This window comes from Carcharodon carcharias, chromosome 18 (assembly GCF_017639515.1).
Source record: "Carcharodon carcharias isolate sCarCar2 chromosome 18, sCarCar2.pri, whole genome shotgun sequence".
NCBI lineage: Eukaryota > Metazoa > Chordata > Chondrichthyes > Lamniformes > Lamnidae > Carcharodon > Carcharodon carcharias.
In genome coordinates, this window is record NC_054484.1 from 1,529,996 (window position 1) to 1,674,174 (window position 144,179).

The 144,179-nt window shown below is 45.2% G+C and overlaps 1 protein-coding gene across 3 annotated transcripts; it reads right to left on the reverse strand.

The window, feature by feature from the left end:
- Nucleotides 1-9,573: 9,573 nt before the first annotated feature.
- u2af1 (U2 small nuclear RNA auxiliary factor 1) lies at nucleotides 9,574-75,279 on the reverse strand. Of its 3 annotated transcripts, XM_041211839.1 has the most exons (9): nucleotides 75,168-75,279; nucleotides 58,859-58,946; nucleotides 51,231-51,297; nucleotides 43,539-43,588; nucleotides 34,594-34,692; nucleotides 34,276-34,409; nucleotides 14,635-14,727; nucleotides 13,160-13,243; nucleotides 9,574-9,871 (listed from the first exon to the last, which is right to left on the reverse strand). In XM_041211839.1, exons 1-9 carry the CDS (start codon nucleotides 75,209-75,211, stop codon nucleotides 9,742-9,744), a joined length of 789 nt encoding a protein of 262 aa, XP_041067773.1. In that variant the 5' UTR covers nucleotides 75,212-75,279; the 3' UTR covers nucleotides 9,574-9,741. The 3 variants fall into 3 exon arrangements, with proteins under 3 accessions (XP_041067773.1, XP_041067776.1, XP_041067775.1); XM_041211842.1 differs by lacking the exon at nucleotides 14,635-14,727; XM_041211841.1 differs by lacking the exon at nucleotides 13,160-13,243.
- Between the last annotated feature and the right edge of the window lie 68,900 nt (nucleotides 75,280-144,179).

Below are 144,179 nucleotides of genomic sequence, written 5' to 3' on the forward strand. Positions count from 1 at the left end.
AAGGGGTACCTTTTCCCCAGTGGCTTGCAGCATGGAGTCACCAACATTCTGCTGCCTATATCGAACACCAAAGCTTCTTCCGAGTCCTTTCTCACTTAAGGTCTGCTAACCGCAGTCATTTTTCCTGGTTGGAGCCTTCCTCTGCTGTTTTCTTAACTCAGAGCTCTCCCTGTCCCCTGAGACCCCTCTTTTGGGATGTCTTCCTTTCCTCTCTCCCTTTAAGACTCTTCTTAATGACATCACTTTGCTCCTGGGTTACATGACCTTGTTTTCACATCATTTTCTTTTTGTGCAGGTACACTGGGTCCATCCTCAACCCAAAGAACTACAAAATGTTGGATTGTGCATGCACTGCCTGCTCCTGGTGCACATGTGCACGGAAATCTTGAAGGTCATCGAGACTTGGAGCTTGCAACCCCCGCTCACTGACAACGTGAGTCTGGATTTCACAGTAAAACACCCAGAAACCACCATCTTCATATCTTACTTGCAGGTGTCTTTGTAGAGCAGGTTTGGGTGCCCAGGAGGTTATGACCCAGTGGCCAATTAATCATACAGAAGGTCTTTGGTTGTCACCAATCAGATTAACTTGGCTGAGCCAGCGTGGACGTCATTGGTTTAGCAATAAGTGTATGCTGATAGAATGAACATGCTCCAGAACCTCTCAGCTGGTGACCTTGTCCTGCCAAGGGATGCCAAGGATATGTCTCAGACAGCAAAGATGGAAACTATTCAACTTTTTCTCCTACCTAGAATATGTTGTCCTTGTTTTGTTACTGTGGAGGAATGAGCCAAGAACTCAAGCTTTGTAGACTTGGAATAAAAGCAAAATACTGCAGATGCTGGAGATCTGAAATAAAGACTAAGTCAGCAGGACTGGCAGCATCTGGGAGAGTTAACATTGAACCCAATATAACTCTTCTTTGGAACCTATTTTTTCAGCACTTTGTTTTTATTTGTAGACTCAGAGTTTGATGTTCAGTCAAGTTGCTTTTTTTGCATTCTTACTCAACTTGTAATAACATTTGCAGCTTTTGCAATGCATGTGTTGATTGCTGGTGATTGTGGAGCCTAGATATGTGAAGCTATCAACAGCCTCCAGCATCACATTGTCAACGCTGATAGATGGTGATATGGCAACATGCTGGACCATGACATTTGCCTTCATGAAACTGATTTACGGGCCCGAGTGAGTCTGTCCATTTGCCATTGCAGGTTTTCCTCCATATGGAACGTTAGTGTGGCATCGTCAATTTAGAGCAACTCTCTGATGAGGACTTGATGCACCTTTGTCTTGGATCTCAGGTGAGCAAGGCTGAACAGCTTTCCATCAGCTCTAGTATTTAAGTAGACATCCTATATAGATAGCCTGATGGAATTCTAACAGCAGCATAGATAATATGCCACAACGTGCATCATTCATAACAAGACGGTTGAATTGTTAGCATGGGTAGAAATAAATGTGTATGACCTAATAGCCATTACAGAGACACGGTTGGTGGACGACAAAGGCTGGGACATAAATATTTCCAAAAGATAGAAAGCTAAGAAAAGGTGGTGGGGTAGCTGTTAATTAGAATGTCATTGGTACAGTTGTGAGGGATGACTTTGGCTCAAAAAAATCAAGATATAGAATCAGTTTGGGCAGAGATTTGTTAAGGGAAGAGGTCACTTGGGGGAGTAGTCTCTAGCCCCCCTAACAGTAGTTACACAGTAGGACAGGGTGTAAGAATAAATTAGGCTTGTAGGAAAGGTACAGCAATAACCATGAGTGACTTTAGTCTACTCGCAGATTGGGCAAATCAGATTGGCAGAGGTAGCCTGGAACAGAGTTCAGATGTATTTGGGACAATTTCTTAGTGCTGTTGGAAAATGTGAACTTGTCCACTTTGACAGGAAGAATAGAAAAGCAGTATACTATCTAAATGGGGAGAGATTGCAGAACTCAGTGGTACAGAGGGATCTGGGTGTCCTGGTACATGAATCACAAAAAAGTACGCAGGTGCAGCAAGTGATTAGGAAGGCAAATGGAATGTTGGTGTTTAATGCAAGGGGAATGGAATATAAAAGTAGGGAAGGTTTACTGCAATTGCATAGGGCATTGTTGAGACCACATCTGGAATAGTGTATACAGTTTTGTTCTCCTTATTTGAAAATAAAGATATAATTGTGTTAGAAGCAGTTCAGAGAAGGTTCACTTGACTCACTCCTGGGATGAGGGCCTTAACTTATGAAGAAAGATTGGACAGGTTGGGCCTTTACCCATTGGAGTTGTAGCATCAGTTTTGGTAGAGATGGATTCCCCAGCATCACAGATGCCAGTCTTCAGGCAATTCGATTCATTCCACACGATAGCGAGAAACAGCTGAAGGCACTGGATATTGCAAAGGCTATGGGGCCTGACAATATTCCGACAATAGTACTGAAGACCTGTGCTCCAGAGCTTGCCATGCCCCTAGCCAAGCTGTTCCAGTACAGGGGTAGCTACCTGGCTATGTGGAAAATTGCCCAGGTATGTCCTGTACACAAAAAGCAGGGCAAATCCAACCCAACCAATTACTGCCCCATCAGTCTACTCTCAATCATCAGTAAAGTAATGGAAGGGGTCATCAACAGTGCTATCAAGCGACACTTGCTTAGCAATAACCTGCTCACTGACGCTTGGTTTGGGTTCTGCCAGGGCCACTCAGCTCCAGACCTCATTACAGCCTTGGTTCAAAGACGTACAAAGGATACGAATTCCAGAGGCGAGGTGAGAGTGACTGCCCTTGACATCAAGGCAGCATTTGACCAAATGTGGCATCAAGGAGCCCTAGCAAAACTGGAGTCAATGGGAATCGGGGGAAAATTCTCCATTGGTTGGAGTCATACCCAGCACAAAGGAAGATGGTTGTGGTTGTTGGAGCTCAATCATCTCAGTCCCAGGACATCACAGCAGGAGTTCCTCAGGGTAGTGTCCTCGGCCCAACCATCTTCAGCTGCTTCATCGATGACCTTCCTTCCAACATAAGGTCAGAAGTGGGAATGTTCGCTGATGATTGCACAATGTTCAGCACCATTCGCGACTCCTCAGATACTGAAGCAGTCCATGTCCAAATGCAGCAAAAACTGGACATTATCCAGGTTTGGGCCGACAAGTGGCAAGTAACATTTGTGCCACACAAGTGCCAGGCAATGACCATCTCCAACAAGAGAGAATCTAACCATCGCCTCATGACATTCAATGGCATTACCATCACTGTGTTGTCAGATTGCTTGTCATATGTGCAGTCTTGGATCAGAGTTAAAGATTAGAAAGCTATTTATGATGGTTATTTGGAGTACTAGAGGGGTGACCCTTGATAGAAATTAATTAGAAATGTGGAATTTCATTAACTTTGAACTTCTCTCTCATTTTCACCTTGTGTCACCCCTTCACCCCAACTCGCTCATTTTATCTGCACAATCCTTCAATCCACAGCCATATTCTCACCTCTGATTCCCTTTCATCTTTGAAAATTCCTTTCAAATCAGCCCACCCTTTAAACTGTGAACAAACTTTTATTCTTGGCTGCCAATCACCTGGGAGAATCTACCTATATAACATTTCACAAATAAAATAAAAACAGGATGTCAAGAGGTAAACAGATTGCACACTCCTCACTGTAACATAATCAGGATAATTATTTTATCACTGTCATATAAAACTCAAAATTAAATTTACAGCTTTGAACCTACTCCCTGACAAAGATTTAAATGAAGTACATACAAGTTACAACACAGAACAAGATCATTTGCCCAGTCTGTCAGCAGCAAATTCTCCACCTTGTTCCCATGTCCATTTTGATTTTGAATTATTTTCTTCAAATCCAGCCGGTGATGATAAAATTATTCATTCAATCCTAGATGAGCAGAAATTTTCTCTAAGTATTGGTAAGACTGAAATCATTGTATTCAGTTCCAACCATGAACTCCATTCCCCCTCTCTAGTGTATGCCTCAGGCTTAGTCAGATGGTTTTGAACCTTGGTGCCCTATTTCACCGAGCTGAGATTCTGACCCCATGTCCTCACCAAGATGGCTCACTTCCACTTCCTTAATATTGTCCAAAACCGCCCTACCTCCACTCACCTGCTGCTGACACCCTCTTTAACCCCTTTGTGATCACTAGACTGACTATCCCAATGCACTCCCGCTGGCCTCCTACATTCTATCCTTCAGCTCATCCAAAACTCTACAACCTGAATCCTAACTTGAATTAAATCCTGTTCTTTGCGCTTGATCTACATTAGTTCCTGGTTAAGCAATTTTTCCATTTTAATATTTTCATCCTCATTTTCAAGTCTGCAAATGGAATGTTGGTGTTTATTGCAAGGGGAATGGAATATAAAAATAGGCATGTTTTATTACAGTTGTACAGGATGTTGGTGAGACCACATCTAAAGTGCTCTGTACAGTTTTGGTCTCATTTAAGAAACTATATAAATGCATTAGTAGTTCAGAGAAAGTTCACCTGACTGATACCTGGCAGCGGGTAGGGGGTTATCTTATGAGGGAAGGTCGAACAAGCTGGGCATGTATCCATTGGAATTTAGAAGAATGAGAGCTGATCTTATTGAAACATGTAAGGCCTTGTGGGAACTTTACAGGATGGGTGCTGAGAGGGTGTTTCCCCTTGTGGGAAAGACTAGAACTCGAAGACACTGCTTAAAAATAAGGGGTCTCCTATTTAAGGCGGAGATGAGAAGAAATGTTTTCTCTCAGAGGGTCATGAATCTTTGAACTCCTCAGAGCAGTGGAGACAGGGTCAATTAATATTTTTAAGGCTGAGGTAGATAGATTCTTGATTAACAAGGGGGAGGGGGGGGTCAAAGGCTATCAAGGGCAGGTGGAATGTAGAGTGGAGGCTACAATCAGATCAGACACAATCTCATTGAATGGCAGAGAAGGCTCAAGGGGTCAGATGGTCTTCTCCTGCTCCTAATTCACATGTTTGTACAAGTCCCTTCCATGGCTTCACCCCATCCCTATCTCTGTAATCTTGTCCTGCTCTCCAAAGTTCTCTGCACTCCTCCAGTTTTGCTCATGAAATCTAAGTTTTTTCACTTCACCAGTGCTGGCTGTTTTCTGCTGCCTGGACCCCAAGCTCCAGAATTCCCTCCTCAAACTTCTGTCTCAATTTCCTCCTTGAAAACTACCTCATTGGCTAAGTTTTAGACCACCTATCCATTATGCCACAGTTTAATGTCAATTTTTAAAATATAATCCTCCTGTGAAGCACCTTTGGATGTTTTACTACATTAAAGGTGTTATATAAATCAGTGATATTGCGGGAAATCAGCTAATAACTGGAACCCACAGGATGGAAACTCAAGTTCTAGTGGATTGTGGAGCCATTAGCCAGGGGAACATGTCCCGATTGCATTGGTTCTTCATAACTTGGTGGATTGTTCACCCTGGGTGCTGCTCCCTCACTAAGCATGTGACTGGGATCAATGATACTGGACCAGTGGAGTCACAGGTTCCACCCCCTGTATAACATGGATTTTAAAATCCAGCTGCTGCATTCATGTTTCCAAGGTCATTTTCCTGCCACCAACCCACATAATTGCCAGATTTATTAAATTCAGTTTTGTAACTTGGCCGGGTGGGATTTGAATGCTCAATCACTGCAATTCCTGTAACCATGGCCAAACCATCTCCACACTGCCAGCAGACCGAGGCCACAACAGAAATATTCCAAAATAAAGAACATGTGAACATAGAAATTCAGTGACAAGTTGCATTACACATTGAGTTTGGGGGTAACAATGTGAGTACCCTCGGCGACATACAACGGTGGGTCCAGACTCAAGCCTGCACTCAGCTTAGTCAGTGAATGTGAGGATTCCGGAGTTAAAAAGAGCACAAGGAAAATGAGCCAGAGCTCCTGAATTTTCAGAGCTTCTGGGTAGAAATTACACATGGAGTGGGGCAGCATTCAGCTAATTTGTGGCAACCACCAGATTCAAACCTATCTCTGCTCACTTAAGTAAAAATGGCAAAATATCACAGGCTTCCAACAACCACTCCACTCCATTTCCAAATTATTCCTATTTAGAAAGCAGCATTCTGTTCTGACTTCCAAGAAACAAATTAATTTTAAAGCTACTTAATCAGAATGTACCCTTTACAAGGTCAGAGTTTATCAGTATGGAGTGTATGGTTAACAAAGAATTAATATGTCACCAATTTACCAACAAAACAAACATAACTCAGCATCACAAGCATAATTGAGTAAGCCAAACCCACAAAAGTACAAGAGCTGCTTTATAAATGGTCCAAGTCACTTTGACAGGGAACCCCCAACACTGCGGGGAGGGGGGGGGGGGCGGTGTTGTGTGTGTGTGTGTGTATAAAGAGGGAGGGGACAGGGACTCTGACATTTCCCCCCCACCCCACCGGAGTCAGGTACTCTAACATGAAAAAGAGATCTAAACCCCACTCCCGAAAGACACAGTGACTGGGACCATTTATAACTGACAAACACAGGGAGCACCACCTGACAGTGGCACAGCCTGACACCTTTCCTCCAACACCATCAGCACTCTCAGATAATGTATTCAGAGTGGAACAGAACAGGTGAATACACCAAATTAATCCGTATTAAGACCATAAGACGTAGAAGCAGAAGTACGCCATTTGGCCCACCCAGTCTGCTCAACTCCACTTTCCTGCCTTTTCCGCCATGACCCTTGATTCCCTTACTGATTAAAAGTCTATCTCAGCCTTGAATATACTTAACGACCCAGCCTCTACAGCCCTCTACGTTAAAGAATTCCACAGATTCACTACCCTCTGAGAAGAAATTCCTCATCTGTTTTAAATGGGCGATCCCTTACTCTGAGATTATGCCCTCTAGTCCTAGACTCTCCCACAAGGGGAAACAACCTCTCAGCATCTACCCTGTCAAGTCCTCTAAGTATCTTATAAGTTTCAATAAGGTCACCTCTACAGGCCTAACCTACTCAACCTCTCATAAGAAAATCTCTCCAGACCCGGGATCAACCTAATGAACCTTCTCTGGACTGCCTCCAATGCCAGTATATCTTTCCTTCGATAAGGGGGCCAAAACTGTTCACAATATTCTAGGTATGGTCTCACTAGTGCCTTGTATAGTTTTTAGAAGACTTCCCTATTTTTATACTCCATTTCCCCCTTTGAAATAAAGGCCAACATTCCATTTGCCTATTACTTGTTGAACTTGTATGTTAGCTTTTTGGGATTCATGAACGAGGACTCTGCAAGTCCCTCTGTGCTGCAGCTTTCTGCCGTCTTTCTCCACTTAAATAATATTCAGCTCCTCTATTTTTCCTGCCAAAGTGCATAACCTCACACTTTCCCACATTATATTCCATCTGCCAACTTTTTGCCCCCTCACCTAACCTGTCTATATCCCTCTGTAGACTCTTTGTGTCATCCTCACCACTTGCCTTCCCACATATTTTTGTCATCCGTAAACTTGGCGATAGTACATTCATTTCCCTCATTCAAGTCATTAATATATATTGTAAATAATTGAGGCCCCAGCACTGATCCCTGCGGCACTCCACTAGTTACAGGCTGCCATCCTGAAAATGCTGCCCTTATCCCAATTCTGTCTTCTGTTAATTAGCCAGTCCTCTATCCATGTTAATATACTACCCCAACACCATGGGCTCTTATTTTATTAAGTAGCCTTATGTGTGGTATCTTATCGAACACCTTTTGGAAATCCAAATATATTACTTCTACTGGTTCCCCTTTATCTATCCTGCTTATTAACTCCTCAATGAACTCAAATAAACTTGTCAGGCATGACTTCCCCTTTATGAAGCCATGCTGACTGTTTGATTATATTATGCTAAATGCTCGGCTATTACATCTTTTTTATAGACTCCAACATTTTCCCAATAACAGATGTTAAGCTAACTGGTCTATAGTTACCCATTTTTTGTCTCCCTTCTTGAATAAGGGTGTAACATTGACAGTTTTCCAATCCTCTGGGACTTCTCCAGAATCTAAGGATACTTGGAAGATTACTACCAGTGCATCCACTATCTCTGTAGCTACTTCCTTTAATATCCTATGATGCAACCCATCAGGTGCAGAGGACTAATCAGCCTTTATCCCCATTAGTTTCCCTAGTACTTTTTCTGCTAGTGATAGTTATTGTATTTATTTCCTCCCACCCCTCGCCTGCCCCTTGATTTAATATTTTTGGGTTGCTATTAGTGCCTTCTACTGTGAAGACCGATGCAAAGTATTTATTCAACTCCTCTGCCATTTCCTGGTTCCCCATTATTTCCCCAGCCTCATTCTCTAAGGAACCTATGTTCACTTTGCCTCTCCCTTCCTTTTTATATATTTAAAAAAGCTCTTACTGTCCATTTTTATATTACTTGCTAGTTTACACTCAGAAGTTTACTTTCTCCATCATTTTTTTGGTCTTTTGTTGGCTTTTAAAACTTTCCCAATCCTCTGGTTTACCATTAATCTTTGCTACATTGTATGTTTTTGCAGGATAAATGGAGCATTCTTACTGCCTGTCACTGTCCCCCACATCATCACTGTCCTGCCATTCCTCAACCCTCCCTCACCATCTGTCGCTACTCCCACCTCTCCTTCACGTCTGTTCCCACTCCCCACTGCCTGTCACCAGTTTCCCCACCAGTCGCTCACCTCATCGTTGTTCCCTTTTGCTCACCCACTAACCACACATTGCTGTTAACAAGATCTCACACTGGCCTGGCAGCCTCAGCCCAAGCATACCCATACACCTCCTCTCATTCTACTGTACCTGATTAACAAAATCATTGCTTACAGGTATAACCAGTAGCACGTTTACAATTTAGATTAAATTCTGCTGCTGAAATGAGCGTTCAACACAGACCAATTTCACCATCTCTTTAATCTAGAAGCAGTCCGTTAATAAGCAATCCTTCTGAAACAAAGAATCCAGTGAGAGCAGCGAGGTATATTCGACAGAAGTTAAACCCCACGTATCAGCTAGCTTTCACTCACCCCAGTTTCAACTTCCAGTCTCAGATTACTACATAACCAAATGCTGCAGAGTTTAGCTACAATTGCATCACTGTCTCCCTTTAGTTTTGCCTAAAGCACCAGCCAGGCTTCCACACCCTAAACTCAACATTCAGGTGGGGTTTTCCACTAAGTAACTACCCTGGTCATTCAGTTGTGCATTGGAGGCCGGTGTGAAAATTGGCCATCTCATGGTCCTAATTGCCCTTAAATTGCATTAAGTGCAAGAGGTGCAGGATAATCTACCTTTAGCTCAAAATACTTATGAATTGCTCCTCAATGAGGAGCTTTCAGAGTAGTAAGCTCACTTTAGCATCACTGAGTAGCACAAGATACTTACTTCAATAGCAGATTTTTCATTCCAATAGTAAGATTCCATCAGAATGCGCAGCTGAATCACAGTGTAAAACAGGACATCTCCCTAAATCTACTCAACACTAAACATACTGTAAACTGGCCTCATCTCACACATACGTACACACACACACACACACACACACACAGGAAGAGGTGAGTGAAAACTTGGAACTGGTACTGCAGGTCAGGTAGCATCAGCTCCATTTTTATTTTAAAAAGGTTTATTGAACATCAAAAGGAAAAAAGAGGTTTTATTTTAAACCTGAACATAAAAAGTATTAAATTCCAATTCTATGTTGCATGTGGTACTTCTAAACTAGCTGTCATGTAGACTGATGCCAGACCCTTAGAATCTTCCAGATCGCTCCCGATCCTTGGATCGCCTCCGGTCACGGTCTCTATCGCGCCCTCCACGACCTCCACGTTCCCGTGACCTAGATCGCTTACGCTCACGAGATCTTGATCTTGACCTGTGTCTGTTAGAAAGCACAAAACCATCAAAAAGATTTCACAGCTTGGGCTGCGTCAGCACACAGCCCCAGACCTAGCCCTCCCACCATATATCCCGTAACCCGGGAACGAGGAGGATACTGCTTGGCAGTGCACTAATAAATCCAAGCACATCATTCCTACCAGAAACCATGAGTCAGTCATGGCCTCTACCCACTTTCTCCCCAACTCTCATCACCGCTCCCTTCCCACATTCCTGAATCATTCCCAAACTATCATTGTCTCTTTCCACACTTTAGGAAGTATGTTAAGGGCTTGGAGAGGGTGCAGAGGAGATTTACCAGAATGGCACCAAGGATGAGAGAGTTCAGGTGTGTGGAGAAATTAGTGAAGCTGGAGTTGTTCTCCTTAAAGCAGAGAAGGTCAACGGGAGGTGTTCAAATTAAGTGGTTAGAGTAAATAACGAGACACTTTCCAGTGGCAGAAGGGTCAGTAATCAAAGGACAAAGATTTAAGGTGATTGACAAAAGAACCAGAAGTGAAATGAGAATTCAAAAAACTGAGTTGCTGAGACCTGGAATGTACTGATGAAAGGGTAGTGGAAGGAGATTCAATAATCACTTTCAAAAGAGAATTGGCTAAATACTAGGGAGGAAAAATTGGACAAGAAAGCAGGGCAGCTGGACTGACTGAACAGCTCTTTCGGAGAGCAGACACGGACACAACTGACCAATGGCCTTCTTCAGTGCTGTATTCTATGAATCGCCCCATAGCACTGTGCCAACCTCCAAAACTAATCCCACTGCTCCACTTTCTCCCCAAACCCCATAATTGCAAACTAATCCCCCTACTACACTCTCCCCAAAGCCCAGTATCAACCCCAAATTAATCACCCTGCCCCACTCTCCCCAAAGCCACATAATCACAAATTAATCCCACTGTCCCACTCGCATCATGACCCTGCATCGATCCCCAAAACTAATCCCAGTGCACCACTCTCCCCCTCCAAAAACCCATATCACATCAAAACTAATCCCATTGCACCACACTCCCCCTCCAAAAACCCATATCACATCAAAACTAATCCCACTGCACCACATTCCCCCTCGAAAACCCATCATATTAAAATTAATCCCACTGCCCCGCTCTCTCCATATAGCCCTGTATCAATCCCAAACTAATCCCACTGCCCCACTCTCTCCCTATAGCACTGTATCAACCCCAAACTAATCCCACTGCCCCACTCTCTCCATATAGCACTGTATCAATCCCAAACTAATCCCACTGCCCCACTCTCTCCCTATAGCACTGTATCAATCCCAAACTAATCCCACTGCCCCACTCTCTCCCTATAGCACTGTATCAATCCCAAACTAATCCCACTGCCCCACTCTCTCCCTATAGCCCTGTATCAATCCCAAACTAATCCCACTGCCCCGCTCTCTCCCTATAGCACTGTATCAATCCCCAAACTAATCCCACTGCCCCACTCTCTCCCTATAGCACTGTATCAATCCCAAACTAATCCCACTGCCCCGCTCTCTCCCTATAGCACTGTATCAATCCCAAACTAATCCCACTGCCCCACTCTCTCCCTATAGCACTGTATCATTCCCCAAACTAATCCCACTGCCCCACTCTCTCCCTATACCCCTGCACCTTCCTATGCTTCAAACGGTTTAAATTGATCTTTTTCCTAAAATTTGCACCCATTTGGCATTTCACAGCATTCAATGCCCCAACATCCTCTGTGCAAGGACACTTCTTTAAGCTTTCCACTCATGGTGATTATTTTTTTAATGATATCTACCAGTTGCTTATTCTTCCAGAGGAATCTGTCGTTCCCCATTCACTCCATCCAAACTAAATCCTCCATTAAATCTCCTTTTAACCTTCTTGCTCCAGTGGAAACAGTCCTAGTATCTCAAGTCTCACCTCATAACTCAAATACCTCATTGTGGCATCATCCTGGTAAATCGATGCTGTACTCTCTCTATATAATGGGACCCAAAACTCAAGTCTTCAACTGTGGCCTGTTACTACCTCTCAGGTCCCCAACTTCCCCTCACATAAACAGGGTCTGCAAGGGTAAACCCTCTCACTGGGGCACCCGACTGCTCATCCCTGTTCACACTGACACCTGATCTTGAGGGGGATAGCACCCCATTATGCTCCTTCCCTGGAGCCAACCCCTCAGAGCCCAGCACTGCCCAATGTCTAGATGCAAATCACCATAAAGCTGTAGGGCACTGTGTGGCACAGACATGGTGCCACGGTGATAAAGGGCTAGACAGAATCTTTTTAAAACCCGCTACATTCCTGACAGCTGCAGGCCCCCAGGCACACCGTCACCACATGCTGTTCAGCTGCTGTTTCAGTGAGTGACTGGGGACAGTCTGCTGCATGGCACTGTGTAGAATGAGGCTGCTTTTTTCAAATCTAAGGCCCTCCCATCACCAAAGGAAACCTTATATCTAGGTTATGCTGGGGGAGGAGTGTGAGAAGCAGAGTGGGAAACAGAACATCAGGTTAGAAGCATTAGCAAATGTGGTCTCTGGTGTGATTTACAGGGCAGTCCTGCCCAGTGTGGGGACCAGGACCGATTACGTGACAGTCCTGCCCAGTGTGGGGACCAGGACCGATTACAGGACAGTCCTGTCCAGTGCAGGGACAGGGACCGATTACAAGACAGTCCTGTCCAGTGCGGGGACCAATGACAGGATAATCCTGCCCAGTGCGGGGACCGATTACAAGACAGTCCTGCTCACATTGTGGGCACCAAGACCAATTACAGGACAGTCCTGCTCACAGTAGAGGGACCGAGACCAATTGCAGGACAGTCCTGCTCACAGTAGAGGGACCGGGACCGATTGCAGGACAGTCCTGCTCACAGTAGAGGGACCGGGACCAATTGCAGGACAGTCCTGCTCACAGTGCTGAGACTGGGACCGATTACAAGACATTCACGTTCACAGTGCGGGGACCAGGGCTGATTACAGGACAGTCCTGCCCACAGCAGGGACAATAAAAGGAAAAAAACACAAAGATAAAGACACTACAATCCAAACTGAAGTAAGGAAGGCAATTGGACTGTCAGCCTATCTCCACCCAGTGTATTACTGATTATTCAATGAGGGACCTCCTGTTCCCCATCACTAAATCCCCTCCTTCTCTCCACCCACTGGCCACTTTTGGGACACTGATCACCCGTCCACCCCGATGCATCTCCAACCACGTGCTTCTCATTAACTAGAATGGAATTAGTCTGATACATGTCACTGACGTTCAGACTGGAGAAGTAGGATTGTACTCACCTGATGGCAGCCATTAAGTGTTTTGGGGTGATGGTTAGCAGCCGTTTGTCACCAGACGAGGTCACACGGCTACCCTGCTGCTGGCTGAAATACATGGGAAACGGTGAGGCATTTTTGGTAAAAAAAAACAGCAGTAATTATACCGGGAATGGAAGTAGGCTCGGTATGTGGGAGAGAAAAAGGACTTGGAGTTACAGGCTCACAGAGCATTTAGGGCACCTCGCCAGGTTGATAAGGCTGTGGAAAAGGCTAATAAAATTCTCAGTCTTATCACAAGAGGGACAGAGTAAGAGATAATGCTGAGCCTGTATAACACCTTAATACAAAACCATAACACTCAAGTTAAAATACTACATGCAGTATTGGGCTCCAACCTATCAGAAGGATTACTGAGATTTGAGAGAGGGTACAGCACAGACTTGCTGGGATGCTGCCTGGTAAGAGCAAAAAAATTACAAAGATAGTCAAAACCTGGGGTCCTTTACATTCAATTCAGATTTTTCAGGTGACGTGTTAGAAGTGTCTACAATTTATGGAAGTATGGTACAGGGTAGTTAGAAGCAGACTGTTTCCACTGATTGAGGGGGTCTGAAATGAGGGGCCAAGTTTAAATGCAAGAGGGAGGGAGAAACTGTAGAGTTGTGGCAGGGAATTCTTTTTCCAGGATTAGTCATTGGGCAGGTGAATGAAGGCATATGGCAACAGGATGACTAAATGTGATTCAGACTACTTGTTAAAGCGGGAAGTAACCACAGACTGGGTTAGGCTGGTTGTGCAGTTTGACCCATTTCCATTTATTTCTATATATTTACAGATGGAACAACAAACAGGGAAGGGCTCTTAGTTAAAATTAAACACCAGCAATCCCATACAGTTAAAGACTCGCATTTCTACAGAGCCTTTCACAACCTCACTGACACAAAGCGTTAAGCAACCAATTAGGTTTAAGTTTACTCAGGACTGTAATGTCAGAAACATTGACAGATGTGAGAGGGGATACAAAGGAATATAAAATGAGTGAAATTTATGCACAGGACAAGTGAAGGCACTAGGGCAGGTCATACTGATATCCCCAATCCTTCCACAGCTGCACTCCTAGAGCTGGTGTGGGAGGAGACAAGGTGGAGAAATGGGGTGAAAACAGATCAATAAAAAGATTTTAAAGCAGTGCACAGGATTTCTGGGCCAACAGGAAGCACTATCCTGATTTAATTGGATGAAAAAAGGCTGCAAATCCAAACTGCATAAACCACTGACTGTGCAAAAGGGAAAAGCCATTTGCATTTGACTGTTCACCAAATTAGCTCAAACCTACACAACAACCTAACTGAATAAAACATGGGGTCCATGATACACAAGAAACCATTGCCAACACTACACTAGCTCTAGCAGCTTTCAAACTCCCTAGGCTCCCAGAGCTGAAGACATTTTTTAAAAACAGATTTTAGATACAGTCACAAACAGCCAGAACTGACCTCTTACGACGTCGTCCGTACAGCTCACGACGTAACTCCCGTGATATTGGCTTCAGATGCATGAAGTTGCAAAAGCCTCCTCGTGTACACTCACTGCAGAACAGAGCAAAGAATAAATGGTTTGGCAAAATGGAAAAAGGCACCAAGTGCCAATAGCTTGAATCCTTTTGCACCCCAGATCCTGCTCCTCCATCACTCCTGTTCTCACTGCCATACATTAGTTATGAGGTGGCAGGAGCCAAAGTTCTCATTCCTTTACTTGTCCTTGTTCCAACAATTGCTACAAGCCCAATCAAACCATGTCAGAATGGAATTTCATGCCAGTTCCTCAATCTATTATAGCCGTTGTGAAACCTTCTTCTTTAATTAAGGTTCTGGCCCTGCCTCAATTTTTCCTTCGGTTCCATCTTCCTAAAGCCCCCAAAAGCACTGTGGGGCATTTCATTTCCTGGACAAAATTATAAAAGGGAGAATGTACCTGACAAATAGGTTTGAAGACAGAGTGCACTGATAAATAAATGAACGTCAAGTCAAGAAACCCCCAATTTTCACCAAGGACAGGAGACATACCTAATTTGTAAGACAGCAATAAAGAGGAAGCTGTGATATTGAGTCCAACTCTGGGCACCACACTTTAGGAAGGATGCGAAGGCTTTTGAGAATGTGCAGAAGAGATTTACTGGAATGCTTTCAGGATGAGGGGTTACAGTTATATAGATACCGGAGAAGCTCAGTTCGTTCTCCTTAGAGCAGAAAAAGCCAAGAGAAGATTTGAAAATTATGAAAGTTTTAAACAGTAAAAAGAGAAACTGCTTCTGACGACTCATAACTAATGCACTTAAGATTTAAGATGATTGGCAAAGAAACAGAAGTGGCATGTGGAAAAAATTTTAAGCAAAGAATGATTACGAATTAGAATTTTAAAAAATTTGTTCATGGGATGCAAATGTGCCTGGCAAAGTCAACATTTATAGCCCATCCCTAACTGCACTCGAGAAGGTGGTGGTCAGCTGCCTCCTTGAACTGCAGACCATGTGGTGTAAGCACACACTCAGTGCCGTTAGGGAGGGAGCTCCAGGATTTTAACCACGGCAGTGAAGGAACGGTAATATATTTCCAAGTAAGTAACTTACTGGCAAACAGGGTGCTGCAAACAGATTCATTAGTATTCAAAAGGAATTAGGTGAATACTTGGAAAAAAAAATTGCAGGATTATGAGGAAAGGGTGGGGGGGGGGTGGGATTAGGACCAACTGCATTGTTCTTTGAAAGAGCCAGTGCAGGCTTAATGCACTCAATAGTCTCCCTTCTGCACTGTACTTTTCTGTGCAGGACATCACTGCAGGAATGCCTCAGGGTTGTGTCGTCAGCCCAGTAATCGTCAGCTAGCTCTTCAATGACCTTCCCTCCATCCTAAGGTCAGAAGCAGGGATGTTCATTGACGATCATACAGTTCAGGATCATTCACAACCCCTCAGATACTGAAGCAGTCTGTGCCTGCAGCAAGACTTGGATAATATCCAGGCTTGAGCTGATTAGTGGCAAGTAACATTCATGCCACACAAGTGCCAGGCTTCGACCATTCCAACGAGAGTCTAACCATCTCTCCTTGACATTCAATGGCACTACCGTCGCTGAATCCCTCCACTGCCAACATCCCAGGGTTATCATTGACTAGAAACCTAACTGGATGATCCACATAAATGCTGTGATGACAAGAGCAGGTCAGAGGCTGGGAATTCTATGGGAACTCACCTCTGCTTCCCAAAAGCCTGTCCACCAAGGCACAAAGTCAGGAGTGTGATGGAACACCCTCTGCTTGCCTGGCTGAGTGCATCTCCAGCAACAATTGAAAAGCTTGATACCATCCAGGAGAAAGCAGCTGCTTGATGGCACTTCATCTAGCACCTTAAACATTCAGTCCTCCACTACTGACCCACAGGGGCAGCAGTGTGTGCCATCTACAAGGTGCACTACGGCAACTTACCAAGCCTCCTTAGACAGCATCTTCCAACAAAATAGCACAATTTGAACAATGAAATGTCACAGAAGAATTATAAAATAAAGTGTGATATCGAGTCACATCATGACAAATTAGGTGGATAGCCAAAAGCTTGATCAAAGTGGTGGGTTTTAAAGAAGTGTCTTAAAGGGGAAAAGTTCAGGCAAGAGGTTTAGGGAGAGAACTCCAGGCAGCTGAAGACATGGTCACCAATGGTGGAGCAATTAAAATTGGGCATGCTCTAAGGGACAAGATTAGAGAAACACATATCTCAATACGCTGCGAGGCTGGAGGTGTTTAGAGATAATGAATGGAGAAGCAATGGCAGGGGAATTTGAAAACAAGGATGAAAATTTTAAAATTGAGGCATTACTTAACCAGGAGCCAAAATAGGTCGGTGAGCACAAAGGTAGGAGTGATAGGTGGTCAAGACTTGGTGCAAGGTAGGACATGGTCAGCAAAGTTTTGAATGTCCTCCAGTTTACGGATGTGAGCGGCCAGCCAGCAGTGCATTGGAATAGTTAAGTCTAGAGGTGATAAAGTCAGGAATGAGGGCTTCAGGCATGGTGGTGACAGTGTCAGGCAATGCTACTGAGCTGGAAACAGGTCTTCTTAACGATGGCACAAATAGATGGTTGGAATGTCAACTTGGGGTCAAACGTGGCCTTCTGAACCTGTGACCACTACATCTAGAAGAACAAAGGCAGCAGATGGATGGGAACACCACCGCCTGGAAGATCCCCCCAGGTCACTTACCATCCTGACTTGGAAATATAATCGGCCGTTCCTTCACTGTCGCTGAGTCAAAATCCTGGAACTCCCTCCCTAACAGCACTGTGGGTATACCTACACCACACGGACTGCAGCGGCTCAAGAAGGCAGCTCACCACCACCTTCTCAAGGGCAGTTAGGGATAGTCAATAAATCCTGGCCCAGCCAGTAATGCTCACATCGCCTGATCCAAACATCTCTTTTTGAAAAGTACAGAGGGAAGCTGTAAGCTTATCAAAGGAGGAGTCATACCTGAGACATAGTAAAAGTAGGAAGGTCAAAGAGTGCAAAGGGTTGAGGTAGGGAATTGCAGGGCAAAGTATCTGAGAGGGGAAGGATGAAAGGAAGCATAACGAAAGGAGGGGGGAAGGAGGCTAGGAGGGATAAAGGGGAAAAAAATGGATACCGAAAAGATGGGCTGGTCCAGAGAGATGGCCAAAATGTGCACACAAATGGGTACAGGGAAAAGTCAAGTTACATTGGCCTGGGTACACATCAATTTATTATGGCACATACATTGTTAATAGGAAATCTAGGGGAGGCGGTGACGTAGTGGTAATGTCAGTTGGTAGTAATCCTGAGACCCAAGCTGAGGTTTTGGGACATGGGTTCAAATTCCATGGCAGATGGTGGAATTTGAGTTCAATTGATTAACAAAATCTAGAATTGAAAACTAGCCTCAGTAATGGTGACCATAACAACTTATCATCGATTGTTGTAAAAGCCTATTTGGTTCACTAATGGTTCACCAAGGAAATCAGCCATTCTTATCTGATCTGACCTGCGTGAGACTCCAGCAATACCCGCTGAAATGACCTAGTAAGCCACCCAGCCCAGTACAAGAGCAATTAGGTATGGGCAACAAATGTTGTCCTTGCAGCGACACTCACATCATTGGAAGAATAGAAATAACAGGGAATAAACAGGAGCCAATAGGAAGTTAGAGGTGTCATGGTAAAGTTGGTGTAGGTTAGGGTATCAATGAAGTGTGGTCCATGTTTGGAGACAGATGTGTCAGGTGAATGAAACCCAGAAGTTTTTTAAAGGAGGGTGCATTGTGAATGAAGATCCAGGTGTGCAGAAATGCTTGTAGGTTAAAATGATGATGGGAGAAGCTGAAAGTCATCATAAGATCCAGAAGCAGCAGAGAAACTTACTTCAGCCCAAAAGAATAAATCATTGGCCAGAAACAGTCCATAGAAGCTGAATAACCAGTACATGCAGTACTCCAGTTACATATACTCAATAGGCAACAACAATGGTGGGTGAAGGTTTAAGCTGATCATGTTTAAAAACATGTAAGCTGAGTCAATCAGAGACAGCAGCTAAAGTCTTGCTCTGCTCCATGACATTTTTAAAACTCATTCAAAGGACGTGGGCTTCGCTGGCTGGGCCAGCAGTTATCGTCCATGTCAAAAATCATAAGCAACACCGACCTTCCATTCAAAGAATTGTAAAACCCACCAAGAAAGTTTCAAATCGCATGGCCATTGAGGCCCCAGCATCACAGGTGTCAGTCTTCAGTCAATTCTACTATAATACCAATTTCATATGATGGGAAAAATTTATAATGGAATGCCTAATTTGACTCTGTTCAATGGCCTCCAAGTGGGGAAATGAGGTGCCTCCCATCTTAGTGGGCAGGCTGATGTAATGTGTTCTGTCGAAGGGTCATGAGGACTCGAAACATCAACTCTTTTCTTCTCCGCCGATGCTGCCAGACCTGCTGAGTTTTTCCAGGTAATTCTGTTTTTGTAATGTGTTTCATGGTCTGACATACACGGCCACAAGCACACTTCAGATCAATACTCATCGCCCCTTGTGGAACCGGACCCATGTTGTTTGTACTCTTCTACAGACTAGGTTGTGTGCCGACTACAAGGGATGTTGAAGCCAGGGAGTTCTGCTGTAAGATCAGTGCTGAGCTATTCGTTTTTTAATGCAGCATGTGTCTATGATTCCATCCATTTGGATAGTGGTTTGATACCAGCTACACAAATGTAAGCTATTTCCCAAAATTTTTTTAAAAATTTGTTCATGAGATGTGAGCATTGCGGGTGAGCTGCCTTCTTGAACAGCTGCAGTCCATGTGGTGTAGGTACACCCACAGTGCTGTTAGGGAGGGAGTTCCAGGATTTTGACCCAGCGATAGTGAAGGAACGGCGATATATTTCCAAGTCAGATGGTGAGTGGCTTGGAGGGAACTTACAGCTAGTGGTGTTCCCATCTATCTGCTGCCCTTGTCCTTCTAGATGGGAGAGGTCACAGGTTTGGAAGGTGCTGTCTAAGGTGCCTTGGTGAGTTGCTGCAGTGCATTTTGTAGATGGTACATACTGCTGCTACTGTGCATCGTAGTGGAGGGAGCGAATAATTAAGCTGGTAGATGGAGTGCCAGTCAGGTGGACTGCTTTGTCCTGGATGGTGTCAAGCTTCTCGTGTGTTGTGGGAGCTGCACTCACCCAAGCAAGTGGAGAGTATTCCATCACACTCCTGACTTGTGCCTTGTAGATGGTGGACAGGCTTTGGGGAGTCAGGAGGTGAGTTACTCACCAGAGAATTCCCAGTCTCTGACCTGCACTTGCAGCCACAGTATTTGTATGGCTAGTCCAGTTCAGTTCCTGGTCAATGGTAACCCCCAGAATGCTGACAGTGGGGGATTCAACGATAGTAATGCATTGACTGTCAAGGGGGGATGGTTGGATTCTTTCTGGTTGGAGATGGTCGTTGCCTGACACTTGTGTGATGCAAATGTTACTTGCCGCTTATCAGCCCAAGGCTGGATATTGTCCAAATGCAGCAAGACCTGGACATGGACCGCTTCAGTAGCTGAGGAGTCACAAATGGTGCTGAATATTGTGAAATCATCAGCGAACATCCCCACTTCTGACCTTATGTAGCAAGGAAGGTCATCGGATTGGTAACTAGAGAGAAAAAATTTAACATCACGCCAAAAGAACAAAGGGAAAAGTAAGGAGTGGACAGAAGATGTGATTCACCCATGATCATTTGGCACCACAACTGCACCCACCGACACTGCCTGGCCAGCATGGCTCCGGAAGAAATACTAAAAAGGGAGGATGGAAATTGCAGAGGCCCTGGCCACAAATTTTCACAAGTGTCAGGCAATGACCAACTCCAACAAGAGAGAATCTGACCATCACCCCTTGACATTCAATGGCATTACCATCACTGAATCCCCCACTACCAACATCCTGACCAGAAACTTAACTGGGCTAGCCAGATAAATACCATGAAAAGTAAGGCTACAAGAAAAGTTCAAAGACTGGGCATTCTGAAGTGGGTATCTCACCTCCAGACTCCCCAAAGCCTGTGTACTGTCTACACGGCAAAACTCAGGAGTGTGATGGAATACTCCTCACTTGCCTGGATGAGTGCAGGTCGTTTTGTACTCATTCATGGGATGTGAACTACTGGCCAGGCCAGCATTTATTGCCCATCCCCAGTCACCCTTGAGAAGGTGGTGGTGAGCTGTCTCCTTGAACCGCTGCTGTCCATGTGGTGTAGGTACACCCACAGTGCTGTTAGGAAGGGAGTTCCAGGATTTTGATCCAGTGACAGTGAAGAAACGGCGATATATTTCCAAGTCAGGATGGTGAGTAACTTGAAGCGGACTTTCCAATTGGTCGTATTCCCATCTATCTGCTGCCCGTGTCCTTCAAGATGGTAGCGGTCATGGGTTTGGAAGGTTCAAGCCAATTAGAAGGTTCAAATCAATTGATTAATAAAAAATCTGGAATTCAAAGCCAGTCTCAGTAATGGTGTCATGAAATTATCACCGATTGTCATAAAAACCTATCTGGTTCACTAATGTCCTTCAGGAAAGGAAATCTGCTGTCCTTACCTGGTCTGGCCTACATGTCACTCCAGACCCAAAGCAATGTGGTTGACTCTTAAATGCCCTCTGAAATGGCCTAGCCACTCAGTTGTATCAGACTGCTGCTGAAAAGTCAAAAAGGAAAAAAAAAACTGAACTAGAAATTGCAAGGGCACACCTAGCCCTGTCAATCCTGCAAAGTCCTCCTTATTAACATCTAGGGGCTAGTGCCAAAATTGGATGAGCTGTCTCACAGGCTGGTCAAGCAATAGCCTGACATAGTCATACTCACAGGATCATACCTTACAGGTAATGTCCCAGACACCAACATCACTGGGTATGTCCCACCAGCAGGACAGACCCAGCAGAGGTGGGGGCACAGTGATATACAGTCAGGAGGGAGTTGCCCTGGGGGTCCTCAACATTGACTCTGGACCTCAGGAGGCCTCATGGCGTCAGGTCAAACATGGGAAAGGAAACCTCCTGCTGATTACCACGTTGCGCCCTCCCTCAGCTGATGAGTCAGTGCTCCTCCATGTTGAACACCACTTGGAGGAAGCACTGAGGGTGACAAGGGCATAGAAGTCCCCCACCCAGAGTACATTCTATGTCCATCACCAAGAGTGGCTCGGTAGCACCACTACTGACTGAGCTGGCCAAATCCTAAATGACATAGCTGGGTCTGTGGTAGGTGGTGAGGGAACCAACAAGAGGGAAACACACTTAACCTCATGCTGGTTGTGGTTGACCCTTCAATGCCCTCTGAAATGGCCTAGCAAGCCACTCAGTTCTCAAGGACTATTAGGGATGGGCAATAAATGCGACACCCACATTCCATGAATGAACAAACAATAAAAGAATTCTGCCTGCCACAGATGCATCTGTCCATGACAGGATCGGTAGGAGTGACCACTGCACTATCAGTCATTGTGGAGTCGAGATCCTGTGTTCACATTAAGGATACCCTCCATTCTGTTTTGTGGCACTATCACCATGGTAAATGGGATAGATTTCAACAGATCTAGCAACTCAAGACTGGGCAACCATTAGCTGTGGGCCATTAGCAGCAACAGATTTGTACTTGACAAAAATTTGTAACTTCATGGCCCGGACTATAACAAAAATCACAGAATTTTAACGGCACAGGAGGAGGTCATTTGGCCCATCATGTCTGCACTAGCTCTCCAAATGAGCATTATGATCTAGTGCCATTACCCAGTCTTTTGTCTGTACCCCGGCACATTGTTTCTATTCAAATAATCATCTAATGCCCTCTTGAATGCCTCAATTGAACCTGCCTCCACCACACTTCCAGGCAGTGCTTTCCAGGCCCGAACCATTCGTTGTGTGAAAAAGCTTTTTCTCACATCACATTTGCTTCTTTTGCAAATCACTTTAAATCTGTGCCCTCTTGTTCTTGATGCTTTTACGAGCGCGAACAGCTTCTCCCTATGTACTCTGTTCAGCCCCCTCATGGTTTTGAACATCTCTATCAAATCTCCTATTAGCCGCTTTCTCTCCAAGAAGAACAGTCCCAACCTCTCCAATCTATCTTCGTAACTGAAGTTTCTCATCCCTGGAACCATTCTTGTAAATCACTTCTGCACTCTCTCCAATGCGTTCACATCCTTCCTATAATGTGATGCCCAGAACTGTACACAATATTCCAGCTGAGGTCTAATGAGTATCTTATATAAATTCAGCGTGACCTCCCTGCTCTTGTACTCTATGCCCCTATTAATAAAGCCCAGGATACTGTATGCTTTATTAACTGCTCTGTCCACCTGTCCTGCCACTTTCAATGATTGGTGCACATATACACCCAGGTCTTATCTATATCCTCTTGAAGTTCCACACCGTTCTCCTGGCAGGTTACAACACCCCCAAGCTTTGTATCATCCGCAAACTTTGAAATTGTCCCCTGCACACCTAGATCTAGGTCATTAATATATATCAGGAAAAGCAAGGGTCCCAAGACCGACCTGGGGAACTCCATTACAAACCCCCCTCCAGCCTGAAAAATATCCACTGACCAGTACTCTCTGCTTCCTATGTGACTAATTCTATCCCAATTAATTGTTTCTAGAATCTTGCCCACCACAGAAGTTAAATTGACTGGTCTGTAATTGCTGGGCTTATATTTCCAACCTCTTTTGAACAAGGGCGTAATGTTTGCAATTTTCCAGTCCTCTGGCACCAAGTCCAGGGAAGACTGAAAGATTATGGCCAGTGCCCCTGCAATTCCTGCTCACTTCCTTCAATATCCTTGGATGCATCTCATTCGGTCCCGGTGCCTTATCAACTTTAAGTATCGACAGTCAATTCAAAACTTGCTCATCAATTTTAAACCCTTCTAGTGACAGAGTTCCCACGTCTGTCACCATGGCTTGGGTAATATCTATCTCCTTGGTAAAGACAGATGTAAAGTATTCATTTACTACCTCAGCCGTGGCCCCTTCATCCATGTGTAAATTCCCTTTAGGTCCCTAATCAGCCCTCCTCCTCCTTTTACCACACATACTATTTATATGTCTATAGAAGAGTTTGGGATTCCCCTTTATATTGGCTGCCAGTCTTTTCTCATAATCCCTCTTCACTTCTCTAATATGCTTTTAAGCCTCCCCTCTGAACCTTCTGTATTCCTCTTGACTCTCAATTGTATTTTCCACCTGACATGTGTCGTAAGCACACTTTTTTTTAATCTTACTTTCAATCTCCTTTTCCATCCAGGGAGCTCTGGATTTGTTTGCCCTGTCTTTCCCTTTCAATGGATTATACCTTGACTGTGCCCGAAACAATTCTTTTTCGAAGGTAGCCTATTATTCAGCTACAGTTTTTCTTACCAATCTTTTGCTCCAGTCTATCTGGCCCAGCTCCATTCTTGCCCCATCGAAGTCAGCTCTTGACCAGTTAATTATTCTTATCCTGGATTTCCTATCGTCCTTTTCTATCATAATCCTAAAATGTACAATACAATGATCACTGTCTTCTAAATAGTCCCCCACTGACACTTGATCTACTTGGGCCAAATCATTTCCAAGAACCAGGTCCAACAATGCATCTTTTCTTGTTGCATTGGACACATACTGCTGTAGAAAATTCTCAACACAATCTAGGAAATTGTGCCCCTGTCCACTCTTTACACTATCACTGTCCCAGTCTACATTTGGGTAAATAAACTCACCCATTATAACTGCTCTATAATGCTTGCATCTCTTTGTAATTTCCCTGCACATTTGTTCTTCTACGTCCTTCTCACCAGTTGGTGATCTATAGACTACACCGAGCAATGTAATCGCATCCTTTTTGTTCCTTAGCTCTAGCCAAATTGATTCTGTCCTTGAACCCTCTGGGACATCCTCTTTCTCCAGCACTGCAATGCTCTCCTTAACTAATTCGATCACCCCTACTCCTTTCTTATCTTTTCTAAACACCTTATACCCAGGAATACTTAACACCCAGTTCTGCCCTTCCTTGAGCCAGGTCTTTGTTATCACCACAATTTCCACATGGCAATGTGCACCTGTAACTCCCCAATCTTATTTACTAAACTCCATGAATTCATATACATGCACAGTAATCCCGATTTAGATTTTGTTACTTTCTCCCTTACCCTGACTTCAACTATTAGCACTAATATAGAGAATAGTAAGTTATCTGTCCCTCCCAGTATTTTGTGCACCCTCGCTAATATTTTCTCTCGATTCCCACAACCTTGCCGAGTTAGCTTAAAGCCCTCCCAACAGCACTAGTAAAACATCCCACAAGGATCCCAGTCCCAGCTCTGTTCAGGTGCAACCTGTCCGGCTTGTACAGGTGCCATCTTCCCCAGCGCCAGTCCCAGTGTCCAGGGAATCTAAAGCCCTTTCTCCTGCACCATCCTTCCAGCCATGCACCCATCTGCCTTATCCCCCTAATTCAATCCTCACTGGCACGTGGTACTGGGAATAATCCGGATATTACTACATTTGAGGTTCTGCTTGCAAATTTCTACCTATCTCCCTAAATTCTGATTGCAGGACCACATCGCCCTTCCTATCTAGTCATTGGTACCAATGTGGACCACAACCTCTGGCTGTGGTCAAGCTTATGGCAGATACCAAGGGCTCAATACGGCAGAGTCCATAGAGCAGCATAAAAAGTGCAGAAGGGGGCTTAAAAAGGAAATTAGGAAAGCTAAGAGAGTGCGTGAGAAAGCATTGGTGGGTAGAATAAAGGAAAACCCAACAGGGTTTTTTAAATATATAAAGAGCAAGAGAATAACTAGGGAAAGAGAAGGGCCAATTAGGGATCACGGAGGTAGTGTGTGTGGACCCAGAAGACAATGAATACTTTGCGTCAGTCTTCACAATGGAAAAGGACGACACAAGGTGGAGGACTGTGAAATATTAAAGGAAATTAACAGAGAGGTACTAGCGGGTTTAGTGGCCTTAAAAGTGGATAAATCCTTAGGCCAGGATGAGATGTATCCCAGGCTGTTGAGGGAGGCAAGGGAAGAGATATCAGGGGCCCTGACAGTAATTTTCAACTACTTTCTGGCCACAGGTGAAGTGCCAGAGGACAGGGGAACTGCTAATGTTGTCCGATTATTAAAAAAACGAGGAAGCGATAGGCCAGGAAATTACAGGCCAGTCAGTCCAACCTCGGTGGTGGGGAAGTTACTGGAAAGAATTCTGAGGGACAGAGTATATCTGCAGTTGGAGAGACACGGATTAATCAGGGATAGTCAGCGTGGATTTGTTAAGGGAAGGTTGTGTTTGACAAATTTGATTGAATTTTTTGAGATGTAACCAGGAGTGTTGATGAGGGTAATGCATTTGATGTGGTCTACATGGACTTTAGCAAGGCTTTTGATAAGGTCCCTCATGGCAGACTGGTCAAGAAAGTAAGAGTCCATGGGATCAAAGGCAAAGTGGCACATTGGATCCAAAATTGGCTGAGAGACAGGAAGCAGAGGGTGATGGTTGAGGGATGTTTCTGTGGCTGGAAGTCTGTTTCCAGTGGGGTTCCGCAGGGCTCGGTGCTGGGGCCCTTGCTGTTTGTGGTGAACATAAATGATTTGGACTTAAATGTAGGGGGTATGATCAAGTTTGCAAATGCTAGGGTGGTAAATAGTGAGTATAAACTGTAGGAGGATATCAATGGACTGGTCAAGTGGGCAGAGCAGTGGCAAATGGAATTCAATTCAGAAAAGTGAGGTAATGCACTTGGGGAGGGCTAACAAGGCAAGGAATTACACTATGAATGGTAAGGCCCTAGGAAGTACTGAAGATCAGAGAGACTTTGGTGTGCATATCCACAGATCCCTGAAGGTAGCAGTGCAGGTAGATAAGGTGGTTAAGAAGGGATACGGGATACTTGCCTTTATTAGCCGAGGCACCGAATACAAGAGCAGGGAGGTTATGCTGGAACTGTATAAAACGCTGGTTAGGCCACAACTGGAGTACTGCGTGCAGTTCTGGTCACCACATTATAGGATGGATGTGATTGCACTGGAGAGGGTACAGAGGAGATTTATCAGGATGCTGCCTTGGCTGGAGGGTCTGAGCTATGAGGAAACATTGGATAGGCTGGGGTTGTTTTCCTTGGAGCAGCGAAGGTTGAGAGGGGACCTGATAAACGTGTATAAGATTATGAGGGGCATAGATAGGGTGGATAGGAAGGCACTTTTTCCATTAGTAGAGGGGTCAATGAACAGGGGGTATAGATTTAAGGTAAGAGGTAGAAGGCTAAGAGGAGAGTTGAGGAGAAATTTTTTCACCCAGAGGGTAATGGGAGTCTGGGACTCACTGCCTGAAAGGGTGGTTGAGTCAGTCAGAGACTCTCGTGACATTTAAGTATTTCGATATTCACTTGCATTGCCATAGCCTCCAGGGTTAGGGCCAAACACTAGAAAATGGGATTAGTGTAGTCAGATCTTTGTTGACCGGCGTGGACACGATGGGCTATATGGTCTCCTTTTGTGTAGACATCTATCAGTCTATGAGCGCTCACGCTCCCCAGAAGAATGTCCTGCAGTTGCTCTGTGACATCCTTGACCCTGGCACCAGGGAGGCAACATACCATCCTGGAGCCACGTCTACAACCACAGAAATGCTTGTCTGCTCCCCCAACCAATGAATCCCCTATCACTATAGCTCTTTCTTTCTTCTTCCTCCCCTCCTGTACAGCCGAGCCACTCGTGGTGCCACAAACTTGGCTCTGACTGCGCTCCTGAGGAACCAGCACCCTCACCAACTTCCAAAACAGAAAACTGGTTTATGAGCGGGATTCCAGCACTACCTGCCTACTTCTTTTGAACTGCCTGGTGGTCACCCATTCCCTGTCTGTCTCCAGGCCCTTAAGATGCAGGGTGACCACTTCTCTGAACGTTCTATCTACGTAGCTCTCAGCTTCGCAGAAGTGCCACAGTGACTCCAGCCGCCGCTCGATATCTGAAACCCAGAGCTCAAGTTTCTGAAAAATTCAAGGTAATCAGGAAGTATCAACATGGTTTTGAGAAAGGGAAATCATGTTTAACCAATCTGTCATTCGGTATAACCGAAGAGCAGAGCAGGCTCAAGGGTCCAAGTGGTCGGCTCCTGCTCCTAATTCATATGTTTGTAAAATCAGAGAGTTGAATGCGTGTATCAAAGGCTGGTGTGGGAGGAACGGGTTTTGATCGATGGGCACAGGCAGCAGCACTGGGGAAGAGGGAGCTGAACCAGTGTGCTGCAGATCATATAACTAGGGTGATTTGGAAATTTAAAGAGAAAGGCAATCGTGTAGGGTAACAGTGCAGGCTTTTTTTTATTCATTCATGGGATGTGGGCATCACTGGCTGGGCCAGCATTTATTGCTCATCTCTAATTGCCCTTAAGGAGGTGGTGGTGAGCTGCCTTCTTGAACCGCTGCAGTCCATATGGCATAGGTACACCCACAGTGCTGTTAGGAAGGGAATTGCAGGATTTTTACCCAGTGACATTGAAGGAACAGCAATATATTTCTAAGTCAGGATGGTGAGTGACTTGGAGGGGAACTTCCAGGTGTTGGTGTTCCCATCTATCTGCTACCCTTGACCTTCTAGATGGTAGTTCGTGAGTTTGGAAGGTGCTGTCGAAGGAGCCTTGGTGAGTTCCTGCAGTTCATCTTGTAGCTGGTACACACTGCTGCTAATGTGCATCGGTGGTGGATGGAGTGAATGTTTGTAGATGTGGTGCCAATCAAGTGAGGCTGTTTTGTCCTGGATGGTGTCCAGCTTCTTCAGTGTTGTGGGAGTTGCACTCATCCAGGCAAGTGGAGAGTATTGCATTACACTCCTGACTTGTGCCTTGTAGACGGTGGACAAGATTTGGGGAGTTAGGAGGTGAGTTTCTCGTCGCACGATTTCTAGCTTTTGACCTGCTCTTGTAGACACAGTATTTATATGAAACAAAAACAGAATTACCTGGAAAAACTCAGCAGGTCTGGCAGCATCGGCAGAGAAGAACAGAGTTGACGTTTCGAGTCCACATGACCCTTCAACAGAATGGTTGAAGGGTCACGAGGACTCGAAACGTCAACACTTTTCTTCTCCGCCGATGCTGCCGGACCTGCTGAGTTTTTCCAGGTAATTGTTTTTGTTTTGGATTTCCAGCATCCGCAGTTTTTTGTTTTTATAACTGTATTTATATGGTTCGTCCAGTTCAGTTTCTGGTCAATGGTAACCCCCCCCAGGATGTTGTTAGTGGGGGATTCAATGAACATCAAGGGGCGATGGTTGGATTCTCTCTTGTTGGAGATGGTCATTGTCTTACACTAGTGTGGTGTGAATGTTACTTGCCACTTGTCAGCCCAAGCCTGGATATTGTCCAAGTCTTGCTGCATTTGGAAATGGACTGCTTCAGTATCTGAGGAGTCGCGAATGGTGAACATTGTGCAATCATCAGCGAACATCCCCACTTCTGACCTTAAGATGGAAAGAAGGTCATTGATGAAGCAGCTGAAAATGGTTGGGCCTAGGACAATACCCTGAGGAACTCCTGCAGTTATGTCCTGCAGCTGACTAACCACGAACAACCACATCCATCTTCCTTTGTGCTAGGTATGACTCCAACCAGCAGAGATTTCCCCCTGATTTCCACTGACTCCAGTTTTGCTAGGGCTCCTTGATGCCGCACTCGGTCAAATGCTGCCTTGAAATCAAAGGCAGTCACTCTCACCTCACCTCAGGAGTTCAGCTCTTTTGTCCATCTTTGAACCAAGGCTGTAATGAGGTCAACAGCTGAGTGGCCCTGGCGGAACCCAAACTGAGCATCAGTGAGCAGGTTATTGCTAAGCAAGTGCCACTTGATAGCACAGCTGATGACCCCTTCCATCACTTTACTGATGATCGAGAGTACACTGATGGGGCGGTAATTGGATGGGTTGGATTTGTCCTGCTTTTTGTGTACAGGACATACCTTGGCAATTTTCCACATAGCCGGGTAGATACCAGTGTTGTAGCTGTCCTGGAACAGCTTGGCTAGGGACGCGATAAGTTCTGGAGCACAAGTCTTCAGTACTATTGCCAGAATTTTGTCAGGGCCCATAGCCTTTGCATTATCCAGTGCCTTCAGCCATTTCTTGATATCACGTGAAGTGAATCAAATTGGCTGAAGGCTGGTATCTGTGATGCTGGGGACCTCCAGAGGATACAGGGCAGTGGGTCTAATTATATTGCACTTGGAATCAGCTCAACAGACTGAAAGTCATCCTCCTGAGCTGTAACCATTCTGATTCTCTTCTGTGATTCGTTCTATGAAATTCCATGATTTTAGCATAGCTACAACACCTTTAACGAACAGCTTTTAATCTGCTTTTTTAAGACTTAGACAACATTCAAATGCACTTAAGTGGCAAAATCAGAGCCATGGAAAAGCCCCAAAGCAAGATTTCTTCCTTTCATTTTACACTGAGCACACTACCACCCAGTGTAGAGACTGTGGAACTTCCACACAAAAATAATTCAGTCCACCAGAGGGCAGGAACAAAGCTGTTCAGAGGTAGAGAGCAGATAGAATTCCACCCCATGGTACTTTTTTGAAATCATTTACTGTGCAAAAATAGTTATATATAACAATTATGTTTTTAAAATTCCAACAAGTGGTTTTCACAAAAACACACCAAGTAAGAACTCACAATCTATTGCACCTTTCACAGCCTCACAACAAATCCTTCTTGAAGTGCAGTCACTTATGTCAGCGATCGAATATCACAGACTTATCCACACATACGTCACTAAACTAGAAATCAGGAGGTTCTCTTTTGGTTTCCCAATTTCCTCCTGTTACCCTCCTGAATGTGACTATCCTGAAATACAGGGACTGAAGACATTGACTCTCCCAGGGGTAGTTACTATCAATAACCAGTCTTTTTTAAAAAAATATTCATTGACAGGATGCATGTCACTGGGAAGGCCAGTACATTAAGTCCCCATTGAATGCTGCCTGGTTTAACATTGTTTCGCTTTAACATTGGTATGTTAATGGAGCCTGTATTCTTTAGCATCGCGAGATTCGTTTAACGTTATTTCTCGTCGGTTTGATATCAGGCTGTGAGACCCAATGGGCACCATTTTGGAGCAGCCTCTCCCACGACCTGACTCTGACTTGTGGCCTCTCCAACTCCCCATCTCACTGATCCTTCCTCTCTCTGAACTTCTCACTCCCCAACTCACCTGCTCACCACTTCCCTGTCAAACCTGACGATGCGTCAAACCTGATGGTGCAGAAGTGCTGAGCTGAGGCTGTTATAAACCATTTTTTAAAAATGTATGCAACAGTACAATATGGGAAACCATGAATTAGTTTACTTTCGCTGCATATCGCTGTCGGCTGTGCACATTTCTACCACTTCTCACTGCAGTCATGTTCCCAGGGTCCCATCAGCACAGCAGCTGCTTATTTCCAGGGTCACATCTCAAAAACTCGCTAGTCCTGTGCAAACAATCTTCCTCCTTTTGATATCAAAGTCTAAATACAGCACAGATTTTTTTTTGGTGATTTGAGTTGAAGACTGAAGCCAAAGCAGCTCCTCTTTTCTCTTGCCTCTCATCTCCAGAGCTCTTGCTCACAACGAGGGTTCAGGAGAGGGAGGCTGCAGCAGGAGCATTTAAAACAAAAACACATGAATTATAACAGCATCAGTTCAGCACTTCTGCACATTCAGGGCTCGCACTTTCACAACTCCAGGGTTCCTGCACAGATCTGGATCTTGAACGGGAACGCAGGTTCTGAAGAGGGAAAGCTGGGGAGCAGGAGGTTTGATGAGAAAAATGATCGATAAGACGGTGAGTCTGAGAGCAGGCAAGGCCGCAAATCGGAGGTGGCGAGAGGAAGGGTCCACAGCGACCCAGGAGGGCGAGAGAGACATACGATGATGTATGATGAGGTGGTTTGGGAAGCAGACTCGGCAGCGAGCAGGAGGTAAGCGGAAAGCTATTATATTTCCTTCATGTTTGGCAGAACCCAAACTGACACGCTGTTTCGGTTCCGCCAGGCTCACTCAGCTCCTGACCCCACTACAGCCTTGGTTCAAACATGAACAAAAGAACTGAACTCCCGAGGTGAGGTGAGACTGACTGCCCTTAACATCAAGCCAGCATTTGACCGAGTGTGGCATCCAGGAGCCCGAGCAAAATGGAGTCAATGGGAATCAGGGGGAAAACTCTCCACTGGTTGGAGTCATACCGAGCACAAAGGAAGATGGTTGTGGTTAGTGATGGAAGTGGGGATGTTCACTGACGATTGCAGTCCAGCACCATTTGCAACTCCTCAGATATTGAAGCAGTCCAGGTCCAAATGCAGCAAGACTTGGGCAATACCCAGGCTTGGGCTGACAAGTGACAAGTAACATTCACACCACACTAGTGCCAGGCAATGATCATAGTCCCTTGACATTCAATGATATTACCATCACTGAATCCTCACACTATCAATATCTTGTTGGGGGTGGGGGGGTGGGTGGTTACCATTGACCAGATCAAACTGAACTGGACTAGCCATATAAATACTGTGGCTACAAGAGCAGGTCAGAGGCTAGGAATCCTGTGGCAAGTAACTCACCTCCAGACTCCCCAAAGTCTGTTCTCCATCCACAAGGCACAAGTCAGGATGGAATACTCTCCACTTGCCTGGATGAGTGCAGCTCCCGCAACACTCAAGAAGCTGGACACCATCCAGGACAAAGCAGCCTACTTGATTGGCACCACAACCACAAACATTCACTCCATCCACCACCGACACACAGATGCACCGCAGGAACTCACCAAGGCTCCTCAGACAGCACCTTCCAAACCCACAACCACCACCACCTAGAAGGACAAGGGCAGCAGATAGATGGGAATACAACCAATTGGGAAGTCCACTCCCAGTTACTCACCATCCTGACTTGGAAATATATCGCTATTCCTTCACTGTCACTGGGTCAAAATCCTGGAACTCCCTCCCTAACAGCCCTGTGGGTGTACCTACACCACATGGACATCAGTGATTCAAGGCAGCAGCTCACCACCCACCTTCTCAAGGACGAGCAATAAATGCTGGCCTAACCAGCGATGCCCAGATCCCGTAATGAATAAAAAAAGTTATTTTATTTATGAATATAGAAATTTAACAATGTAAAGAATTTCAACTTACCAGCTGAATGTTCTTTTTCAGACGTGGAATGCCATACTGAAACAAACTACAGCAATCACGTTGTTTTTAATTTGCTTAAAGTCGTTTCACTTAAAGCCACAATTTTCAGGAATGCATCTTCAACTTTAAGTGAGGACTTAAATGTATTTATTGCCCATTCCTTAACTGCCCTCAAAAGGGTGGTAGCAAATTACCTTCTTGAACTTCTGCAGTCCATGTGTTGTGGGTACACCCACAGTGCTGTTAGGGAGAGAGTTCCAGGATTTTGACCCAGCAACAGTGAAGGAACGGCAATATATTTCCAACTTAGGATGTTGAGTGACTTGAAGGGGAATTTCCAAGTGGTGGGTTCCCATGTGTCTACTACCTTTGTCTTTCTAGATGATAGTGGTCATAGGTTTGGAGTGCCAAAGGAGCCTTGGTGACTTGCTGCATCTTGTAGATGGTACACACTGCTGTACCTGTGGGAGGAGTGACTGTTTACTTTGTTTTGGAGACTCCTGCTGCTTGCCATACTACATGATCGACACACCCGCTGAAATCCAGACAAACTGTTGCCGAGATTCCAGCTGAAGCTATAATTTCCCTTTGGTGTACAGCTCAGGAGTATTGTGCACAGTTCTGGGCGTCACATTATAGTGAACACATTGGAGAGAGTGCAGAAGAGGTTTACAAGGATGGTTCCAGGGATAAGGAACTTCTGTTACGAAAATAGATTGAAGAAGTTGGGACTGTTCTTGAAGAGAAGAAGGCCAAGAGGAGATTTGGTAGAGATGTTCAAATTCATGAGGGCAGAGTAGATAGAGAGTTGTTCCCACTCATAAAAGGATCAAGAACAAGAGGGCATGGATTTAAAGTGATTTGCAAAAGCAAATGTGATGCAAGAAAAAGCTTTTTCACACTGAGTAGTTTGGGTCTGGAATGCACTGCCTGGAATTGTAGTGCAGGCAGGTTTAATCAAGCCATTCAAGAGGGCATTAGATGATTATTTGAATAGAAACAATGTGCAGAGGTACAGGGAAAAGGCGGGGCAATGGCACTAGGTCATAATGCTCAGTTGGAGAGCTGGTGCAGATACAATGGGCTAAGTGGCCACCTTCTATGCCGTTAAAATTCTGTGAATAGGTGACGGGCAGCGGTTGAGAGATGTTACAACATCCTAAGAAGATCGTATGGGAAGCTAGAGAGATGGAAATGTCAGGAAGATTGGGATTGTTCACTTAAATTATCTGGATGTCATTGCTGGAGGGAAGACAGGGTTTCCATGTTGGCATTTACTGATTGAAATCAGCTTCATGGTAGTCCACTGTATTTGGGCCAGGTTTTCATTTCTCTCTTTATTTTTGAAGTTTTTTGGAGGCTCAACACAGCAGCTCAGTAACTATTGAGAACACTCACCCCATTTCATACTGCCTGCAGCAGGCTTCTCGGAAGTCAGTCACTGGCGAGAGCTCTGCATGGATCGGTTGCCCATTGAACCAGCGATTGTTCAAGTCATTCACAGCCTTTTCTGCATCTTCTTCGTGGCGAAACTGAAACAGGAGAAAAGTAGAGTCAGAGAATGTAAACAAGAATAGCTCAGTTCAGATACACTCAGCGACTGAAGATTCCAAAGACAACATAGAGCAAAACACCCCACCAAAGCTCCAGTTCAATCGCACTCTCAATGCAATCGAGGACAGAAGGGGCAGGGTTTGAAAGTGTCCAAATTCTCACCTTTACATAGACATTTCCAACCAGGTGATCACCCAGATTGTCGCAGACATTCATCTCTTCAATTTCACCGTATTTTTCCTCCATTTCCGTGAAGACCTCCTAACGACAAAAGACAACACAGCAATTAGGCTTTTCAGCAGTGGAAAAGGGAGTTTAATTGCTGAAAAGACAGTCATGCTGTCAGAACTTTTTGTTTTGCACTCATCAGGACAAACACAAGAATGCCCAATTTCAAAGGCAACAACAATTTATACAGCATGATTGGCAAGTCAGCTCTGATTGGTTGAGACATTGCCATGGCAAATGCACCAAGGAGCTATTGCTTTAGTTTATGCAAAAAAGGTGCAATGTTTGGACATATTCTTTTCGCTTGCAGAGGACACGTCCCTGCATATCAATATATATATATATATATATATATATATATAGCTTCCAGCAAGCCTAAGTGAGCTACATTGTGAGTTTGACTGATAATTTTAAATTGGTTGTTAGTGTAATTCTTAGCACTCTGGGAATTGTTCAGCAAGTGATGTCCAATCACGGAATCACATCTAACATTAGACATTATATTCTGAGTTTGCAAGCATGGGTTGGTCAGTACTGTGCCTGCTTTAAACAGCCCAAAGCATGTGCTATTTGATACTATCCACCAGTCATAGGGATGTATGGCCTACATACCTGGCATCACACTGACACTGAAATTCATATACCAGTTTAGGTTCTATTATCATCATCAGGTTCTGAACAATGAAATCAATCAAGTAGATGGGTAAATGTGAGTGAGCACCTTAGGATTAATGACCACAATAGTTTTTTTTTTTAAATTCATTCACGGGATGTGGGCTTTGCTGGCTAGGCCAGCATTTATTGTCCATCCCTAATTGCCCTTGAGAAGTTTAAAGATTCAACTAGAAATGCAAAAAGGAAGTGTAAAAATTAGAACGCCAGATGAGATTAGGGCAGAATTTAAAAAGGTGATGAGCAAGCTAATTGAGGTGGAAAAGGGGATTAGCAAAGGACTGTAGGATAACATTGGGATGTTTTTGAAAAACGTGCACACAATGGTACAGAATATACACTGCATTTAAAAATAAAGAAACCGCTAGCAGTTTAAGAATGCCATGGATAAATTAAATAGGATATACAGCACAGTCTATTCAGCCCAGCCAGTCCTGCCGAGTGGTAGCATCAAAATCTTTCATAATTTTAGACACCTCCATTAGGGCACCCCTCAATCATTTTTTTCCCCCCAAGAATAGAAACCCAGCCTGTCAATCCATCCCCGATATGTATATCCACACATTTCTGTTATCATCCTTGTAAATCTTCTCTGCCCCCTCTCCTGTGCCTCTGTATCCTTATAACATGGAAATCAGAGCTGCACACAGTACTCAAGTGTGGTCTAACCAAGGTTCAATACAGGTTTAACGTAACTTCCCTATTTTTCAAATCTATCCTCCTAGTGATAAAACCTAGTGCTTGGTTTTTTTTATGGCCTTGATAATCTGTCACGCAACTTTTAGTGATTGATGTATTTGTAGAGATCCCTTTGTTTCTCTACGCCACCTAGACTTGAGCCTTTCAATTATTAAATTAATTCCTCTTCCCACCAAGATATATTACCTCACATTTATTTGTGTTGAACGTTTCCCATTCTACAAGTTTATTAATGTCCTATAATTTTTGGAGTCCTCCTCAGTATTGACCATCTCCCCAAATCTGTCATCCACAAGCTTAGAAATTGCTTTTTTGATTCCAAAGTCCAAACTGTTAATATAAATTGTAAACAGCAGTGATCCCAGCACTGATGCTTGTGGAACACCACTTCCCACCTCGTACCAATCTCAATAACTACCCTTTACACCCACTCTGTTTTCTGTCTCGAAGCCAGCTAGCATAGAAATGTGAGAAACTTAAAAATGGGGAATTCCTATAAGAATTAGAGTAAAGGAAAAAGCAATTAAAATGAGAAAACAAGTTGAGCAGAATAAGGAAAGCCAAGGTGGAGTATGAGAAAAATTCAAATAGCAAAAGGAACAGTGAAGTATTTTATAGCAGTAAACAGAATCTTTAAAGACAAGGTTGGACCATCAGAGGGTTGTCCGTTTGTAGGCGATAACTGGCAGCATTTTTTATTTATTAAACACTGATGCAAAGGAGTTAATTAAAGAGAATATCAGAGAGAAAATGAATCCTGAAGGGGTTGAGAGCGATGAGCCATACGATGCTAGATAAAAGGAAAATCTGAAATAAATTTATTTGCTCAAAGTGAGACAAACCACCAGGTCAGGACATATCCAAAGATCCCAAACAGTTGTATATAGTTAGGTTCAGTGCTATGAAAGACCTGGGGTTTTGAGGGACAGAAGAGGCCCAGAAAACATTAAAGGTAGCATCTCTGGTTAACATGGTCTAAAAAAAAAGTCATGTAATTCATGGTTTTATCTCAAGAGGTACAGTATAAAAACCATGGGTAATTTTTTAAAAATTATTCTTTCATGGGATGTGGGAGTTGCAAACAAGGCAACTTTGTTGCTTATCTCTAATTGCTCTTGAACTCAATGGTTTTTCATAGGTCATTTCATAGAGCAGTTAAGAGTCAACCACATCTGGGCCTGGAGTCAGATTTAGGCCAAGCTAAGTAAGGATGGCAGATTTCCTTCCCCGAAGGACACTAGTGAACCAGATGGGTTTTTTCCACCGTTGATGGTTTCATGGTCACCATTTCTCAGACTAGCTTTATATTGCAGATTTATTAATTCGTTCAATGAGTCAATTGAATTTAAATTCCACCAGCTGCTGCTGTGGGATTTGAACCGTGTTCCCAGGGTTTTAGCCACTAGTCCAGTGACATTACCGCCATGCCAGTGTCCTCCCACAGAATAGCCAATAGGAAATCATTAAGTTAAACTAAGTTAGAGTACTGGGAGAAATATTGGGCTGATCACTATTGGAAGAATATTGACGCTTTTGAGAAAAGTAGCACAGACTCACTGGAATGATGCATGGTTTAAGGAAATACAAATACTCGTTTGGTAGTACAGAACATGAGAATTGCTGAAAAAAGACACGTTGAAGCTTTTCGTCATGCACTCATTTCATAAGAATACCAATATAAAGGGAAAAAACAATTTATACGGTATGAGAAGAGAGTGCTAACTGACTAGCAAGTGTTCTTTCTGTCTGCAGACAGGGCCCTGTGTATTAATACATGTAGCTTCCAGTACACGCAAATGTGCCACACTCTGAGCACGACTGATAATCTTAAATTGGTTGTCAGTGTAATTCTTAGCACATTGAGAATTATTTAGAAAATGCTGTCCAATCGCAGAATGACATCTAATATTGGACACTGTGTTTTGAGTTTTTCAAGCTCGGGCTGGTTGGGTAGGGTCTGTGCGCTGCCCGTTGTGAACAGCGGCTGGGACATGCTGTTTGATACAATCCGCCAGTCTTTGGGTTGTACAGTCTACATACCTAGCATCACACTGGCACTGAAATTCATTTACCACATTACTCATTTATGTGACAGGCAGGACGTCTTTTTAGTTTGATGGCAGCATCCTGTTAGTGGCAGAGACCACTCATGTTACTGCTCCATAGTAGCAGCGTGAAACAACTAGCTTTACCTGCTGCTCAAAGTTTTGAGATTCCTTGCCCTTCCAGAGTAATCTGAAGTAGACTGGGCACTTTTCAGGGCCGAAAGTGATGGCTTTGGGCTTGTTCATGAGTTTGAGAGATATACAGCGTGAAAATGATCTGATCAGGGTAGCCACTATCCCGCAGGATGTTTCTGGTGCCCCAATTTCAGCATCAAGCTTGCATGGTGAGCAAATGGCTCAGGCCCTATTTACAAGGTTGCTGATAAGACCCATCTTACGGTGTGTGGAACTATAAGAATCCCAACGTGTATATTGACCAGTGAAGGTAGACCGTGGTAGAGAACCCCTGGCAGATTTCTCAACTAGTGCATTAGGAAGGGGAGTCCATTTGACTGTTCCATTTCAAAGGTGAATTTGAGCACAGGATGGAGCACATTAAGCCATGTAAGGAAATTATTACATGCAGATTTAAATATAGTGAACATGGGGGAACATTTAGGAGACAATGATCATTGTATCGTAAGATTTAGGACAATGGTAGAAAAGGACAATGTACAATCTAGAGAAAGAATGATTAACTGGCAGAGAGCGAACTTCAATGGGGCAAGAGCGGAGCTGGGCCAGATAGACTGGAACCAAAGGTTGGCAGGAAAAATTGTAGCTGAAATGGTTCAGGCTCAGTTAAGGTATATTTCCTCAAAAAGGAAAGGTAGGGCAAACAAATCCAGAGCTCCCTGGATGAAAAAGGCTATAGAAATTAAGATAAAGAAGAAAAAGTGCACTTATGACAGGTGGCAGGTAGAAAATGCAATCGAGAACCAAGTGAAATACAGAAGGTTCAAAGGGAAGATGAAAAAAGCAAATAAGAGAAGCAAAGAGGAATTATGAGAAAAGACTGGCAGCCAACATAAAGAGGAATCTCAAAGTCTTCTATAGGCACACAAATAGTAAGGTGGTGGTAAAAGGAGGAGTAGCACCGATTAGGGACCAAAAAGGGGATTTACATGGAAGCAGGGGGCATGGCTAAGGTGTTAAATGAATACTTTACATTTGTTTTTACTAAGGAAGCAGATGCTACCCAGAAAACTCTGTCACTAGAAGCATTCAAAATTGTTAAGGAGAAGTGTTGGATAAAGTGTCAGCATTTAAAGTTGTCAAGACACTGGTACTGGATGAGATGCATCCAAGGATATTGAAAGAAATAAGTGAGGAAATTGCAGAGGCACTGGCCATAAGCTTTCAGTCTTCCCTCGACTCAGGGTAGGTGCCAGAGGACTGGAGAATTGCAAATATTATACCCTTTCTCAAAAAAGGTCGTAAGGATAAGCCCAGCAATTACAGACCAGAAAGTTTAACTTAATGGTGGGGAAGCTTCTAAAGACAATTATTCATGATAATTCTATCAGTCACATGGGAAAATATGGCTTGATTACAAAGAGCCAGCATGGATTTCTAAAGGGAAATCATGTTTAACTAACTTGGGAGTTTTTTTGAAGAGAGGGTTGATGAGGGTAATGCTGTTGATGTGGTGTACATGGACTTTCAAAAGGCATTCGATACAGTGCCGCACAACAGACTTGTGAGAAAAGTTATAGCTTATGGAATAAAAGGGACAGTTGCAACGCGGATACAAAGTTAGCTGAGCAATGGGAAACAGAGGGGTAATTGTCAATGGATATTGTTCAGATTTGTAGTGGGGGTTCCCCGGGGTCGGTAGTGGGACCCTTGCTTTTCCGGATACATATTGATGATCTAGATCTTGGTTTGCAGGGAACAATTTCAAAGTTTGCGGATGACATGAAACTTGGAAGCATTGTAAACTGTGAAGAGGACAGTATAGAAATTCAAAAGGGCATAGACAAGTTAGTGGAGTAGGCAGATAGGTGGCAGATGAAGTTCAATGAAGAGAAGTGAGGGGTGATGCATTTTGGTAGGAAGAATATGGAGAGACAATATAAAATAAGGGGTACAATTCTTAAGTGGTGCAGGAGCAGAGGGACCTGGGTGTATATGTGCATAGATCATTGAAGATGGCAGGACAGGTGGAGATACCAGTTAATGAAGCATATAGTATCCTGGGCTTTATTAATAGGAGCACAGAGTACAGGAGCAGGGAGGTTATGCTGAGCTTATATAAGACACCAGTTAGACCTCAACTGGAGTACTGTGTACAGGTCTGGGATATCGGAAGGATGTGAACACATTGGAGACAGTGCAGAAGAGACTTACAAGAGGGGTTCCAGGGATGATAAGCTTCAGTTATGAAGATTGACTAAAGAGGTTGGGACTGTTCTCCTCGGAGGGAAGGCAGCTAATAAGAGATGACAGAAGTGTTCAAAATCATGACGTGGCTGGATAGGGAGAAATTGTTCCCACTAGTAAAAGGATTGACATCGAGATGTCACAGATTTAAGGTGATTTGCAAAAGCAACAAATATGACGTGAGAAAAACCTTTCTCACACAGCAAATGGTTCGCGTCGGGAATGCACCATCTGGAAGTGTGGTAGAGGCAGGTTCAATCAAGGCATTGAAGAGGACATTAGATGATTATTTGAAAAGAAACAATGTGCAGGGGTACGGGGAAAAGGCAGGGCAACAGCACTGGGTCATAATGCTCATTCGGAGAGCCGGTGCAGACGAGATGCCGAATTGCCTCCTTCTGTGCCATAACATTGTGATTTCAGAAATATGTGAGGGGTAGGAAGTTAGGTGTCATTACATCGAAGACATGCTTCTCATGAAACCCAACAAAGATGTTTGAGAGAGCTGGGCCTAAAGAGGATCCCATGGCAACACCATATATTTGGATATACATGGTGTCATTAAAACTGAACTCAACTGTGCGAGTTGCTGAGAACATAAGTTCAATGAATACTGATTCACACAATGGTGGTGGGTCTACATCACCATGATATAGGGCTGCAGCGCAAATACCTATGGCTTTCTCAACTGGAACATTGGTGAATAGGCTAGCAATGTCAAATGAGCACAAGGACACAGCATTGCTATCGCTATGCAAGTCCTGTATGGCCTTCACAAATGTGGAGTCTTTCCCCATGTATGTGGAAAACTTAGTCAAAACTGGTTCTAACAATTCGCCCAACCATTTGGTCAATTCATGTTGTGCAGAACTGATCATAGATGGATAGAGTGTAAAGGGGCATCACTTTTGTTTCTTGGGCAGACCATACATACACGTGAAGACGAACCCTGTCATATATATCATGTGGTAGCTCCAGTAAACGTTTTTTTTAAGTTTACTTTCAAGCAAGGCTGTCCTGTCATGTTGAGCAGCAGGTCCAATGGGTACAAATTTGGACCTATCATTAAGAATGGCGTGCATTTTATTGATATAGTCATGCTTGTTAAGGATGACTATTCCCGTCCCTTTGTCAGGTTTACTGATGTGTATGTCCGGGTTGGTCTTAAGGTCTCACAAAGCTGTAAGACATTTGAAAGCATGTGAAAGTCAGACAGGTCATTCGGATTCTCGCAGCAAGCATACACTAGATTAGCCACGCACGCTTTCAAGAGTTCAGCATTTTCAGCGGATGCTAGTTTGTGGCGGGACAGTTGGGAATAGAGGAGTTCCAACTCTTCCCATTTGATTTGGAATGAAGGCACACCTAAATTGAAACCATGCACAAAAACAAATTCCTGGCTTTGAGAGGACATGGTCAGAGAGATTTGTTATGTGTTTAGTGGCAGCATCAATTATGTTACCAAACCACTCCTGCTTAAGTGAGTTTATGATGTGGACGTGTTTCAAATGGGTACTGTTTATGGTGCGGTCATCTATTGAAGAATATGTACACACATAGCGCCTGTTTCAGCTAAACAAAATAAGGGGCAGCCACTCGCTGACTCATTCCTCAGAGCAATGCCTTGACCAATCAGGGTCAAGCTGCCTAGTTTAAATTTCAAACAATGCTTGGCAGTTAACTGTCAGTCACCATCACTGGTGCATTCTCCATCGCAACGCTTCTACCAAGAAGAGTCCAACTGCCAACCAATTAGCACTCTCTTTATACACTGTATAAACTGTTGTTTCCCTGAGTTAAGAGTCAACCACATTGCTATGGGTCTGGAGTCAATGTACACCAGACCAGCTAAGAACGGCAGATTTCCTTCCCTCAAAGATTATTGCAGTTTTCCTCTTATATTGGTATTCTTGCAAAGTGTCCTGATGAGTGCAAGATGAAAAGCTTTGACATATCTCTTTTTTTTAAGCAATGCTTAAATACAAATACAAAAAAAAAGGCTTGAATGGGTAAAGCTTTTCATTAGAGCACAGATTATGGGGTGATGAAATAGAAATATTTAAAATTATGAAAGGATTGAATGGGGTATATATAAACAGACTCTTTCCAGTAGTTACGGTGCATCGTGGTAATGTCACTGGGCTAGTAATCCAGAGGCCCAGGCTAATGCTCTGGGACATGGGTTCAAATCCCACCTTGGCAGATGATGGAATTTAAATTCAATTAATAAATCTGGAATATAAAGCTAGTCTCGGTAATGGTGACCATGAAACTATCAATTGTTGTAAAAACCCATCTGATTCAATAATGTTTTTTAGGGAAAGAAATGGTCTGGCCTACATTGACTCCAGACCCACAGTAATGTGGTTGACTCAACTGCCCTCTGAAATGGCTCAGCAAGCCACTCAGTTCCAGGGCAATTAGGGATGGGCAACAAATGCTGGCTTTGCGAGTGACACCCACATCCCATGAAAGAAAAAAAGTTGAGGAGCCAAGGATGAGAGGATGATACAGAATTAATGTTTGAGATTTAAAAGGCAGGAGAAACCTCTTTACAGTTGAGGCCAGGGATTTCACTTTCAAGGTTAGTAACTGCAGCAGAAAGTGTCCACATTCAAGGTTAACTTGGACAGTTACAAGAAATGAAAGATTTTGAAAGTGACATAGGAACAGGGCAGCTAAATACAATTCAGACACCTTGATCATGAAGGACAAACAATGATATAGACTGGTTGGGGTGAATGGTCTCTTTCCATGCTGTAACTTCCACATAAAGGCAAAGTCTTGTTCCAGTTTGTCTTGAATTTATATCTAAAAGGAACAACCCCCTCTCCCAATAATGCATCAATGTGCTTATATTCTGATGTCTTGGTCCAAATTGCAGACATCTTGGCTTTGTCTCCCAATAGCTGACATCATGGATGCAAAACACCCACATGGATGAATGAACCAGATCTACTTGTTGCAAGAAAGGTAGATATCAGTTCCATATCATCTACTAGCATGTCATACAAACTCTACCCTCTGCCACTCTGCTGTATATACAGCAAGAGAACACAGATCACAACACAGATCACTTACCTCAAAGAATTCATCATAATGTTCTTGCATTTCAACATCACCAACAGCACCTAACAAGAGACACAAATTGACAAGCTTTATACAATCGCAGTTAACATCGAACTCAAAAAATTAAACAAAGCTGCAGTATCCGATTGACCTTACACAAATCAAACCGAACACACAAAAATCTTTAAATGCACTGTTCCACCTCAGATACGAAAACATGAGCCTTTTTCACCCTAGTATATTCCAAAAACGTCTTGGTGTTTAAAGGCCCACCCTGCACCCATGTACATTTCCAGTTTCAGCTGACTGAGCAGATTATTACTGCACTCATTACAGACACTGATTCTGTATTTAGGGTGCTTGTTTCTGTTTCACTAAAATGCAAACACGAGGCGCAGCTCACTCTAAATTTACAAATCGGTATCAACTAATTTAAAGGACAAACAAATGCCAGGCATATATGGTATTCATGTCAGACTCTCAATGCCAGATTATTTCCAGCCAGTTGCCCAAAGATACAGGAATCACTTGATTTGAAATCAGTATTGAAATTACCGAACCCAAAAAAATCTAATCATGTTTACATGTTGACAATTTTTCTCACTGCTCCCACTAGTGTGGGGAGGTGTGGACAGTATTTGTCACTGTTCCTGTTTGTGTGGGGAGGTGCGGACAGTATTTGTCACTGTTCCTGTTTGTGTGGGGAGGTGCAGACAGTATTTGTCACTGTTCCTGTTTGTGTGGGGAGGTGTGGACAGTATTTGCCACTGTTCCTGTGGGGATGTGCGGACAGTATTTGTCAGTGTTCCTGTTCGTGTGGGGAGGTGCGGACAGTATTTGTCCCTGTTCCTGTTTGTGTGGGGAGGTGTGCTCGGTATTTGCCACTGTTCCTGTGGGGATGTGCGGACAGTATTTGTCAGTGTTCCTGTTCGTGTGGGGAGGTGCGGACAGTATTTGTCCCTGTTCCTATTTGTGTGGGGAGGTGCGGACAGTATTTGTCACTGTTGCTGTTTGTGTGGGGAGGTTCAGACAGTATTTGTCACTGTTGCTGTTTGTGTGGGGAGGTTCAGACAGTATTTGTCACTGTTGCTGTTTGTGTGGGGAGGTGTGGACAGTATTTGTCACTGTTGCTGTTTGTGTGGGGTGGTGTGGACAGCATTTGTCACTGTTGCTGTTTGTGTGGGGAGGTGTGGACAGTATTTGTCACTGCTGCTGTTTGTGTGGGGAGGTGCGGACAGTATTTGTCAGTGTTCCTGTTCCTGTGGGGAGGTGCGGACAGTATTTGTCAGTGTTCCTGTGGGGAGGTGTGGACAGTATTTGTCACTGTTGCTGTTTGTGTGGGGGGGTGCGGACAGTATTTGTCAGTGTTCCTGTTCCTGTGGGGAGGTGCGGACAGTATTTGTCAGTGTTCCTGTGGGGAGGTGCGGACAGTATTTGTCACTGTTCCAGCTTGTGTGGGGAGGCGTGGACAGTATTTGTCTCTGCTCCTGTGGGGAGGAGCGGACGGTATTTGTCACTGTTCCTGTTTGTGTGGGGAGGTGTGGACGGTATTTGCCACTGTTCCTGTGGGGATGTGCGGACAGTATTTGTCACTGTTCCTGTTCGTGTGGGGAGGTGCGGACGGTATTTGTCACTGTTCCTGTCTGTGTGGGGAGGTGTGGACGGTATTTGCCACTGCTCCTGTGGGGAGGAGCAGACGGTATTTGTCACTGTTCCTGTTCGTGTGGGGAGGAGCGGATAGTATTTGTCACTGCTCCTGTTCCTGTGGGGAGGTGCGGACAGTATTTGTCACTGTTCCTGTTCGTGTGGGGTGCTGCGGACAGTATTTGTCAGTGTTCCTGTTCCTGTGGGGAGGTGCGGACAGTATTTGTCAGTGTTCCTGTTCCTGTGGGGAGGTGTGGACAGAATTTGTCACTGTTCCTGTTTGTGGGCGGAGGTGCGGACAGTATTTGTCAGTGCTCCTGTGGGGAGATGTGGACAGTATTTGTCAGTGTTACTATTCCTGTGGGGAGATGTGGACAGTATTTGTCACTGTTCCTGTTTGTGTGGGGAGGTGTGGACAGTATTTATCACTGTTGCTGTTTGTGTGGGGAGGCGTGGACAGTATTTGTCACTGTTCCTGTGGAGAGGTGCGGACAGTATTTGTCACTGTTCCTGCTTGTGTGAGGAGTTGTGGACAGCATTTGTCACTGTTCCTGCTTGTGTGAGGAGTTGTGGACAGCATTTGTCACTGTTCTTGTTCGTGTGGGGTGGTGAGGACAGTATTTATCACTGTTGCTGTTTGTGTGGGGAGTTGTGGACATTGTTTGTCACTGTTGCTGTTCCTGTGCGGAGGTGCGGACAGTATTTGTCACTGTTGCTGTTTGTGTGGGGAGGTGTGGACAGTATTTGTCACTGTTGCTGTTTGTGTGGGGAGATGTGGACAGTATTTGTCACTGTTGCTGTTTGTGTGGGGAGGTGTGGACAGTATTTGTCACTGTTGCTGTTTGTGTGGGGAGGTATGGACAGTATTTGTCACTGTTGCTGTTTGTGTGGGGTGGTGTGGACAGTATTTGTCACTGTTGCTGTTTGTGTGGGGAGGTGTGGACAGTATTTGTCACTGTTGCTGTTTGTGTGGGGAGGTGTGGACAGTATTTGTCACTGTTGCTGTTTGTGTGGGGAGGTGTGGACAGTATTTGTCACTGTTGCTGTTTGTGTGGGGAGGTGTGGACAGTATTTGTCACTGTTGCTGTTTGTGTGGGGAGGTGTGGACAGTATTTGTCACTGTTGCTGTTTGTGTGGGGAGGTGTGGACAGTATTTGTCACTGTTGCTGTTTGTGTGGGGAGGTGTGGACAGTATTTGTCAGTGTTCCTGTTCCTGTGGGGAGGTGTGAACAGTATTTGTCAGTGTTCCTGTGGGGAGGTGCGGACAGTATTTGTCACTGTTCCTGTTCCAGTGGGGAGGTGCGGACAGTGTTTGTCACTGTTGCTGTTTGTGTGGGGAAGTGTGGACAGTATTTGTCACTGTTCCTGTGGGGAGGTGCCGACATTGTTTGTCAATGTTGCTGTTTGTGTGGGGAGGTGTGAACAGTATTTGTCACTGTTAATGTTTATGTGGGGAGGTGCGGACAGTATTTGTCAGTGTTCCTGCTCCTGTGGGGAGGTGCGGACAGTATTTGTCAGTGTTCCTGTGGGGAGGTGCGGACAGTATTTGTCAGTGTTCCTGTGGGGAGGTGCGGACAGTATTTGTCACTGTTACTGTTTCAGTGGGGAGGTGCGGACAGTGTTTGTCACTGTTGCTGTTTGTGTGGGTAAGTGTGGACAGTATTTGTCACTGTTCCTGTGGGGAGGTGCCGACATTGTTTGTCAATGTTGCTGTTTGTGTGGGGAGGTGTGAACAGTATTTGTCACTGTTAATGTTTATGTGGGGAGGTGCGGACAGTATTTGTCAGTGTTCCTGCACCTGTGGGGAGGTGCGGACAGTATTTGTCACTGTTCCTGTTCCAGTGGAGAGGTGCGGACAGTGTTTGTCACTGTTGCTGTTTGTGTGGGTAAGTGTGGACAGTATTTGTCACTGTTCCTGTGGGGAGGTGCCGACATTTTTTGTCACTGTTGCTGTTTGTGTGGGGAGGTGTGAATAGTATTTGTCACTGTTAATGTTTGTGTGGGGAGGTGTGGACAGTATTTGTCACTGTTCCTGTTACTGTGGGGAGGTGTGGACGGTTTTTGTCACTATCCTGTTTGTGTGGGGTGGTACGGACAGTATTTGTCTCTGTTCCTGTTTGTGTAGGGAGGTGCAGACCGTATCTCTCACTTTTCCTGTTAGCGTGGGGAGTTGCGGATAGTATTTGAGCGAGTCTCAGGTTTCTGAACAATTCTGATATAGACGGCCGCCTGTTATTTAATTTCAGTCACAGATTCCCTTCTAGTATCCTAAGATCCTATAAAGTCTCAGAGTACAGCTCAAATGAAGACATTGCTGAGTCTCTGATCTATGGCTAGATGCTTGTCACCAGGCAGCGATGACCACTCGGACTCTCCAGCCTGTTTTTGCAAATGTCACAATGGGGACAGGTAATGACACAAATACACCAAGGTTTCTGAATTAAAGAACTTGCACCAAAGTAATGTAAAAGACAATGGAAACACAGAATAGAAGCCTACTACACAAGACCAGTTTGTGTTATAATCTGCACCTTTATATGATGCAATGGGACATTACCCACCCAATTAATACAAGTCATGCCAAACTGAAATGGACTTGTCAATCCAGGACACTGCAGCTTCTGTATTCATTGGATACTGATCACATCCTGCTTGCAACTGTTAGATTTCACACTCCACATGGATCCAAGTCAAGTCCAGACCAGTTTAGATATTGTTTGTCTCCAAACTCTTATGCCAATCTTTGGCTTAAAGGTAATCTTATCTAAACCTCAATCAAACTTGAGGAATGACGTAATTGCATTGGAGGCGGTTCAGAGGAGGTTCACTAGATTGATTCCAGAGAAGCAGGGCTTGTCTTATGAGGAGAGATTGAGCAGTTTAGGCCTATACTCGCTAGAGTTTAGAAGGATGAGAGGAGACCTAATTGAGGTATATAAGATGCTAAAGGGGATAGACAAAATATATGTGGAGTGGATGTTTCCCCTTGTGGGGCATTCTAGAATGACAGGCCATATTTTAGGCTAAGGGGTGGTAGATTTAAATCAGAGATGAGGAGGAATTACTTTTCTCAAAGGGTCGTGAATCTGTGGAATTCACTACCTCAGAGTGCAGTGGATGCCGGGACGCTGAATAAATTTAAGGAGATGGACAGATTTTTAATGAGTAACGTGTTGAAAGGCTATGGGGAGAGGGCGGGAAAGGCTCGAAGGGCTGAGTTGCCTACTCCTGCTCCTAGTTCTTATGTAAACTGACCTTCCTAGAAAAGAGCAGTCAGGCATCACCTTTCTGCTCAGTGAAGGGAATAGGCCAGCTGCCCACATGCTCCCTTTCCCAGCTCCAGTCAAGATCAAAACCATCACTTCAGAAATTATGGCTGCAAAATGCAGATCCCTTCATTCCGTGGGATCTAGCACTGAACAGTCCCAAAAGCTGGGGGAGTCAGGAAGAAGATGCACAGGTAGGGGAGTCTTGGTGCTGACAAACAAAAGATGCTTTTGCCTCAGGGTACAACATTGGACTTTCCAAAGGTCCCTTTTACTTGCATGATTTTTTTGAACAGACCCATAGTTTTCATTTTTCATTTGTTCTGGAACAGATTTTAGTTAATGTACATCTTTCTCTGTCATTAAATCACTATTCTAGAGTCAGACAGTTTGAAGGTCAGGGCACTCACAAACATGAAGAAATGGGTTTTCTTGGGGGGCAGGATGACCGGGGCGGGGGGGGGGGGGGGGGGGGGGGTGTTGGAGGGAGCGGAGAGGGGGCTGTGGAAGGAGACCATGAATATTGGCAGCCCTAATCTGAGCTTCCCTTCCCACAACGGCACCCCCCCACTTCCCATCTCCCCTGCTGAGGGATCCATGGTCACTCTGCCTCTTGGTCCATTTAGATGTTTGCACTCAGCAACTGTACTGGCTAGAGATTCGAGTAAGAGACATTTTGTGGTAAAGGACCTCAAAATGCTTCCCAGCCGGAAAGCTTGTGGGTTGAGTGTTTTTTCCCTCCCCTTACCTCAAGCCCTCTGACTAGTGTGCAGTGTGATTTAACTGTCCAATGAGAACCATTGATAAGCCCAGACCCCAGATACTAAGCTGGGCCTTTTCCTGGTGGTGCAGAACAGCTTTTCAGGAAGGCCCCAGATCTCTACATCCAGAAACACTGAATAAGGAACATTCAGATTTACTGGTAACTCCTTGTCCGTGCTGTGGAAGAACCAAGCCTGACTTCAAGTGAACCAGTGCACCATAAACCACTATATGAACAGGGTATAATTTAACTCAGCCTTGAATTTCTGTCTAGTGCAAACACACAATCAGACAATTGTTAAAAGATATACAAAAAGGACATTTGACTCTTGCTCAAGTCAAATTGGCACAGCTACCACAAAGACCTGCCCTCTGGGGGACAATCTGCTAAACTGCGAGAGGAATTCAAATTCAGTTCATTAATTAAACAGCAATAAAAGCTTGTCTTCATAATGGTGACCAGGAAACTATTGAATTGCCATAGAAACCCATCTAGTTCACTAATGTCCTTCAGGTGACAAAATCTGCCGTTCTTACCCAGTCTGACCTAGATGACTGCAGACCCACAACAATCTGGCTGACTCTTAACTGCCCTCTGAAATGGCCTGGCAAACCACAAGGTTGTATTCAAGGCAGCGACTCACCTCAAGGGCAATTAGGGATGGGCAACAGAAGCTGGCCTTACAAGTGGCAACTATATCCCATAAATAAATTTACTCTCCTACTTATGCACCAAGGCATGGTTAAAAATTGGATGGAATGATTCATGTGGTATCATACACTGAGGCTCAAAAGGGAATAAGAACATAAGGTACAGGAGCAGGGGTAGACCATATGACCCATCAAGCCTGCTCCACTAATCAATATGATCATGGCTAACCATTGGCCTCAAAACCACTTTCCTGCCCGCTCCCCATATCACCAGTAAACATGCTAAGGACGCAAATATCTCCCAATGTTTCCATGGAACACCAACAAAAGCAAGGGATTGGTGAGCACAACACAACAGTAATTCTATTGTGCTATACACGCATTACTCTAGGGATCTGACTAATTATTATTCAACATCAAGCTTTGATGAGCAAGAGTTTGTTATCTTTCAGCTAAGGGTTTCTGCAGTTTATAAGTCGCATCCTTAGCCTTCCTAAACCCCACAGTATTTGTATTGCAGTTGAACACAGCCAAGCTGCACTCAACACAAGAAAACAAAAAGCAAATCTATTTTCAATGTTGCTGTTTACATTGGGAAACAGACTTTGGAAAGTATGAGTTCTGTGCTGCCAAGCTAGAGTGTGGTGCAGCTGGCAAATCAAATAGAGTTCAAATGATGGGATTTTGTAAACTACTACATACTCTTCCAGGGGAATCCCACCTCTACCATCCACCTTTTCATTTTATGCCATCAGTATAGCAGACTGCAAGCAGTGAGAGAACTTCCATTACCTGTTCACTTAAAAAAGTTATTGAACCCACTTCCCCCATCAATCCCTCTGCTGCATTTACTTTCCCCTATTCCCCACCCACTCCCATCAAAACTACTTCAATTCAAGAGAAAAATCCTGACTCATCACTGACATGGGGCTTCCTGCTCCCTACCAAAGGTAACCTCAGAACAGAACACTTTCAGGTGAATAACTAACTAGGCCACTCCTGCATTGGACGCTCTGTTCTGACCTTGGCTCCAAGGTCGAGGGGGCACCACAATCCAAAGACACCTGGTGCAACGCTCTAGTCCCTGGATCAAGCTTAGTAAGAACATGAAACCCCAAGCTAGAAGAGGTTTTCAACTAGCCAGTAAATTTCTGTTCAATATTTGGAGTCTTCTACTCCAACTGCAGCTCCACTCCCTCCTCCCGCACCCCACCGGAACATCCTTACTCTCAGCCTGCTGGTTGAGAAAATTGCAAGTTCACACATATACTAGACTTTTCTCAAACTATATTATTACAAAGTACTGAATAGGATGACAAAACACACATCCTCCTGACTATAAATACAACTCGACAACCTGCAAATGTGTTTGTTAACTTACAGTGGAAACCGTCTGCTGTCTGGGTACAGTTTTGAGGGTTACGGTATAAGTTCAAGAGCGCAATGGTCTGAAATACAAAACGTAACAGGTTTTGACACCACATCTCTAAAAATATTCAACTTAAAACCTACTTCACGCCCTTTGACTTGAGGGTAGACTGCAAATAGGGAGCTGAAAAGAAAAAGTTAATCCCTTCAGAGTGATGAGTCTTCATTTTCATCAGAACCCATCTGACAAAGCTGTGAAGATATGGAGATATCATGATATAACAGCAGCAGGACCACCAGGTCACATCTCAGAATCATAAATTTGCCTAAGATGGAAGCTCACAAATACACATTATAGTGAGCACCATCTACAAAATCATTTGCTTTTCTGGTGCATTTTGTTTTAAACACGTCAGGAAGTGCAGCCACAGGACCACTGAAATTAACAACAGCTTTACCACAGCAGCCCTAGCCCCAGACTCCAGGGCCTCAAGTTCAGTCAATATGGGAAAGACTGTCCTACTTGTAATTTTATACCATGAGATCCCCACAAATTTAAGAATTGAGGTTATTCAGAGTCAGAATACTGGTCTTGAGTTGTTGGCATATCTCAGCAATGCATGGTACTGAAAAGCCTCTACTTACCCAATGTGAGCTCACATTACTGAACCATCTCCAGCACCAAAACTGGTGCCTAGAAGCCAACGCTTTTAGCACTCACTAGCCAGGGTTTGATGTTTTCTGAGACATTCTCTTTAACGTCAAATTAATTACGTGCAGCCTTCCCAACTCTGGAAACTGGGATAGGACTTACAGGTGCCCATGAAGACTGTGCCAACCTATGTGCACACTTAGAGATTTGAATAGTAGTGCTTGTTGGGAAATGAACATCAAGCCCTGGATCAATGCCAACGTTATAGTTACACCTCATCTTTGCTTGAACTGGCCTCAAATCAGGTGAGACCAACAGATACTGCTCTACAAAACGGCCAAACCCCCAGATCTCCAATGGTGGGACTTACAGTGTGAGCCGTCTGCCGTCTGCGCACTATTTTGGGGATTACGGTAGATGTTTTGAATCAAGATGGTCTGCAGAAGAAAAAAAGGAAATCCCATTGACTGCTGCACATAATGGAGAGGACTGCGGAGTGGAGAGAACTCTGACATGATCATAAACAATGCTACATTCATGAGGCTACCCTGCATACAGCTCAATGTAACACGGCAGCCTAGAGGTAGAGACGCAGCAAGAGTCAATGACGTGGAAAGAAACTCTTCATTGGACTGGAAATACAAGTTACTTTGTGTCAGTGTTCCTTGGTTTAGCTAGTTTTACAACCCAATCCTGCAGATTGCGCCTTGTTCCCCTCCCCAGGGTGGGCAAGTTTAAGTACTTAAATGGAAATCTCCACCCCACTCTCCTACCCCCAAAAAGTTAAAATTAAAAGCAGCTGTAATTGCCTTTATCACTAGCAGCAGCACATGGGGGGGGGGAGATGGGAGAAGATGATGTTAATGTCCCTGCAGCCCAAACCTGAGCCTGAGCAGGCATGCTACAGTCGCCATGTTTAATAAACGTGGACATGTTGGAAAAGTTGCTTGCAGTCATGGTCTTAAAATGGATGCGGATGGGATCACGCCAAGAGCAAAAAGCAATAAATTTCCGAAACTCAACTCAATCTGCAATCATAGGGAATGCACATTAAAAAGCAGCTGCTGGGTGGGATAGGAGAGAGGTTTTGAGGACTTTGATGGAATTCACAAGCGAAGGTGACCACGACATACTCTTCCTTGCTGTAGGTAGAGCTCAGGGCAACTTCTTTTCAAAAGCAGAATTCCCATCTCACCCAGAGATTGAAGTGAAACTTGTGCTGTCCAGTTCACTTGGAAACTTCTTACACCCACAAGAGTCAATCCTGTACCCAAATGTTTCACAAGGACAAGTCACTGCAGGGATTCAGCTGTTGCCACAAAGACTTTGGCTTACTTCAGGAGTGCAGTTCTCATCCTCGTGCACAGTTCGACTGCAGCAACCTTCTGCTACCTTCTAGTAGTCAGAACCGTCAGCAGCACCTGGCTAATAGTGCAAAGTCAGCACAGCCAAGCCCTTATGGCCACCCAACGTTCATGCACTTTTGAGAAAGGGCCACTGGAAAATGATACCGATTCCTCTTTGAAAGATCCTGCAGTATTTAACTAGGGAAATTTCACCAGGATGCAAAAAAAAAAATTGATACAAAAAATTCAAAACCCCATTTTTTAGATGTTCTTAAAGCTCCCAATAATAGAAGCTGCAATGTGAATGGAAGGTTTTAGCAGGGCTAAGTTATTTTAAAAGGGGAAATAACTTGGTAGCAGGGGCAGTTACAAGCAGCTGGCATGATAGGAAAGCTGTGTGCAAGTGGCCACCATCTCAAAACAAGCACAAGGGTGCCACACAGATGTTAATATAGGATAGAAAAGTACAACTTTAGCCAGGGGCTTCCCTATCTGTTCTCAATCAAAGCCAGAATGCCCTGGACACAGACAGTGATGTATATTTTAATGTAGCGTATCGAAAAGCAAGCAGCACATCACAAGCAGCACCCGAGATGAAAGGGCAGACAAAAATGCTTCGAGGTAGAGGTGCATAAGAGGTTCCCATTAATTCCACATGCACCCCATGAAGTTGCAGAAGTCACCTCTGATAGTTCAGCAATAGATGCATCATCTGATGTAGTATCTAAGCAGGGGCAGGAAACAGGCCTGGACCTTTGTGGTATCAACTCATGTGCCTAGTTTTCTGAAGTGAGCAGGGACAGCTCATCAACATCGATCAGTGGCTCCTGCTACAAAATATACATGCACACAATATTGGATTCACACTGCTGTCCCTCATAGTTAATCAGTCTAATGACAGTCAAAGACTGATTAACAGAATCTCATCTGGTTCACTAATGTCCTTTAAGGAAGGAAATCTGTCATTCTTACCTGGTTTGGCCTACATGTGACTCCAGACCCACAGTAACGTGGCTAACTCATGAATGCCCGCTAAATAAGGGCAATTAGGGATGGGCAATAAACACTGGATTAGCCAGTGACACCCACATCCCTTAACCAATGAAAAAAAGACCGTCATGGCCAAGGATTGCAAATAAAAACAGGCCAGCTTGGTAGAGACCAGCAGTGGCTGGCAGCAGCAAAACTGTACACAAGGAAGAGGGAAAAAGAAAAATGGTTGCAAATCTCATGTGCTTGGTTGTACAATAATTCAACTGTAACAGAAAGGGAGCTCAGCAAGTGCGAAATGCTTCTCAAAGTTAACTCAAAGGATTAACAGGCTGCTGGGACAGAATCAGGAAAACTGATAGTCTTTACCGCAGTGATTTGCAAAATTAAACTGCAATAAAGGCAAAATGTCCATGCAACAGTTCAGACAGGAGGTGTGGAGATGCCATGAGAAGAGAAATCCAAACACACAAGTTGCATCACTTTATTTAATGACAAATTTGAAAGGCACTCTGACTGATGAGTCTGCGATCGAGAGTAACCTCATGGATGTTGCAGGAATCAACATAGTACCAACTTGAACCATATTCCTATATCCGTGAGGTGCAGCTTTCAACCCAAAAGAGACTAATAAGGCAATGCCCCAGGATTGATGCACTCAATCTGCATTCTTCTTAAAACTGTAGTCTGGGGACAAAAGCATTTCCACAGTTAACTCCATCACATTAAAATCTACAACAGGAAAAACATTCTGCCGGTTCCAACAGTTGTTGTAACAGATTTTGTAACAACGCAGTTATGAGGCTGCAGAGATGCACTCTAACAATGTAGCTTCAATGGGGCAGAGATGCGCTTGAACAGTGCAGCGTTACAATGGGACAGAGATGCGCTCTAACAATTACAATGGCACAGAGATGCGCTCTAACAACTACAATGGCACAGAGATGCGCTCTAACAACTACAATGGCACAGAGATGCGCTCTAACAACTACAATGGCACAGAGATGCGCTCTAACAACTACAATGGCACAGAGATGCGCTCTAACAACTACAATGGCACAGAGATGCGCTCTAACAACTACAATGGCACAGAGATGCGCTCTAACAACTACAATGGCACAGAGATGCGCTCTAACAACTACAATGGCACAGAGATGCGCTCTAACAACTACAATGGCACAGAGATGCGCTCTAACAACTACAATGGCACAGAGATGCGCTCTAACAACTACAATGGCACAGAGATGCGCTCTAACAACTACAATGGCACAGAGATGCGCTCTAACAACTACAATGGCACAGAGATGCGCTCTAACAACTACAATGGCACAGAGATGCGCTCTAACAACTACAATGGCACAGAGATGCGCTCTGTCAGTGCAGCATTACAATGGGACAGAGATGCGCTCTATCAGTGCAGCATTTCCATGGGACAGGGATGCGCTCTAACAGTGCAGCATTACAATGGGACAGGGATGCGCTCTAACAGTGCAGCATTACAATGGGACAGAGATGCGCTCTATCAGTGCGGCATTACAATGGGACAGAGATGCACTCTATCAGTGCAGCATTACAATGGGACAGAGATGCGCTCCATCAGCGCACAATTACAATGGGACAGAGATGCGCTCTATCAGCGCACAGTTACAATGGGACAGAGATGCGCTCTATCAGCGCACAGTTACAATGGGACAGAGATGCGCTCTGTCAGCGCACAGTTACAATGGGACAGAGATGTGCTCTAACAATTACAGTTACAATGGGACAGAGATGCGCTCTAACAATGCACAGTTACAATGGGACAGAGATGCGCTCTAACAATGGAGTGTTACAATGGGACAGGGATCTGCTCTATCAGAACACAGTTACAATGGGACAGAGATGCGCTCTAACAATTGCACAGTTACAATGGGACAGAGATGCGCTCTAACAATTGCACAGTTACAATGGGACAGAGATGCGCTCTAACAATTGCACAGTTACAATGGGACAGAGATGCGCTCTAACAATTGCACAGTTACAATGGGACAGAGATGCGCTCTAACAATTGCACAGTTACAATGGGACAGAGATGCGCTCTAACAATTGCACAGTTACAATGGGACAGAGATGCGCTCTAATAATTGCACAGTTACAATGGGACAGAGATGCGCTCTAACAGTGTGGAGTTCCAAGGAGCAGAGATGCGCTCTAACAGTGCACAGTTACAATGGGACAAAGATCCGCTCTAACAATGTGGAGTTCCAAGGAGCAGAGATGCGCTCTAACAGTGCACAGTTACAATAGGACAGACATCTGCTCTAACAAGTGTAGAGTTATAATCAGGTGATACATGCCATACAGTACTTAGTGGCTCCAGTTTGAGACTTCAGCTGTCACTAAATTCATGATGTGGCATGGTAAATGTGGAGGAAGCAGAAAAAATGATGAATTGAAACAATCTTATTTACAGATGGAATTAGTCTCTGGTAAAATGTAAAACTTTCGATCAGGTATTTGGGGCTTTTATCAGCTGGTGACCAAGAATCATCACAGGAAATGAAAGGAAATACCAAGGGTTAGTCTGTGCTTGAATTCAAAGGATGTTTTTCATTGATAACTTAGCTGAATCCCAGTATAAATAGACCTTTTGAGGTCTGTTTGGGCAATTCAGATTTTTCTCAACTATTCGCATTTTCCTCTTTACCCGGAGTCAAATACCGAGCATTAGCATTTGCCATTCAACGTCTTACAGCAACAAGCCCTCAGTTAGTCCACCACACAAACTTGCCCAATGGCCATGTCTTTTCAAGCAGTAAAAGAGTTAGCCTGCAGAGAGGGCGGACTGCAGATTAATTCTATACTGCTCAAGATAGTAGGGAAAATATCAATCCAGCACTAGCTCACTGGCAGCAGCTACACCACTGTGAATTCTGCCACATAACAATGACCCCTCTATAAGGACAGAGGAAGGCCATTCAGCCCCTTGAACATATTCTGCCACCCAGCTTGTGGTGGTTACAGGCAGTATCTGCTTGGAAGTTTTGGGAGCTTAGAAATGATCCTATGCTGATTTGATCTCCGGAGCTCAGGATCATTTAAACATTAGGGTCAAGCTTGGCCAACCCAAGAATATTGTAACCACATGAGCAGGTTGATGTCTTTAATCAGGAGGCATTGTTTCTTTAAGAAGGAAACTTGCACTGCACGCCAAATCCTAATTTCATTCAATCATATGGAAACATTTCCTGATCAAAATCAGGCACTAAAAAGCCCCAGCCCCAAGCAGGTTTCTATTCTCAAAAGTTAAATAACAAAACATTCAGTTGTTCAAAATCAATGGGGCTGCTCTTCCCAACATATGAGAATCTCCACAACATGAGTAGAGACAGTAACTTCCAGAGCAGGTTTGGGTCAATTTCACTTTGTCAAGACCCCTTACCAGAGATAGCTTTGAAATCAAAATGAGATTTAAAATCAAATTATAAGCTCAATTACATATGATAAACAGAATCTGAACAATTAGTTAGTAGCCAGTTCAACAACCTCTGGAGACAAGAAACATGGGCACTCTCAAAGTACTGCTCAGGTGCTCCCTGGGTACAGCTTGGGCAGGATTGTGGATTTAAGTACCCATTACAGAACTAAAAATCAACTTCACTCCTCATCACTCCTGCCTTTGGCAGTTGGGTGGGGTAGAAGAGGAGAGGGGAGCAGTCTGATCATAGATGATTATTCACCAGACTATGGATGAGGAAAGTGCTGCATTTAATTATGGGAAACTGCACGTGGGTTCGAAAATAAAAGGCAGACAAGCAGAGTAATCAGCAGTACTGAATCCAATAAGTTACTGCAATCTAAAGGTCATTATGTGACTTTAAAGATTGATGTAATATCACATTGTACAAATGTAAGCCTTTAAAACAGAGTCAGTTCACTCAAACAGTGGCATGTACATTCAGGGCTGATAACTAATGAACTATTTTCCCAGTCAACAGAATTGAAAAGCAGTTCAAATATACAGGAGGGGACATATCAGCACCAGCTAATCTACTCATGTTGCAAGATGGATGCAAGTCCCTGGAAAGCAGGCAGAGCAAGGGGGGCATCGCTGATTCTGTGCAATCACAGCTTTTTCTGCATCAACAGATATGCTGTGGACCAAACTGCAGTCACTTGATGGATTCACACTGGTTAAAAAGGAAAGCCCAAGAGCTGGAAATGACATGAGCGGCTCTCAGCATTGGCACAGCACAATTTTAGAAGTCAGAAAGCAAACGAGGAGTCTGGCTGCTCTTCCTAAGGCATTTCTTTTTTGAGCTTCACAAAAGGAGAGTGGATTGGCCACTGGTACCCAAGTTCTCAGGAAAAACTATAAGCTGGACACTTCACAGGCCAGCTCAGCACTCCGACTAACAGACAGCCGGCTTCCAGAACTGCACTCGGAGCCGTGGTTCCAGCATTTCAAAAGGAGACAGACAAAAGGCAAGAATGGTCCTCCAAAACTGAACAGATTCACAGCAGAAAGCAACAATCTTAGCAATAGGAGATCATGACAGAGCTTTAAAGCAGTGTATACCACCTTTGGTTAGTGATATGTTTGACTGGCAGTTCTCAGTGAGCTATTGAATATATATATACAATATTCACATTATGAACACGCTGCAATCTCACCTGACTGAAAGTTGGCTTGTTGTGCAAACGAGAACATCTATCTCCATGACGACAGGCTCCAATTTTAAAATAAAACGAACAGTTGACCCTGTTATAAGAGGACACATTTATTCAGTACAGCGTTCCAATTACAGCATTAACACAATCTCAGTATTTCCAAACATTTCATATTGGGTTTTGATATTTGTGCTCCATGTGACCCCAGAACCCTCATACTCTGCTTTCAGTCAAGGACTCCTGCAGACAACACCACAAAGTTAGAAACTGTTTGAAGTAATATTTGGGGCAATCAAACCGAAAATCCCCAAGGGTCTGCCCTGCTGACGTAAATGCAATGAGTACAACTCTCACCCACACGCCTCAGGTCCCTCGCCCAAGGGGTGGGTCACCTGCCTCATGAAAACATGAGAAAGTGACTATGAGAAGCAGCCCAGTCGCTGCAGCTCTGACAGGTTGGAGACAACCGCAGAGCTTTTAATATTTGGTGGTGGCAGAGCTGGTGGGGGGAATGTGATGGGAGGCGAGGTCGTTACACATCACTGCTTACTCTGAAGTTGCTAATTTAAAAGTGTAATTTATCACCTGACAGAGCTCTAAGGCACGGAAAAGAAAATTCCACGTTCCAGATTTAATACAGGCTCCAAGATAAGTAGGGGATAAAATATGATTGGAGTGTAATTCTTGTACTTGACAAGCCAGGAATGTTGATCAAATCCTACTTACAAAATGTCAAGCCCTTCATAAGTCTGTGCTGTGTTACCGTAATTCACACCTGTCCAAGTAATAGTTAATTTTACCCAGGATTATCATCTGTAAAAGCTTTCCCACTACTGAGCTTAAGGTGATTGGCTTGTGTTTGCTAGCTTAATTCTTGCACCCTTTTTTGAACAGGGTGCAATGCTTGCAATTCTCAAGTCCTCAGGCACAAATCTCTATGAAGAATGACTGGAAGGTTATGAGATCAGTTCCCCCATAATTTCCACCCTTAATTCCCTCAGTATTCTTGGATGCATCTCATCCTGACCTGGTGATTTATCAACTAAGTACAGCCAGCCTATCTAATGCTGGCTTAAATTGACTTAAGGACAAAAAACAGCAACTTGTGGTAACTGGTTGTTTATCAGGCTGAGGATGGTGTTCTCCAATGGTTGGTGCTAGGACTGCTGCCTTTTTTGCTATATGTAAAAGACTTGGACATTGGAAACCGAAAAGAATTTCAATTGTTTGATGATACCAAACTTGAGGAATAGTAAACGGTGAGGATTATATGAATTGCCAGCAACAGGAAAGAGACAGGTTAGCAGAACGGGCACACAGGTGACAGCTGGAATTTTATACAAAGAAGTGTAAGGTGATGTATTTTGGCAGAAGGGATAGGGACTTATTGTCACAGTTCTAAAGGACGCGCGGGAGCAGAGGGACCTGAGAGTTCGTATGTATAGATCTTTGAAGCTGACAGGACATACTGAGGGAGTGGTTACAAAGCAGATGGGATCTTGGGCTTCATAAACAGAGGTATTGAATACAAAAATGGAAGTTATGCTAAACATTTATAAATCTCTGGTTAGGTCACAACTCGATTAGTCCATCCTATTCTGTTCATCACACTAAGAATATTTTAAACACATACATGGGCATTGCTGGTTAGGCCAGCATTTATCGCCCATTCCCAAATGCCCTTGAGAAGGCGGTGGTGAGCTGCCTTCTTCAACCATTGCAGTCCCTGTGGTGTAGATACGCCCATAGTTTGTAGAGCAGATTTACCAAAGTGGTTCCAGGGATGAGGGATTTTAACTACAAAGTTAAGCTGGAGAAGCTGGGGCTGTTCTCCCTGGAGCGAAGGGGGCTGGTGGGGAAGTTTTATAGACGTGTACAAGATTATGACAGGTTTGTATAAGATCGTCCCCATTAGCTGATGGTGCAAGGACTAAGGCACATATTTAAGGTTTTCAACAAGTGATGCAAGTGAAATGTGAGCATAGAAACTTATGAATTAGGAGAGGTGTAGGCCACTCGGCCCATAAAACCTGTCCCACCATTCAATAAAATCACAACTGATCTGATTTCTCCACATTCCTGCCTACCTCCTATAACCTTTCACCTCCTTATCAAGAATCTATCTACCTCGGCCTTAAAAAAGTTAAAGATCCTGCTTCCACCGGCTTTTGAGGAAGAGTTCCAAATATTCACAAACCTCAGAAAAAAAGTTCTCATCCATCTATTTTTTAAATGGGGGACTCCTTATTTTTGAACAGTGACCCCCTGGTTCTCCCACAAGAGGAAACACCCTTTCCATAGCCCCCCTGTCGAGGCCCCTCAGGATCTTATATGTTTCAATGAAATCATGTCTTACTCTTCCAAACAATAGACGATACAAGCCTAGCCTGTACAATCTTCCCTCATAAGCAAACCTACCCATTCCAGGTATTAGTCTATTAAACTTTCTCTGAACTGCTTCCTTAAGGAGACTAATACTATATGCAGTATTCCAGATGTGGTCTCACCAACACCCTGTATAACTGAAGCATAACATTCCTACTTTTGTATTCAATTCCCCTCACAATAAATGGTAACATCCTATTAGCTTTCCTAATTACTTGCTGTACCTGCATACTAACCTTTTGTGATTCATGCACCAGGACACCCAGATCCCTCGGCACCTGAGCTCTGAATCTCTCACCATTTAGATAATATGCTTTTTAACTCTTTCTTCCAAAATGGACATTTTCCCACATTATACTCCACTTGCCAGATATTTGCCTACTCATTTAACCAGTCTATATTCCTTTGTAGTCTCCTAATCTCCTCTTCACAGCCTACTTTCTTATCTATCTATTTGATGTGGCACCTTATCAAATGATTCTGGTGATCTAAGTACAGTACATCCACCAGTTCCCCTGTATCCACAGGACATTTTACTTCCTCAAAGAACTCCAATAAATTGGTTAAACATGATTTCCCTTTCACAAAACCATGTTGACTCTGCCTGATTACTTTGAATTTTTCTAAGTGCCCTGCTATAACATCTTTAGTAACAGCTTCTAAAGTTTTCCTATGGCAGATGTTAAACTAACTGATCTGTAGTTTCCTACTTTCTGCCTCCCTCCCTTTTTGCTATTTTCCAATTTGATGGAACCTTCTCCAGATCTTGGGAATTTTGGAAAATTAAAACCAATGCATCAAATATCTCACTATCCACTTCTTTTAAGGCCCTAAGATGAAGTCCATCAGGATCTGGGGATTTGTCAGCCCGCAGCTCCAACAATTTGCTCAGTACCACTTCCCTGGTGACTGTAATTTTCCTGAGTTTCTCCTTCCCTTCCAATTCCTGATTTACAGCTATTTCTGGGATGTAACTTGTATCCTCTAAGTGAAGACCAAGACAAAATACCTGTTCAATTCCTCTGCCATCTCCTCCTTTTCCATTCTTATTTCCCAGCCTCACTTATCAGAACAACACTTTGTTAATGCATCCCTTTTTAAAACATCTATACAAACTCTTACTGTCATTATATTTCTAGCCAGCCTTCTCTCGTACTCTAAATTTTTCCCTCCTTATTAATCTTTTAGTCAAATTGTTAGTGTCTATTATAAAGGATATAACAGCAGAGCATTTAGAAATGCATAATATAATCAAGCAGAGTTCAGCATGGCTTCATGAAGGGGAAATCATGCCTGATAAATTGATTAGAATTCTTTATGGTGATAACAAGCAGGATAGATAAAGGGGAACCAGTAGACGTAATATATTTAGATTTCCAAAAGACATTCGATAAGGTACCGCACATAAGGCCACTTAATAAGATAACAGCCCACGGTGTTGGGGGTAGCATATTAGCATGGATAGAGGATTAGCTAGCTAAGCGAAGACAGAGTTGAGATAAGGGGTGCATTTTCATGATGGCAACCTGTAACTAGTGGAGTGCCACAGGGATCAGTGCTGGGGCCACAATTATTTACAATATATATTAATGACTTGGATGAGGGGAATGAATGTACTATCGCCAAGTTTGCCAATGGCACAAAAACAGGTGGGGAGGCAAGTGGTTAGGGTGACACAGAGTCTACAGAGAGACATAGACAGGTTAAATGAGTGGGCAAAAACTTGGCAGATGGAATATAATGTGGGAAAATGAGAGGTTATGCACTTTGGCAGGAAGAATAGAGGAGCTGAATATTATTTAAATGGAGAAAGACTGCAGAAAGCTGCAGCACAGAGGGATTTGGAAGTCCTTGTGCATGAATCCCAAAAAGCTAGCATATAAGTTCAACAGGTAATAAGAAAGGCAAATGGAATGTTGGCCTTTATTTCAGAGGGAATGGAGTATAAAAATAGGGAAGTCTTGCTAAAACTATAAAAGGCAATAGTTAGACCACACCGAGAACAGTTTTGGCCCCCTTATCTAAGGATAGATGTATTAGCACAGAGAAGGTTCACTATGTTGATCCCTGGTATGGAGGGGTTTTCTTTTGAGGAGAGGTTGAGTAGGTTGGGCCTGTACTTATTGGAGTTTAGAAGAATCAGATGCAAAATTATTGAGACATAAAAGATTCTTAGGAGGTTTGACAGGGTAGATGCTGAGAGGTTGTTTCCCCTTGTGGGACAGAGGGCATAATCTCAGAGTAAGGTGTCACCCATTTAAGACAGAGATGAGGAAGAATTTCTTCTCTGAGGGTAGTTAACCTGTGGAATTCTTTATCACAGAGGGCTGTAGAGGCTGGGTCATTAAGTATATTCAAGGCTGAGATAGATTTTAATCAGTAAGGGAGTCAAGGGTTATGGGGAAAAGGCAGGAAAGTAGATTATCAGATCAGCCATGATCTCATTGAATGGCAGAGCAGACTCAATGGGCTGAATGGCCAACTTCTGTTCCTACATCTTTTGGTTTTATTCTTTGCTGTTTTTTATATTCTGCCCAATCTTCAGGCCCCAGCCGTCTTTGCACAATTATACGCTTTTTCTTAAAGTTTGATACTATCTAACTTTTTTAGTTAACCAGAGATGGTAAGCCCTCCCCTTGGAATTCTTCTTTCTCGTTGGAATGTATCTATTACGTACTCTAAAATATCCTCTTAAACATCTACCATTGCATCTCTATTGACCTATCCTGTAACCTCATTTGCCAGGAAGAACTTTTTTACGCAGCAAGTGGTAATGATAGTAGCCAGGGAATGGCTAGTATTTAAATAAATATTACAGTCTACAATAGGAAAATATTCTTCTAAGCTACAAACACCCAAAGGGGAAGGTAAATCAACTGTGGTTAATGAAAGAAGTTAAATGCATTAAATCAAGTGGCCTATAAGGTTGCCAAAAAGTGGTAAGCCTAAGGATTGGGAGTAATTTAGAATCCAGCAAAGGAGGACCAAGAAACTGTTTCAGGAAGGGAGAAAAGCGCACCATAATAGGCTGGGGTCTGAGTCCCGATGCCCTCCAGATCAGAGGCGAGGGATCCGTCATTAGCCAACAGCGTAAGGAGCTGCTTATGGACTTCCTGCCTTTTATCCAGTGAGTAGAAGTGAGAGCCAGTCCAGGTCCTGAAGGAACTGGATCCACAACCTCAGGGGCATGCCCCAGGAGCCGACAAGCTGCTGCTCCCTCAGCATACCCTTCTCTCTGTACAATTTCTTAACAGCATGACCGAGATGGCACTCAGGTCAAGTACCTCTCTACCCTCCATTTCCACCACATAGTCGACCCCCTCACGTACTCCTGACAGAAAACGTGGATGTGAGCCTTGCCACTTCTACCATAGCCTCAAGGAAGGGATGCCTCTCTGCTTCCTTCTCCAGCTGCCCAGAAGCAATGGAGCTCATCCTCCAGCAGCAGGTTGTTAAAGTGCCAGTATGTGAAGCTCACCTGAGTGCGGAACGGAATGAGTGCAACCCACACCAGGTAGTGGTCCAAACATGGCACTGGCTGCACAGAGGCTACTGAAATGCAGGAGATATATGCCTGAGAAATGTAAAGTTGGTTGTTTCTGGATCCTTCTCCACCAGACAACAGATCTCCAGATGATCCACCTAGGCCTCCTCCTCCTCCAGAGGTCCCCAGCATCACAGATGCCAGGCTTTAGCCAAATCAATTCACTCCACGTGATATCAAGAAATGGCTGAAGGCACCGGATACTGCAAAGGCTCTGGGCCCTGACAATATTATGGCAATAGTACTGAAGACTTGTGCTCCAGAACTTGCCACGTCCCTAGCCAAGCTGTTCCAATACAGCTATAACACTTGCATCTACCTGGCTATGTGAGAAATTGCCCAGGTATGTCCTGTACACAAAAAGCAGGACAAATCCAACCTGGCCAATTACCGCCCATCAGTCTATTCTCCATCATCAGTAAAGTGACGGAATGGGTCACAACAGTTCTCTCAAGCACCACTTGCTTAGCAATAACATAAGAACTAGGAGCAGGAGTAGGCAATTCAGCCCCTCGAGCCTGCCCCACCATTCAATACGATCATGGCTGATCTAATTTTGGCCTCAACTCCAATTTCCCACCCTCTCCCCATAACCTTTCAACCCGTTACTAATTAAAAATCTCTCATCTCCTTAAATTTATTCAGTGTTCCGGCATCCACTGCACTCTGAGGTAGTGAATTCCACAGATTCACGACCCTTTGAGAAAAGTAACTCCTCATCTCTGATTTAAATCTACCACCCCTTAGCCTAAGACCTCTCATTCTAGAATGCCCCACAAGGGGAAACATCCGTTCCACGTCTACTTTGTCCATCCCCTTTAGCATCTTATGTACCTCAATTAGATCTCCTCTCATCCTTCTAAACTCGAGTGAGTATAGGCCTAAACTGCTCAATCTCTCCTCATAAGACAAGCCCCGCATCTCTGGAATCAATCTAGTGAACCTCTTCTGAACCACCTCCAGTGCAACTACATCCTTCATCAAGTAAGGGGACCAAAACTGTGCACAGTACTCCAGTTGTGGCCTCACCAATGCCTTGTACAGTTGCAACATTTCCCTATTTTTATACTCTATTCTTTTAGCAATAAATGCAAAAATTCCATTTGCCTTCCTTATTACCTGCTGTACCTGCATACTAGCTTTCAGCGATTCATGCACAAGGACACCCAGAACCCTCTGCACTGAAGCATACTGAAGTTTCTCTCCATTTAAATAATAAGTCGCCTTTTTATTCTTCTGGCCAAAATGGATAACCTCAAACTTATCCACGTTAAACCCCATCTGCCAAATTTTGGCCCATTCACCTAACCTGTCCACAGCCATTTGTAAATTTCTTACTTCTTCATAGCAACTTACTTTCCCACCTATTTTGGTGTCATCTGCAAATTTAGCTATAGTACCTTCTATCCCTGAATCCAAGTCATTAATACAGATTGTAAATAGTTGGGGCCCAAGGACCGAAGCTTGTGGCACCTCACTAGTTACAGCTTGCCATCTAGAAAAAGACCCATTTATTCCGAACCTCTGCTTTCTGTTGGTTAGCCAATCTTCTACCCAAGCTAATATATTACCCCTAACTCCGTGTGATCTTATCTTGTGTATTAATCTTTTGTGTGACACCTTATCAAAGGCCTTCTGGAAATCCAGATATACTACATCTACAGAATCCCCATTATCTGCTCACTGACGCTCAGTTTGGGTTCCGCCAGGACCTCTCAGCTCCTGACCTCTTTACAGCCTTGGCTCAAACATGGACAAAAGAGCTGAACTCCTGAGGTGAGGTGAGAGTGACTGCCCTTGACATCAAGGCAGCATTTGACTGAGTGTGGCATCAAGGAGCCCAAGCAAAAACTGGAGTCAATGGGAATCAGGGGGAAAATTCTCTGCTGGCTGGAGTCAGACCTAGCGCAAAGGAAGTGGTTGCGGTTGTTGGAGGTCAGTCATCTCAGCTCCAGGACATCACTGCAGGAGTTCCTCAGCCCAACCATCTTCAGCTACTTCATCAATGACCTTCCTTCCATCATAAGGTCAGAAGTGGGGATGTTCACTGATGATTGCACAATGGTCAGCACCATTCGCGACTGCTCAGATACTGAAACAGTCCATGTCCAAATGCAACAAGTCCTGGACAACATCCAGGCTTGGGCTGACAAGTGGCAAGTAACATTCACACAACACATGTGCCAGGCAATGATCATCTCCAAGTAGAGAGAATTTAACATTGGTCCCTTGATGTTCAATGGCATTACCATCACTGAATGCCCCACGATCAACATCCTGGGGGTTACCATTGACCAGAAACTGAACTGGACTAGCCATATAAATACTTTGGCTACAAGAGCAGGTCAGAGGCTAGGAATCCTGTGGCAAGTAACTCACCTCCTGACTCCCCAAAGCCTGTCCACCATCTACAAAGCATAAGTCAGGAGTGTGATGGAATACTCCCCACTTGCCTGGATGAGTACAACTCTAATAACACCTAAGAAGCTTGACGCCATCCAGAACAAAGCCATCCACTTGATTGGCACCACATCCACAAACATTCACTCCCTCCACCACCGATGCACAGTAGAAGCAGTGTGTACTATCTACAAGATGCACTGCAGGAACTCACCAAGGCTCCTTAGACAGCACCTTCCAAAACCACGACCACTACCATCTAGAAGGACAAGGGCAGCAGATAGATGGGAACACCACCACCTGCAAGTTCCCCTCCAAGCCACTCACCAACCTGACTTGGAAATATATCGCCGCTCTTTCACTGTCACTGGATCAAAATCCTGGAACTCCCTTCCTAACAGCACTGTGGGTGTGCCTAAAAGGCGGCAACTCACCACCACCTTTCCAAGGGCAATTTGGATGGGCAATAAATGCTGGCCCAGCCAGCGATGCCCACATCCCATGAATAAAAAAAGAGTATTCATTTAGTACTTCAGTCGTGCCCTCTGTCTCCATGCGTAGACCTTTCAATCTAATCGAGCCTACTCCTCCTTTTACCACCTCTATTATTTATATACAATGGAAGACTTTTAGATTCCCTTTTATGTTAGCTGCCAGTCTTTTCTAATGCTCAAGCTGGGTATCTGAAACCAGTGCTCTTGCAAAGACAGGGACAGGAGATTGGACTATCGAGCAACTGCTCCTCAACATAAGTATGGACGCTATCATGAGAGTAGCACTGGCAGTAGTCTGCATTAAATGTTGCTTCTCTATTGCACACTCCCGAAAGCTGTCCCCAAGTGGCCTGATATTGTGTACAACAAATTGCACCGTTCAGGACCTCTCAGCTCTCCTACATAAATTTCAATATATGGGAGATTTAAGAGATGTCAATGCTTGTTAATCGATTTCATGAAGCACTGCAGAACAATGCAGCCCAGGAAGAGGAGCGGCGGTGACCAATACTCACACCCAACTACATCTGTTTTTTTTATTCGTTGGCGTCGCTGGCTTGGCCAGCATTTATTACCGATCCCCAGTTGCCCATTTCAGAGGGCATTTAAGAGTCACCACATTGCGGTGGGTCTGGAGTCACATGTAGGCCAGACCAGGTAAGGACGGCAGATTTCCTTCCCTAAAGGGCATTAGTGAACTAGATGGGTTTTTACAATCAGACAATGGTTTCATGGTCATTGTTAGACTTTTAATTCCAGATTTTTATTGAATTCAAATTCCACCATCTGTTGTGGTGGGATTCGAACCTGGGTCCCCGGAGCTTTACCTTGGGTCTCTAGATTACTAGCCCAGCGACAATACCACCACACCATCACCACCCATGGTCTACAAGATATTGCTGCCCTGCTGTGGGGTGACAGGAAGTGGGTGCAAGTGTTTCACTACTAAGAGTGAGGGTTCCAAAATTCAATGGCTCTGGTTACTGGCTTTCTCTCACCAAAGGTTTAAATGTTCTGATGTGACTTAGGCAACAAAAATCAAACGGAAAGTGGTTTTGCCTCCTTACAGCAAGAGTTACATCAGAAGGAGAAACTTCCCTTTGTATTGAAGAGATAAGAGCAGTTTGTCCTGTCCTAGTCACGGTTACATTGTTTAAACTGAGCTATAAAAGGCAGAAGCATTGATGGAACGTTCAATTTGCAGAATAAATTCATAGATTAGATTTAAAAAATGATTTTCACTATGCTTCAAAAACACCATGGAGAGATTCAGGATGTCCTCAGGCTGTAAGAAATGCTTCATAAATGCATTGGAAACAATTGCCATCTGATCGAACAAGAGTTAAAGACAGCTCTCCATGTCTTTTTCAATCCTACTAACCCTCCACCACCTATGATTTGTCATACTGCTTCCCTGACATGCAGTACCAGAACAGCAGAAATTTCCTCAATTAAATACGGGAAAGACTGAAGCTATTGTCTTCAGTCTGCCTCTATTACCAGCCACGGACTCCATCCCTCTTCCTGGATACATCTGGCTATTCACAATCATAACATCCGACCTGAATCTGAGCTGAACTTCCAGTCACATAGGAACAGGAGGAGGCCGTTGTGCCCATTTCTCCATTCGATGAGATCATTGCTGATCTATGACTTAATTCCACATACCAGCCTTCACCCCATATACATTAACACTTTTGGTTAACAAGGGTCAACAAGCATTTACATACATACATTAGGAGCAGGAGGAGGCCACTCAGCCCCTCAAGCCTGCTCTGCCATTCAATAAGATCATGGCTGATCTGATTGTAATCTCAATCTCACATTCCTGCCTACCCCGATAACCTTTCACGCCCTTGTTAATCAAGAATATATCTAGTTCTGCCTTAAAAATGTTCAAAGACTCTGCTTCCACCGCCTTTTGAGGAAGAGAGTTTCAAAGACTCACAACCCTCAGAAAAAATGGGTGATCACTTATTTTTAAACAGTGACCCATAGTTCCAGATTCTCCCACAAGAGGAAACATTCTCTTCAGATCCACCTTGTCAAGACCCCTCAGAATCTCAAAAGTTTATATTAAGTCACCTCTTATCCTTCTCATTCCAATGGATACAAGCCTAACCTGTCCAGCCTTTCCTCATAAGACAACCTGCCCATTTCTGGTATTAGTCCAGTAAACCTGCACTCAACTGCTTCTAATACATTTACATCTTTCTTTAAATAAGGAGACCAGTACTGTACACAATATTCCAGATGCCCTGCACAACTGAAGCATAGCCTCCCTAACATTCTATTAGATTTCCTAATTACCTGCTCTACCTGCTTACTAACCTTCTGTGCTTCATGCACCATGATTTCCAGGTCCCTCTGAATCTCAGAGCTCTGCAAGTTCTCACCATTTACATAACAAGCTTCATTTTCATTCTTCCTGCCAAAATTAATGATTATACATTTGCCCACATTGAACTCCATTTGCCAGATCTTTGCCCATTCGCTTATCCTATGAAACTTCATAGCCTCCTTACGTTATCTTCACAATTTACTTTCCTACCTATCTTTGTGCTCTCAGCAAATTTAGCCACCATTCCTTCAGTCCCTTCGTCCAAGTCCTTTATATAAATTGTAATAAGTTCAGGCCTGGCACTGATCCCTGTGGCACACCACTCATCACATCCTGCCAACCAGAAAGGACCCATTTATGCCAACTCCCTGCTTCCTGTTAGCCAGCCAATCTTCTATCCATGCCAATATGTTACCCCCTACACCATGAGCTTTTATTTTCTGCAATAACCTTTGATATGGCACTTTATCAAATGCCTTCTGGAAATCTAAGTACAGTACACCCACCTTTATCCACACCATGTGACTATTCCAAAGAACTCCAATAAATTGGTTAAACATGATTTCCCTTTTACAAAACCATGTTGACTCTGCCTGATTGTCTTGAATTTTTCTAAGTGCCCTGCTATAACATTTTAAATAATAGCTTCTAACATTTTCCCTATGACAGATGTTAGGCTAACTGGCCTGTAATTTCCTGCTTTTTGTCTCCTTCCCTTTTTGAATAAAGTGGGTATATTTGCCATTTCCAATCTAATGGAACCTTCCCAAATCTAGGGAATTGAAATTAACTATCTCACTCGTCACTTCTTTCAAGACCTTAGGGTGAAGTCTACTGGAGCTGGGGATTTGTCAGCCGGCAGCCCCAACAATTAGCTCAGTACCACTTCCCTGGTGATTGAATTTTTCCGAGTTCCTCCCTCCCTTCCAATTCCTGATTTACAGCTATTTCCAGGATGTTACTTGTGTCATCCACAGTGCAGACCAAAGCAAAATACCTGTTTAATTTGTCCACCATCTCCCTACTTTCCATTACCAATTACCCAGACACACAATCTATAGGACCAACGCTCACGTTAACTCTTTTCTTATTTAAACATCTACAGAAACTCTTACTATCCGTCTTTATATTACTAGCTAGCTTTCTCTCATACTCTAATTTTTCCCTCCTTATTAACCTTTTTGTCATTCTTTGCTGTTCTTTATATTCTTTCCAATCTTCTGACCTGCCACTTGTCTTTGCGTAATTATATGCTTTTTCTTTTAAGTTTGATACTGTCTTTAACTTTTTAGTTAACCATGGATGGTGGGCCCTCTCCTTGGAATTATTCTCTCTCACTGGAATGTATATATTCTGTGTATTCTGAAATATCCCTTTAAATATCTGCCACTGAACCTCTATTGACCTACCCATTAACCTGTTGTTGCATTGCCAGTTCAAACGCCAGTTGGTGGTCAGTGTGCAGGACCAGGAAAAGAGAGTTAGAGGTAGACGGTGCAGGGTTAGCTTCTCTTCCTGCAACATTGGGATATGCTGCCGGAGATATTGCTTCAATTACTGTTGGTAATGGCTTGTATTCTGTCTATTACAAAACAGCCGGAGGAATATGCTTTTATTTATTCATTCTTGGGATGTAACTCTTTCAAGTACAAACCCGTTTCCATCTGTTTCAGATGAAGTTACATAGTTTCATAGTTTGCCATTGTGAGATTTGAACTCTTGATCTTGGGGTTACAAACCCAGTACCATAACCACTTGGCTATTTAGGCATTGCTGGCTGGGCCAACATTTATTGCCCATCCCTAATTGCCCTCAAGGTGGTGGTAGTGAGCTACATTCTTGAACCGTTGCAGTCCATATGGTCTAGTGCTTTTCGGAAGGGATTTCCAGGATTTTGACCCAGCAACAATGAAGGAACGGCGATATATTTCCAAGTCAGGATGGTGAGTGTCTTGCAGGGGAACTTGCAGGTAGTGGTGTTCCCATGTGTCTGCTGCCCTTATACTTCTAGTTTAAAAAAAAATTTTAATTACATTTAAATTCCACCAGCTACTATGATGGGATTTGAACCCAGAGCATTCATCTGGGCCCCTGGATTACTAGTCCACTGACATTACACCACCACCTTCCCCAATCATTGGGAAGCGCAGCCTATGTACTAAACCTTTGGACCTGACAAGTGCCCAGTCTACCTCAAATTACCCTGGAAAGGCAAAGTATCTCAAAAATGCTAACAACAGGCAAGCATTTTGTTTTTATGTCAATCTATACTGATTTATATTTGAACAAAATAGCAACTCATGAGTTTAATACTAATAGCCTTGATTCTTGCTCAATTCATGGGAGAGTAGGGTTTGCATGTTTGCAACTGAATCACTTTCTAGGCCACTTCAGAGGACAATCAAGAGTCAACTACATTGTTGTGGGTCTGAGGCCACACACAGGCCAGGTCATAGAAGAGCAGCAGATTCCCATACCAAAGGGACATTAGTAATCAGATGGGTTTTTAACAAATAGTAGTTCAACGGTCACCGTTATTCATACTAGTTTATTAACTGAATTTAAAATTCCCCAGTTATGCTGCTGGGATTTGAACACATCTCTAGATAATTAGTTCAGGCTTCTAGATGTTTGTACTTGCAAAGCGACAATATGATACTGTACCCAACACTGCACAAACATTAAGCCCACAATATTCAAAAGGATTGTTTAACATGGTTTATTATGGGACATCATTAAGCACTAATTGGCTGCTGTGATTCCTTCTAAGTGATTAGTCAGTACTGTAACATTGTCTCAAACATAAAGGATCTTGCTTCTAGAAATAGCAGTTACAGAATTGTACAGCACAGTGAGAGGCTTTTGGCCCATTGTGGCAATGCTAGTTTTCTGAATGACCTCTCCAATTCATCTCACACTCCGGCTCTATTCACGTAGGCCTGTAATTTATTCTCCTTGATGTATTTATCCCATTACTTTTGGAAGTTATTGAATGTTTCCACCGTCATTTCAGACAACACATTCCAGATCACAACACAGTGAAAGGAAACATTCTCAGGTTTCCCCGCTGAGAATTCTCAATAAATCGAAAGCCTTGAGAGAGGCAGAAGGCCACCCAGCCCCCTCCCGCACCCCCCCTCCCAATCTCACCTCCTAACACCCCACCCCTTCCCCCTTCCCCTCTCCCAAATCCCGCACCCCAACCCCTCATCCCCACGACCACCCCCCAACCCCTCATCCCCACGACCACCCCCAAACCCCAACCCCCCCTCCCCACGACCACTCACAGCCCCACCCCATTCCCCCTCCCCTCTCCCAACCCCCCACCCCCCTCCCCCGACCACCCCTCCGACCAACCCCCACCCCATTCCCCCTCCCCACAACCACCCCCCCCACCCCATCCCCCACCCCACGACCACCTCCCTCCCCCACCCCACGACCACCTCCCTCCCCCACCCCACGACCACCGCCTCCCCCACCCCACGACCACCGCCCCTCCCCCACCCCACGACCACCCCCTCCCCCACCCCCCTCCCCTCCCCCCGACCACCATCCCTCCCCCCTCCCCCAACGACCACCCCCTCCCCCTCCCCCAACGACCACACCCCTTCCCCCCGAACAACCCCCTCCCCCCAACCACCCCCTCCCCCTCCCCCAATGACCACCCCCCCTCCCCCAACGACCACCCCCCTCCCCCTCGACCACTCCCCCTTCCCCATGACCACCCCCTCCCCATCCTCCCTCCCCCACCCCATGACCACCCCCTCCCCATCCTCCCTCCCCCACCCCATCCTCCCTCCCCATGACCACCCCCCACCCCCATGGCCAGCCCCCCCACCCCCATGACTAGCCCCCCCACCCCCTCCCCCCAACCACCCTCCCCGCCCCATCTCCCCTCCCCACGACCACCCTCCCCACCCCCCCACGACCACGCCCCCCCACCCCATCTCCCCTCCCCACGACCACCCCCCCCACCCCATCTCCACTCCGCATGACCACCCCCCCACCCCATCTCCCCTCCCCACGACCACCACCCCCACCCCATCTCCCCTCCCCACGACCACCACCCCCACCCCATCTCCCCTCCCCACGACCACCCCCCCCACCCCATCTCCCCTCCCCACGACCACCCCCCCCCCACCCCATCTCCCCTCCCCACGACCACCCCCCCCACCCCATCTCCCCTCCCCACGACCACCCCCCCCACCCCATCTCCCCTCCCCACGACCACCCCCCCCCACCCCATCTCCCCTCCCCACGACCACCCCCCCCACCCCATCTCCCCTCCCCACGACCACCCCCCCCCACCCCATCTCCCCTCCCCACGACCACCCCCCCCCACCCCATCTCCCCTCCCCACGACCACCCCCCCCCACCCCATCTCCCCTCCCCACGACCACCCCCCCCACCCCATCTCCCCTCCCCACGACCACCCCCCCCCACCCCATCTCCCCTCCCCACGACCACCCCCCCCACCCCATCTCCCCTCCCCACGACCACCCCCCCCCACCCCATCTCCCCTCCCCACGACCACCCCCCCCACCCCATCTCCCCTCCCCACGACCACCCCCCCCACCCCATCTCCCCTCCCCACGACCACCCCCCCCCACCCCATCTCCCCTCCCCACGACCACCCCCCCCCACCCCATCTCCCCTCCCCACGACCACCCCCCCCCACCCCATCTCCCCTCCCCACGACCACCCCCCCCACCCCATCTCCCCTCCCCACGACCACCCCCCCCACCCCATCTCCCCTCCCCACGACCACCCCCCCCACCCCATCTCCCCTCCCCACGACCACCCCCCCCACCCCATCTCCCCTCCCCACGACCACCCCCCCGCCCCATCCCCCCTCTCCACGACCACCCCCCCACCCCAAGTTGTGCCCGGGACGGCGAGGGAAACTCCGTGCGATCAGAGGCCGTGCGTGTTGAGTTGTGAGAGCCCGGCCCAGAGCGGGTGGAGGCGGCCATCAAGGCCCAGGCCTGGGATCCATTGTGCCCGAGATATGAGCCCCCGAGCAGCCTCTGCGCCACGTCCGGTAGGCCCCGGGATTCTGCGCCCATCTCTCTCCCGCCCCGCCTTCCTCCCGGGAATAAAGCAGGCAGACGGGCGGCCTTCCCATCGCCGCTTCCCAGCCGCACTCACTTGTCCTTTTCGGTGCCGAAAATCGAGGCCAGATACTCCGCCATCTTCAGTCCCACTCGGCCCGCGCGTGACGTCACCGCTTCCTGTGTGAATGTCACCGCTTCCTGTGTAAACGTCACACACAAAACCCCAGCAGGCGGTTGCGGGTCACATGCTCGCTAGCGGCGAGGCGGGAAGATTGCACGTGACCTGGCAGCGTCTCCATAACGACCAGGGTGGTCCCACCTTTGGGCTGATTGTCCAGAGAGGAGGTGATTGGTCAGTAAAGCGGGTCCTGAGGGCCTGGGTCCCAAGGGCCTGGGTCCTGGGGGTGCTGGGCGTTTAGGTCCCGGGGGCCATAAGACATAGGAGCAGAAATTAGGCCATTCGGCCCATCAAGTCTGCTCTGCCATTCAATCATGGCTGATAAGTTTCTCAACCCCATTCTCCCCGTAACCTTTGATCCTTTTACCAATCAATAAATACCCTCAGTGACCTGGCCTCCACAGCCTTCTGTGGCAATCAATTCCATAGATTCACCACTCTCTGGCTAAAGAAGTTTCTCCTCAACTCTGTTCTAAAAGGTCTTCCCTTTACTCTGAGGCTGTGCCCTTGGGTCCTAGTCTCTCCTACTAATGGAAACATCTTCCCCACGTCCACTCTATCCAGACCTTTCAGTATTCAGTAAGTTTCAATTAGATCCCCCCTCATCCTTCTAAACTCCATCGAGTATAGACCCAGAGTCCTCAAACGCTCCTCACATGTTAAGCCTTTCATTCCTGGGATCGTTCTCGTGAACCTCCTCTGGACCCTCTCCAGGGCCAGCACATCCTTCCTGGGATAAGGGGCCCAAAATTGCTCACATGTATTCTAAATGTGGTCTGACCAGAGCCTTATAAAGCCTCAGCAACACATCCCTGCTTTTATATTCTAGTCCTCTCAAAATAAATGCCAACATTGCATTTGCCTTCCTAACTACCAACTCAACCTGCAAGTTAACCTTAAGAGAATCCTGGACTAGGACTCCCAAGTCCCTTTGCACTCCAGATTTCTGAATTCTCTCCCCATTCAGAAAATAGCCTCTGCCTCTATTCTTCCTACCAAGGTCCCAGGTGTCTGGGGGTTTAGGTCCTGGGGTCTGGGTCCCAGGGGTCTGGGCCCTGAGGCCGGGACCCGAGACGTTAGGTGTTTGCCCTCTCTGGGACCTGAGCTGCAATGGACCTTTAGGAGAATGTGAGCAGATTGACCACGTGACTGTATTACCCAGTTGCTGTGTAGTGCGGGCTACATTGTTAATCAGTAGTTTAGAATAGGGGCTGGTTGGAGAAGCACACACTGTGCTAGCACTCTGTTACTTGTGTTAATAAACAGCATGTGCTTCATCTTACACTGGCCTCTGCATCTGCAGTATCTTGTTTACCAACTCACTTACTAGTGGATAGGCATGCAACCACGTTTGCTAGCAAAGCAACCCGATAGAAGGAACCTAACACCTGGTGACGAAGCAAAACACGACCAGTCGATGGCACAAAAGAAAGCTGCAAAATTCAACAGAAGTAAACCAGCTATACCTTGCAAGGCAATTGTAAGTACAGACTTCACCATAGTCATCAGAGTTATCTCCTTCCAGTATGCCACAGTTTGGCTGCATTCAACTGTTTGATCAGACCACCGATGACTGGTCACATTATACTGAACGCCTCACGTTGTTCTTTTTAGCCAACGACATATCGGGGGAAGAGAAGAGACAAGCAGTCCTCTTATTGACATGTGGCAGTAAAACATACGGCCTAATTCGTAGTCTAACGGCACCCAACACCCCAGATTCCAGAGCTTTGATAAGTTGGTAAATCTTGTGAAAAACCACTTTCAGCCGAAAGCCTCGGTAACAACGCGTTTTAAATTTAATTCAAAGTGTTGTGTCCCTGGAGAGACAGTTGCTTGCTATGTAGTGGCCTTAAAACAACTGACAGAGTACTGTGAGCTCAGGACATCGATAAACGACACCTTAAACCGATTAGTGTGTGGGATTAATGAAGACGCCATTCAAAAAGGCAACCCAAAAAGGGTTGTTGTCAGAAACGAATTTAGACTTCAGCAAGGCACTGGAGTTGGTGCTCGCAATGGAGACGCAGTCAGGGATTCAGAAGCAATCAAGGGAGCACAAAATGGCACTGTCCATCGTGTCGGGAGGGAAGCACCAGTTAGAAATGGCGCAGAAGTGCAGGGCTCCACCCAGAGGCAGGAGACAGCTGCATTATTAGCCCAGCAAAAAGCAATGGTTTAACAGAGAAAACCCATAATAATAATGACAGAAATGGAACCAGACAGCCTGCAAGCAAATGATAATTTAAAAGAATCAGCGTTTCTATTGCCATCGTTACATTATGGGATATTGTAAAGACAGATTAATACAAAACTTTAAGCAAAAAGGTAGAAAACATGAAATCCACATAATAGAGGAACCAGAAGAAACAAATACAGATATTTACTCACTATACAACTTAAAAATGGGTAAAACAGAGCCAATCTATGTGACAGTTAAAGTCAACAAGAAACCCATCCGAATGGAGGTGGATTCAGGGGCATCCACAACAGTTACAGGGGAACATATGTTCAAATATATGAATGGAGGAGACCACCCATTAAATCTGGAAAATTCAGATGCAAAGTTAAAGACGTCAACTGGTGAAGATAGACAAGTAAGAAGTATATACAAGGTTCAGTATAGTATGGAAATCAGTCTGTTAATTCGCCCCTGACAGTGGTAGCAGGGGAGGGTCCAAAGCTACATGATCGGAACTGGCTTAAGGAAATAAGGTTGGAGTGGACCGAGATTTTTCAACTCAGGATGAAAGGTCCGCAAGAATTATTACAGAAATATGCTTCCGTTTTCAGGGAAGAGCTCGGGAAGATTCAGGGTCTGCAAGCTAAAATCTACATGGATCCTGAGCATTATTGAAAGGCGAGGCCAGTCCCCTTTGCATTGCGAGAAAAAGTTGATGTTGAATAAGACAATTTTCTGAATGGGCAGCACCCAAAGATCCCTTACTAAAGCCTGACCAGAGTGTGCGAATATGTGGGGACTACAAGTTGACTGTTAACAAAGTGACCAGACTTGACTATACCAAAAATTGATGAATTGTTGGCAGGGGAACCGCATATATGAAACTCAACATGAGCCACATACCAGCAAGTCGAGCTAGAAAAGGCCTCTCAGGATTTTGTGACTAATAACACACATAGGGGGTTATACCAAGTAACCCTTCAGTGTCTCATCAGCTTGTGCCATTTTGCAATAGACAATGGAAAATTTACTTCAAGGTTTGCACCATGTGGTTTATCTGAATGATGCCCTAGTAACAGGACTAACTGATGAAGAACACCTGGTTAACCTGGAAGAGGTATTGAAGTGTTTCTCATAAGCCAGAATACGTTTGAAAAGAGAAAAATGTATCTTCCAGGCAAAAAAAATGGTTTACCTGGGTCATAAGGTCGACTTGCAGGGCCTTCACCCAGTAGAAGACCAGGTGAGAGCTATTCGTCAGGCATCAGCACTGAGAAATGCCATAGAACTCAAGTCCTTCTTGGGAATGATTAACTATTATGGCCATTTTCTCCCAAATTTGTCAACAGTACTGGCTCTATTACAAGATTTGCTCAAGAAAAACCACATGTGGACTTGGCAAGCTCCACAACAACAGTAAAGCAGTTACTACATTCATCGGCCCTGTTGGTACGTTTCGACTCATAGAATTAATTTGGACCTGCGATGCATCTCCATACGGAGTAAGGGCAGTACTCTCCCTCCGGATGGCAGTTGGCTCTAAACGGCCCATAGCTTACGTCTCAAGAACACTCTTGCAGAATGAAGATACTCACAAATAGAGAAAGAAGGCTTATCCATTGTATTTGGCGTTAAGAAGTTCCACCAATACATCCATGTTCACCACTTTACCATTGTATCCGATCACAAGCCACTAATAGGCTTGTTCAAGGAAGATAAGGCAATACCCACAATTCCCTCTGCATACATCCAAAGGTGGGCACTGATTCTAGCTGCTTATGAATATATTTTAACCCACCGGCCGGGAAGCCTGATTGCAAATGCTGACACACTGAGCCGATTACCTCTAAAAGACAGCAATGTGAGTGCCCCAATTCCTCAAGAACTTGTCTTGTTATTAAACTTTCTGGATTCATCACCAGTACATGCCAAACAAGTTAAAGAATGGACAGACCACGATCCAGTTTTGTCTCATGTAAGGGAACATGACTTACAGGGATGGTCTAATGAGCCAAAGTCTGATGAAGTGAAGCTCTATCTTAATAGGAGATATGAGCTCACCAGCCAGGACGGCATCTATCTGTGAGGAGCGAGAGTCACTGTGCCTCCCAGAGGAAGAAAGCCATTATTGACTGAATTGCATAGTGCTCATCCCAGCAGCTCTAGAATGAAAATGTTGGCGCACAGCTACTTAAGGTGACCAGGGATGGACACAGGAATCAAAATCTTAGTCAAGAACTGCATATAGTGCTAATAGGTACAGAAATTGACCCCTTCTGCCCCACTGGATCACTGGGAATGGCCAGGAAGGTCATTGGTCCGCCTGCATGTTGACTATATGGGGCCTTTTTAATTCATTTATGGGATGTGGCCTTCGCTGGCTGGGCCAGCATTTACAGCATATCCCTAATTGCCCTTGAGAAGGTGGTGCTGAGCTGCCTTCTTGAACTGCTGCAGTCCATGTGGTGTAGGTACACCCACAGTGCTGTTAGGAAGGGAGTTCCAGGCTTTTGACCCAGCGACAGTGAAGGAACGGTGATATATTTCCAAGATAGGATGGTGAGTGACTTGGAGGGGAACTTCCAGGCAGTGGTGTTCCTATCTATCTGCTGCCCTTGTCCTTCTAGATGGTAGTGGTCATGGGTTTCGAAGGTGCTGTTTAAGGAGCCTTGGTGAATTCCTGCAGTGCATCTTGTGCATTGGTAGGGGAGGGAGTGAATGTTTGTGGATGTGGTGCCAATCAAGCAGGCTGCTTTGTCCTGGATGGTGTCCAGCTTCTTGAGTGTTGTGGGAGCTGCACTCATCCAGGTAAGTGGGGAGTATTCCATCACACTCCTGACTTGTACCTTGTAGATGGCGGACAGGCTTTGGGGAGTCAGGAGGTGAGTTACTCGCCGCAGGATTCCTAGCCTCTCTGACCTGTCTTGTAACCACAGTATTTATATGGCTGGTCCAGTTCAGTTTCTGGTCAATGGTAGCCCCCGGGATGTTGATAGTGGGGGATTCAGTGATGGTAATGCCATTGGACATCAAAGGGGCGATGATTGAATTCTCTCTCGTTGGAGATGGTCATTGCCTGATACTTGTAGTGGCACGAATGTTACTTGCCACTTGTCAGCCCAAGCCTGAATATTGTCCAGGACTTGCTGCATTTGGACATCAACTACTTCAGCACTTGAGGAGTCATGAATGTTGTTGAACATTGTGCAATCATCAGCCAAAATCCCCACTTCTGACCTTTTGATGGAAGGAAGGTCATTGATGAAGCAGCTGAAGATGGTTGGGCCGAGGACACTACTCTAAGGAACTCCTGAAGTGATGTCCTGGAGCTGAGATGACTGACCTCCAACAACCACAACCATCTTCCTTTGTGCTAGGTATGACTCCAACCAGCAGAGAGTTTTCCCCCTGATTCCCATTGACTCCAGTTTTGCTGGGGATCCTTGATGCCACACTTGGTCAAATGCTGCCTTGATGTCAAAGACAGTCACTCTCACCTCACCTCAGGAGTTCAGCTCTTGTGTCCATGTTTGAACCAAGGCTGTAATGAGGTCTGGAGCTGAGTGGCCCTGGCAGAATCCAAACTGGGCATCAGTGAGCAGGTTATTTCTAAGTAAGTGCTGCTTGATAGCACTGTTGATGACCCCTTCCATTACTTTACTGATGATCGAGAGTAGACTGATGGGTTGGTAATTGGAATTGTCCTGCTTTTTGTGTACAGGACATAGCTGGGTGATTTTCCACATATCCGGGTAGATGCCAGTGTTGTCGCTGTACTGGAACAGCTTGGCTAGGGGAGCAGCAAATTCTGCAGCACAAGTCTTCAGTACTATTGCTGGAATATTGTCAGGACCCATATCCTTTTCAGTATCGAGTGCTTTCAGCCGTTTCTTGATATCACGTGGAGTGAATCGAATTGGCTGAAGACTGGCATCTGTGACACTGGGGACCTCCAGAGGAGGCCGAGATGGATCATCCACTCAGAACTTCTGGCTGAAGGTTGTAGCAAATGCTTCAGCCTTATCTTTTGCACTGATGTGCTGAGCTTCTCCATCATTGAGGATGTGGATATTTGTGGAGCCTCCTCCAGTGAGTTGTTTAATTGACCACACCATTCACAACTAGATGTGGCAGGACTGCAGAGCTTATATCGTCCAAGGGCCCAAACACTCCTTTCAAATGAAGCAGCATTTCACTTGCATTTCCCCCAACTTAATCTACTGCATTCGTTGCTCCCAATGTGGTTTCCTCTACATTGGAGAGACTAAACACAGACTGGGTGACTGCTTTGCAGAACACCTTCGATATGTCTGCAAGCATGACCCAGACCTCCCTGTCGCTTGCCATTTTAACACTCCACCCTGCTCTCTTGCCCACATGTCTGTCCTTGGCTTGCTGCATTGTTCCAGTAAAGCTCAACGCAAACTGGAGGAACAGCACCTCATCTTCCGACTAGGCACTTTACAGCCTTTCGGACTTAATATTGAATTCAACAACTTTAGATCTTGAACTCCCTCCTCCATCCCCACCCCCTTTCTGTTTCTTCCCCCTCCCTTTTGTTTTTCCAATAATTTATATAGATTTTTCTTTTCCCACCTATTTCCATTATTTTCCATTGCTTATTTCATCCCACCCCCACTAGAGCAATCTGTACCTTGCTTGTCCTGCTATCCACTTTTAATTAGCACATTCTTTTAGATAATATCACCACCTTCAACACCTCTTTGTCCTTTTGTCCGTGACATCTTTTGGTTATGTCCTCCTATCACTGCTTGCTTGTCCCAACAACCACCCCCCCCCCAGCACTTCTTTCCCCCCCCACCCCCTTAAACCAGCTTATATTTCACCCCTTTCCTATTTCTACTTAGTTCTGTTGAAGGATCATGAGGACTCGAAACGTCAACTTTGCTCTTCTCCGCCGATGCTGCCAGACCTGCTGAGTTTTTACAGGTATTTCTGTTTTTGTATCTGATCCGTTGGTTGTGGAATCGCTTAGCTCTGTCTGTCACCTGCTGCTTATGCTGTTTGGCACGCAAATAGTCCTGTGTTATAGCTTCACCAGGTTGACATCTCAATTTTAGATAATGCCTGGTGCTGCTCCTGGCATGCCCTCCTGCACTCTTCATTGAACCAGGGTTGATCCCCCGGCTTGATAGTAATGCAGAGTGGGGGATATGCCGGGCAATGAGGTTACAGATTGTGTTCAAGTACAATTCTGCTGCACCACATAGATGCCTGGTCTTGAGTTTTTAGATCTGTCCAAGATCTATCCCATTTAGCACGGTGGTAGTACCACACAACATGATGGAGGGTATCCTCAAAGTAAAGGTGGGATTTCGTCTCCACAATCACTGTGCAGTGGTCACTCCTACCGATACTGTCATGGACAGATGCATCTGCAGCAGGCAAGTTGGTGAGGATGAGGTCAAGTATGTTTTTCCCTCTTTTTGGTTCCCTCACCACCTGCTGCAGACCAAGCTAAGTCCTTTAGGACTCAGGCAGCTTGGTCAGTAATGATGCTACCGAGCCACTGTTGGTGATCGACATTTAAGTCCCCCACCCAGAGAACATTCTGCACCCTTGCCACCCTCAGTGCTTCCTCCAAATGGTGTTCAACATGGAGGAGCACTGATTCATCAGCTGAGGGAGGGCGGTACGTGGTAATGAGCAGGAGGTTTCCTTACCCATGTTTGGCCTGATGCCATGAGACTTCATGGAGTCCAGAGTCGATGATGAGGACTCCCAGGCAACTCCCTCCCGACTGTATACCACTGTGCTGTCACCTCTTCTGAGCCTGTCCTGCCGGTGGGACAAGAATTCGAACCCATTTTCACAGGGCATTACCCTGGGTCTCTGGATTTCTAATGCAGCGACAATACCACTATGCCATCGCCTCCCCTGTATTTTAGGACACAATTTCCTCTTGATTATTGATGCTCATTCGAAGTGGATGGATGTATACGAGGTGAGATCACCCACATCTATCGTTACCATAGACACATTGCAACAGAGTTTTGCGATACACGGGTTAGAAGAGAATATGGCTGATAATAGAATCGCATTCACCAGCGGGGAATTCCAAAGATTTACAAGTCTCAATGGCAAGTCTCAAGACCTCGCCATACCACCCTGCATCCAATGGTATGGTCGAGAGGGCAGTCCAGACCTCAAGGCCGGAATGAAAAGTCTGGGATGGAGACTCTGTTGCAACTAGATTATCACAATTCCTATTCAGCTATAGGACTACGCCACACATGTTCACCGGTATTGCCCCTGCAGCGTTATCGATGAAGACACGTCTCTGGACAAGTTTGAGTCTCATAAGGCCGAATTTATGGGGGAGGGTAGAGAGAAGTCAGGAGGCTCAGAAAAATGAACATGCTTCCCACATTCATGAAAGAAACTTCACTGTTGGAGACACAGTTTTTGTAAAGAATTTTGGAGATGGGCCCAAATGGCTATCAGGTGAAGTCAGTGCAGTGACAGGACCCCTTTCCTACCACATATCGGTCAACGGTCGGATAATTAGGAGACATGTAAATCACCTCAGGAAAAGGGAAACAGATCTACAAGGAAGGATGCGCCAAGCATTCCCGTTGGAATCTACACCACATGTGGGAGGAACTCCATTTGGTTTGGAAGTGCCTTTAGGATCCGTTGAGCCTGAGAGAGTCGAAGAGACAAATTTACAAGTTCCTACAGGAGAACCGAGTGGACAGATAACTCCTGAGAGGGAGGCCTCGGATAAACCATCTGAAGTCGTAGAACTACGATATTTGGCACATTTGGACAAGCCTCCAGAGAGACTGAATTTATAAATAGTTTATTTATGTCAATAGTTGACATATTGTAAAGATTGTAAATTGTACTTTTGAGTAAAGGGGGAGGGATGTAGTAACCTGAGCTGCAATGGACCTTTAGGAGAATGTGGGCAGATTGACCACGTGACTGTATTACCCAGTTGCTGTGTACTGCGGGCTACATTGTTAATCAGTAGTTTAGAATTGGGTCTGGTTGGAGATGCACACATTGTGTTAGCACTCTGTTACTTGTGTTAATAAACAGCATGTGCTTCATCTTACACTGGCCTCTACATCTGCACTATCTTGTTTACCAACTCACTCATCAGTAGATAGGCGTGCAACTGCGTTCGCTAACAAAGTGACCCGATAGAAGGAACCTAACACCTGGGTTTGGGGTTAGGCCAGTGAGTTTGGGATAGCAGTTGTTGACTTGTGTCAGGGCAGCTGCTCCAGAAGCTGATTGCAATGCGGACCTGGACCCTGTGACCTTTGGTAGTCACCAGTGAGATCCATCCCCTCAGAGAGTCACACTATCCCACTTCATTCCAGGGTAGGAGCAACATCCGATGACAGTACTGAAGGCTTGTCCTCCAGAACTTGCTGCGTCCCTAGCCAAGCTGTTCTACTACAGCGAGAATATTGGCATCTACCCGACAATGTGGAAGGCTGCTCATGTATGTTTTGCCCACAAAAAGCAGGACAAATCCAATCTTGCCAATTATTCCCCCATCAGCCTACTCTCAAACATCAGCAAAATTATCAAAGATGTTGCTGACAGTGTTATGTAGTAGTACTTACACAGCAATAACCTACCGATGTTCAAATTTTGGCTTTCTCCAGGGTCACCCGAGTCCAGACCTCATTACAGCCTTGGTCTGAACAGGATTCAAGAGATGAGGTGAGAGTGACTGCCATTGATAACAAGACAGTAATTTGACCAAATGTAATATCAATGAGTTCTACCAAAACGGCTTTTACCAAAGTCACAAACAACATTTTAAAGGTAAACTTTCCCTTCTCATCCTTCTCAACCTGTCTGCTGCCTTTGATACATACAAACATATGAAATAGGAGCAGGAGTAGGCCATTCAGCCCCTTGAGCTTGCTCTACCATTCAATAAGATCATAGCTGATCTGTTTGTGTTTTGAGTCCCACATTCCCATCCCATCCCGATAACCTTTGATTCCCTTACCTAACAAAAATCTAACCACATCTGCCTTAAGAATATTCAGTGACACCACTTACATTGCCTTCTGAGGCAGAGAGTTCCAAAGTCACAAAACCCTCTGAGAGAAAAAAATTCTCCTTATCTCTGTCCTAAAAGGGTGACTCCTAATTTTAAAACACTGCCCCTAGTTCTGGACTCACCCACAAGAGGAAACATCCTTTCCATGTCCACCTTGTCAGGACCATTCAGGATCTTATATACTTCAATCAAGTCACCTCTCACTCTTCTAAACTCCACTGGAAACAAGCCCAGTCTGTCCAACCTTTCCTCATAAGACAATCCACTCATTCCAGGTATCAATCTAATAAACCTCTTTTCCACTACCTCCAACACATTTACATCCTTCCTTAAATAAGGAGACCAAAACTGCACACAGTATTCGAGGTGCGGTCTCACCAATGCCTTGTATAACTGAAGCATAACATCCTTACTTTTATGTTCAATTCCTCTCGTAATATAGGATAGCATTCCACTAGCCTTCTTAATTACTTGCTATACCTGCATACTAACTTTTTGTGACTCATGCACTAGAACACCTAAATCCCTCTGCACCTCAGAATTCTGCAGTCATTGTCCGATTAAGTAATGCTCTGCCTTTTTATTCTTCCTGCCAAAGTGAACAACTTCACACTTTTCCACATTATACCCCACCTGCCAGATTTTTGCCCACTCACTAACTTATCTATATCCATCTGCAAACTCCTTATGTCTTCTTCACAACATACTTTCCTACCTATCTTTGTGCCATCTGCAAATTTAGCTACCATGTCTTCACTGCCCTCATCTAAGTCATTGGTGTAAATTGTAAAAAGTTGAGGTCCCAACACAGACCCCAACAGGACTCCACTAGTCACATCCTGCCACTCAGACAAAGACCCGTTGATGCATACTCTGTTTTCTGCCAGCCAGCCAACCTTCTATCCAGACAAATAAGTTGCCCCCTACACCATGAGCTTTTATTTTCCGCAATAATCTTTGATGTGGCATGTTAGCAAATGCTTTCTGGAAATCCAAGTGTTGTACATCAACAGGCTCCCCTTTATCCACAGCACATGTTACTCCTTCAAAGAACTCTAATAAATTGGTTAAACATGATTTCCCTTCCACAAGACCGATTACCTTGTGTTTTTCTAAGTGCCCGGCTATAACTTTTTAAATGATCAATTCCAACACCTTCCCCATAACAGATGTCAAGCTAACTGGCCTATATTTTCCTGTTTTTTGCTTCCCTTTTTGAATAGAGGGGTTATATTTCCTACTTTCCATGTGAAGAAACCTTTCCAGAATCTAACAAATTTTGGGAAATTAACACCTCATTATCCACTTCTTTTAAGACCCTAGGATGAAGTCTATCAGGACCTGGAGACTTGTCAGCCTGCAGCTCCATCAGTTTGCTAAGTACCGCTTCCCTAGTGATTGTAATTTCACCAAATTCCTCTCTTCCCCTCCACCTGATTTACAGCTATTACTGAAATGACTTTTGTATCCTCTGTAGTCCTCTATAGTGAAGACAGAAGCAAAATATTTGTTCATACCATCCGCCATTTCCTTATTATCTACTATTAACTCCCCACTGTCACTCTCCAGAGGACCAACACTCAATTTACTTAGTCTTTTTCTTTTTAAATACCTGTAGAAATTCTTGCTATCAGTTTTTACATTTCTAGCTAGCTCCCTCTTATACCCTAATTTCTTTCTCTTGATTAACCTTTTAGTTATTTTCTGCCGTTCTTTATATTCTGACCAATCATCTGACTTTCCACTCATTTTGCGCAATTATATGCTTTCTTCTTAAGTTTGATGCTTTCCCTAACTTCTTTAGTGAACCACGGATGGTGGGTCCTCCCTTTAGAATTTGTCTTTATCGTAGGGAAATACTTATTCTGAGTATTCTGAAATATCCCCTTAAGTATCTGCCACTGGTTCTCTGTTGATTTATTCCCTAGCCTCGTATTCCAATTCACTTCAGCTAGCTCAGCTTTCATGCTCACCTTGTCTCTACTCTTTGATATTTCACATCTTTCCACATTTAATCCCTTGCCCCCAATATTTCATTTAGCACCCTGTCTACTTCCCTAGTTAAGCGGTTCGCAAGAAAATTGGTCCCAGCCCAGTTCAGGTGCAGACCACCCCAACAGTACAGCCCCTACTTTCGCCAGTAATGGTGCCAGTATCCCACGAACTGGAACCCACTTCTCCCACACCACTCTTTAAGGCACGTATTCATCTCTCTAATTTTAGGTACACGATGCCAATTTGCACACGGTTCTGGTAATGATTCAGAGATTATAAGAGGTTTTGCTTTTCAGTTTGGTGCCTAGGTCCTCGTATTTTCCATGCAGAACTTCTGTCCTAGATTCCACCTATGTTGTTGACACCTACATGGACCGCAACAACCAGATCCTCCCCTTCCACTGCAAGTTCCTCTCCAGCCCTGTGCAGATGTCCCGAACATTGACACTGAGGTTCTCTCAGTTTGTTTGCATGAGAGTTGGGGTTGCAGGGTGGATGGGCCTTATTTAAATTTAAAATACTAATTTTAGACCCACTCTTCTCACTTTCAAACTGGATGTAAAATTCAATCATATTGTGGTAGCTGTTACCTAGGGATGCCTTTACTCTGAGGTCATTAATTAATCCTGTCACATTTACATAATACCAACTCTAATATAACCTGCTTTCTGGTTGTTTCCAGAATGTGCTGCTCGGAGAAGCTATCTCAAAAGCATTCTATGAACTCCTTATACAGGCTACTACTGCCAATCTGATTTTACCAGTTTATAGGTAGATTAAAGTGCCCCATAATTATTGCTGTCCCTTTATCACAAACACCAATTATTTCTTCTTGTATACTTTGCCCTATATTTTGGTTACTGTTAGGAGGGCCTGTAGACCACTCCCACTTCTATCCCCTTCTATTCCTCATCACCCAAACCGATTCTACATCCTGATCTCCTGAACCAAGGTCATCTCTAACTATTGCCATCTTTGATTAACAGTGCTACCCCTGCACCTTTTCCTAGCTCCCTATTCCTCTTGAATGTCATATACCCCTCAATATTCAGGACCCAATCCATGTCATCCTGCAGCCATGTCTCCGTAATGGCTGTCAGATCATATTTATTTACTTCATAGTACGCTATCAATTTGTTTACTTTGTTCTGAATGCTGCGTGCATTCAGATACAGAGGCTTTAGTTTTGTCTTTTACTTGTCTTTGTAACATCTAGTCTTAATTCTTGGTGAATTATTAGGTTTTTTTGTCTGCGCCTTCCTGCCATTCTCTGACCTACATTTTCTATATCACTATTTTCCTCTCTCATCTTGTCTCTACTCTTTGATATTTCACATCTTTCCACATTTAATCCCTTGCCCCCAATATTTCATTTAACACCCTGTCTACTTCCCTAGTTAAGCGGTTCGCAAGAAAATTGGTCCCAGCCCAGTTCAGGTGTAGACCGCCCCAATAGTACAGCCCCCACTTTTGCCAGTAATGGTGCCAGTATCCCACGAACTGGAACCCACTTCTCCCACACCACTCTTTAAGACACGTATTCATCTCTCTAATTTTAGGTACATGATGCCAATTTGCACACGCTTCTGGTAATGATTATAAGAGGTTTTGCTTTTCAGTTTGGTGCCTAGCTCCTCATATTCTCCATGCAGAACTTCTGTCCTAGATTCCACCTATGTTGTTGACACCTACATGGACCACAACAACCAGATCCTCCCCCTTCCACTGCAAGTTCCTCTCCAGCCCTGTGCAGATGTCCCGAACATTGACACTGGGCAGGCAACATAGTTGTCTGGACTCTCACAGAGAACAATGTCAATCCCCCTTACATTACTGTCCCCTACTACAACTACATTCCCTTTTGCTCCCCCACACCCCCACTTGGATGGCTTCCTGTCCCACGGTGCCATGGTCAGTTTGCCCATCCACCCTGCAACCCCAACTCTCATCCAAACAAACTGAGAGAACCTCAAACTGGTTGGACAATTGCAGCGGTTCACACTCCTGTCCTCTGAGTCCCCTTACCTGCCTCATTCACAGTCACACTCTCATGTCCCTGGCCACTGAACAAATCAGAAGACCCTATCCTAATGGTGTGACTGCCTCCTGGTACAGAGCATCCAGGTAACTTTCTCCCTCCCTCATGTGTTACTGTGTCTGCAGTTCAGCCTCCAGCTCAATGACTCTGAGCTGAAGTTCCTCAAGCCGCAAACACTTACTGTAGATGTGTATGACCTGGATCACAATGTTACCCAGCAGCTCCCACATGCTGCAGCCTTGACACATCACATGTCCTGCCATCCCTAATGTGTTTTAAATAATTACTTAATTTTATTATCACTTACTTATGTTGCTTTTTAATATATTTTATTAATTGTACCACCAATTTGTGTACTAATTTAAAGGTTTAAGATTAGATTTTAAGAGCAAAATTTAAGAACAAAATTAACGCTTTAAACTCCCTCTTTCACCAAACTCCAAATCTGCACTCGGTTTCCTCAGATGCACTCCACTTGTCTTAGCTGCACTAAAGAGGCCTGGGGCTATAGGAACCAGATTCAACCAATTATCTAACTAACTACTCAGCTCTCACAGCAGAGAGTGAGATTACCCTGTCTAAGAGGCCTGGGGCTATAGGAACCAGATTCAACCAGTTATCTAGCTAACTACTCAGCTCTCACAGCAGAGAGTGAGATTACCCTGTCTAAGAGGCCTGGGGCTATAGGAACCAGATTCAACCAGTTATCTAACTAACTACTCAGCTCTCACAGCAGAGAGTGAGATTACCCTGTCTAAGCTGTAAGTAAAAGGCTTGACTACATCGCCATGCACCAACACCTCTCCATCACTGGTCAGCTGGATTGGATTGCTCTCACTTAGTTCTATTCTTATCTAAACCTAGACAGAGAATCATTTGCAATAGTTTCTCTCCCAGATCCTGCACTGTTACCTCTGTGTCCCAAAAGGATGGATCCTTGGCCCCCTCCTATTATTCATCCATACGTTGTCCCTTGGCGACATCATCCGTTAGCACACAGTTAGTTTTTGAAAATTCATTAATAGGATGTGGGCTTCACTGGCTGGGCCAGCATTTATTGCCTATCCCTAGTTGACCTTGAGAAGGTGGTGGTGAACTGCCTTCTTGAGCTGCTGCAGTCCATGTGGTGTGGGTACACCCGCAGTGCTGTTAGGAAGGGAGTTCCAGGATTTTGACCCTGCAACAGTGAAGGAACAACGATATATTTCCAAGTCAGGATGGTGAGTGTCTTGGAACTTGCAAGTGGTGGTGTTCCCATCTATCTGCTGCCCTTGTCCTTCTAGATGGTAGTGGTCATGGGTTTGGAAGGTGCTGTCTAAGGACCCTTGGTGAGTTCCTGCAGTGCATCTTGTAGATGGTACACACTGCTTCTACTGTGCATCGGTGGTGGAGGGAGTGAATGTTTGTGGATGTGGTGCCAATCAAGTGGGCTGCTTTGTCCTGGATGGTGTCAAGCTTCTTGAGTGTTGTGGGAGCTGCACTCATCCAGGCAAGTGGGGAGTATTCTATCACACACCTGACTTGTGTCTTATAAATGGTGGACAGGCTTTGGGGAGTCAGGAGGTGAGTTACTCGGCACAGGATTCCTAGCCTCTGACCTGCTCTTGTAGCCACAGTATTTATATGGCTAGTCCAGTTCAGTTTCTGGTCAATGGTAACCCCCAGGATGCTGAACATTGTGCAATCACCAGCGAATATCCCCAATTCTGACCTTATGATGGAAGGAAGGTCATTGATGAAGCAGCTGAAGATGACACTACCCTGAGGAACTCCTGCAGTGATGTCCTGGAGCTGAGATGACTGACCTCCAACAACCACAACCATCTTCCTTTGTGCTAGGTATGACTCCAACCAGCAGAGAGCTTTCCCCCGATTCCCATTGACTTCAGTTTTGCTAGGGCTCCTTGATGCCACACTCGGTCAAATGCTGCCTTGATGTCAAAGGCAGTCGCTCTCTTCTAGAGAGTTCAGCTCTTTTGTCCATGTTTGAACCAAGGCTGTAATGAGGACAGCAACTGAGTGGCCCTGGTGGAACCCAAACTGAGCATCAGTGAGGAGGCCATTCGGCCCATCATGTCCTCGCTGGTCAACAAAGATCTGTCTATACTAATGCGATTTTCCAGGGCTTGGTCCATAGCCCTGGAGGCTATGGCAACACAAGTGAATATCTAAATACTTGTTAAATGTTACGAGAGTTTCTGACTCAACCACCCTTTCAGGCAGTGAGTTCCAGACTCTCACCACCCTCTGGGTGAAAAATTTTCTCCTCAACTCCTCTCTACCCTTCTACCTCTTACCTTAAATCTATGATCCTGGGTTATTGACCCTTCTACTAATGGAAAAAGTGCCTTCCTATCCACCCTATCTATGCCCCTCATAATCTCATACAGCTCTATGAGTTCCCTCTCAACCTTCGGTGCTCCAAGGAAAACAACTTCAGCCTATCCAATCTTTCCTCATAGCTCAGACCCTCCAGCCCAGGCAGCATCCTGGTAAATCTCCTCTGCACCCTCTCCAGTGCAATCACATCCTTCCTATAATGTGGTGACCAGAACTGCACGCAGTACTCCAGTTGTGGCCTAACCAGTGTTTTATACAATTCCAGCATAACCTCCCTGCTCTTGTATTCTATGTCTCGGCTAATAAAGGCAAGTATCCCATATGCCTTCTTAACCACCTTATCTACCTATGCTGCTACCTTCGGGGATCTGTGGATATGTGCACCAAGGTCCCTCTGATCTTCAGTGTTTTCCAGGGTCCTATCATTCATAGAGTAATCCCTTGCCTTGTTAACCCTCCCCAAGTGCATTACCTCACTTTTCTGAATTGAATTCCATTTGCCACTGCTCTGCCCACCTGACCAGCCCATTGATATCCTCCTGCAGTTTACAGTTATCCTCCTCACTGTTTACCACCCTAGCAATTTTCATGTCATTCATGAACTTCTTGATCATACCCCCTACATTTAATTCCAAATCATTTATGTTCACCACAAACAGCAAGGGCCCCAGCACCGAACCCCACTGGAAACTGACTTCCAGCCACAGAAACATCCCTCTACCATCACCCTCTGCTTCCTGCCTCTCAGCCAGTTTTGGATCCAACGTGCCACTTTGCCTTGGATCCCATGGACTCTTACTTTCTTGACCGGTCTGCCAGGAGGGACCTTATCAAAATCCTTGCTAAAGTCCATTAAGACCACATCAAATGCATTACCCTCATCAACACTCCTGGTTACCTCCTCAAGAAATTCAATCAAATTTGTCAAGCACGACCTTCCTTTAACAAATCCATGCTGACTATCCCTAATTAATCCGTGTCTCTCCAGTGCAGATATATTCAGTCCATCAGAATCCTTTCTCGTAACTTCCCCACTACCGAGGTTAGACTGACTGGCCTGTAATTTCCTGGTCTATCCCTTCCTCCCTTTTTTAATAATGGGACAATGTTAGCAGTCCTCCAGTCTTCTGGCACCTCACCTATGGCCAGAGAGGATTTGAAAATTACTGTCAGGGCTCCTGATATCTCTTCCCTTGCCTCCCTCAACAGCCTGGGATACATCTCATCCAGGCCTGTGGATTTATCCACTTTTCAGGCCACTAAACCCTCCTTGCTCTCCATGTTAATTTCCTTTAATATTTTATAATCCTCCACCTTGTGTCTTCCTTTTCCATTGTGAAGACCAAAGCAAGGTATTCATTGAAGTCCACACACAGATTACCTCTATGGTCCCTAATTAACCATACGCTTTCCCTAATTATTCTCTTGCTCTTTATATATTAAAGAAATGCCCCTTTGGGTTTTCATTTATTCTACTCACTTGCTAGGCCATTTCAGAGGGCATGTAAGAGTCAACCACGTTACTGCGGGTCTGGAGTCACATGTAGGCAAACCAGGTAAGGACAACTGATTTCTTTCCCTAAAAGGGCATTAGTGAACCAGATGATTTTTTACAACAATGGTTTCATGATTATCATCAGACTTTTAATTCCAGATTTTTATTGGATTCAAATTCCACCATTTGCCGTAGCAGGATTCCAACCCGGGTCCCCAGAGCATTACCCTGGGTCTCTGGATTACTAGTCTAGCGACAATATCACTACACCATCACCTCCCCTCATTGACAATATCCTGTTCTACACCACCACCTCTCTTGACTCATCCACTGTTGCTAAATTATCATCCATCCCTCACACCATCCCTAAAACCATTACTTCCACCTCTGTAACGTTGCCCCTCTCCACTCCAGTCTCAGCTCATCTGCTGCTGAAATCCTCATTCATGCTTTTGTTACTTCTACATTGGCTATTCCAACACACTCTTGGTTAGTCTCCCACATTCTACCTTTTGAAAACTAGAGATCATCCAATACTCTGCTTCCCCTGTCTTAACTGGCACTAAATCCTCTTCCCCTATCACTCCTGTGCTTGCTGACCTACAATGGTTCCCAGTCAAGCAACTTTTCAATTTTAAAATTCTCATCCTTGTTTTCAAGTTCCCCTGTGGGTCTCCCCTCACTATCTCTGTAATCTCCACCATTTCCAAAACTCCCTGAAATATCTGTGCCCCTCTAATTCTAGCCTTTTGACCATCCCTAATTTAATTGCTCCACCATTGGTGGCCCCACCTTCAGCTGTTGCGGCCCCAAACTCTGTAATTCTCTCCTTATACCTCTTTGCCTTTCAACCTCACTTTCCTCTTTTTAAGACACTCCTTAAAATCTACCATTTTAACCAAGTCTTTGTATGTAATATCACTGAATGTGGCTTGGTGTTACATTTTGTTTTATAATGCCTCTGAAGCACCTTGGGATATTCTATTACATTAAAGGTGTTATATAAATACAAGTTGTTGTTGTAAAATTAAAGTTAATGGAAATCCACAGGAAAACCCTCCACTGGAGAGCACAAAGGAAGATGGTTTTGGTTGTTGGCGGCCAATCAGACACAGGACATCACTGCAGGAGTTCCTCAGGGTAGTGTCCTAGACGCAACTATTTTCAGCTGCTTCATCAATGACCTTCACTCCATGTAGTGGAAATATTTTGCCATTTTTTCATCTTCGCTGTCAAAATCTTGGAACAGAAGAAGATAAGAAACAGGAGCTGTCGTAGGCCATTTGGCCCTTCGAGCACGATCTACAATTCAACAAGATCATGGCTGATCTTCTACCCCAACTCCACCTTTCCACATTATCCCCTTTTCCCTTAATTCCCTTCGTAACTAAAAATTAATCAGCTTCCATCTTGAATATGTTTACTGAAGGGTTAGAGAATTCAAAAAACATTCACAATTCTTTAAGTGAAGAAATTTCTCCTTATCTCAGTCTTAAATGGCTGACTTCTTATTTTGAGACTGTGACCCCTCATTCTAGACTGCCCAATCAGAGGAAATATTTTCTCAGCATTTACTCTGACAAGCCCCTTAAGAATTTTAAATGTTGCAGTTAGACCACCCCTCATTCTTCTAAACCCCAGAGAATATCGGCCTAGTCTCCTCAGTCCCTCCTCATAAGACCATCCCCTCATTCCAGGAATCAGTCTAGTGAACCTTTGTTGCACTCCCTCTGGTGCAATTATATCATTCCTTAGTTAAGAAGGCCAAAATTGTATTCCAGGTGTGATCTCACCAACGTCCTGTATAATTGTGGTAAAACTTCTTTACTCTCATACTCCAATCCCTTTCTAACAAAAGTTAACATACCATTTGCTTTCCTAATCACTTGCTCTACCTGCATGCTAGCTTTCTGTGATTCATGTAAAAGGAACCCCAAGATGAATGCAAACATCTCCCAATCTCTTTGCACTTAAAAAATTATTTTTATTTTTCTACCAAAGTGGGTAATTTCACACTTTGTCACAGTATAATCCACCTGCCATGTTTTTGTCCACTCACCCAATCTGTCTGTAGCCTTTGCAGCCTCTTTGCATCCTCCTCACCATTTACTTTCTCACCTGATTTTGTATCATCAGCAAACTTGAATATGTTACATTCAGTCCTCTCATCTAAGTCATTTATTTGGATTATAAATAGCTGGGGCCCAAATGCTGATCCTCGCAATACCTCACTAGTCACAGCCTGCCAATCTGAAAATGTCCTGTTTACTCCTACTCTCTGTTTTCTGTCCGTTAACCAATTCTCAATCCACATAACATTTTGCTTTCTTTTTAATTCATGGGATGTGAGTGTTGCTAGCAAGGCCAATATTTGTTGCCCATCCCTAATTGCCTCAGTCCCTGAGTCCTAATTTTGTGTCATAATCTTTTGTGTGGCATCTTATCGAAAAACCATGCATTCATTATCTAATTTGCTAGTTACACCCTCCAAACTAACACATTAGACAAACAACAATTTCCCATTCATAAATCCAGGTTGACGCTGCTTAAGCATACAGTGTGATTTTTTAAGTGCCTGCTTAACGTGTCCCCAAAAATAGATTCTGGCATTTTTCCTGCTATTGGTGTCAGGCTAAATGGCCCATAGCTCCCCTTTTTCTCTCTCCCTCCTTTCTTAAATAGGGTTTATATTTGTTACCTTCCAATCCCAGGGAGATGTTCCAGAATCAAAGGAATGCTGGAAGATCAGAAATAATGCATCCATTATCTCTAAAGTTACATAGTCATACGGGTTTACAGCATCAGAAAAAGGCCCTTCGGTCCATTGAGTCTGCATCAGTTAAACAAGTATCTAACTATTCTAATCCCATTTCCCAGCACTCGGCCCATAACCTTGTATACCATGGCATCGCAAATGCACATCCAAATACTTCTTAAATGTTATGGGGGTTTCTGCCTCTACCACCCTTTCAGGCAGTGAGTTCCAGATTCCCACCACCCTCTGGGTCAGAAAATTCTTCCTCACATCCCCACTAAACCTCCTGCCCCTTACTTTAAATCTATTGATCCCTCCACCAAGGGGAGAAGTTCCTTCCTGTCTATTCTATCTATGCCTCTCAATTTTATACACCTCAATCATGTCCCCCCTCAATCTCCTCTGCTCCAAGGAAAGTAATCCCAGTCTATCCAATCTCTCCTCATAACTAAAACTCTCCAGCCCAGGCAACATCCTGGTAAATCTCCTCTGCACTCTCTCTAGTGCAATCACATCCTTCCTATAATGCGGATTCCAGAACTGCATGCAATACTCTAGCTGTGGCCTAACCATCATTTTATACACTTCCAGCATAACCTCCCTGGTCTTATATTCTATGCCTCGGCTAATTAAGGTAAGTTTCCCACCTTAACTACCTGTCCCACTACCTTAAGGGACCGGTGGACATGCACATCAAGGTCCCTCTGATCCTCGGTACTTCCCAGGGTCCTACCATTCATCATGTATTCCTGTGCCTTGTTTGTCCTGCCCAAGTGCATCACTTCACACTTATCCGGATTAAATTCCATTTGCCACTGATCAGTCCATCTGGCTAGCCCGTCTATATCCTCCTGTAATCTAAGGCTATCCTCCTCACTATTTACCACCCCACCAATTTTCGTCTCATCCGCAAATTTACTGATCAACCCTCCTACATTCAAGTCTAAATCATTTATATATACCACAACAGCAAGTCATCCAACACCGATCCCTGTGGAACCCTATTGGACACAAGCATCCAGTTACAAAAACACCCCTCGACCATCACCCTCTGCTTCCTGCCGCTCAGCCAATTCTGGATCCAATTTGCCAAATTGCCTTGGATCCCATGGTCTCTTAACTTCGTTATCAGTCTCCCATGCAGGAACTTATCAAAAGCCTTGCTGAAGTCCAAGTAGACTACGTCAAATACATTGCCCTCATCTACACACCAGATCACCTCTTCAAAAAATTCAATCAAATTGGTCAGACATGACCTCCTCTTAACAAAACCATGCTGATTGTCCTTGATTAATCCCTGCCTCTCCAAATGTAGATTAATTCTTTCCCTCAGAATTGCTTCCAATAGTTTTCCCACCATTGAGGTTAGACTAACTGGCCTGTAGTTCCCTGGTTTATCCCTTCCTCCCTTCTTGAATAACGGTACCACATTGGCTGTTCTCCAGTCCTCTGGCACCTCTCCTGTGGCCAGAGAGGTATTGAAAATTATTGCCAATGCCCTTGCTATCTCCTCCCTTGCCTCACTCAACAGCCTGGGATACATTTCATCCGGGCCAGGAGATTTATCTACTTTTAAGCCTGCCAGACCACTTAGAACCTCCTCCCTTTCTGTGCCAATTTCTTTAATTATGTCACAGTCCTTCTGCCTGATTTCCATGCCCACATCGTCCCTCTCAATACCAACACAAATTATTTGTTTAGAACCCTACCTACGTCTTACAGCTCCATACACAAATTACCACCATGGTCCTTAATGGGCCCTACTCTTTCCCTAGTTATCCTCTTAGTCTTAATGTACTTGTAAAATAACTATAGATTTTCCTTTATTTTACCTGCCAATGTTTCTTCATGCCCCCTTTTTGATCTCCTAATTTCCTTTTTAAGTTCCCCCACCTACACATTCTATACTGCTCTAGGGCTTCTGCTGTTTTGAGCCCTCGGTATCTGCCATAAGCCTCCCTTTTTCTCTTTATCTAATCCTGTATATCCCTCGACATCCAGGGTTCCCTGGGTTTGTTGCTCCCACCCTTTGTCTTTACTGGAATAGGTTGGCCCTGTACTCCCCCTATTTCCTTCTTGAGTGAGTCCCACTGCTCTGACACAGATTTACCGAAAAGTAGCTGCTCCCTGTCCACTCTGGCTAAGTCATATCTAATCTTACTAAAATCGGCCTTCCCCCAATTTAGAACTCTGATTTCTGGCCCTTCCTTGTCCTTTTCCATAACAACCTTGAATATTGTGGAGTTATGATCACTATCTGCAAAATGCTCCCCCACTGATACCTCTATCACTTGCCTGGCTTCATTCCCTAAAATTAAGTCCAGGACAGTCACTTTCTTGTAGGACCTTCGACATACTGGTTTAAAAAGCTCTCCTGGATGCATTTTAAGAATTCCGCTCCCTCTAAACCTATAACAATATGACTAACCCAGTAATGTTGGGAAGGTGAAATCCCCCACAATTACTACCTTATTATTTTTACACTTCTCTGAAATTTTCCTACATGTCTGCTCTTCTATTTCTCTCTGACTCTTTGGGGGCCTATAGTACACTCCCAGTAATGTGATTGTTCCTTTTTGTTTTTCAGTTCTACCCATGTGGCTTCATTTGAGGAGCCTTCTAAGATGTCATCCCTCCTCACTGCTGTAATTGATTCCTTGATCAATATTGCAGTACCCCCTCCTCTTTTACCTCCTCCCCTGTCTCGCCTGAACACCCTATATCCTGGAATATTAAGCTGCCAATCCTGCCTCTCTCTCAACTATGTCTCTGTGACAGCAATGACATCATACTTCCATGTATTAATTTGTGCCCTCAACTCATCTGCCTTATTCATCAGACTCCTTGCATTAAAATAAATACCATCCAACTTTGCCAAACTTCCTTGTGCCTTAACTGGCCTATATTATCTATGCCTTCCAGAATCACTTACTCTCTCTTCTAATTTTGGCTGTGCATCTACCCCTGCTGAAGCTCCTCTCAGAATCCCATCCCCCTGCCAAGATAGTTTAAAACCTCCCCAACAGCACTAGCAAACCTCCCCACAAGGATGTTGATCCCATTCTGATTCAAGTGCAACCTGTCCGCCTTGTACAAGTCCCAAACCCCCCAGAAATGGTCCCAATGTCCCAAAAATCTAATGCCCTCCCTCCTGCACCATCTTTCCAGCCATGCATTCATCTGGACTAACCTCCTATTTCTATACTCATGAGCACGTGGCACTGGAAGTAATCCAGAGATGAGTACCTTTGAGGTCCTGTTTTTTAATCTGCTTCCAAGCTCCCTAAATTCTGCTTGCAGGACCTCATCCCTCTTTCTACCTATGTCGTTGGTACCAATATGTACCATGATCTCTGTCTGTTTGCCCTCCCCCTTTAGAATGCCCTGCGGCCGTTCAGTGATATCCTTGACCCTGGCATCAGGGAGGCAACATACCATCCTGGAGTCACGTCTACTGCCACAGAAACGCCTGTCCATTCCCCTTACCATCGAGTCTCCTACCACTATTGCTCTTCCCCTCTTTTTCCTCCCTCCTTGTGCAGCTGAGCCACTCAGCGCCATGAGCGTGGCTGCACTCCCCAGAGGAACTGTCACTCTCACCATTTTCCAACACAGGAAAACGGTTCTCGAGCGAGATGCACCCTGGGGATTTCCTGACTACCTGCCTGACACCTTTCTTCTGACTGATGATCACCCATTCCCTCTCTTTTAGCACCTCTATAAGCTGTGGGGTGACCACATCTAAAAACGTGCTATCCATGAAACTCTCAGCCTCGCGGATGTTCCTCAGAGTCTCCAGCTGCCGCTCAAACTCCGAAACTCAGAGCTCAAGTAGCTGCAGCTGGTGGCACTTCCTGCACACATGGTTGGTCAAAGCGCAAGGAGTGTCTAGGACTTCCCACATGTTGCAGGTGGTACATAACACAGGACTGAGCTGCCCTGCCATACCTCTGGTAGAAAAAAAAGCCCTTACTTTAAGTTAAATACAGTAAAAAAATGTTAAATTATTTATGTGCTTTAAATAAAAATGAGAACTCTTACTTTTCCTTATTTAATCTATTTTAAACTGGAGAAAAATACTTACCCACTCGTCACCAAACAGCTCTCACTCTTGTGCTGACGTCATTTTTTGAAGCTTCCTCGTACTCGTGCTGGTTCTGATCTCTCCACCGCTCTCTCGTGCTGTCTTATGATGTCACTTTCATTCAGAGGTAACTCTTGTTACCACTTTTGAAATCCCAGGATACAGGTTGTCAGATCCAGTAGAGTTGTCACCACTTGGGAATGGAGGAGGGGAGAGGCAGTATAAATCATTGTTTAGAAAGGCATGGATTAATGAAGGTGTTATGACATGGCACATGAAGTGTTCGGGTGGACCAAATCCACAAGCGAAACTTGGCCATGCTTTCACAATGCTTTTGTAATTTGTATTTATTATGAGAAGATTTGCACACTGAATTCAGAAGTAACGAGTCCACTAACACCCTTTAGAGATTTTAAAAATTAAATTAAAACATTTATTAACAAAACAATAGATTTCAAGCACATACATAAGATTACAGTTACTTAATACTATAACAAATCCTAAAATTCTTAATTAACCTAACTCTTAACCATACACCCCCTTTAAGTCCAAAATAGATTTAAAATTTCAAAGCAAGCCAGCAGGTTACCTCAGCATCCACTTGACTCTGGAATTCCAAAAGCTTTTCTCCAACTTTAGTTACTGGACACAGCAGACTTTTGCAAAAATGGGTGGAGGCTTCTTTATGGCTGTTTCACACACTCAGAGAAGTCACTTCTCTTACATGCCCAACCCCACCCCACCTCCCCACAAAGCCTTTCTTCCTTCTTTATATATGTTTCTCTCTCTTTAATCTGTAAATTCCATTGTTCCATATGTCTTTGGAAATTTACTTTTCCCATAATATAAAAATCTTTCGTGTTGCCAATATGACCTCTTTCCTTTTGGGAAAAATAAATACACTGATTGGCCTTGCTTATCTTGCCAGTTATAAACATCCAACCATCCCTTTGAAATCCAAACAACTCCCTCATTTATCTAAAAATGCAAATTTCCTTCACACTTTATATGCTGAGACCTCATCCATGTTTATCATTCGCATTGCAAGTAGCCTACAACTAACTCCTTTTGATAATTTCAAGCTTCCAGTCTAGCTGACTCTAATTCAATTGAATCACACTCAGACAGAATCATTCATACTCACCCCTATAAACCTACTTTACAATAACCCACAATAATATGATGAAAATGATTATACTTTCATAACAGAAGGGCAGTCAGCATTGGCTTGTTCAGGTAAGATTGTGTGTGACCAACTTGATTGAATTTTTTGAGGAAGGAGGCTCAATGAGGGGAGCATGTTTGCTGTAATCTACGTAAATATTAATAAGGGTTTGACAAGGTCCCACATAGCAGACTAGTCAGTAAATTAAAAGCTCATGTGATCTAAGGGAAAGTGGCAAGTTGTATCCAAAATTGGATCAGTAGCAGAAAGTGAAGTGTAATTGTCTCTGGGTGTTTTTGTGACCAGAAGGCTGTTTCCAGTGGAATTCTGCAGGGCTCAGTACTGTGTTCCTTGCTGTTCATGGTATATATCAATGATTTAAACTTGAATGCAGAAGACTTGATTCAGAAGTTTCCAGATGATACAAAAATTGGCTGTGTAGTTGATTCTCTCTCACACCCACTTTTACATCTTCGTCTATTGTCATATCCTGCACAAGTCATGTCTTCAGCCCTTACATAGTTCCACTTAGTACCCACAGAAGGCAGGCAAGCTGATCATCTGCTTTAGTATCTGTCCTGCTCACAGTGTGTCCATGTGTCGTTATGCAGGAAAAGATCATCCTCAACAACAGGGAGAGATCCCAGACTGGAAGAGGGATGCCAGAGCTCAGGCCACTCACCCCCATTGAAGAGCAGGCAGCAGAGGTGGCTGGTGAGGAGCGGGACTGTGCCTGCACTGAAGGCAAGCTAGGCATTCCCCCAACAAGCCAGTGAGGCCCCATCCACTGGTCTTTGCCCACCTGCCGAAACTGTGAGTGCTCTTTAATGTAGGTGACTGTCCAGGCAATCACTAATTTTCTCTACTCCCTATTACAGACACCAGCAAGAAAAAGATGAGACACACCATCAGCCAGCCCATCAACCCCAGGCCACTTTGGATGAGGATCCTGAGGGCCCACTAGATGTAGGACCTATCACTGCGTTCACCCGCACCCTCCACCAGCGCAGAGACTCACACCTCGGAGTGATCTAGTTTCAGAGCAGGCTTGGGGTCACCATCTGGTGAGCACAGCACAGATTCAGGTCCACAGCAGGCAGAGACATTGACAGCCAAAGGTCACTGACACTTGGAGGACTGCTGGAGGCCAGGCTCCTGCTGAGTTTGAGTCTGATGATGATCCTCTGGAATCGGCCACCAGAGAGATGTTGGAGCTGCAAAGACAGGCAGGGTAGTCCAAGGCAATAAGCAGATTAGAATAGAGGATGGAGGAGTCCATGCACCTTCTGTCTGATGTTGTGGCACCGACATGCCAGTGCACTGAGGTCACCACTGGAAGGGTGGTGACTGCCATGGGGAGCTTGGTCCAGCAGAACATTCACTTTCTGCCTGCACACTATAGCCATGGGTGGGATCCATCAGTGGCTATGCTAGAGGGGGACGGGCACCTTGATCTCCCTCCAGAAGCCTCCTCTCTTCAAGCAGTCAGGGACTGTCCCCCGGGCACCCACAGGAAGGAGGAGCATGAGTTGGACACCCTGGGCCATTCCTCCCAGGATTCTCCTGGGCTGTCCAGCCACTTCAAGTCCCTTCTGCCTGTGACCCCAGCAATTCCAGCTGCTCAGGCCATGGAGGATGCACCTGCCCAACAGCAGGAGACCCAAAGCAGGCTGGGATCCTCCAAGGTCATCACATACAAAAGGGCATAGCAGTCAGCAGGCTGCCTCAACCTCTGCTGTGGATGTCAGGGAAGAAATTAGACATAGCGGGAGAGTATGAAAAACTAAGAAATATTGAAAGTGCAAAGGTGACACAGATGTTCACTTGCTGTTTATACTTAGCACTTCTGTAAATATATTTTGCTTATCTGAAATTCTAATCTAGTGAATAGCTCTTCTATCTGATGCAATGCTCCAGGGTCATCCAAGTGTAACAGATGCCCCCACCCTCCAACTTATCTCCCATTGTGTGCCTCAGGTCTATGGTGTCTCACAAATTCTCAGAAGAGTGAGTCACCTTTCTGTCCACAGCAGTGACATTAGCAAAGCCTCTTGCTCTATCGACATGGTGTTTGGGCAATGCATATCTTAGACTGGTGTCAGATGATCATATCATGTGGCTTCATGAGTATAGATTTTGTGGTTTAGTTATTTTCCTGATGTTGTTGCACTGGAGACTGGTCTATGTTGATCTGATAGGTTTTAATGGTGACCCTCATTGGGGGTCAATCTAACTCGGTGCATCTTTAAATGGCCTCCATGTAATGTCCACAGAGATAAAAACAAAAAACTGCGGATGCTGGAAATCCAAAACAAAAACAGAACTACCTGGAAAAACTCAGCAGGTCTGGCAGCATCGGCAGAGAAGAAAAGAGTTGACGTTTCGAGTCAGTTCTGTTGAAGGGTCACGAGGACTCGAAACGTCAACTCTTTTCTTCTCCGCCGATGCTGCCAGACCTGCTGAGTTTTTCCAGGTAGTTCTGTTTTTGTCCATGTAATGTCCGTCAGGTTCGAGTGTGGGTTACTTTTCACGTAATAGTTGGGTATCTTAGGTGCTCATGGTGGCCTGTAGCATGACTTTGTGACTGTATGTGCAGCTAGACATCACTAAAGTGGTTCCCATTCTCCACCTGCATGATGCAGAACTATGCACCTAACTAGCGCTTGGTGACTACTGAAGTGTCTGTTAGACAGCCATGACTATGCAAGATCAGAGGTGTGTGTCTGCACCCCAGATGCCAGACTATTAAATGGGAGGACACAGCTCTGGACCTGAAGGTCTGGCCAGTGTGATGTAATCCCTGGGCCAGCCCCCAGATGGGCAATCGGCATGGTGATCTGATCATCAGAATTCCATCAGCATGCCACGTTTCCTTGTGTCAATCTGAAACTGCTCAAATGAAAATGTGGAGATCTCAAGTGAGATCAGAGCAAGCTCCACTATATCTGATTTGAGCTCTTTATGATCAACAAAGTTACGAATTGATGCCTAAATGCAGTGTCAACATTTTCTGAGCCTCAGATTCCAAGGCAATGCTGGACAGGAACTTGGGAACCTCCCGACGAAGGTTGGGTCATGAGTGCTTATCAATGATCAGACGACAGTGCTCTCTCTGTCCACACAAAGGTTTGACTCACAGGCTTACATCCATGACTGAGAGTGACAGATCGCTGTGTCCTAAAGGACAAGCTCATGCTGGGGACTCAGTATGAGGATGAGGCCGGAACATTATTCTTGTATGAGGACTGGCAGGTGGAGAGTTGCCGCAGTCCAGATTCAGATCAGACCTCAGATGTTCATGAGAGAACCAGTGATACAAACATACAAATGAGGAACAGGTGTAGGCCACTCAGCCTCTCATGCCTACTCGACCAGTCAATAAAATCATGGTTGATTTGATTGCATCTTCAACTCAACATTCCTGCCTACCCCCGATAACCTTTCACCCCCTTGCTTATCAAGAACCTATGTAGCTCTGCCCTAAAGATATTCAACAACTCTGCTTCCCTACTTTTACCAGCCAGAGCTTTCTCATATCCCGTCTTTGCTCTCCTCATTGCTTTCTTAAGCTCCACCCTGCATTCTCTGTACTCCACTAATGCCTCCGCTGATTTGCTTCCCTTGTACATGCTAAAAGCCTCTCTTTTCCTTCTCATTGTAGCCTGAATATCTCTGGTCATCCATGGTTCTCTGGGCTTGTTACTCCTTCCTATCACCCTAGAGAGAACATGTTGAGCCTGTACCCTCGCCCTTTCCTTTTTGAACACCCCCCACTGTTCCTCTGTCGATTTCCCCACAAGTAACTGTTCCCAGTCTACCTTGGCCAGATCCTGCCTTATTTTACTACAATCCACTCTCCACCAGTCCAAAACATTTTTTTGCAACTTGTTGATTTCTTTGTTCACAACAAACTTAAACTGTACCATGTTGTGGTTGCTATTGCTAAAATGCGCCCCCACCATCACATCAGCAACCAGTCCAGCTTCATTCCCCAGAATTGGGTCCAGCACTGTGCTGTCCCTTGTTGGACCCTCTAAATATTGACCTAAAAAGTTCTCCTGTACACATTTCAAGAAATCCACTCCATCCAAGTCCTTAACACTATGTCTATCCCAATTAATGTTGGGAAAGTTGAAATCACCTAATATAATTACCCTGTTGTTATTGTTTTTACACACCTCCCCAAATTGTGCACATATTTGCTCCTCAATTTCCAGCTGACTATTTGGGGGTCTATAATAAACACCTAACAATGTGGCTGCCCCTTTTTTATTCCTAGTGTCTTCCCACAAACCTTTATTCGATGCCCCCTCCAAGATATCATCTCTCCTTCCTGCAGTAACTGACTCCTTAACTAATAATGCAATGCCTCGTCCTCTTTAAACCCCTCCCCTGTCTTGCCTGAAGATTCTATATCCCAGACTATTGAGCTACCAATCCTGCCCTTCCCTCAACCACGTCTCTATGATGGCTACTATATCACAATTCCACGTGTCAATCCTCACCCTTAACTCATCCGTTTTACCTGTAATACTCCTGACATTAAAGTAGAGGCCATCCAGCCTTGCCTTACTCCCTTGAAACTTAATGCAGCTGTGCTCCCTCTGACTTGATTGTTTTACTGTATTATGATGTGTCCCTATTCTGCTAATGTTTCGTGTGCTCCTCCCCTTGCTGAATTATTTTAAACTCCTCCCAACAGCGCTAGCGAACCCACCCGCAAGGATGTTAGTCCCGCTCTGGTTCAGCTTGTACAGATTCCACATTCTCCAGAAACGGTCCCAGTGATCCAGGAAGCTAAAACCCTCCCTCCTGCACCAACTCTTAAACCACATATTCATCTGCGCTATTCTCCTATTTCTGAGCTCGCTAGTCAGACTTTCCCTATTGAATTGTCTGTTGTACTTTACCACTAACGGAGCACATTCAGAAATTTCCCAGCATACTGAGCTGTCCGTTGAATCTAGAAATGGAGCCATGTTAGAATGTGTCTCTGATCGCAGAACCTCTGTTGACCCAATATCTACCCTGAGATCATGGACAGGAGGATTTAATCTATGACACTGTAACTGCCGTCACTCAAAAGGCAGTCAGCTGAAGTTGCTGAGCTTGTCTTGAGTTCAGGCCAACATTTCTCCTAAATGACATTCCTTGCTGTTGCACAATGGGGTGTGCTTTGGAGGGATTTGCTGCCTGCTTGTTCTTTGGCTGTGAGCTGGAAAATGGATCTACTGTTTGATAGATTAAACCCTCATCAGGAAACTGAGATGCCTGGCAAACAAACTGCAGGGATTGTGGAATCAGCTTGCAAACTATCTGCTTACCTTGCATCGGAACCCCAGCCAGTGTCTGGGCACACTGGGCAGATGCAGCAGACTGCTTAGCTTGGACCAGCATGGATTACAAATTGACTGCGAGCTGACTGAGAACTGGATAACCCCTGAAATCAGCAGGCCCGCAATACTCTGCATCTCTCTTGGGGACAGTGCAGCCACACTTACTCACTAATATAACCAGGAGCGGTAAACCTGTTAGGAGCTGCGATATGAGCTGCTCAGCTCTCGATAAGTCTGCAATTCCTGCCTACTGAGTGCTGGTCCCAGCTGGGCAGGCAGGGTCCCCAGTATGCTGTGAACTCCCACCATCAACCCCAAGTCTTGGAGCTCCACAGTTCTCCAATGAGTTCCCTCAGTATGCCATGGGTGCCCAGTGCTAACAGTCTGTGTGGATTTAGCTGGTTAAATTCCAGAACTTCCTTAATTGTTCCCCAATGGAGTGTCTCTGATTTCGGATCTCAAACCTGTACCTGTACAAGACTTGGGTGACTGTGTTGTGACCCTATGGGAAGGGAAAGTGTGTACCCTGCATTATATAAAAACACAGGAATAGGACATTCAGTTCCTCAATCCTGTTTTCATAGTCAGTTAGATTATGATTGATCTGGATTTCAGCTCCATTTACCTGCCTTTGTTTTATATCCCTTGATACTCTTATGCAATATAAGTCTTAGCAGCCTTGGCCTTGAAATTCCTCAACACCTGCAGCTTTTTCAGGGACAGACAGGGTATGAAAAACTGCGATCTGCGTTTTTTTCCTGAATGGCCTCGCTCTAATTTTAAGACCATGTCCACCTGTTCCGGACTTTTCCACCAGAGGAAATAGTTTCTCTGTGTCTTTTAGTATTCACTCTTGAGGAATGGGCTTTAATTCAGGCCATCCCAGGTGGATGGATCCTGTTGACCAGGACCTTCTCTCGAGCTCTGGCGAACAGCTCCTATGTAAAACAAAAACAGAATTACCTGGAAAAACTCAGCAGGTCTGGCAGCATCGGCGGAGAAGAAAAGAGTTGACGTTTCGAGTCCTCATGACCCTTCGACAGAACTTGAGTTCTCAACTTGAGCACTCAAGTTCTGTCGAAGGGTCATGAGGACTCGAAACGTCAACTCTTTTCTTCTCCGCCGATGCTGCCAGACCTGCTGAGTTTTTCCAGGTAATTCTGTTTTTGTTTTGGATTTCCAGCATCCGCAGTTTTTTTGTTTTTAGCTCCTATGTAAAATTTGGTTCCTGGAGTGGAAGACAATGATAAGCTCATGGCTCCACAAGGGGGCAGGTAGAATGCACAGCAGGACTGCTATCTGCATTGGCCAGAGGCACTTGCTGCACACCCCTGAAAAACTCTACAAAATCAACATTTTAGCGTTGTAATAGTGATGCTATCAGAAGAAGAATCAATACAGTAGGCGCAAGAGTGGAGCCAGGGAAGATGCAGAGAGTTCAGAGCAGCCATTTATAAATTAGCCAGTGCTCACCATTCCAACTGTAGCTCGATTGCTATGTCCATCTTTGGCTACGCCTCTTCCCCGACAGTGAATGATCCTGGCATGAGGGTATGCAGGGAGAGAGAGAGGAAAGCTGTGTCCTGTGAGATTGATGAGCCTGCATTATCAGACCCTGACATCTGCTGCTTCTCAATTGTTATCTATGGAAAGATAATAAGAAAATTATTGTTTAATCTGGAAAATTATATTTGTAACACATCAAAGTAACTAACTTATTCTGCACAGTAAAGCACTGCTCCATGTTAAATCCCCTACGGGTAGAATACCTGTGTGTGCAACTATTCATTGAGAGAAGAGCAGAATAACTGTGTATAAGCCTAGAGTGGTCACCTGCAAGGGGAATTTGTGCTCATGATGTCCAGCTTGAGACCACAGATCACTCATGGATTTGAAGCGTCTCTCTAGTTTTTAAAAATTCTTTCACTGGGATGTGGGCTTCGCTGGCTGGGCTAACATTTGTTGCCCATCCCTAGTTGCCCTTGAGAAGGTGGTGGTGAGCTGCCTTCTTGAACTGCTGCAGTCCATGTGGTGTAGGTACACCCACAGTGCTGTTAGGGAGGGAGTTCCAGGATTTTGACCCAGCGACAGTGAAGGAACAGCGATATATTTCCAAGTCAGGATGGTGAGTGACTTGGAGGGGAATCTTCCAGGTAATGGTGTTCCCATCTATCTGCTGCCCTTGTCCTTCTAGATGGTAGTGGTCATGGGTTTGGAAGGTGCTGTCTAAGGAGCCTTGGTGAATTCCTGCAGTGCATCTTGCAGATGGTACACACTGCTGCTACTGTGCGTCGGTGGTGGAGGAAGTGAATGTTTGTGGAGGTGGTGTCAATCAAGCAGGCTGTTTTGTCCTGGATTATGTCCAACTTGTTGGGTGTTGTGAGAGCTTCACTCATTCAGGGAAGTGGGGAGTATTCCATCACATTCTTGACTTGTTCTTGCAGATGGTGGACAGGCTTTGTGGAGTCAGAAGGTGAGTTACTCACCACAAGATTCCCAGCCTCTGACCTGCTCTTGTAGCCACAGTATTTATATGGCTAGTCCAGTCCAGTTCAGTTTCTGGTCAATGGTAACCCCCAGGATGTTGATAGTGGGGGACTCAATGATGGTAATGCCAATTAATGTCAAGGGGAGATGGTTGGATTCTCTCTTGTTGGAGATGGTCATTACCTGACACTTGTGTGGCACGAATGTTACTTTCTATTCATCAGCCCAAGCCTGGATATTGTCCAGGTCTTGCTGCATTTGGACATGGACTGCTTCAGTCACACATTTTCTTGCAGCTATAAGGAGATTACTGAAATGCTGTTGTATGACTTTTTATTTGGTTGTTCCTGTGCCCTCTTTGTCCAACTCACAATGTTTAATTTAAGTAGTATCCTAGAGCAACCTTTTCTATTTCATTCACTGTTTATATCCCTCTACAAAATCAACTCTCAGACACCTCTTTGCAAAGCTATAAGATCATAAGAAATAAATGGAGTATTTTTCAGCCCATCGGGCCTGCTCTACCATTCAATAAAATCATGACTGATCTGATTGTGGCCTTAACTCCACCTTCCTACCTGCCCCCTATAACCCTTGATTCCCTTGTCAATCAAAAGTCTGTCTAACTCAGCCATGAATATATTCAATGACTCAGCCTCCATTTCCCCCAGGGGGAGAGAATTCCAAAGGTTACTGATTCTATTGTAGAATAATGGGTTAATAGTTATGGGACTGAGACAGTGATGTAACAATGACATCAGCAGTCATGCGCAAGGGACTGAGACAGTGATGTAACAATGACATCAGCAGTCATGCGCAAGGGACTGAGACAGTGATGTAACAATGACATCAGCAGTCATGCGCAAGGGACTGAGACAGTGATGTAACAATGACATCAGCAGTCATGCGCAAGGGACTGAGGAAAAGATGGAAAAGTCTGTACGAGAGAGATGTACTTCCCTAGAAGCTTAGAATGTACTATCATGTAAACAAAGAAGAAGAAACCAACCCGAGTTAGACCTAAGTTACTGGGAAGTGGCAAACCTTCCCAATCCAGAACAGGCTGAAGAGAGAGATCCAGACACTATTCAAAGTGGAAACCAAGCCATAAACTCCCTTTGCGAGAAGAAATTCCTCATTCCCATGTAAAATGGGAGATCTCTCATTTTTAAACACTGTCCCCTAGTCCTAGATTTCCCTGTAAGAGGAAACATCCTCTCAGCATCCACCCTGTCAACACCCCTCAGAATCTGATCTGTTTCAATAAGATCACCTCTCATTCTTCTAAACTCCAATGGTGTATAGAACCGACCTGCTCATGCTTTTATCATAAGACAGGGGAGGCGATGGGGTAGTGTTGTCACGGCACTAGGAATCCAGAGACCCAGGGTAATGCTCTGGGGACCTGGGTTCTAATCTTATCATAACAGTTGGTGGAATTTGAATTCAATAAAAACCTGGAATTAAAAGTCTAATGATGACCATGAAATCATTGTGGATTTTTGTAAAAACCAATCTAGTTCACTAATGCCCTTGAGGGAAGGAAATCTGCTGTCCTTACATGGTCCGGCCTACATGTGACTCCAGACCCACAGCAATGTGGTTGACTCTGAAATGGCCTAGCAAACCGCTCAGTTGTAACAAACTGCTACAAAGTCACAAAAAAGAATGAGACCGGACGGACCACCCAGCATCGACCTAAGCACTGGAAATTGCAGCCCTGTCAACTTGCAAAGTCCTCCTCACTAACATCTAATGCCAAAATTGGGAGAGCTGTCTCATAGACTAACCATCCTCACGGAATCATACCTTACAGATAATGTTCCAGACTCCACCATCACCATCCCTGGGTATGTCCTGTCCCAGCAGCAGGACAGACCCAGCAGAGGTGGTAGCACAGTGGTATACAGTCGGGAGGGAGTTGCCCTGGGAGTCCTCAGCATCGACTCTGGACCTCCATGTAGTCTCATGGCATCAGGTCAAATATGGACAAGGAAACTGCCCTCCCTCAGCTGATGAATCAGTGCTCCTCCATGTTGAACACCACTTGGAGGAAGCACTGAGGGTGGAAAGGGTGCAGAATGTACTCTGGGTGGGGGGGCTTCAATGTCCATCACCAAGAGTGGCTCAGTAGCACCACAACTGACCGAGCTGGCTGAGCCCTAAATGACATAGCTGCTAGACTGGGTCTGCGGCAGGTGGTGAGGGAACCAACAAGAGGGAAAAACATACTTGACCTCATCCTCACAACCTGCCTGCCGCAGCTGCATCTGTCCATGACAGTATCGGTAGAAGTGACCACCGCATATTGTTTGTGGAGACGAAGTCCTGTCTTCACATTGAGGACACCCTCCATCGTGTTGTGTGGAACTACCACTGTGCTAAATGGGATAGATTTCGAACAGATCCAGCAACTCAAGACAGGGCATCCATGAGGTGCTGTGGGTCATCAGCAGCAGCAGAATTGTACTGGAACACAACCTCATGGCCTGGCATATCCCCCACTCTACTATTACCATCAAGTCAGGGGATCAACCCTCGTTCAATGAAGAGTGCAGGAGGGCATGTCAGGAGCAGCACCAGGCATACCTAAAAATGAGGTGTCAACCAGGTGAAGCTACAACACAGGACTACTTGCATGCCAAAAAGCATCAGTAGCAAGTGATAGACAGAGCTAAGTGATCCCACAAACAAAAGATCAGATCTAAGCTCTGCAGTCCTGCCACATCCAGTCGTCAATGGTAGTGGACAATTAAACAACTCACTGGAGGAGGAGGCTCCACAAATATCCCCATCCTCAATGATGGAGGAGCCCAGCACATCAGTGCAAAAGATAAGGCTGAAGCATTTGCTGCAATCTTAAGCCTAAAGTGCCAAGTGGATGATCCATCTCATCCTCCTCCAGAGGTCCCCAGCATCACAGATGCCAGTCTTCAGCCAATTCGATTCACTCCACGTGATATCAAGAAACGGCTGAAGGCACTGGATACTGCAAAGGCTATGGGCTCTGACAATATTCCGGCAATAGTACTGAACACTTGTGCTCCAGAACTTGCCATGCCCCTAGCCAAGCTGTTCCAGTACAGCTACAACACTGGCATCTACCCGGCTAAGTGGAAAATTGCCCAGGTATGTCCTGTACACAGAAAGCAGGACAAATCCAACCTGGCCAATTACCACTCCATCGGTCTACTCTCCATCATCAGTAAAGTAATGGAAGGGGTCATCAACAGTGCTATCAAGTGGCACTTGCTTAGCAATAACCTGCTCACTGATGCCCAGTTTGGGTTCCGCCAGGGCCACTCAGCTCCTGACCTCATTACAGCCTTGGTTCAAACATGGACAAAAGAGCTGAACTCCCGAGGTGAGGTGAGAGTGACTGCCCTTGACATCAAGGCCGCATTTGACCGAGTGTGGCATCAAGGAACCGTAGCAAAACTGGAGTCAATGAGAATCGGGGGAAAACTCTCCATTGGTTGGAGTCATACCTAGCACAAAGGAAGATGGTTGTGGTTGTTGGAGGTCAGTCATCTCAGCTCCAGGACATCATTGCAGGAGTTCCTCAGGGTAATGTCCTCGGCCCAACCATCTTCAGCTGCTTCATCAATGACCTTCCTTCCATCAAAAGGTCAGAAGTGGGGATGTTCGCTGGTGATTGCAAAATGTTCAGCACCACTCACAACTCCTCAGATACTGAAGTAGTTGATGTCCAAATGCAGCAAGACCTGGACAATATCTAGGCTTGGGCTGACAAGTGGCAAGTAAGATTCACACCATGCAACTGTCAGGCAATGACCATCTCCAACAAGAGAGAATCCAACCATCGCCCCTTGAAATTCAATGCCATTACCATCACTGAATCCCCCATTATCAACATCCTGGGGGTTACCATTGACCAGAAAGTGGGCTCGACTAGCGATATAAATACTGTGGCTACAAGAGCAAGTCAGAGGCTAGGAATCTTGCAGCAAATAACTCACCTCCTGACTCCCCAAAGCCCGTCTACAAGGCACAAGTCAGGAGTGTGATGGAATATTCGTCACTTGCCTGGATGAGTGCAGCTCCTAAAACACTGAAGAAGCTGGACACCATCTAGACCAAAGCAGCCCACTTGATTGGCACCACACCCACAAATATTTACTCCCTCCACCACCGACACACAGTAGCAGCAGTGTGTACCATCTACAAGATGCACTGCAGGAAATCACCAAGGCTCCTTTGACAGCACATTCCAAACCCACGACCATTACCACCTAGAAGGACAAGGGCAGCTGACAAATGGGAACACCACCACCACCTGGAAGTTCTCCTCCGAGTCACTCACCATCCTGACTTGGAAATATATTGCCGTTCCTTCACTGTCACTGGGTCAAAATCCTGGAACTCTCTTCCTAACAGCACTTACACCACATGGACTGCAGCAGTTCAAGAAGGCAGCTTACCACCACCTTCTCAATGGTAACTAGTCAGTGAAGCCCACATTCCGTGAATGAATAAAAAAAAAACCTTCATCCCAGGAATCAGCCTAATGAACCTTCTCTGAACTGTTTCCAATACAGACTGTAGACTTTGCACAGAGATAAACACACCTGGGCTTGGTGTAAGGGGATCACAACTCTAAATCATTCCTCATCACTCTGGTGAATTTCCGCCCCTGGAATTTTGGGGTTATTATTGTTTAAAAGCATTTCCTAACGAAAAACCTTTCAGCTTTGCAGGGAATGCAGCAGAGATTTACTGGAATCATACCTGCATTCTGGGAGTTAAATTATGAGGAGCAATCACACAAACCAGGATTGTATTCCATGGACTATGGAAGGATCTATACAAAGACCTGATGCCAGAAGGAGAAGGCGTGCCAGAGTCTCCCTGAAGCTGAATATTTTTGGCGCTACTGCAGAAAGACCTGGATGTATATGTGCATAGATCTTTGAAAGTGGCAGGACAGGTGGAGAGAGCTATTAATAAAGGATATAGTATCCTGGGCTTTATTAATAGGGGCATAGAGTACAGGAGCAAGGAGGTTATGCTGATTTTATATAAGACACTTGTTAGACCTTAGCTGGAGTATTAGTGTACAGTTCTGGGAGCCACGTTATAGGAAGGATGTGAACACATTGGAGAGAGTGCAGAAGAGGTTTACAAGAATGGTTCTGGGGATGAGAAACTTCAGTTATGAAGATAGATTGAACAGGTTGGGACTGTTCTCCTTGGAGAGAAGGAGGCTGAGAGGAGATTTGATAGAGATGTTCAAAATCATGAGGGGGCTGGACAGAGTAGATAGGGAGAAGCTGTTCCCACTCGTAAAAGGATCAAGAACGAGAGGGCACAGATTTAAAGTGATTTATAAAAGAAGCAAATGCGAGATGAGAAAAAACATTTTCACACAGTGAGTGGTTCGGGTCTGGAATGCACTGTCTGGAAATGTGGTGGAGGCAGGTTCAATTGAGGCATTCAAGAGGGCATTAGATGATTACTTGAATAAAAAAATGTGCAGGATTACAGGGAAAAGACCGGGCAATGGCGCCAGGTCATGATGCTTCTTTGGATAGCCAGTGCAGACACGATGGGCTGAATGGCCTCCTTCTGTGCCGTTAAAATTCTGAGATTCTGGTAAAATATTGACTTTACCTTCCCCAGCTGGCAAAGCTGGGGGAGGGGGAGCTCACCCAGGATAAAGGTAAACCTTCGCCGCACTCCCTTTATAGCAAGTACATCCTTCCTCAGATAAGGAGACCAAAACTGCACACAATATTCCAGGTGCGGTCTCACCAAGGCCCTGTATAATTGCAGCAAGACGTCCCTGCTACTGTACTCGAATCCGCTTGCTATGAAGGCCAACATACCATTTACCTTCTTTACCACCTGCTGCACCTGCACCCTTACCTTTAGCGACTGGTGTACAAGGACACCCAGGTCTCGTTGCACATTCCCCTCTCTCAATTTATAGCCATTCAGATAATAATCTGCCTTCCTGTTTTTGCTACCAAAATGGATAACCTCACATTTATCCACATTATACTGCATCTGCCATGCATTTGTCCACTCACTCAGCTTCTCCAAATCACACTGAAGCATCTCTGTATCCTCCTCACAGCTCACCCTCCCACCCAGCTTGGTGACATGCTCCAAGGCCGGTAAGTGTTGCTGCATCTGTTCCTGTCACTGTATACGTCTCCATGACTTGAGACAGTGCCTGAGCCTGGCCCAATGGCAGCTTGTTTCCACAGGCCTGTGAGTGATCTCCTTGTGTAGAGCTTCACATTCCACAGCCAGGATCAAGGGAGAGAAGGAGGCTGTGGAGCCAGAAGTCTTGACAGATAAGGTCTTCTTCCCTTTGTATCCCTTCCAGACAATGAGGAGGCGTCATTCCTTCGGAAGCAGGGGCAGAGCCTGGAGATGGTACCTTGGAACAGGAGTCAGTGCCCCTTGTGACCCTGAAGCTTGTATCACCACCATGGGCTGTCAACAGGGTTTGTCCATCCCCCGGGAGAGATCCCTCTGTTCAATCTATAAATCCTGGGGGTGGGAGAGGTGGAGGATCCACCTAGTTTGATCCAGTGACTCATCACCAGGCCAGGAATCCTGGAAGCTAAGATGGATGAGTTCGATGAGGATAAGTCTACCTGACCAAGTGCTGACACCAGCTTCAACCTGGTCGACAATTCATCTAAAAAGGCCCATAGGCTGGGTCACTGGGCGGAGAAGGGGAAGGTCCCTGCACCTCTGACATTGGTGTTGGTGGTGGAAACATTCCCTGTGTCGCCAATCGGCCCACTGCCTGAGGGTCCATTGACATTGGTGACTGCACCTTCGAGGTGAGGTACCATTTAGATACTCCACACAGCTGAGCAATAGAGAGAGTTACTGCTCAGATACCCCATACAGCAGGGTGATAGAGAGTGACCACTCATATACCCCACGCAGCTGAGCGATGGAGAAAGTACTGCTCAGATACCCCTGTTTTGGAAGCTGGTGAGGGTGCTGGTTCCTTAGGGGAGTGCAATCAGAGCCAGGTTTGTGGTACCACGAATGGCTCGGCTGTACAGGAGGGGAGGAAAAAGAAAGAAAGAGCTATACTGATAGGGGATTCATTGGTTAGGGGAAAAGATAGGTATTTCTGTGGCTGTAGACGTGGCTCCAGGATGGTATGTTGCCTCCCTGGTGCCAGGACCAAGGATGTCACAGAGCAACTGCAGGACATTCTTCTGGGGGAGGGTGATCAGCCAGAGTTTGTCATCCACGACAGCACCAACAACTTAGGCAGGAAGGGGGATGACATCCAGAAAGCAAATTTCAGGGAGCTCGGAAGGAGATTGAAAAGCAGGACCTCAAGAGCATTAATCTCAGGATTACTCCTAGTGCCACGTGCTGTTGAGCATATGACTAGCAGGATTCAGCCATTGAACTCGTGGCTGGAGAAATAGAGTTGGAGGGAGGGCTTTAGATTTCTGAGGCATTGGGACTGGTTCGGGGACAGATGGGACCTGTACAAGCTGGACGGGTTACATTTAGCAGAGCCAGGACTAATATCCTCACAGGGAGATTTGCCAGTGCTGTTGGGGAGGGTTTAATCTAGATTGACAGGGGGATGGGAACCTGAGAGGGAGCTAAGATTGGAGGGAAGCAAAACTGGTAAGAGGAAGCAGAAAGGTAGAAAACAAAAACAGAAGACGGACAAAGCACAGGCAGCCATCAAATAAGATCAGAATAGAGAAAAAAGTAGAATTAAGGACTCTCTATCTGAATGCACATAGCATTCACAACAAGGTTGATGATTTGAATGAACAAATAGAGGTCAACAAGTGCAATTTAATTACTATTACAGAGACATGGCTTACAGGGTGACCAAGATTGGGGACTGAATATCCAAGGATATTCAACATTTAGGAGGGATCGGCAAAAAGGAAAAGAAGGTGAGGTAGCACAGTTAATATGTGATGAGATCAGTATATTAGTGAGGGAGGATCTTAGATCGAAAGATCAAGATGTAGAATACTCTTGGGTGGAGCTAAGAGGCAGCAAGAGGCAGCAAACATTGGTGGGAGTTGCTTATAGGCCACCAAACTGTAGTGGTAATGTTGTACACAGTATAAATCAGGAAATTAGAGTTGCATGTAGCATGGGTGATACCGTAATAATGGACAACTTCAATTTACACACAGACTGGGTTAACCAAATCAGCACTAATACTCTGGAAGAAGAATTCCTGGAGTGTGTACAAACTAAGCTTCTGGAGCAGTATGTTGAGGAGCAAACTAGGGATCAGGCTATTTTAGATTTAGTGTGGTGAATGAAAAAGGGAGAATTAATAACCTGCTATAAAGGAATCCTTGGGAAATGGTGACCACAATATGATGGAATTTCGCATTAAGCTTGAATGTGATATGGTTCCTTCTGAAACTAGGGTCTTAAACCTGAAGAAAGGGAACTATAAAGGTGAGAGGGGTGAGTTAGCTATGGTGGATTGGGAATGTACACTAAAAAAATTGACGGTAAACAGGCATTGGCTAGTATTTAAAGAAATACTACACACTATACAACAGATATACATTCCTGTAAGGCACAAACACCCAAAGTAAAAGATAAATCAACCATGGCTAATGAGAGAAGTTAAAGATTGCATTAAATCAAAGGAAGTGGCTAATAAAGGATGCCAAAAAAAGTGTTAAGTTCGAGGATTGGGGGCAATTTGGAACCAGCAAAGGAGGACCAAGAAACTGATTCAGAAAGGGAAAAGAGACTATGAATGCAAATTAGCAAGCAATGTGAAGGCAGACTGTAAAAGCTTCTTGAGGCTAGGACAAATGTGGGCCCATTACAGGTGGGAACAGGAGAATTTTTAGTGGAGAACAGGGAAAAGGTAGAGAAACTGAACAGTTGCTTTGTGTCTGTCTGCACGGTAGAAGATTCAGAAAACCTCCCGGAAATATGAAGGAACCGAGAGACTTGTGAAACTGAGGAACTAAAAGAAATGAGTATTATTAAGGAGGTAGCACTTGAAAAGTTAACTGGATTGAAGGTTGATGAATCCCCTGGACCTGATGAGCTACATCCCAGAGCGTTGAAGGGGGTGGCTGTAGAGATAGTGGATGTATTGGTGGTTATCATTCAAAACTCTATAGATTCTGGAAAGGTTCCTGTGGAAAGTAGCAAATGTAACCCCATTATTTAAGGAGGGTGGGAGAGAGAAAAAAGAGAACTACAGACATGTTAGTTTGATGTCAGTAATAGGGAAAATGTTATAATTTATTGCACAGGATGTGTTAGCTGGACACTGAGAAAGGAATGCTAAAATTGAGATCAGTCAACATGGATTTATAAAAGGGAAATCATGTTTGACAAACCTGGTGGAGTTTTTTGTGGCTGTTACTTGTGGTTTAGATAAAGGAGAACCAGAGGGTGTGGTGTATCCGGATTTTCAAAAGGCTTTTGATAAGGTCCCACACAGGAGGTTAGTAAACAAAATTAGAGCACATGGGATTAGGGGTAATATACTGGACTGGATTAAGAACTGGTTAACAGGCAGAAAACAGAGAGTGGGAATAAAGGGGTCGTTCTCAGGCTGGTACTTGTGGGATACCACAAGGATCAGTGCTCGGGACCCAGCTGTTCACAATATATATATAAATGATTTGGGTGTGGGGAACAACTGTGATTTTTCCAAATTTGCTGATGACATCAAACTGGGTGGGACTGTAAGTTGTGAGGAAGATGCAAAGAGGCTTCAAGAGGACTTGGACAGGCTGAGTGAATGGGCTAGAGCATGGTGGATGGAATAGAATGTGAATAGGTGTGAACTTCACACTTATTCACTTTGGTAGAAAAAACAAAGGCAGAGTATTTCTTAAATGGTGAGAGACTTGGAAGTGTTGATGTCCAAAGGGACCTGGGTGTCCTTGTTCATGAGTCACTAAAAACTAACATGCAGGTGCAGCAAGCAATTAGGAAGGTAAATGGTTTGTTGGCCTTTATTGCAAGGGGATTTGAGTACAGGAGTAAAGATGCCTTGCTGCAATTGTGTAAAGCCTTGGTGAGACTGCACCAGGAGTATTGTATAGGCCATACAGGATACCTGAGCGGTCACTCTCTCCCTCACCCGGCTGTATGGGGTATCCGAGTGGTCATTCTCTCCATCGCCCAGCCATGCAGGGTATCTGAGCGGTCACTCTCTCCATCAGCCAGCTGCATGGGGTATCTCAGTGGTCACTCTCTCCATTGACGGGCTGTGTGGGATTTCAGGAACAGGAGTTGGCCATTCGGCCCATCGAGCCTGCTCTATCATTCAATTTGATTATGGTTCACCATCTGCCTCAATGCCACTTTCCTGCACTATCCCCATATCCATTGATGTCATTAGTCTCCAGCAATCTATTGATTTCTGTCTTGAACCTGCTCAGTGATTAAACTTCCACAGTCCTCTGGGAGAATTCCAAAGATTCACCTCCCTCTGAGTGAAGAAATTCCTCCTTATCTCAGTCTTAAATGGCCTGTCCCTAATTCTGAGATTATGTTTTTAGACTCACCGGGAGGGGAAACATTTTATCCACATCTACCCTGTCACACCCTGTAAGAATTTTGTAAGTTTCAATGAGATCACCTCTCTTTCTTTGAAACTCTAAACAATAACAGGTGAGTCTGCTCAATTTCTCCTCATAAAACTAACCCGCCATCCCAGGGATTAATCTGGTAAACCTCCGTTGCACTCTCTCTTTGGTAAGTATATCCTTCCTTAGATACAATAATGTACAGGGGTAGATAAGCACGAGGCTCCTTCCAGAACCATGTCTCTTTGAGCACAGCCACATGTGATCTGACATCACTGATCACAGAATGACAGAATTGTTACAGTGCAGAAGGAGGCCATTTGGCCCATCGTGTCTGCACTGGCTCTCTGAATGAGCAGTTCACCTAGTGTCAATCTCCCACCTTCTCCCCATAATTCTGCAAAGTGTTTCTTTTCAAATAATCATCTAATTCTCTTTTGAATACCTTGATTGAACCTGCCTCCACCACACTCTCATGGAGTACATTCCAGACCTGAACCGCTCACTCTGTGACAAGGTTTTCTCTCATATCGCTTTTGCTTCTTTTACCAATTACCTTAAATCTCTGGTCCTTTAATCTCCCACCAATGGGAACAGTTTCCCCCATCTGCCCAGCTCCCTCATGATTTTGAACACCTCTATCAAATTTCCTCTCAGCCTTCTCTTCTCAATGAAAAAGAGTCCCAACTTCTCCAATCTATCTTCATAGCTGAAGCGTCTCATCCCTGGAACCATTCTCATGGATCTTTTCTGCACTCTCTCCAATGCCTTCTCATCCTTCCTAAAGTGCGGCACCCAGAATGGACACATTACTCCAGCTGAGGCTGAACTAGTGACTTATACAAGTCCAACATAACCTCCCTGCTCTTGTGCTCTATGCCCCTATTAATAAAGCCCAGGATACCGTCTGCTTTATTATCAGCTCCAAATGTGTCCTGCCACCTGTAGGGCAAGATTTTCCAGTCGCTGGGCATGAGCGGCAGGTGGGCCCGGGAGCAGCTGGGAAATGGTCCCACCGCCTGCGATTGGCCACCAACCGTGATTTCACACTGTTTGGCCAATGAACGGCCTCAGTTGCTCTCTCCTCTGTCTTCTCCACTCTCTGTAGGCCATCAGCCATACAGCTAGGTGACCAGGATCCATGATCCTGATGTGCTCCTCCTGCAGCATGAAAGAGAGAGAGAGACGTGGTTATCATGGCTGTTTTTAGTACCTTTCCTGGCCCTATGCAACCGCCCATTAATGCTTCCCGGAGAGTGCTGGTCACCCCTCGGATGGCCAGAGATGAATGCATTGCACGGCTGCCCTGTCAACCTGGGACATGGGGGAGACAGGTTCAAACCAGGATGCTAAGATTGCAAGGGGCTGTGAGCGGCTCCAGCAGTGACTGCTGCATGGCAGCGTTGGCGAGGAGATTGTACAACATGTGCAGCCCAACTGCTCCACGGTCCAATAAAGTGGTGGAGGACTCGGGGTCTGTGCTGGGGGAGAGGGGCAGTGGGGGTGGGGTAAGATATGGAGCCCTTTGGTGCCACCGCATTGCTTGCATGTGTGGGCAGGCTTGGAGACTGACCCCAATCATATCACTGTGGCTGCGCCTGATCTGTCCCAGTTGCAGAGGCATGGTCAGTTTATACAGATGTCCCTAATGCGCGGCCACTTCCCTCGCTTACCCTGCCCACCCACCTCAATTGCCTGTGTGTGGGATGCAGCGCCAGGGCAGCACTTGACCCCTCCACAACAGTTGCCTTCAAGGCTGGCCAGCATTTGCCCCGGACACCATCATCCCCCTCAGCAGTCACCTCCAGGGCCAGGCATCAGTTTCCCCCTGGCGCCCCTGAGACCTGTAAACAACAGGCGAGCTGTGGAGACTCACCTCAGTTCCCCAAAAGTTAAGGCCGCCAAGTGCACGTCGCCTGCGTGCTGTTGTGAAACAAGTTGGCACCTCCGAGGCTGGCCAGCTGACTTGGATGTAAGAAATGGCGAGGTTCCAAGAGCCTGGCGGGATGGCCTTTTAATTATATGCTGATGTATTACAATTAGCTCCCCGCTGACCCTATAGTGGGAAATGTGGCCCCGCCATTGGTGGGCTGAGCAGATGATCACGACCTGCCTTCTCACCGTCATGAAGCAGGTCACGCCAAATTTTCTGTGCACGTCACTTATCATGCCCACCGCCAGAGGGCTCGGAAAATTCCACCCAGCGTTTCAGTGCCATATGACTCTTCTTCAGAGTTAAAGAGAAGTAGAAATGTGATGGGTTTTATACTGTTTAAGAGAGGGTGGAGCAGGAAGAGTCAAGGATAGAAGGTCAAGGATAAGTGGGGGCTCAGGAGAGATTGACAAAGATATCATGGACACAAGACAAAGGGAGTGTTAATGGTAGTGGTAAAGACTAAAGAAGGTGCTGATAGTGACATAAAGGTAAGAGCCGAATGTGTTAATAGCAGAGCAAGGATCAGTGCTCTGAAAACACAACATAAGAACAAGTGGCTGATGGAGCTGTGGGAGGTTGGGGAAAATAAAATAATAAATCAAATAAATAATTGGATCAAAGAAGGGGTAAAGATGAAGGAGAGAGTTCATGGTCTGAAGTTGAACTCAATGTTAAGTCCGGAAGGCTGTAAAGTGCCTAGTCGGAAGATGAGGTGCTGTTTCTCCAGTTTATGTTGAGCTTCACTGGAACAATGCAGCAGGCCAAGGACAGACATGTGGGCATGAGAGCAGGGTTGAGTGTTGAAATGACAAGCGACAGGAGCTTTTCTCCATGGTTTATAAAAAAAAGTTAGGATTTATCAAGCCAGGTTTCACTCTGGGATCTGACTTGTTGAATATTAACAGCAGCTGGGATCGTAACAAAATGGGGGCTCTTGTGGGATCGGAAATCCTTGACTTGAAGTGGGATCTGTGAATCCTAAAAGAAACGAGTAGGTGGAGGTACTGGGCATAGGGAAAGGATTTGCTAGGAAGTATATTGTACTGGTTGGAATTTTAAAATGACTTCGACAGTTGCCAAGGTTTTTCAGGGAGTAGAAAATGTAACAGTAGATTATTTGAAATTCTTGACTTTGGCTCTACTAAGAGAGTTTACAGATAAATTGAAGGTAAAAGTAAAAGCAGTATGTAAGGGTGATATGATTAAAGAAATTACTCAGCATTTAGAATTAAAAGAAGAGAAACCTGAAATTGGTGTAACACAGCTAGAGTTAGCTAGAATTCAGCATCAGATGAAGATGAGATAGAAAGAGATGGAGAAAAGCACAAGTATGAACTTGAATTCCAGAGAGAGAAGTTAGAGAAAAAGGGAAAGCGAAACAGAAAAAGAAATGGAAATTAAAAGGCTCGAATTAGAAAAGAAAGTAAAAGAAATAGAAATGTGAAAAGCATGAGCTGGAGTTTGATAGAGACAAAAAACACAGACAGAATGGGCTGGCTCGGGAAAAGCTTATAATAAAGAAAGAAAGCAGAGATAGTGGTTCAGAGGATGATTCTGATTGCATGGAAGATTTTGATTTAACTAAAAATCTTTGTTTAGTTGCTAAGTTTACAGACGATGGAGTTGAAAGATATTTCACCTCATTTGAAAAGATAGCTGGGAAGTTGAAGTGGCCAAAAGATACTATGACCTTAATGTTACAAAGTGTCCTGATAGGTATAGCTAAGAGTGTGCACGCTAGCTTGTCAGTAGACCAATTTACAGACTTCAAAGTGGTTAAAAAAGCAATATCAAATGATTATGAGCTTGTCCCTGAAGCTTATCAACTGAAGTTTAGGACCATAAGAAAGAAATCTAATCAGACATGTGCAAAAGAGAAAAAGAAACCTTATGGGATCAATGGTTTCAATCACTGAAATTAGAGGAAACTTTTGAAAAGAACCTCATTTTGAAAGCATGAGGTGAAACTGCTTTGCCTGGTGTCTGGTTAAGTCTATGGGTTGCTGTTGCCTTAATGGAGATCAGTTTGGGAAGTTATGATCGTAGTAATTTGTAGCCATGTGTATATATTTAACTTGTGTAAATTAATGAAATGTTTCATTTAGCTTAATATAAAACCTCTTGAGAACTGGTGGTCTGATTCCTGAATTTAGAGCTGCATCTCCAACATAACACTTAAAATGATAGGTTATGACAGTTGTTTAAAGTTTCCCTTTAGGATTTTTAAATAACTCAGCTTTACCAACTGCATGGGTCATAACAGCAACTTAATTGAAACCTTTAAGATCCTGAGGAGTCTTGACAGGATGGATGTGGAGAGAATGTTTCCTTTTGTGGGAGAATCTAGAACTCGGGGTCACTGTTTAAAAATAAGGGGTCGTCCATTTAAAACAGAGATGAGGGAAAATTGTTTTCTCTGACGGTTGTGAGCCTTTGGAACTCTCTTCCTCAAAAGGCGGTGAAAGCACGGTCCTTGAATATTTTTAAAGCAGAGCTGGATAGAGTCTTGATTAACAAGCGGGTGACAGGTTATCGGGAGTAGTCAGGAATGTGGGTTTGAAGTTACATTCAGATTAGCCGTGATCTTATTGAATGGCAGAGCAGACTCGAGGGGCTGAGTGGCCTGCTCCTGCTCCTAATTTGTATGTTCGAATGTTTGTAGACAGTTACATGTGGGGAAATGGCCATAAGGGAATCAACAGGGTAATTAGAGGAATAGGAAAGCAGCTGATGGAAAAGGCAATAGTTTGAGGGGACAGATAGAAGGAAACCAAAGTAATAACAAAGGAGGTCCTAAAATGGTCAAAAGAAATAGCATGTTTCCATTACAATAAAACTGGATACACCAAAGCTAATTGCTGGAAATTAATTGGAAGCTCTATTGCATTAAAAGGGACACCTAAGGAATCTTTAGAGGAAACTAATTTAGAGAACGGAATAAGTGACAAAACAGTAGCCATAGTGCAAGCACAAAGTGAAAGCTCAGAATCTACCAAAGGGGTAGGGATAATTCCTCAGACTAATCAAGTAAATTTGGAAAAACAAAGTGCAGAAGTGTTTAAAGATTTTGTTTTTAGAGGAGAGGCATTCCCTTATTCTTCTCATCAAGGTGCTAAACCAGTGAAGATATTGAGAGACACTGGAGCGAGTAAGTCACTGATGCTGGCTGGTGATACCATTTGTCTTCCAAAGCGATTAGTGAAGGAAAAATTGTTAATTGGAAGAATCCACGGATGTTATAAACCTGTTCCATTATATAGAGTTGGATTAATGAGTGATTTAGTAAATGGAGGGGTTACAGTTAGAGTGGTGCATAAAATTCCTATAGCGGGAAATGATTTTATCTTGCACAATAACCTGGCTGGCTCAAAAATATTATTTCACCAAGGGTGAACAGCCAGTGAGAGTGAAAGAAGCTGAGATGTTATAGAAGGAGCATCCTGGATTGTTTCCTGACTGTGTCGTGACTAGATCTCAGGTCCATAAAATTAGACAGGAAGAGGAAGAATCTTAGAAAAAGGGCGATGAAGGAGGAATTCAGTTACCTGACACTATTTTCGAAAACCTAAGCAAAAATGAGGAAAGTGAAGAAAATGAGGCTGACATGTTTAGCTCATTTTCTTTAGTAGAAATACAACAGACTGGTCCTGATTTGAGAGAGCTGCATCATACAGCCCACTCAGACGCTGAATCAAAATCAATATCTGAGTGTTATTTAAAATACAAAGTGCTAAAGAGGAAATGGAAACCATCAGCAGGCTCCGCCGAATTTGTTCAGAAACTTTACTCCAGAGTTTTAGAAAAAAGAGTTACAATCAATCAAACCAGGTTTCACTCTAGGATCCGATTTGTCCAGTGTTAACATCAGCTAGGATTGTAACATGTGGTCGGGACAATAGCAACGTGGATACAAAATTGACTGAAAAATAGAGCAATGGTCAATGGATATTTTTCAGGCTGGAGGTAGGTTTGTAGTGGATTTCCCCCCGGGGTCAGTATTGGGACACTTGCTTTTCCTGATATATATTAATGATCTAGATCTTGGTGTGCTGGGGACAATTTCAAAGTTTGCAAATGATTTGAAGGTTGGAAGTGTCATGAACTGCGAGGAGCACGGTGTGGAACTTCAAGACCGGCACCATCTGGCATCAACCGAGGCATTGGAAACGACAACGGCAATCACAGCCCTGTCAACCCTGCAAAGTCCTCCTTCCTAACATCTGGGGGCTGGTGCCAAAATTGGGAGAGCTGTCTCACAGACTAGTCAAGCAACAGCCAGACATAATCATCCTCACGGAATCATAATGTCCCAGACACCACCATCACCATCCCTGGATATGTCCTGTCCCACAGGCAGGACAGGCCCAGCAGAGGTGGTGGCAGAGTGGTATACAGTCAGGAGGGAGTTGCCCTGGGAGTCCTTAACATTGATTATGGATCCCATGAAGTTTCATGGCATCAGGTCAAACATGGGCAAGGAAATCTCCTGCTCTTTACCATGTACTGCCCTCCCTCAGCTGATGAATCAGTGCCCCACCATGTTGAACACCACTTGGAGGAAGCACTGAGGGTGGCAAGGGCACAGAATGTACTCTGGGTGGGGGACTTCAACGTCCATCACCAAGAGTGGCTCGTTAGTACCACTACTGACCGAGCTGGCTGAGTCCTAAATGACATAGCTGCTAGATTGGGTCTGTGGCAGGTAGTCGATGTCCAAATGCAGCAAGACCTGGACAATATCTAGGCTTGGGCTGACAAGTGGCAAGTAACATTCGCACAACACAAGCTGCTAGACTGGGTCTGTGGCAGGTGGTGAGGGAACAAACAAGAGGGAAAAACATACTTGATCTCATCCTCACTAATCTATCTGCTGCAGTTGCACCTGTCCATGACAGTATCGGTAGGAATGACCACCACACAGCCGTTGTGGAGATGAAGTCCTGTCTTCACACTGAGGATACCCTCCATCGTGTTGTGTGGCGCTACCACCGTGCTAAATGGGTTAGATTTTGAACAGATCTAGCAACATAAGACTGGGCATCCATGAGGCTCTGTGGGCCATCTGCAGCAGCAGAATTGTACTCAAACACAATCTGTAACCTCAGGGCCTGGCATATCCCCCACTCTACCATTACCATCAAGCCAGGGGGTCAACCTTGGTTCAATGAAGAGTGCAGGAGGGCATGCCAGGAGCAGTACCAAGCATACCTAAAAATGAGGTGTCAGCCTGGTGAAGCTATAACACAGGACTACCTGCATGCTAAACAGCATAAGCAGCAAGTGATAGACAGAGCTAAGCAATCCCACAACCAACGGATCAGATCTAAGCTCTGCAGTCCGGCCATATCCAGTCGTGAATGGTGGTGGACCATTAAACAACTCGCTGAAGGAGGAGGGGCTCCACAAATATCCCTGCCCTCAATGATGGAGGAGCCCAGCACATCAGTGCAAAAGATAAGGCTGAAGCATTTGCAACAATCTTCAGCCAGAAATGCCGAGTGGATGATCCATCTCATCCTCCTCCAGAGGTCCCCAGCATCACAGATGCCAGTCTTTAGCCAATTCGATTCACTCCAAGTGATATCAAGAAATGAACGAAGGCACTGGATACTGCAAAGGCTATGGGCCTTGACAATATTCCAGCAATAGTACTGAAGACTTGCTCCAGAACTTGCCGTGCCCAAAGCCAAGCTGTTCCAGTTCAGCTACAACACTGGCATCTACCCGGCTATGTGGAAAATTGCCCAGGTATGTCCTGTACACAAAAGGCAGGGCAAATCCAACCCGGCCAATTACTGCCCCATCAGTCTACACTTGATCATCAGTAAAGTGATGGAAGGTGTCATCAACAGTGCTATCAAGTGACACTTGCTTAGCAAAAACCTGCTCACCGAAGCCCAGTTTGGGTTCCGCCAGGGTCACTGAGCTCCTGACCTCATTACAGCCTTGGTTCAAGCATAGGCAAAAGAGCTGAACTCCAGAGGTGAGGTGAGTGTGACTGCCCGTGACATCAAGGCAGCATTTGACCGAGCGTGTCATCAAGGAGCCCCAGCAAAACTGGAGTCAATGAGAATCGGGGGAAAACTCTCCGCTGGTCGGAGTCATACTTAGCACAAAGGAATATGCTTGTGGTTGTTGGAGGTCAGTTATCTCAGTTCCAGGACATCACTGCAGGAGTTCCTCAGGGTATTGTCCTCGGCCCAATCATCTTCAGCTGCTTCATCAATGACCTTCCTTCCATCATAAGGTCAGAAGTGGGGATGTTCGCTTATGATTGCACAATGTTCAGCACCATTCGTGACTCCTCAGATACTGAAGTAGTTGATGTCCAAATGCAGCAAGACCTGGACAATATCTAGGCTTGGGCTGACAAGTGGCAAGTAACATTCATACCACACAAGTGTCAGGCAATGACCATCTCCAACAAGAGAGAATCCAACCATCACCCCTTGACATTCAATGCCATTACCATCACTGAATCCCCCACTGTCAACATCCTGGGGGTTACCATTGACCAGAAACTGAACTGGACTAGCGATATAAATACTGTGGCTACAAGAGCAGGTCAGAAGCTAGGCATCCTGCAGCAAGTAACTCACCTCCTGACTCACCAAAGCCTGTCCATCATCTCCAAGGCACAAGTCAGGAGTGTGATTGAATACTCCCCACTTGCCTGGATGAGTGCAGCTCCCACAACACTCAAGAAGCTTGACACCATCCAGGACAAAGTAGCCCGCTTGATTGGCACCACATCCACAAACATTCACTCCCTCCACTGCCGATGTGCAGTAGCAACAGTGTGTACCATCTACAAGATGCACTGCAGGAACTCATCAAGTTTCCTTCAACAGCACCTTCCAAACAAAGAACAAAGACAAGTACAACACAGGAACAAGCTCTTTGGCCCTCCAAACCTGCGACGATCATTTTGCCCATCACCTAAAACATTTTGCACTTCTGGGGTCCGTATCCCTCCATTCCCATCCTATTCATGTATTTGTCAAGCTGCCTCTTAAACACCACTATCATACCTGCTTCCACCATCTCCTCTGGCAACGAATTCCAGACACTCACTACCCTCTGCATAAAAAACTTGTCCCGCACATCACCTTTATAGTTTTCTCCTCTCACCTTAAATCTATGTCCCCTAGTAATTGACTCTTCCACCCTGGGAAAAAGCTTCTGACTATCTACTCTGTCCATGCCACTCATAATTTTGTAAACTTCTATCAAGTCGCCCCTCAATCTCCGTCACTCTAGTGAGAACAATCCGAGTTTCTCCAACCTCTCCTCATAGCTAATAACCTCCAGACCAGGCAGCATCCTGGTAAACCTCCTCTGCACCCTCTCCAATGCCTCCATATCCTTCTGGTAATGTGGCGACCAGAATTGCACGCAATATTCCAAGTGTGGCCTAACCAAGATTCTATACAGCTGCAGCATGACTTCCCAGCTTTTATACTCAATACCCCTGCCAATGAAGGCAAGCATGCCATATGCCTTCCTGACTACCTTATCCACCTGCGTTGCCACTTTCAGTGACCTGTGGACCTGTATACCCAGATCCCTCTGCCCGTCAATGCACTTAAGGGTTCTGCCATTTGCTATATAATTCCTGCCTGTATTAGACCTTCCAAAATGCATTACCTCGCATTTGTCTGGATTAAACTCCATTTGCCATTTCTCTGCCCAAGTCTCCAACCGATCGATATCCTGTTGTATCCTTTGACAATCCTCTTCACTTTCTGCAACTCCTCCAACCTTGGTGTCATCTGCAAACTTACTAATTAGCCCAGTTACATTTTCCTCCAAATCATTTATGTATACTACAAACAGCAAAGGTCCCAGCAATGATCCCTGCAGAACTCCACTAGTCAAAGCTCTCCATTCAGAAAATCACCCTTCCACTGCTACCCTCTGTCTTCTATGACCAAGCCAATTCTGTATCCATCTTGCCCGCTCAACTCTGATCCCGTGTGACTTTACCTTCTGTACCAGTCTGCCATGTGGGACCTTGTCAAAGGCCTTACTGAAATCCATGTTTATACCATCCATTGTCCTTCCATCGTCAATCATCTTTGTCACTTCCTCGAAAAACTCGGTCAAGTTAGTGAGACACCACCTCCCCTTCACAAAACCATGCTGCCTCTCACTAATACGCCCATTTGCTTCCAAATGGTAGTAAAGCCTGTCACAAGGAATCTTCTCCAATAATTTCCCTACCACTGACGTAAGGCTCACCGGCCCGTAATTTCCTGGATTATCCCTGCTACCCTTTTCGAACAATGGAACATTGGCCATTCTCCAGTCCTCTGGGACCTCACCCTTGGCCAGTGAGGATACAAAGATTTCTGTCAAGGCCCCAGCAATCTCCTCCCTTGCCTGCCTCAGTACGTTGGGGTATATCCCATCTGGCCCTGGAGACTTATCCACCTTAATATTCTTCAAGACACCTAACACGTCCTCTTTTTTGATCTCAACATGATCCAGGCTATGTACACACTCTTCCCCAGACAAATTGACCGCTAAGTCCTTCTCTTTGGTGAATACTGAGGAGAAGTATTCATTCAGTATCTCTCCCATTTCTTCTGGCTCCACACACAGATTCCCACCTCTGTCCCTGAGTGGGCCCACCCTTTGCCTGGCTACCCTCTTGCCCTTTACATATGTATAAAAGGCCTTGGGATTTTCCTTAATCCTGGTTGCCAGTGACTTTTCATGACCCCTTTTAGCCCTCCTGACTCCTTGCTTAAGTTTCTTCCTACTTTCTTTATATTCTCCACGGGCTTCATCTGTTCCCAGCCTTCTAGCCCTTACGTATGCTTCCCTTTTCTTTTTGACTAATCTCACAATATCCTTTGTTATCCAAGGTTCCTGAAACTTGCCATGCTTATCCTTCATCCTGGCAGGAACTTGCCGGTCCTGAATTCTTATCAACTGACGTTTGAAAGCCCCCACATGTCAGTTGTTGATTTGCCCTCAAACATCCGCTCCAGTCTAGATTCCTCAGTTCCTGCCTAATATTGTTATAATTAGCCTTCCCCCAATTAAGCACCTTAACCCGAGGACTCCTGTTATCCTTATCCACCATAACCTTGAAACGTACTGAATTATGGTCACGACCACGACCACTATCATCTAGAAGGACAAGGGCAGCAGATAGATGGGAACATCACTACCTGGAAGTTCCCCTCCAAGTCACTCACCATCCTGACTTGGAAATATATCACCGTTCCTTCACTGTCGCTGGGTCAAAATCCTGGAACTCCCCCCCCAACGGCACTGTGGGTGTACCTACACCATATGGACTGCAGCGGTTCAAGAGGGCAGCTCACCACCACCTTCTCAAGGGGCAATTAGGGATGGGCAATAAATGTTGGCCCAGCCAGCGAATTTCACATCCCATGAATGAATAAAGAAAAATGTCTTGGAACTGAGATGACTGGCCTCCAAAAACCACAACCATCTTCCTTTGTGGTAGGTATGACTCCAACCAGCAGAGAGCTTCCTCCCTGATTCCCATTGACTCCAGTTTTGCTGGGGCTCCTTGATGCCATACTCGGTCAAATGCTGCCTTGATGTCAAGGGCTGTCACTCTCACTTCGGAAGTTCAGCTCTTTTGTCCATGTTTGAACCAAGGCTGTAATGAGGTCAGGAGCTGAGTGGCCCTGGCCCAGGTGAGCAGGTTATTGCTAAGCAAGTGCTGCTTGATAGCACTAGTTCAGCGACAATACCACTACGCCATCGCTTCCCCACGAGTTCCTCAGGGTAGTGTCCTCGGCCTAAACATCTTCAGCTGCTTCATCAATGACCTTCCTTCCATCATAAGGTCAGAAGTGGGGATGTTCACTGATGATTGCGCAATGTTCAGCACCATTCACGGCTACTCAGATACTGAAGCAGTCCATGTCCAAATGCAGCAAGACCTGGACAATATCCAGGCTTGGGCTGACAAGTGGCAAGTAGCATTCACACCACACAAGTGCCAGGCATTGACCATCTCCAACAAGAGAGAATTCAACCATCATCACTTGATGTTCAATGGCATTACCATCACTGGTAATCCCCCACTATCAACATCCTGGTGGTTACCATTGACCAGAAACTGAACTGGACCAGCCATACAGATACTGTGGCTACAACAGCAGGTCAGAGGCTAGAAATCGTGCAATGAATAACTCACCTCCTGTCTCCCCACAATCTGTCCACTGCCTACAAGGCACAAGTCAGGAGTGTGATGGAATACTCTCCACTTGCCTGGATGAGTGCAGCTCCAACAACATTCAAGAAGCTCAACACCATCCAGGACAAAGCAGCCCACTTGATTGGCACACCATCCACAAACATTCACTCCCTCCACCACTGATGCACAGTAGCAGCAGTGTGTACCATCTACAAGATGCATTGCAGGAATTCACCAAGTCTCCTTCAACAGTATCTTCCAAACCCATGACCACTACCATCTAGAAGGACAAGGGCAGCAGGTACAAAAACAAAAATTGCTGGAAAAACTCAACAGGTCTGACAGCATCTGTGGAGAGGAAGACAGAGTTAACATTTTGAATCTATATGACTCTTCATCAGAAAGATGGGAACACCACCATCTGGAAGCTCCCCTCCAAGAGGATGTAGACAAATTGGTGGAGTGGGCAGATAGGTGGCAGATGAAGTTCAATGCGGGGAAGTGTGAGGTGATGCATTTTGGTAGGAGGAACATGGACAGACAAAATAAAATAGGGGGTGAAATTTTGAAGGGATTGCAGGAGCAGAAAGACCTGGGTGTATATGTGCATCAATCATTGAATGTGCAAGACAGGTGGAGAGAGCAGTTAATAAAACATACAGTATCCTGGGCTTTATTAATAGGGGCAGAGAGTACAAGAGCAGGGAGGTTATGCTGAATTTATATAAGACACTCATTAGACCTCAGCTGGAATATTATGTACAGTTCTGGGCACCACATTATAGGAAGGATGTGAACACATTGGAGAGAGTGCAGAAGAGGTTTACAAGAACGGTTCCAGGAATAAGAAACTTCAGTTACGAAGATAGATTGGAGAGGTTGGGTCTGTTCTCCTTGGAGAGAAGGCGGCTAAGAGGAGATTTGATAGAGATGTTCAAAATCATGAGGGGGCTGGACAGAGTAGACAGGGAGAAGCTGTTCCCCCTTGTAAAAGGAGCAAGAACAAGAGGGCACAGATTTAAAATGATTTGCAAAAGAAGCAAATGTGACGTGAGAAAAAACTCTTTCACAAACCAAGTGGTTCGGGTCTGGAATGCACTGCCTGGAAGTGTGGTGGAGGCAGGTTCAATTGAGGCATTCAAGGGGGTATTAGATGATTATTTGGATAGAAACAACGTGGAAGGGTACGGGGAAAAGGCAGGGCAATGGCACTAGGTCATAATGCTCATTTGGAGAGCCAATGCAGACACAATGGGCCGAATGGCCTCCTTCTGTGCCCTTAAATTTCTGTGATTCTGTGATTTTGATCCCTTCTGCTGAGTTGGTCATTAATTTACAGAAGAAACTGGGTTAAAAGGATGCATTGGGTCTCTGCAGTGGTGCTGAGTCTTCCACTTAGGGAGGGAGGGCGGTCAAGGTACTGATGAAACTGCCGGCCTTCAGGCCCTGCAGGGAGACTTGTACATCGAGCCTCCTCCTAGATGGTGTGTGCTGGCCATGTATTTCTTCCATCAGCTGCACAGCCTCAGTTACGACACACAGCTCCTGCTTATAAACCTGGGGGGTCTCCAATTCCTCCTTGCAGGAGCTGCCTCTCTTTTATCAGAAACTGATCAGGACCTGGACATGGTTGCCTTCAGCTGGAGCAGCTATCATTGGTGATCTGCTGCTTAGGAATCTGCACCTCCATCAGTGTGGGCTTCTGTGGCTGGTGGGAGAGAGGGCATGGGCTACCAAGCTGACCAGAGTTAGGAACGTGGAAAAACTCAGCAGGTCTGGCAACATCGGCGGAGAAGAAAAGAGTTGATGTTTCGAGTTCTCATGACCCTTCAACAGAACTAGGTGGATCCAAGGAAGGGGTGAAATATGAGCTGGTTTAAGGTGTGTGGGGGGGTTGGGGGGGGAGGGGGGTGGTGGGGGGAGAGAAGTTGAGGGGGGGGTGTGGTTGTAGGGACAAGCAAGCAGTGATAGAAGCAAATCATCAAAAGATGTCACAGACAACAGAACAAAAGAACACAGGTGTTGAAGTTGGTGATATTATCTAAACGAATGTGCTAATTAAGAATGCATGGTAAGGCACTCAAGGTATAGCTCTAGTGGGGGTGGGGGGAGCATAAAAGATTTAAAAATATTTAAAAATAATGGAAATAGGTGGGAAAAGAAAAATCTATATAATTTATTAGAAAAAACAAAAGGAAGGGGGAAGAAACAGAAAGGGGGTGGGGATGGAGGAGGGAGTTCAAGACCTAAAGTTGTTGAATTCAATATTCAGTCCGGAAGGCTGTAAAGTGCCTAGTTGGAAGATGAGGTGTTGTTCCTCCAGTTTGCGTTGGGCTTCACTGGAACAATGCAGCAAGCCAAGGACAGACATGTGGGCAAGAGAGCAGGGTGGAGTGTTAAAATGGCAAGCGACAGGGAGGTCTGGGTCATTCTTGCGGACGGACCGCAGTTGTTCTGCAAAGCGGTCGCCCAGTTTACGTTTGGTCTCTCCAATGTAGAGGAGACCACATTGGGAGCAACGAATGCAGTAGACTAAGTTGGGGGAAATGCAAGTGAAATGCTGCTTCACTTGAAAGGAGTATTTGGGCCCTTGGACGGTGAGGAGAGAGGAAGTGAAGGGGCAGGTGTTGCATCTTTTGCGTGGGCATGGGGTGTTGCCATAGGTGGGGGTTGAGGAGTAGAGCGTGATGGAGGAGTGGATCAGGGTGTCCCGGAGGGAACGATCCCTATGGAATGCCGACAGCGGGGGTGAAGGGAAGATGTGTTTGGTGGTGGCATCATGCTGGAGTTTGCGGAAACGATGGAGGATGATCCTTTGAATGCAGAGGCTGGTGGGGTGATAAGTGAGGACAAGGGGGACCCTATCATGTTTCTGGGAGGGAGGAGAAGGCGTGAGGGCGGATGCGCGGGAGATGGGCCGGACATGGTTGAGTGCCCTGTCAATGACCGTGGGTAGAAAACCTTGGTTAAGGAAGAAGGAGGACATGTCAGAGGAACTGTTTTTGAAGGTAGCATCATCAGAACAGATGCGACGGAGGCGAAGGAACTGAGAGAATGGGATGGAGTCCTTACAGGAAGCGGGGTGTGAGGAGCTGTAGTCGAGGTAGCTGTGGGAGTCGGTAGGCTTGTAATGGATATTGGTGGACAGTCTATCACCAGAGATTGAGACAGAGAGGTCAAGGAAGGGAAGGGAAGTGTCAGAGATGGACCACGTAAAAAGGATGGAGGGGTGGAGATTGGAAGCAAAATTAATACATTTTTCCAAGTCCCGACGAGAGCGTGAAGCAGCACTGAAGTAATCATCGATGTACCGGAGAAAGAGTTGTGAAAGGGGGCCAGAGTAAGACTGGAACAAGGAATGTTCCACATACCCCATAAAGAGACAGGCAAAGCTGGGGCCCATGCGGGTACCCATAGCCACACCTTTTATTTGGAGGAAGTGAGAGGAGTTTAAGGAGAAATTGTTCAGTGTGAGAACAAGTTCAGCCAGATGGAGGAGAGTAGTAGTGGATGGGGATTGTTCGGGCCTCTGTTCGAGGAAGAAGCTAAGGGCCCTCAGACCATCCTGGTGGGGGATGGAGGTGTAGAGGGATTGGACGTCCATGGTGAAGAGGAAGCGGTTGGGGCCAGGGAACTGGAAATTGTTGATGTGACGTAAGGTGTCAGAGGAATCATGGATGTAGGTGGGAAGAGACTGGACAAGGGGAGAGAGAAGGGAGTCAAGATAATGAGAAATGAGTTCTGTGGGGCAGGAGCAAGCTGACACGATCAGTCTACCGGGACAGTTCTGTTTGTGGATTTTGGGTAGGAGGTAGAAGCGGGCCGTCCGAGGTTGGGCGACTATCAGGTTGGAAGCTGTGGGAGGAAGATCCCTAGAGGAGATGAGGTCAGAGACAGTCCTGGAAACAATGGCTTGATGTTCAGTGGTGGGGTCATGGTCCAGGGAGAGGTAGGAGGAAGTGTCTGCGAGTTGACGCTCAGCCTCCACGAGGTAGAGGTTTTTCAGTGGTGGGGTCATGGTCCATATTCCTTCGCCTCCCGTCGCATCAGTTCCGATGATGCTACCTTCAAAAACAGTTCCTCTGACATGTCCTCCTTCTTCCTTAACCAAGGTTTTCTACCCACGGTCATTGACAGGACACTCAACCGTGTCCGGCCCATCTCCCGCGCATCTGCCCTCATGCCTTCTCCTCCCTCCCAGAAACATGATAGGGTCCCCCTTGTCCTCACTTATCACCCCACCAGCCTCCGCATTCAAAGGATCATCCTCCGCCATTTCCGCCAACTCCAGCATGATGCCACCACCAAACACATCTTCCCTTCACCCCCGCTGTCGGCATTCCATAGGGATCGTTCCCTCCGGGACACCCTGATCCACTCCTCCATCACGCCCTACTCCTCAACCCCCACCTATGGCAACACCCCATGCCCACGCAAAAGATGCAACACCTGCCCCTTCACTTCCTCTCTCCTCACCGTCCAAGGGCCCAAACGCTCCTTTCAAGTGATGCAGCATTTCACCTGCATTTCCCCCAACTTAGTCTACTGCATTCGTTGCGCCCAGTGTGGTCACCTCTACATTGGAGAGACCAAACGTAAACTGGACGACCGCTTTGCAGAACACCTGTGGTCTGTCTGTAAGAATGACCCAAACCTCCCTGTCGCTTGCCATTTTAACACTCCACCCTGCTCTCTTGCCCACATGTCTGTCCTTGGCTTGCTGCATTGTTCCAGTGAAGCCCAACGCAAACTGGAGGAACAACACCTCATCTTCCAACTAGGCACTTTACAGCCTTCCGGACTGAATATTGAATTTAACAACTTTAGGTCTTGAACTCCCTCCTCCATCCCCACCCCCTTTCTGTTTCTTCCCCCTTCCTTTTGTTTTTTCTAATAAATTATATAGATTTTTCTTTTCCCACCTATTTCCATTATTTTTAAATATTTTTAAATCTTTTATGCTCCCCCCACCCCCATTACAGCTATACCTTGAGTGCCCTACCATCCATTCTTAATTAGCACATTCGTTTAAATATATATCACCAACTTCAACACCTATGTGTTCTTTTGTTCTGTTGTCTGTGACATCTTTTGATGAACTGCTTCTATCACTGCTTGTTTGTCCCTACAACCACACCAACCCCCTCTACTTCCCTCCCCGCACTCAACCCACACACCCCCCCTCCCCCCACCCACCCACACACACCTTAAACCAGCTTATATTTCATCACTTCCTTGGATTCACCTAGTTCTGTTGAAGGGTCATGAGAACTTGAAACATTAACTCTTTTCTTCTCCGCCAATGCTGCCAGACCTGCTGAGTTTTTCCAGGTAATTCTGTTTTTGTTTTGGATTTCCAGCATCCGCAGTTTTTTTGTTTTTATATTAGAGTCAGGAACGTGCTTATTTCACCCAAAAAACAGACATGACAGAGCCCGATTTTGCCCCACATTCCCTCCATTTCCCATTAAAGACCCTCCGTTACGTCTCATTTAAGTCTAACTGTTTAAATAAAATTCCTCAACCAACTTGATCTAAGTCAGTAGCTGTAATCTCTCAGTTCTGGTACTTGGTAATTAGCCGTGGTCCATGGAAGGCAATAGACATCTCTCACTGTTAGAGAGAAGATATTGATTATACATAGCTTGAGGAGCACCACTCCACGTCAAGCCTGGTGCAAGGCAAGGAGCCAGGCCTCGAACTACTGCAGGTGGGATGGGGAATGGACCTGTGCCATTGGCATCATTCTGCACCACAATCCAGCCATCTCAGTGGGGTGAGAGCGACTGCCCTGGAGCTCCCTCCCTAACAGCACTGTGGGTGTACCTACAGCACATGGACTGCAGCGGTTCAAGAAGGCAGCTCACCACCACATTCTCAAAGGCACTTAAGGATGGGCAATAAATGCTGGCCCAGCCAGTGGAGTCCACATCTTGTAAATGAATAAAAAAAATCAACCAACTGAGCTGACCAACCTATACTGACACCATCCAAGTAAATTGTTTTTTTTGCACTTCACCCCTTGTTTTTGTGTCTGTGTGCAGTATTAGGATGCACACTGTAAATATAATGATAAACCTGTAGAGATAGTACAACAAAGATTTGCATAAATAAGGAGGTTCACACATGGCATTCTCAGCACAGAACTTCAATGCTTTCAAACAATGGAGTTCAGTTCTGCTGGGGCTTATGTTGATCTGCCTGATGCTATGGGCCACATTCTGTACGTGGAGGCTCAGTCTCAAAGTGCAACACAGGGTATTCAGCTCAATTGTTCATTAGAAATGGTTCCTGAAACTTACATTTACAATGAGTCCACTAGTGCCCTCTGGGCAGGGAAACCTACCGCCCTTACCCATTTTGGGATTGTATGTGAATCCAGACCCATTGTGTCCAGGACTGTCACTGACCTCATCTCGTCTGGATATCTTCCCTCCCCAGCCTCATAAACACTGTGGCTACAAGGCTAGGTCAGGGACTAGGAATCCTGCAGCGAGTAACCCACCTCCTGACTCCCCAAAACCTGTCCACCATCTACAAGTCAAAAGTCAAGAGTGTGATGGAATATTCTCCACTTGCTTGGATGAGTGCAGCTCCCACAACACTCAGGAAGCTTGACACCATCTAGGACAAAGCAGCCCCGCTTGATTGGCATCCACAAACATTCACTCCCTCCACCACCGACACACAGTAGCAGCAGTGTGTACCATCTACAAGATGCACTGTAGGAATTCACCAAGGCTCCTTCGACAGCACCTTCCAAACCCAGAAAGACAAGGGCAGCAAATGCATGGGAAATGACAATGGCAAATGCAAGGGCAGCAAATGCATGGGTACACCGCCACTTGCAAGATTTAAGGGCACAGATTTAAGGCAATTGGCAAAAGAACCATAGGCTACATGAGGAAAACCTTTTATGCAACAAGTGGTTCGGATTTGGAACGCATTCTCTGATCGGGTGAGTAATACTGATTTAATAGTAACCTTCAAAATGGAATGGGATAAATACTTGAAGGCTATAAAACTGCAGGGCTATGTTGAAAGTGTGGAGGAGTGGGACTGGCTGAATTGATCAAAAGAGCCCACACAGATTTGATGAGTTGAATGGCCTCCTTCTTTGCTGTACCAAGCTATGATTCTGTATAAAAACAACACTTAACCCCAGGAAATACAATGGTCCAGTAAACGTTGTGTTATCCAGCAGTCCACCAACCAGAACTCTCTACTCACAGGAATTTCTGATGCTCACCTAAAACAAAAACACTTTACTAACCAGAAGCAATTATGAATTTATCAGAACCCATACTTGTATACTGTTTCCTTTTATACTTTAATTTGTGTTTTAATGTAAATTAAGATTTTGAAGTAAAAGGAATACAGTTCTCTAGATCCTGAGTACTTGTATATTAGTTTATGCTACAAGTATTGCTCTGTATTCCACTGGTAAGTGGAGTTCTCCATTAACCTGCACCATCCATTCCCCACATGTGCCGGTTAATAAAGATTTTACTGTACTTCTAAAAGTAACAAACGCTCAATCCCTTGCCCCTGAACCTCTCCCAGCTCTGTGTCATCCTGCATAACACACATTCGGTTCTTTCATATTCTCTGTAACTGGCATTTAGGAACTTGTGTCAAAATTGAGACAGCTGTCTCACAGACTAGTCAAGCAACGGAATCATATTTACAGATAATGTCCCAGACACCACCATCACCATCCCTGGGTATGTCCTGTCCCACCGGCAGGACAGACCCAGCAGAGGTGGGGGCACAGTGGTATACAGTCGGGAGGGAGTTCCCCTGGGAGTCCTCAACATTGACTCTGGACCCCATGAAGTCTCATGGTAACAGGTCAAACATGGGCAAGGAAACTTCCTGCTGATTACCAAACACTGCCCTCCTTCAGCTGATGAATCAGTGCTCCTCTATGTTGAACCCCACTTGGAGGAAGTACTGAGGGTGGCAAGGGCACAGAATGTGCTCTGGGTGAGGGACTTCAATGCCCATCGCCAAGAGCAGCTCAGTGGCACCACCACTGATTTTGTTGGCTGAGTCAAAGCTGTTCCAGTACAGCTACAACACTGGCATCGGCCCAGCTATTGGAAAATTGCCCAGGTATGTCCTGTACACAAAAAGCAGGACAAATCCAACCCAGCCAATTACCGCTCCATCAGTCTACACTCCATTATCAGTAAAGTGATGGAAGGGGTCATCAACAGTGCTATCAAGCGGCACTTGCTGAGCAATGACCTGCTCAGTGACATCCAGTTTGGATTCTGCCAGGGCCACTCAGCTCCTGACCTCATTACAGCCTTGGTTCAAACATGGACAAAAGAGCTGAACTCCTGAGGTGAGGTGAGTGTGACTTCCCTTGATATCAAGGCTGCAATTGACAGAAGGTGGCATCAAAGAGCCCTAACAAAACTGGAGTCAATGGGAATCCAGGGGAAAACTCTCCACTGGTTGGAGTCGTACCTAGCACAAAGGAAGATGATTGTGGTTGTTGGAGGTCAATCATCTCAGCTCTAGGACATCACTGCAGGAGTTCCTCAAGGCAGTGTCCTTGGCCCAACCACCTTCAGCTGCTTCATCAATGACCTTCCTTCCATCATAAGGTCAGAAGTGGGGATGTTCACTGATGATTGCACAATGTTCAGCACCATTCGCGACTCCTCAGATACTGAAGCAGTCCATGTCCAAATGCAGCAAGACCTGGACAATATTCAGGCTTGGGTTGACAAGTGGCAAGTAACATTCACACCACACAAGTGTCAGGCAATCTTGACATTGAATTGGATGGGCAATAAATCCTGGCCCAGTCAGTGAAGCCCATATCCCATGAACCAATGATAAAAAAAACTACCATCACTGAATCCCCACTGTCAACATCCTGGGGGTTACCATTGACCAGAAGCTGAACTGGACTAACCATATAAATACTGTGGCTACAAGGGCAGGTCAGAGGCTGGGAATCCTGTGATGAGTTACTCACCTCCTGGCTCTCCAAAGCCTGTCACCATCTACAAGACATAAGTCAGGAGTGGGATGGAATACTCTCCACTTGCCTGGATGAGTGCAGCTCCCACAACACTCAAGAAGCTCAACACCATCCAGGACAAAGCAGCCCACTTGATTGGCACCCCATACACCACCTTAAACATTCACTTCTTCATCCACTGATGCACAGTAGCAGCAGTGTATACCACCTATAAGATGCACTGCAGCAACTCACCAAGGCTCCTTAGACAATGTCTTCGAAATCTGCGACCACTATCACCTAGAAGGACAAGGGCAGCAGATAGATGGGAACACCACCGCCTGGAAGTTCCCTTCCAAGCCACTCACCATCCTGACTTGGAAATATATCATCGTTCCTTCACTGTCACTGGGTCAAAATCCTGGAATTCCCTCCCTAACAGCACTATGGGTGTACCTACACTACATTTACTGCAGCAGCTCAAGAAGGCAGCTCTCCACCACCTTCTCAAGGGGCATTAAGGTTGGATAATAAATTGTGGCCCAGCCAGTGAAGCCCACATCCCATAAATTAATAAGTAGAAAAGAAAAGTCCTGAAGGGCATATCTGCGAGACTGGGTTGGTAGCAGGTGGTAAGGGAACCAACAAGAGGGAAAAACATACTTGACCTCATCCTTACAAATCCTTACAAATCTGTCTGTCTATGACAGTCTTCGAAGAAGTGGCCACTGCACAGTCCTTGTTGTGGTGAAGTCAGGTCTTCAGACTGAGCATACCCTCCATGTATTCCTCTGTGCTAAATGGGATAGATCAGAATCACAGAATCACACACTGCAGTAGAGGCCCTTCAGCCCATCGGGTCTGCACCGACACGTGAGAAAGGCCTGACCTACCTACCTAACCCCATTTACCAGCACTTGGCCCATAGCCTTGAATGTTATGACGTACAAAGTGCTCATCCAGGTACTTTTTAAAGGATGTGAGGCAACCTGCCTCCACCACCCTCCCAGGCAGCGCATTCCAGACGATCACCACCCTCTGGGTAAAAAAGTTTTTCCTCACATTCCCCTTAAACCTCCGGTTCCTCACTTTGAACTTACACCCCCTTGTGACTGACCCTTCAACTAAGGGGAACAGCTGCTCCCTATCCACCCTGTCCGAGCCCCTCATCATCTTGTACACCTCAATCAGGTCGCCCCTCAGTCTTCTCTGCTCCAACGAAAACAACCCAAGTCTATCCAACCTCTCTTCATAACTTAAATGTTTCATCCCAGGCAACATCCTGGTGAATCTTCTCTGCACCTCCTCCAGTGCAATCACATCCTTCCTATAATGTGGCGACCAGAACTGCACACAATACTCCAGCTGTGGCCCCACCAAGGTCCAATATAAATCCAACATGACCTCCCTACTTTTGTAATCTATGCCTTGATTGATAAAGGCAAGTGTCCCATATGCCTTTTTCACCACTCCACTAACATGCTCCTCCGCCTTCAGAGATCTATGGACACACACACCAAGGTCCCTTTGTTCCTCAGAACTTCCTAGTGTCATGCCGTTCATAGAATACTTCCTTGTCAAATTACTCCTTCCAAAGTGTATTGCCTCGCATTTTTTAGGGTTAAATTCCATCTGCCACTTATCTGCCCATTTGACCATCCTGTCTATATCATCCTGTAGCCCAAGACACTCAGCCTTACTGTTAACCACCTGGTCAATCTTTGTGTCATCCGCAAACTTACTAATCCTCCCCCCAACATAGTCATCTATGTCATTTATATAAATGACGAATAATAGGGGACCCAGCACAGATCCCTGTGGTACACCACTGGACACTGGCTTCCCGACACTAAAGCATCCTTCTGTCATCACACTCTGCCTCCTACAACTAAGCCAATTTTGAATTCACCTTATCAAATTACCCTGTATCCCGTGTGCATTTGCCTTCTTTATAAGTCTCCCATGTGGGACCTTGTCAAAGCTTTGCTGAAATCCACATAACTGAAAGAGCAAGGCGATTCCACAACCAATGGATTTGATCTAAACTCTGCAATCCTGCCTCATTCAATCGTGAATGGTGGTGTACAATTACTGTATTTGCCAGGCCAAAAGAAACACCAGGGCCTGAATTTTGTAGGGTCCACGCGATCGGCGGGCCCAGAAGTGGATGCCAAATGCATCTCTGCCCGCGATCGGCCCCTGAACACAATTTCATGCTGGCCGGCCAAAGGGGAGTCATATAAAGTTGCTGAGGGTTGGGAGCAGTTTAGAACTCGGTAAAGGAGGACCAAGGATTGATTAAGGGGGAAAAATAGAGTATGAGAATAAACTTGCAAAGACCCTAAAAGTGGACTGTGAAAGCTTCTATAAGTGTGTAAGAAGAAAAAGATTGGTGAAGACAAATGTAGGTCTCTTAAACTTTGAAATGGGAGAATTTATAATTGAGAACAAGGAAATGGCTACTAAACAATTACTTCAGTTCCGTCTCCATGGAGGAAGACACAAATAACTTCCCAGAAATACTAGGGAACAAGGGTCTAGTGAGGAGAAGGAGTTGAAGGAAATTAGTTACTGAAACAAAAGCGCTGGAGAAATTAATGGGCCTGAAAGTTAATAAATCCCCAGAGCCTGATAATCTACATCCCTGGCTACTAAAAGAGGTGGTCATGGAAATAGTGAATGCGTTGGTTGTCACCTTCCAAAATTCTGTAGATTCTGGAACAGTCCTGGCAGATTGGAGGGTGGAAATGTAACCCCACTATTTACAAAAGGAGGGAGGAAGAAAACAACGAATTACAGACTGGTTAGTCTAACATCGGTGGTAGGGAAAATGCTAAAGTTTACTATAAAGGATGTGGTAATAGGACACTCAGAAAATATGAATGGGATTAGACAAAGTCAACATGGATTTATGAAAGGAAAATCATGTTTGACAAACCTATTAGAGTTTTTTTGAGGACATAACTAGCAGAATAGATAAGGGAGAAACAGCAGATGTGGTGTATTTGGATTTTCAGAAAGCTTAGTGCGTAAAATTAAAGCACATGGGATTGGGGGTAATATTTTGGCATGGATTGAGAATCGGTTAGCAGACAGAAATCAGAGAGTAGGAATAAATGGGTCTTTTTCAGCATTGCAGGCAGTGACTAGTGGGGTACTGCAGGGATCAGTGCTTGGGCCCCAGCTATTCACAATATATATCAATGATTTGAATGAGGGAACCAAATGTAATATTTCCAAGTTTGCTGATGACACAAAACTAGGTGGGAATGTGAGCGGTGAGGCGATTTAGACAAGATGAGTGAGTGGGCAAATACAGGGCAGATGCAGTATAACGTGGATAAGTGTGAAGGTATCC

Bases quoted from the DNA above. Each gene is read 5' to 3' on its own strand.
- u2af1 (XM_041211839.1), bottom strand. From the start codon at position 75,211: ATGGCGGAGTATCTGGCCTCGATTTTCGGCACCGAAAAGGACAA. The intron at 51,298-58,858 runs GTGAGATTGCAG...TTTGTATTTCAG, and splicing joins ACAAGCCAACTTTCAGTCAG to ACCATTGCGCTCTTGAACTT. The intron at 34,693-43,538 runs GTAAGTGATCTG...TTTTGTCGTTAG, and splicing joins ATTATGATGAATTCTTTGAG to GAGGTCTTCACGGAAATGGA.